This window comes from Pezoporus wallicus, unplaced genomic scaffold (genome assembly GCF_028554395.1).
Source record: "Pezoporus wallicus isolate ANWC-B61680 ecotype Strahan unplaced genomic scaffold, APGP_CSIRO_Pwel_v1 contig_5767, whole genome shotgun sequence".
Taxonomy (NCBI): Eukaryota; Metazoa; Chordata; class Aves; order Psittaciformes; family Psittacidae; genus Pezoporus; species Pezoporus wallicus.
In genome coordinates, this window is record NW_026640599.1 from 302044 (window position 1) to 446222 (window position 144179).

General features: G+C 38.7%; 1 long non-coding RNA gene across 1 annotated transcript; it reads right to left on the minus strand.

Moving 5' to 3' along the window:
* Positions 1–92704: 92704 nt before the first annotated feature.
* Positions 92705–93440, minus strand: LOC130604712 (uncharacterized). The gene is made up of 3 exons (XR_008973507.1): positions 93335–93440; positions 93037–93088; positions 92705–92788 (listed from the first exon to the last, which is right to left on the minus strand). It is a non-coding gene; the product is annotated as an uncharacterized LOC130604712 (long non-coding RNA).
* Between the last annotated feature and the right edge of the window lie 50739 nt (positions 93441–144179).

The window sequence follows — 144179 nt, forward strand, 5'->3', positions numbered from 1 at the left end:
AAAATGCCCCTGAATGGAGCTTTTGACAGAGCTGAAGACTTTCCTTGAGCGTTTTGTGTGGTATCTCCTATGATATTTCCCCTTCAGTTCATCAGTGTGAGTTCTGTCTTACACTTGAGATGCAAGTCTGATGCTTGCTGTCTGCTCACTGGATTACCAAGAGATCTGACAAGCAAGTTCTGGTGAGTGGTCTGTAACCTCTATTGTTCACAGACCTGAGCCAGTGACATTCAGCCAGCTGATTGAACTGCAATCTCTGTGACACATGCTGGTATAGCAAAGTGTTGGTGACATAGGCAATGGTATGTAAGAGTTTGCATCAGGGAAGTCTTCACGGTTTTGCATCTGGGAGATTCTTTTAACTATGGTTTTAACTGTAACCGGTTTCTGGTATTAGAATCAAAAAATCAGAGAATGGCTTGGGTTGGAAGGGACCTTAAAGATCATTTGTTTCCAACCTCCCTGCCATTGGCAGGGACACCTTCCACTAGACCAGGTTGCTCAAAGCCCCATCCAACCTGATCTATTATACAGTCAATAACAACATATTTATGAATATATTTGAGTTTTCTTCACCAAAATCATAAGGAATTTTCCTCATCCCACCATTTTGTCCCTTATAGAGCCACTTTATTGTTTCTATGAAGTTTCATTTAGATGAGTGTCGTGGTTTAAACCCAGTCAGGTAACTTGTTCACTCACTCCCAGTGAGTGGTGCCGAGCTGACAACAATCAAGGTCCGTGTTCGTCTCCCCCCCCCCTCCCTGCACCGGGGCTCTCCCCTTCCCCGCTCCCGGAGGAATGGGGAGGAGGATCGAGAGAGTGCAACTCCTACAGGTTGAGACAAGAACAGTCCAGCAACAAATCACCACCGCTACTATCAGCTAAAACAATGATAAGGGAAAATAACAAGGGAAGAGAATACGATACCACCGGCCAAGAAAACGAGTTCCACCTGGAAGCCCCTGTCCTTCCGGGTAACTCCCAGTTACCCCCCACCCCGGGCATGACGTGCTGTGGTATGGAATACCTCCCCGGCTAGCCCGGGTCAGGCGCCCCGTCTCTGCTTCCTCACAGCTTCCCCTCTTCCCTGGCAGCGCATGAGCCTCACAGAGTCCTTGGTCAGGGTAAACATCACTTAGCAACAACCGACAACATCGGCTTCACCAACGCTGTTCTCAAAACTAGAAGTCAAAACACAGCACTGCACCAGTTAACACAAAGGAAAAAACATGACTGCTACTGCTGAACCCAGGACAATGAGAAATTTTGTGTTTCTTTTAATTTAATACAGCAGTTTATTCTTCAGAATTCAGAATTACATTCATAACATTATTTTTAAGTCATTTATATGCCAAGACTATTCAAATAGCAAAACACATAGGCTATATCTGATTATTTGTAAGACTTCTCTATTTAGCCATCAGTGGAGTAAACACTGTCTTCTTTCAGTCATGACTCTTCAGTCAGGTCATATTTAATATGACCTGTGGCAACAAGGTATATTTTTGGGACTGAAGAAACTCCAGGCAGTTACTCGAATTGCTCTTGTCAACACCCTCACAGCAGAATTTAGATTAACCAAACAGACTAGATGAAGCATGATCCTGATAAAAAAAAATACATCCTGGTAATGTACGCAGTTTGTACATTAGGATGTGAAAGGTTTAGGTGGCATTAGACTCATTGTCTTGTATCAAAGCATGGTGATCTGCAGTAAGGGCATGATACTGAAGGATGCAGATCAAGAATCAAGATGTTACCAAGGTGTGTTACTGTTGGAGGCTTTGATGAATTCAAACTTGGTTTTGGAGAAGCACTTCAATAAACAGTGGGTGAACCCAAGTTACAACAAGCTGCAACTTATTTTTTTATTTATCAGTTAGTTGACCTGAAGTCAGAGAAAAAAAAGATACCAGGTTCAAAGCAAGTTTCTCAGAGAATCAGAGACCTAGACATGTCATCTTCCTTACTTCCCTGCCCAAAGACAAGATCAGGTATCCAAAATAATTCTTGACAGATTTTTACCAGTCTTTTTTTTTAAACCCAGTTTTTCCAGTTAGAAAAGTTTTATTCTCTAAGTTCTAACACAAATATATTTTGTGCGTTCAAATAACTTCCTGCCACACTCACCCTACTGGATTTATAAATGTGTATACAGCAATCATATTCTTTCACAGTCCCTTTTTTTCTGAGAAAGCAGGTCTTTTAGATTTGTAGTCTTTCTTGTAGATTTGTAATTCACTTTTTTTATTTTTATTAGTTGAGTAATAGAACTGTGGTATTACAGATGACATATTACCAATGCCTTGCACTCACTACAGAAAGTACCATGCCTGATATGTCATTTATTCATTATTTTTTTTGTTCCAGATGAATCACATTAAATTTAAATAATATATGTAAAATTAACTAATGTGCTTGCAGATTTCTCTTCTGTTGTACATAAATTAAGAATTCCTTGGTTTAGCACCATTTTCTCTTGTAGTTTTACTTTTTCTGCTGTTAAAAGTATTCTCAAGTATATGATTAGTCATCAATATTATCATACCATTTTCCATTTCTTTCTTTTCTGGTATTATTCTGGAGTGACAATGGTTCCTTTAAATTGTGACAGCAGCAAATGTAGCAATATAATGTTACTTTTTAGTGTTGTGGTTGTTGAGAATTGGTTACAAGATTCTTCCCAAGGCTTTTATTTGGTTTAGAAACTCTATTAGCAACCTCTCTTCAGCCTTATCTTTTCCTATTAAATTTTTTCATACATTTCATACATTTTAATTCTTATGCAAACCCTAAAGCTTTCTACTCTAACATACAGTAATGAAGCAAATGGTTTGCTAAAGTCTAGGTAGTACTACTGGTGTTCTTTTGTTTGGGAAATCAGCTATTTTATCAATGACATATAAGTTTAATGTTACACAGTCTTCTATTGTTAGATGTGGCCTGTTCTCTTTGTTTCAGTTTATATCAGGAGACTGAAATAAAATTATCTAAACCAATGGTAAACATGAAAATACTTTGCGTAAGTACTTAACGCTCAAAACAAAACCATAATAAATCAGGAATTAAAGTAAGCACGAGAATTCACATTTGTTAGGAGAGGACACACAACACTCAACCCCCTTTACATATAAACAATGTATTAGAAATTATTAGAACTTGCTATTAGAACTACTCATGATATGTACGTATAAGTGGCTTAATGTGAGCATTCTCAACCCCCTTTACATATAAACAATGTATTAGAAATTATTAGAACTTGCTATTAGAACTACTCATGATATGTACGTATAAGTGGCTTAATGTGAGCATTTTCAAATATCTGAAATAGCTAGAAAACACAGGGCACATTCAAAGGCTGATAATGCCCTATTAGCATAAATGTTCTTTTTACGATATTTTATCCTTTCATTCAGTGGTCTACTCATTCATTAAAAACACGATTGTCTGGCTTGACTGGGGGGGGGTGTGTGCAAGAGGATGTTACTCTCTCCCAAGGCACACATTATGCCCTATTTGCATCCATGCTCATAATATCAGCACTGAGTCACTCATGTACCAATTCACCAAAATTGTCTACCTAGTGTTCTGTTGGATTGTGACTTGAATAACTAAAGACAATATGCTACCTTTTCTTCTAGAAAAATGAACAAATAAAATCCCTCACAGTAATGGGACAACATTTTCACTACAAATCCAAAGACAGGGAAAATATTTTAAGAGCACAGTGTTAACATTGCACAAAATGTTACTGTTTCTTTGTTACTGAATGAGAGAACTATGGAGATTTAAAAATCCTTTGGTTTGGCATGAAATAAAAAGTTTCATGGCAGTTTTTATGTCTTCAACTCTGATATTAAACATTTTTCTTCTTTCTGTGGTGTCTTTTTTCAGATTTAATGAAAAATCAATGCAAATAAAGACAGAATTTTAAAAGAAGAAAATGAGTTCAAAAAAAAAACAAAACACACTTGCTCTTTCTTTTACAGAAAATTCTGTGAAATTCCATCATCTGAATCTGAAAATGGCAGATTGCTTCATCTCTGTGTAGGTTAGTTTTAATTACTTTTTTTCCCAAATGAGTTTAATTTTGTTCTTGGTCACGTGATATTTTATGGAGAACACCTAGAAGAAATGAGAGTAAGAATCATAAGAATCTTGAAAAGAATGAAGGAGAAATAAAAAACTTACTTGTTATTGTAAACCTTTAGTTACAGTCTATTGGAAGAGTATAGTGATTAACAAGAATTATTCTCCATATGAATAAACAAAGAGGATTCCTTGTTATTGTTTACAATAGCATGTTAGCATGTTCAGTAGGTAACATAGACTAAATGTTTTATAAGCATCTTCAAATCAAATATTTTTGCCAGGTATTTTAATTGCTGATAGCTCAGCAACCATGAAATTAGTTACAAGTTGCCCTTGCATGATTTAAACTTGGTATGAGATTTGCCACAAACAAAAGAAATATTTATCTGCTGGATTGCTTTCTGCATCATTTACTCCCTGCAGTTTAGAGTAGATTAATGTGTTCAGAGACTGATTGCCGTAATTACTCTGCCCTGCTGCTCTTCTATATTATGAAAACAAATGCACATGATGAAAGAGACAAAATGGACAAGAATAGAGATTGCTAAACTCTCCTGATTTCCAACCTAAAATATCAGACCATGAATAAAAGCTAAAACTTTGAACCAAACTTAGTTCACAAACATAATTATGCATCTCATTAGTTATTTTTTCATGCTTTTTTCAATGTCATTTTTATGTAAAAATTTTCCATTCTTTTTTTTTTTGTTTTAATCCATTCTCCTAGTTTAGAAACTTTGGAATTCTAACATACTTTCAATGTTTATAAATGTTTAAGTTCTTTTGAAAAACTACCTCTAAATACTTGCTTGCCAGTAGCAATCATTAATTGAAATTGTTCACTTAAATTTCAGGTTTTTCTTCCAAAACATAGTAATATAAGAAACTTATAAAAATCTGACACATGACTATAAAATGGGTCAAAAAGTTTTGGATGACAACCCCACAATTACAACCAGTATTATGCTGACATTTTGTATATAGTATGTGTGTTTATGGTCTTTATGGCCAGACACATTAAAGAATTCATGTATGTCTTTTTCTGACAACATTTTATATCTCTTGCACACTCAAAGAAAACTGATTTAGAAGTCCCACTTCAGGCAAAATGCTGAACTCAGTGACCTCCAGAGGTCTTCTTCTATCAATGAACCTATGAATCCTGGCTTCATGGAAACTCTCCAATTCAGAATTTTCATGGAATTATTCCTGCCATATGGGTTACAATCTATGGTTATTTATAGTTTACATAAATGTGACAGTTATGAAAGAGAAGATATATGCTTATTACTGCTTGCTTTTTCTTGATTTACTCCTTTTTTATTTGTTTTTTCTGAATATGAATAAAGATAGGAGCCTAAAACAGGATCACTGTCCTTTCCTTTTCTTGTTTGTAATTCTGTCCTTGGGTAATTACAAGAAGCAAGGTTTTGTGATTTTTTAATTTTTTTTTTAAGAATACACATTAAGTAGCTATATTTAAAAATTCTCCTGTTTTCATGATACAGGAGACTTTCTTTTTTAGAAGTACCTAAAAAGAACTCACAATGCTGAGAGTATATTTGGGATTAATTCCAGACTTACAAATTCTAGAAAAATATCTTCTTTTAATTTCTTTTGTGTGCTGTATCAATGACATTTCTCTTAAATACTCTTTTTATTGAGTTTTTAAATGTTCTTTTTCATTTCATTTACAGCATTGATCTTTGAAAAAGTAATATAGAGCTAACTAAAAAATTATATATCATTAATTCATTCATTCAAAAAAAAAAAAAACAAGTCAGTAAAATTTATTCTTGGAGCAAGGTACTGAGAAACGGCAAACTTGTTTTTCTGCTGCAGGAACCTGTGTGTTAAAGTCATTGGCGGTCAGCATAGACACAGATAAGGACACATATTTTCCCTTATAGAATTAGAAGAACATTGTCTGCTATATCTAATTGCTTCCTTTGAGACATATATCTCACGTACATTTGTCGCCCCTTTCTCATGTATTAAACTGTGAGACCAGATTACCTTTTTGTATGTCTCAAGTAATTTGTGGAAAATGTGACATTTAGTTAAAGATTTTGATTATTATTTTTTTTAATTATGCATTGATGTTTGTTTCATCATTGTAGTAAGAAAATAAAACAAACTAGATCAACCAGAAACAACAACAAAAAAAACAAAAAACAACAATCAAACAGCAACAACAACAACAAAAAAAAAAAACAAACAAACAAAAAATCAAACAAAAACAACAACAGCAAAACCTAGACCAAAGGCAAGCACAGAATTCCTTTGGGGCTGTCAGACTGATGTATGGGGCTTACTCTACAAATGCAAAATGAATATTTGGGATGCATGTCTCAGGTAAACCATCTGTGTTCAGAAATCCCCAGATATCACAGGGCCTGAATGCTTCTATCAGGTATTTTCAAACAAAGGTGAAAATCACATATTCCAGCGGCAAAAAAAGGTATTGAATAAATCAGCTGGACTTATTTTGCCTGTTCTCTCTTGTCTGGTTTGTAGCCCAGAGTCTATCTGCATATAAAAATAACCCTTTTTTTCTTTTTCAATTACTCCTCTAGGAAGCTTACCATGCACAGCTCACCTATCATGACACATATCTCAATCAGAGTACCACTGTTCTCAGCCTGCTACCAGGTTCATGTGAGTTCAGGTAATTTGCAAACAAATGTTAGAATAAATTTTTTCAAAGTCTTCATCTGCTTTTAGATATGGGTACTATCATTATTAAAGCCTATGATAATTATTATTACTATAGCATGGCTTTTATGGTTATGAGAATCAAAATTTTATTGCATTGTTTCTGCTTAAGAGAAGCTTTTTGTTGGGAATCGGGCTTCAAGAGTACCTTATTTATAACCCTGGAGGCTTCCCTCTTTTCCCTGACCCCAGTTTCAGGCCTGACACCTGTGATCTTACTATTATCACAGTCATACCTCTGACTCACTTATGTTGATAATTTGTTTCTGTTAGCCTGGGATATATTTATCACTGTTTAGGCTTGTACCAGAGCTTTGCATCCTTGATCACATTATCCCTTAGTAAACTGCTTCAGCAGGGCAATCTTAAGAAGTAATTTCTTGCTTGCTTTAATCTAGTAATTACAGCCTGCCATCTCAGACATTTTAAGTGACAGTGTGAAAGATCCTGGCCTGTTGTAGCGCATCCTTAAACAAATTTTACTTCATAAGTAGTTGAAAAACTCATATAGGATGATGGAGCATCAGAAAATAATTTCTGTTGAGTCCTACTTATGAGGGCTTAAGCCATCATAGTCTAACTGCATAATGTAAAAAAATAATATATCCACATCTTCACTTATGACTTATACATGCACACCTGTTCCATTATACTATAATGAAGACTTACTCTTTGGTGAAGATCAGCAACAAGAGAAACCTAGGTTACCTAAGTCATAGTGGAAATAAAATTTTAGAAATGGGGTTCATCTTTCTTTCATTTTAACAAGCTGATTGTTGTGAAGCCTTATTTTATTCAGTATAATCAGTAGGGAAAGGATACTGTGCAATTGTAAACTAGAATGTTAATGGCTACAAAACTGAATGTCACAATGCCTTCAGTTTTTTCTTGGATGCCTGCATATCTCTGTTTTCTTAAGGAGATTCTAAGGAGAATCGTATGATTCTCCATTACATAAATAATAAACCATTAAATCCAGTTCACTGATTGACTGATTTTCTTTTTGTGTAACTATTTCACTCTTTTGAACGGCTTGAACTTTGCCCAGTCTCATTTTCAAAATCCCCCAAAATAAGACTTCATAAAGCTAATAATAGTTTGATTCAGTTTTGAGTTTGTTATTCATTCCAGAAAGGACTGAGTGCAGTATTCTGACTTGTATTTTGCAAGAGGCTGTCATAGTTTTATTCAATCTCTTTAATATTCACAATTCTCACTTACTTTTTTTTCCCTGCCCCTGAGAGCAGAAATTTCCTCTGAGCTGGCCATCAGATTTATTACCTTAATTTTAGTTAACATATCTGTTATTTTTTTCTATTTTATTATGGATAAAACAGAACAGAAAAGTTATCTAGTGACATTGTTAATAATTATATACTTCTTCCAGGAAAAGGCAACCATGATCATGACTTAGTATGATTCCAGGGTGGTTAAACAAAGCATCGTGACAAATTATGAAGAAATAATAACATTTCAGCTGTATCTTTCTATGATTTTTTTTGTTTTCCCTTGAGACCTATGCCCTGATCTAGCATGAAAACTTTATCTTGGTAGAAACAACTGATGTTGCACAGTCGTCTTGTTCTCGATTTTGCAGATTAACTTTTGGTAATATTTTGATGTAATTCCTGGACCTACAAGAGTTGCCTTGTGAGAACTGAACTGCCTTTTTGCTATGAAAAACATTTGCTGTTAATCCCAGAAATGTCAGAGATGAAAACATGTAGACCTGGAGGGCTGCAAAAAAACCAACAAGAATGTTATCATGAGGGGTGAACTGTTCTCTCCTTGAAATGGTTTATATAAAGGAATCAATATCTTGTTAAACAAATATATTTTTTCTTAGTTTTCATCTCTCATTTATATGTATACCCAGAGAGTGTTTTCATTCATATAAACAATATTTAGTGTAAATTATTTTCTCTGTTTTCTATTCTTCGATCTTTTACCCAAATTAAAATTAGTTTTACAGACTATTGAACATAGATTTTGCTTAATGATAGAGTAACTAATATACCTTTTATTATTACTTTATTGCTTTCAAATTATTTTTCACCATGGGGCAGAAATCTTGTTCAAATTTCTGTACAAGACTTCTGCTTTTAAAAATATTTACTATTTATTTATGGGAAACTTTAAATTTTCATTTTTTTAACTTTTTTTTTTGTTGTGGTTAAATGAGGGTTTTTTTAAGATAAGATGCTATTTTGATCTCCTGTTGAATGATTCTCATTTATTCTGCCAGTTACTTCTATAACAGATTTATGAATTAATATATATATCTCAACAGTGTTTCAGCATCCTGTAAATGTTAGAGAGGGTTAGTATGCTTACGACAAAGACACACCAGGCTGAAGTAAATCAGACTCTACCAACTCAACTTTTTTCCCTTACTGGCTTCTTAAAGAGGGAACAGACAGTGCTCTTCAGTAAATCACCTCTGAGCAACGTGGAATAAAAATAAAAATACTTAATTATAAAATATATGAAAATGTATATAATGTATATAAAATATATATAAACCATTGTCGTGGTTTAAACCCTAGCCAGACAGCTTGTTCACTCACTCCCAGTGAGGAGTGGTGCCGGGCTGAGAGCAATTGAGGCCCCCCACCACCAGGGGCTCTCTGCTTCCCCACTCCCAGAGGAACGGGGAGGAGGATCAAAAGAGTACAAGTCCCACGGGTTGAGACAAGAACAGTCCAGCAACCAGTGTACAACACAAATCACCACCACTACTACCAACGACAACAATGACAAGAGAAAATAACAAGGGAAGAGAATACGATACCACCGGCCAAGAAGCGAGTCCGACCAGAAGCCCCTGTCCTTCCGGGTAACTCCCAGTTACCCCCCACCCCACTCATGACGTGCTGTGGTATGGACTACCTCCCTGGCTAGCCTGGGTCAGGCGCCCCATCTCTACTTCCTCACAGCTTCCCCTCCTCCCTGGCAGAGTATGAGGCTCACAAAGTCCTTGGTCAGGGTAAACATCACTTAGCAACAACCGAAAATGCTGGTATCACCAGCACTGTTCCCAGGCTGGAAGTCAAAACACAGCACTGCACCAGCTACCACAAAGGAGAAACATGACTGCTACTTCTGAACCCAGGACAACCATCTGTTTCAGATGGATATGTACAATAAGGATCTTTTCAGGAAAACAATAAAGACATTCTGTTTTGTCATATGATCATCTTACATAATTATGCATCTATATTTCAAACTCATTGAAATTCATAAATATCCAATGAAGCATCAGATGATATGTTTCTGTGTTTATTCCCAGCTATTCCATTTTAGTTTTGAATTTTTTGTTAGTTAGAAATTTATTGATGTACCAACATTTTCTTTTAGTTTAAATATTTTTTGTGTGTCTCTTTTAGATTCTCATCCCTCAATCGGGGCCAGGAATAACTTGAATCCTATTTATGGCCCATAGTTGTCCTGTGATTAACTAATGCATGTAGGTCTATCTTCTCTTTCTATCTTCTCTTATCATTTTTTTTTTTAACTTAAGAAGCACATAGATCTGCTAGAAAATATTGTAGCGAGCTGCCAGGTGGTTGACATTTAAATTTTTTTTTTTTTTAAATTCAATAGAGCATACTATTTTATCAACATTTTCTTACTGCTTCTCATATATAGCTTCAAATTGTCTGAAACTGCTTTTTCTAGAAAACTTTTCAATGATTAGTCTAAGTATTCCAGGTACACTGATGAAGGTAGTCACCCAAAAGAGGGTACTGTGCCTTGATTGTGTCCTTTTCTACATGGGAGCAAGGTGAACATCACCAGATGTCACACCAAAAAGTTGAACTTCTATATTCCAGTAATATACCTAACTTTTAGACACCTATACCATGTCTAAATCTACAGTTATATCATGATTATCACCAGGGAACAACTCAGTAAAAAATGCTTCTGAAGAGTAGTTGAAGTGTGAAGTCACTAACAGCCCTTAGTTTCTGATCTGAACTTATTCTGCATTGAAGACTGACACAACTGTTCTCCAACTGTAACATAGCCCAGGTCCAGTTGTCCATGAATCAAATATTTTTTACTGTTTAAGAGGTGACAATATAGTAAAGGATAACAACTGTCTTTCAGAAAAGATGAAATGTTCTATAGTTAAAAAAATGCTGCCTTAAATACTACCTAAACTTCACATGCTGCTCATACAATCTATATGCTGCTAGTATACTTTGCAGTAGAGAACTTACAGGGCTTTATATTAAATTTGATTTTCAGGTCTACTTGCTTTTACTCACCTGCCAGAAATCCTTTTTTATATGAATCCATATATATTCAATAAAAGTACCTTTTATATATAAATCCTCTTCCAAATAAAAGATTTTTGTAACACTGCCCTTTCCTGAGTGGAAAACGATCTCCTCAGGGCTTTAAAATCCAGCAAAAGTCATAGACTGTTTAGAAGGAAGCCGGTGCTTATGACAGAGAATATATTCAACTGGCAAAGTAAGAACATGATGTCCCAGCTGCTCAGTGCTGGTTGATTCTTTGTAGTCTCTTTTCCCCCAGCAAAAATTATAACCTGAAATTTCTGTGTGCGGTTAATCCAACATGTTCAGTCCCTGTTCTCTTCTGTCCCAGAAAAGATCTTGGTTTTCTTCACTCCATTTCTAACACACCCCCCCCAACACCAAAAAAAAAAATAAAAAAAAAAATCTCACAATAAATGAAATTATACTAGCATCAGAAAAATACAGTATTTTATCTTAAAAAGACAAAAAAAAAACCAACAAAAAAAAACAACAAACCCCAACCCTGTGAAAGTCATTCAGCAAGAACAATTTCTTTTTCCCAAAAGCTGAGAGAAAAAGGATTTGCTGAAATAAATATTCATAAAAAGAAAAGAAAGGATTTTTTTTTTTTCCAAATAGTTAAAAGTATTAGGTCTTGGACTAGTTTTGTATTTGAGTATATACTTTTGGTTAATCTTTAAACCTTATGTACAAATTCCCCTGACATTTTTTTTTTTTTTTTAGTTGTTGTCTCTTCTTTTCTTTCACTGAGAACATGGATTTAGGTTTTCAGTATATTCTATACTCTGACTTTTTTTTTTGTGAATTGAAGCAAGTGCGTGCCCAGTACTGCAATAAAGAATGCCTGATTTCTAAACCTTCAAATTGAGTCTTAGAGAGTTACTCTGACCGACTTTTATGGTAACAAAATGAAATAAAAAGTCTAAAGGTATCATCTTACTACATTTAAGGCAGTGAAACTGATTGCACTATGTCTTTAGCTCTAATACATATAAAGTTTACATTCTTGTATTGTTTGCTAACCTCACGGGAGTTAATAAAATAGTACTGTACAACATTTCTTTGAAGGAAAACTGTCCAAAGATACAGGGGAAGTAAAAAGATGGTAACTATATTCTTAGCAGCCTATGTATCCGCATTTTTTTCCATTTTATAGGGTAAGGGCCTCATTAAATTTCCATTAGAACTGAAATTTCCCATCAAAGTCTGTAGTGGTTTTAAACCCAGTCAGGCAAATCATTCACTCACTCCCCTCACTTCTTTCCCTTCCCCTACTCCCGGAGGGACAGAGAGGAGAATCAAAAGAATCCAACTCCCGCAGGTTGAGATAAGAACAGTTTACTAACTAAGGTATAACACAAATCACTACTGCTACCACCAAAAATAATAATGATAAAGGAAATAACAAGGGAAGAGAATACAACACCTCGCCACCAGCTGATCGATAACTCCCCCCCCCAGCCTGACCAAGCACCAACCAATTGATACCTCCTCCAACCCTGCAGACTCCTAGCCCTTCTGAATAACTCCCCGTTACATCCTGGGCATGACGTGCTGTGGTATGGAATACCACTTTGGCTAGCTTGGGTCAGGTGTCCTGTCTCTGCTCCCTCCCGGCTTCCCCTCCTCCCTGGCAGAGCATGAGGCTCATAAAGACTGTGGTCAGAGTAAACATTACTTAGCAACCACTGAAAACATTGGTATTATCAGCACTGTTCCCAGGCTGGAAGTCAAAACACAGCGCTGCACCAGCTACCAAGAAGGAGAAAAACTGACTGCTACTGCTAAACCCAGGACAGTATCCACCCCTTATTCCATACCATTCGTGTCATGCTCAGATCCCACATTTTCAATATACTGTCGCTCTCCCACATATATACATCCGTATACACACAGACCAAGAGAAAGAGATCATTTCATCCACTGTTAGTGGTATTATGTCATTCCAGGTTACTGTTGCCAATGAATGGGCATATGATGATGGTGCATTCCATGTAAGTTTTCGCCACATGGGTCGTGTACATTCAACTTCATCTGGATCTATGGGTATATCCCCGTTATTCGGCTTGATGTGATAGATCATCTCTACAATGGCTGATTCCCTCAGAGACTGGATGCCTTTGTCTATAGTAGTCCACTTGGCCGAACGACTTGTAACATCGTCCTTGGATGGAAACCTTTCTTTCACAGCTGCCAAGAGCCACCTCCAAAGACTGAGGGACTTTTTCTCTCTTGCAATTGTTTTGTCAATTCCCCCTTCTCTAGCAAGTGATCCCAGCTGCTTGGCTTCTGTACCTTCTAGTTCGTGACCATCGGCCCCATTGTCCCAGCATAGGAGCAACCAGGTGATGATGTGCTCCTCTGGTTGATGGGTAAAATCTTTTTGCATATTCTGTAGCTCAGTTGAGGTCTGAGGTCAAAAAGTCACCTCTGCTTCTTCGTCATGTGATGATGACTCCTGATCGGATGCTAGACCGGGTGGTGAATACATTGTTTCTTCATCTTGTTTCACCTTCTTGCCTCTTTTTTTGCTTTTTCTCTTGTGTACAGGGGCAACAGATATTGGTACTAATTGGTCCTCTGGTTTGCCTGCAGTGATTTGAGTAGTTTGAGTTTGTGGTTTGAGTAGCAACTGCACTTGTTGCTGGGGGTGGTGTAGCTGCTTTGCTTGGAGCTGGGGTAGTCACTCTGACTGTTGCAGTCAAAGTTTGAGTAGCTGCTGTACTTGCCACTGGGGTAGCTGTGCTGTCCATTGCAGCCAAAGTTTGAGTAGCAACTGTACTTGTCTCTGGGGGTGGTGAAGCTGCTGTGCTTGGAGCCAGAGTAGCTGCACTGACTGTTGCTTTACCCTCAGATCCACCAACATTTTTTTTTTCCTTTTGAAGGTGCTGGATAGTGTTGAACAAGGCCCTGTAAGCATAGGCCAAGCCCTAGCACATTGCCATGATTTGTCCGTCTCTGGTATGGCCAGAATGACCACACACCTCCTTTAAGTGTTTTACTAATTCTTCTGGATTTTGCACTTGTTCAGTGATGAAATTCCAAAGTACTGGAGGGGCCCACTGACTTAGATACTTGCCCATACTATCCCACACACCCTGCCACTCATGACTGTCCAGCCTCAGGGAAAATCTCTTGGTCCTCCTATATCATCGTTTGACCCCAGACAAGACCCAAAGCTGACTCTGCTTAACTCTTGAAATCAGTCGTGGGCAAAACACACTCTGTATGCGTGCCAGCATGGTGATCCCCATCACGATCAGCAAACAAGTCTCAATAGCATTAAAAGGCCATTCAAAGACTTCAAAATTCTCAAATGATGCTGTAAATGGTCTGGGGGGAGGATTGGGGGGGTAAAGGAATGTCTCCTTCACGAGTTGACCACCTGAGAAGGAGAAAAAAGATGTGTACTTGCTAAGCACTTCTATCATATACCTCTGTCGTGGTTTAAACCCGGTCAGGTAACTCGTTCACTCACTCCCCCCACTTCTTTCCCTCCCCCTACTCCCTGAGGGACGGAGAGGAGAATCGAAAAGAATGCAACTCCCACGGGTTGAGATAAGAACAGTTTAGTAACTAAAGTATAACACAGATCACTACTGCTACCACCAATGATAATAATGATAAAGGAAATAACAAGGGAAGAGAATACAACACCTCACCACCAGCTGACCGATAACTCGCCCCCCAAGCCCGACCAAGCTCCGACTGATACCTCTTCCAACCCTGCAGCCTCCCAGCCCTTCCGGCTAACTCCCAGTTACCTCCTGGGCATGACGTGCTGTGGTATGGAATACCTCTTTGGTCAGTTTGGGTCAGGTGTCCTGTCTCTGCTTCCCCCTGACTTCCCCTCCTCCCTGGCAGGAGGCTCACAAAGTCCTTGGCCAAACCAAAACATTACTATCAGCTCTGTTCCCAGGCCGAAAGTCAAAACACTGCACTGCACCAGCTACCAAGAAGGGGAAAAATGACTGCTACTGCTGAACCCAGGACAACCTCCCAAAGTATAAAGGTGGTGACCACACTGGGAACATAAGCCAGATCAGTTTCATGATCAATGATTCTATTGTATTACAAGTCATTACCATAAAGTGCAATGAGACAAAAACCTTAGCCCAAGCCTTACACTTGAAAAACACTAATATGTGGAACAGTGGTTGTCAGAACATGGGCATATGAATTACGAAGGGCTGGATAATATAAGTCCTGACTGTTATGAAGGCCTGCACAACCCAGGACTGGAGCTGAGTGAACGACATTGAACTGTCTGTGATGTAGCAGCCTTCTGGCGTGTCAGCCACTCCTCCCAGCTTAGTGTCATCAACAAACTTGCTGATAGTACACTCAATTCCCTCATCTAAATCATTGATGAGTATATTAAATAATACTGGTCCCAGTACTGACCCTTGAGGCACTCCACTAGATACAGGCCTCCAACTAGACTCCGTCCCATAGACTACAACTCTCTGGCTTCTCTCCTTCAGCCAGTTCACAGTCCACCTCACTACCTGATCATCCAGGCCACACTTCCTCAATTTAGCTGTGAGGATGCTGTGGGAGACTGCGTCTAATGCTTTGCTGAAGTCAAGGTAGACCACATCCACCGCTCTGCCATCATCCATCCACTGTGTTATTTCCTCATAAAAGGCTAAGAGATTGGTCAAACATGATTTCCCCTTGGTGAAGCCATGTTGACTGCCCCTCATAACCCTCTTATCCTTGATATGCCTTAAGATGGCACCAAGGATAAGGTGTTCCATCTCTTTCCCAGGGATGGAGGTGAGGCTGACCGGTCTATAGTTACGCGGGTCCTCCTTCTTGCCCTTTTTGAAGACTGGAGTGACATTTGCTTTCCCCCAGTCCTCAGGCACCTCTCCTGTTTCCCAAGACTTGGTAAAGATGATGGAGAGTGGTCTAGCAATGACTTCCGCCAGTTCCCTCAGCACCCGCGGGATCCAGCAGCGCTCCTCTCCTGGTTGGCTCATCCACCATTTGCAGGAGGAAGTTATCATCCATACACTGGAGGAACCTCCTGGACTGTGGCTGGGCTGCTGAGTGGTCTTTCCAGCAAACATCAGGGAAGTTAAAATCCCCCACGACGACCACAGCCCGTGACTGTGAGGCCGCTCTCAGCTGCCTGTAGAAAGCCTCATCAACTTCCTCACTCTGATCTCGTGGTCTGTAACAGACACCCACAACAGTATCGCCCCTGCCAGCCTGCCTCTTAATTCTCACCCACAGACTCTCAACTCGCTCGTCATCTGTCCCTGGACAGAACTCGGTGCATTGTAGTTGCTCCCGCACATAAAGAGCAACCCCACCACCCCTCCTGGCTGGCCTGTCTTTCCTGAAAAGGACATAGCCCTCCATGACTATATTCCAGTCATGTGAGCTGTCCCACCACGTCTCTGTAATTGCCACCAGATCATAGTCTCCTGACTTAACATAGGTTTCCAACTCCTCCTGCTTATTTCCCATGCCGCGCACATTGGTGTACAGACATTCCAGGGAGCGAGCTGAGCACACCGATTTCACCCTAGGATTATAGGAGGCCTCCCAGTCTTCATCAATTCTAGAGTGCTGCCCCACTGGGGCAAGCCCAGCTACAAGCCCATCCCCCTTCGAATCTAGTTTAAAGCTCTCCAAATGAGCCCTGCTAATTCGTGCCCCAGCATCCTTTTCCCTCTGTGAGACAAACCTTTCTCACTTGTCATTGTCCAGACTGGTGCCCTATAAAACCAGCTGTTATCAAAGAATCCAAAGCCCTGCCTGTAGCACCAGTCTCGAAGCCAATCGTTTATGAACTGAATCTTCCCATTCCTTCCCACATCAGTGGAAGATGGAAGGAGTGAGGAGAAGATCACTTGAGCCCCAGACTCTTTCACCATCCACCTCAAGGCCCTGTAGTCTCTCTTCATCCCCCTCAGACAGCGGGAAGCAGCTTCCCCCCCACCTGTCTGGAAAACCAGCAGCTGGTAGTAGTCTGTCGTGTGCACCAGGTTGGGGAGCACCCTAGTGATATCCGTGATCCGGGCTCCAGGCAGACTACACACTTCCCTGTGATGAGGGTCAACTCTGCATATCGGGCCCACTGTTCCTCTCAGAAGGGAACTGCCTACTACAATGACCCTTCTTTCTTTCTTATCAGAGGCAGTCTTGAGGTGCAAAGTCGACCGCCTTTTCCTTTGTGGCCTTGTAGGCTGGCCTTGCCCCACATTCTCACCTACCTCTCCTTCAAGATCCAGGGCTTCGAACCTATTACGGAGGGACACCTAGGGAAGCAGGGCAGGAAGGGGGGAGGGTTTCCCACGATGCTGAACTGGAACTCGCTTCCAACCCTCGTCGTCTTTTTGGTCCCCTACCTCTGCGCAACAGAGTAGTCCTTCCACAAGGCATGAAGAATGCCTACCCTCTGTCAGCTTTAAGCTGTGGCCACAGACTATTATCTACCACTACATGGATGACATCCTTTTTGCCCGAAAAACTGGCTTTGGTGATGAGGGTATAAAAACCATAGCTGATTTCATGTCTCAAGCAGGTTTGCAAATCGCCCCCAAAAAAGTAGAAAAGCAGAAACCATGGCAGTATTTAGGATGGCTAATTTTGACTCTGTCGTACGACCTCAAAAGGCAGAATTACATTTAGATCTAAGGAGATTGACGGATGGTCAAACATTGATGGGGGACTTACAATGGGTACGACCCCTTATTGGAATTACTAACAAACAGTTAATGCCTTTATGTCCTTTGATAAAGGGGGGGCAAGCTGACAAACCCATAGCTGTTTCTGAGGAACAACATCAGTGCCTTCGCCAGATTAGCGAACTGATAGTGACCCCCTGGGCACAGTGACGACTAGAGGGCGAACCTATCCATCTTTTGGTCATCTCTCATGTACAACCCATGTTTGCTGTGATCCTGAAATGGCAAAAGAAAACAGGGGGAGACATTCTGGCTATTTTGGAATGGTTATTCTTGCCATTGCAGGCTCGCAAGAGCATTCAAACGTGCATGGAGGCAGTGGGTTTATCGTCAAAAAGGGAAGAACGCACGTACTTGCTGTTTCAGGGGAAGAGCCAGCTAGCATCCACATTACCATAGCAGGGGAGGATTTGGAGTGGGCAATGCGACATTCGGTTAGCCTACAACTGGCCCTGTAACTGTATGAGGGGGAGGTCTCAGTGGGTGTACCAAATGGAAAAAAAGCCTCACTATTATTATCTAACGCATGGGTAACACGGCCCAAGTTATCCATGAGTCCTATTCCAGGAGGGCTAACTGTATATACAGATGTAGCGAAAAGATCAGCAAGTGCAGTGGTCATGTGGTATCAGAACAATCAGTGGCAGTATCACAAATTTTTTGCAAGGCCCAGAGATTCATTGCAGACTTTAGAATTAACCGCAGTTATCTGGGCAATGTTATATTGGTTGCATGTTCCGCTTAATGTGGTGACTGATTCATTGTATGTGGTGGGCGTGGTACAATGGATTGAGGATGTGCTCATTAGGGAAACGCGGAATGAGCATCTTTTGACTCTTTTCCAACAACTTCAGCAAGCTCTCTGTCAACACTCGACAGAATATTGCATCATCCATAGTAGTAACCATAAAAGTCAGGATGGTTTGGCAGAAGGTAATGCACAAGCTGATAAGATCATCAGCCATGTCCATCCCATCATCGATCAGTTTGATGCTGCGTGGATGGCACTTGCTCAATTTCACCAAAATGTGCAAGGCCTATGACAGCAGTATTGGCTATCATGGACGGAAGCCACCAGGATTGTTCGGAGCTGTCCTCAGTGCAATAATCATGGACCAGGACTTGGACTTGGGGTTAACCCTCGGGGTTTGAAAGCCTTGGAGTTGTGGCAAATGGATGTTACTCATGTTTCTGAATTTGGGCACTTGCGTTATGTGCATGTCACGGTTGATACATATTCTAAATTTGTGTGGGCCACAGCACAACCTGGAGAAAAGGCATTGCATGTCTGTAAACATCTAACAAGCTGTTTTGTGGTAATGTGTGTTCCTGAGCGTATAAAGATGGATAACGGACCAGCTTACGTTAGCAAAACAATCCGAAAGTTCCTCCTAATGTGGAACGTACAGCATATACGGGGAGTTCCAAATTCACCAACAAGACAAACGATAGTGAAACGCACCCATCACATGTTAAAAGGTTATTTACATAAATTTGTCACCATTAGCGATCCCAGCTAAAAGCAACACTTTTTGTTATAAATCATTTATGTGTCTTTAGGGATTCCAATGCACCACTGGTGGTTATTCACAATATGTGGCATTAATATGGGGCATTAATGCAGCAAGAATTGCATTAATCCTAAGATTAATGATCTGAAGACCGGCCTATGGCAGGGTCCTGCTAATGTAATTTTTAACGGGCGAGGATATATGTGTGTTTCCACCCCAACAGGTCCTTTGTGGATTCCCAGTAAATGGACTCGAGCTGCCATGACACTACCAGCAGAACCCCTTGATGACGAAAGGCGGAGTTAGTCTTCAATGACTGCGGAGTCTAGGAAAATCATTTGTGATACTTGCTACTCGTGTGAACCTTGGGTGTTTTTGGGATGTCAATTGTGTGATGAGCAAGTTTGGATAAGATCTGCCTTTTATAACGGTAGTTGTCCACACTGTAAGTAAATAAAAGTTTCTTGATATATACTGTAGACATTGGAGCACAGTGATTTTCACTGCATATTTACTAGACGTCTTTTAACACTCATGCTAACACAGAGGTATAGCGCTGATCTAATAGAGGTGAACTGAGAGCAAATAAACTCCTAATACGTAGACTGTACTTTTAATATATAGCTAATTTGTCCTCCTGTTAACTAGAAAGTAAGTGGGACAAAGGAGAAGAAAAGCTTTTGATAGACACTGGTTGCCTTTCTGACAAAGTCATCTCATGCTTTGTAGGTCTTCTCTCCAAAACAGATCATTAAGCAATTAACTGGTTCTGCTTACACTTTCAACAGCTTCTAAAGACACCAGAGTCCTCTCAGAATGAGAGACCACACACAAAAGTGAGCTGTGTTCTTGTGCATTCAGGACTGATTAGAGAGTAAAGAAAAAGTCATAGTGCTGTGCATCAACTCACCACTTCAAGTTAAAGGTCATTGTCTCACACTACCACTTTATGATATACATCTCAGCTCCTATTCAGCCAAACACTTATGCTAGACCAAGTTATTACTTTGAACAGGGAAAAAAGGTTCAAAATCAGAAGTTCCTGCAGATTAGGAAGCAGCTGTGTTCATTCAGTGTCTGTCAGCATTTTCTTTTCCTTCAGCAGTACTATGTTGATCACTTTTTCTCCCTCTTTCTGCGGCAGGTTTATCTCACCCAGTGTCAGATTCTGAACCTATACCTGTACCTATATTAGGAAAGAAATTAACCTGTGCTTTTGAATGCAAACTGTGAAAAGTAAGTATATCTGTCTTTTGACTATAAAGGACACTTTTGTTTCAAGGCTACTTTTCTTTCAATAACATTTGCCATCAAATTTCTCCTACACACACACATACACAACTTCTACCCCCAAAACGCTTATCTTCAGAAACATTAACAATTGCTGCTCACAGATTGGAAGGAGTTATTACAACAAAAGGAAATTTACTCATATTCAGACAAGCTACTTTAGGAAGAATGTAAGATCCAAATGTCTTTCTGATACTGTGCTTGTGAGCTTATTGTTCCTGTTACGGTCTTCACTTAGTCACCTTGCCCTTTGCCTTCCATTCAGTATATTTCCTAAAACTGTTAATTTCTTTTTCCTTCATTCCTTTACTAAATCATATGCACTTTGTGGGCAATAAATTAAAAATAATATTAATTATGTATTCCTAATATTTACCAGCCAATTTTTTGCATGGTTCTGGAAGGAATAACTAGGACTTGCTATCCTGAGAAGGCCAGTTTCATCCTGCTAAAATCTATATGCATTTAATGTCTTGCACACAACAGATATACTGAAGAGAATGAAACTACCGACACAAGGTTAAAGTAAATTAACACAAGGTTGAATTAAATATGTGTATTTTCCCTCTTTGAATTTAGTCTCAAGAAAGAAAGTTGGAGAATAATGAATAATTATTAAATAATATTAAAATATCATTATACATGTCTTACTGAATTTCTACTGTTCTAATGTAATTTTAATCAACCTAGTGATTTGTATTAGTAACGTAAATGAAATATTTTATTATGTTAATGATTATATTTTAATTAATTTCATGTTAGCATTAATAATTATCTTCTATAATTAATCTATTTTTTAGGATTCTGTTGTCGCATTAAGTATGAAAAATATAGTTTCAGATATCTCAACTAATAAATTCAAATTAACATTTAAATATTACTAGCACAGACATATGCAAAGATTTTTCCCATAAAAGTAGCAAAATGCATTATTATTTCACTCTTTCAGTTTTTAAAATATATGATAAAAAACGTTCAGGGAATGCTAGTGATTTCTATCAGTGAGCCCTGTTACTAGGACAATAATATTTTTTTCCAGTGACATTTCCCTAGAAATGGTGCGTTATACAAAGTAGGTCACTAGTAACTAACTGAGGCAAGAATGGTTACTTCTTTTCAATAGTGTCTCTCATAAGAAAGTTTATTTATAGTTTTTAGAATGATTCATCTTTAAACTTCAGGGAAATTCTCTGTGAAGGCCATTCTGAAGCTATTTGCTTTATCCCATAGCAAAAGCGATTAGCTCTGATGGCATAGGCATTATGGAAAATCAAAAATAAGTAAGCAGAGCAATAATTGTTGGAACATTGTGGAGAAAAAAACAACTTATTCTCTTTTGAAAATGAAACAATCAATGACCCCATTCCTAAAATTTAACATTTGTTATTATTGTGTGAGTTCAAACTCTCATTAATTACTTTTAAGATACTATAAAAATATTAATCTTCTATACTTGTTGACAGATTCTTAATTGTTTCAACTGCTAAAATGTCAAAATATTGGTGACTGCTATTCATCTCTTGATGATGGCAGGATTCTTACAAATCAAACCAAAGTTAATAGAAGACAATCAGTTTCATTAAAAGGATTTTTTTTCCCTGAAGAATTAGCTTTTATAATATATCTTGCTTGTTCTAATTGGAAAGATTTTTCTAGAAGCAACTTATTAAAAACAAAAAATATATACAAGGGTGGAAGATTCTATTTATATTAAACTCTCTTCATTTTTGCTTACTGTGGAATCATATCGGATATTTATATAATGTTCACCAAAATATAAAGAAAAACATTGAGGATAACAATAAATTCATCAGTAATAACACTGGGAATATAAAATTTCTCAAAATATAAATTATTGGGCTTTAAAAGGCTGCCTTCAGAAGGGTGTATGGGAGACAAGCTTAAACTCAGAAATGTGATGACTGAAGTGTATAGTGGGAATGTTCAGTTCAGGAACTGAATCACAATTTTTTTTTGTAATGTCTGGAATCTCAAGAGGGTTTCTAAGTTAAATGTTGCAGGACAGCAGTCTACTCAGAATGACTCATGCTGTCAATATGAAGTCACACAAGGGCAAGCACAATCAGGGAAATTGGTTTGCACAGAAAGAGGAAAGCTTTTTTTCGGTTTGCACTTTGTCTTCCATAACAGAAAACAAACCAAAATCAATCAATCAATCGAACAAAACAAAAAAACAAACAAAACCAACCAAACCAAGAAACAAAAAACAAAACAAACCAAGAAACAAAAAACAAACTCGCCTTTTATCTTTCTTTGATTTCTGGCTTTAATTTAGAAAGTAAGAAAGGTAAAGTAGGGTGGACCTCAAGTCAGCTGTTTTATCAATCCAACATGCAATTTCAAGCACGATCAAAAGACAATGTGTTTTTGTCTACAGCAGCTGTATTTCAGAAGTAAGGAGAGTGTCTCAATGAATTTTAAGTAAAAATATGCAGTGCAACAATCTTCCTATTCTCATTTTTATGAACAGTAGATGAAATAATGCATTTTCTAGAAGTGAGCTCTCAGTTGTTAGGATAGGGAAAAATATTTTTCTTCCTCATAATTTATATAGCTATACTACAGTATAATACTCCAATTAATGAGAGGTGATTCACATTTACAGTGTTGTCTGAAAGCCAGTGAAAACCTGAAAAACTATCCTCTGATAAGGTAGGTGGAATACCCTCAGGAAGGTTTTGGTTAAGGTTTGGAAAGACAACTAGAGGAAGAGCAGACAAAAGCTGAAGGGCAAAGAAATTTAAAGGAATCATTCAGTGAAGAAAAAGACAGAGACATTGTGTGTTTTCAAAACACAAGAAACGACTTCTGAAAATACCAAATTCTGGTCAGGAACAGATGAGAACATATTCAATGTTTCAAAGTTTTTTGTGTGTGTTTTTTGTTTCTTACTTTCTTTTAGAGGGAAGATAAAAAATACCATTCATAAAGACATAATCATTTCACGTACTAAAAAGCTTTTTAAGGATTCTGTGTTAAAAGTCATATTCAATGTATATTATCTCTCAGAAGATATCCTTGATGTGGTTGAAATTAGAAAATTCTGAAAAGTTTGGGTATCCACAGAAAGATAAATTTAGAAAAAATATTAGAGAAAAACCCTAGTTATTAAAGGTATATAAGCCAATAATAAAACACAACAGATACTGGAATTATGACAGAAAACCTCTACAGAACAAACTATTAATGTGCAAAATATACCTTCTAGGAGCTGTAGCCATCAAGCTAAATGAATTATTTCACAAGCCTTCAGGTGTCAAGAAAGTTTTCACAGTGGTGCCATTCACTATGGGGGACAAATCAGAGCAAGCATCAACTGAAAAGTTTTGAGAATAAATTTATAAACTGAAAAAAGAAGTTATCATCACCACATTTTATTCATTAAGAAGTTCTAAAGGAATTAAAGGGGTGAAATTCTCCAAATATTAATTCTAAGAATTTCTGGATTAAATTACTGTCAACACTGAAATAAACATCTTCAGCAGTGGAAACTACAATGAAAAGAAGAATGAGTAGTAATATGGGTAGATAGTTATGTAAATCTGGTATAATGGGGAAAGCTAAGTGACAGCATACTGAATTAAAAGAAAGAAGTTCTAAACCAAAGAATACGAACTTGTTTTTCACAGTGTATCATTAAACTGTGGAATTCAGCACCACAGTATATTTCTAATACCAACTTTGTGAATAATTGCAAGAAAAAAATTAGACAATATACTGGTGAAAACCTCTAAGGGCTATTAAAAACTGCCTCTAGAGAGGTCCCTAAACTACAAGTTTATGAAACCTAGGAAGGTTTAACGGGGAAAATTTCACTATACATTCCACAGTCAGAGAAGTACTGGAATAAAGAGACATTTTGTCTGACTTAGTAAAAGACATCTTGATGTATATCACAGTGTATATGTATAGATATGCATAATATGCATACATTTGAGAGGCTAATTATACTTTATTATGAAAGAAGAAACCTTATAAGAAGAAACCCTTGTAAAATTTTGTGTTTCCTCTTTTCCTTGGATATTCTGCTAATTTTAAAGGAAATTGATTTTGTAAGGATATTTTTGTGACTTTTGTAAAGAAAAACATAAATAACGTTTAGTTTAAAACAGCTTTTAATTGCATTTAGGCATTAGGTAAAACCAATCTGAAAAAAAATCCAACATTTATAATATCCTTTTCTGTAATTGTGCTTCAGTGTCAGTCAAACAAGACTTCATCAAAATTAAAAACAAAATAAAGCAAAACTCTGAATTCAATCATAATAATTTAGATCAACTAAATAATATGCCTGTAATAAAATTTAGCAGTCTGAAGACAAAGGCTGATAATTAAAGTACATTTTTACTGTAACTACAATGTCAAAAGCATAGCATGACAATGAAATAATAACACTGATTTTTTTTCTAACCGATAATGTAAAGGAAATTATAGTAATCAAGGTAAATTAATATCTTTTAACTTCCTATTTACATGCAAACACAAAAGATGGTATCAATTCTTCATATGAATGAGATCATTGAGAAATGGATCTGTAATGGATAAGTTAAATTGCTGCTTAGATTCATTATAAACATATGCATATTTGGAAATAAAATAAGTTTTAAAGACTGAAGTTAATGTTATTTGGCTAACCATCTTTAAACAATATTCTGAAAAATTCCATTGGTATTCAGAATTAAAGGCAATATTTAATTTCAAAGTCATGGTGGTAGCATTTTTTTATGTGTTTCAGGTGAATAAATAAGTAAGAATGAGGATGTTTTGGAGACTACAAGATGCTCCAGAAAGATAAACATGGGAAAGAATTCCATAGGAAAATAAGATTATATTTTCATTGCTGAGTAACCATCTGTCTGGAAAGAAATGTCATCCTGAAATCAGGGGAGCATCTTAGGGTACCTCTCACTTCATTACTTCCAGGTTTTCCACTAATGAACTATATTGCATCAGAGTTTAACGTGTCAGTTCACTGAAGCTATAACTCAAGGTCTGAGCTAGTCCAGAAAAGGAGCAGCTAGGATCTTGAGCACATTGCATAAGAAAGAAGGCAAAGAAAACTTGAGGTTAGAAAACTCAGCAGGAAAACTCAGATTCTTGAGGATGGTGTGATCTCTTATTTGTCTGTGCCCACAAATGCCCTGAACGGGTAGTTCTTGGTGTCCTGCCTCTACTCCTGTTACTGCCCTGTGCCGCAGAATATCTATGTCATGTTTCTGTACAATAAACCTGTGGTGGTTTAAACCCAGTCAGCCACATAGTCTCTCTCTCTCTCTCACACACACACACACACACCCCTCTTGCCCTCCCACTGCTCCTGGAGGGATGGGGAGGAGTGCAATTCGCACGGGCTGAGATAAGAACAGTCCAGTAACTAAGGTATAACACAAATCGCTACTGCTACCACCAATAGTAATAATGATAAAGGAAATAACAAGGGAAGAGAATACAATACCACCCGCCAACCAATAATACCCAGCCCGACTGAGCACCAACCAATACCTAGTCCAACCGTGCAGTCTCCTAGCCCTTCCAGATAACTCCCAATTACATCCTGGGCATGACGTGCTGTGGTATGGAATACTTCTTTGGTCAGTTTGGGTCAGGTGTCCTGTCTCTGCTTCCTCCAGGCTACCCCTCCTCCCTGGCAGAGTATGAGACTCACAAAGTACCTTGGTCAGACTAAACATTTGAACAGTAATGAAACACATCAGTGTTATCAGCATTGTTCCCAGACCAAAAGTCAAAATCACAGCTCTGCACCAGCTACTAAGAAGGAGAAAAAATGACTGCTAGTGCTGAACCCAGGACAAAACCACAGCTGGATTTCCTTCAGCAATGTTTCTGAGAGAAAACTAGCAGCAGTAGCAGCTTGGGTGACTTACTATGGCAGTAAAGGTTTTGATAGCTTTTGCCGTAGAAGATAGGGATGTCCAACAGAGGTTTCCCAAGCCATAGAAACAAGTTCTGCCTTTTTATGAATAATGCATATTCTTCTGCTTTTAGCAGAGTGTACAGATGCAATGTATGTTTTATGCTCAAAACTTCTGTCAATATATGCAACATGTTTTAAATGGAACTTGAGAAATAATTTATGGCTAGTTTATGTGCAGTAATTATCTAATTATCAAAGCAACATCAGAAAAAGTGATTGTAACTGGCCTGATTTGCAGTGTCTGTGTCTCATGCATTAGATGTAAAAGTAGGATCATTTGACCTATTGCAACCACTTTCTGCGGTTTGATGTTTTCAATGGGCATGAATTTCGGTGCAATATTTTTCAGCTGAAGTAAAGTAAACATTATACATTAAGATAAGCTCATATCACATAAGCTAAGACATAGGATTTAAAAAATTATCATCCACTCCGTATCATGTTGCTACTTTTTAATTGCACTGGCAAATAATGTAAGAGACTTTACATACTGAGCTGCAATCACAACAATACATTTGCAGATGTTGTAGGTTTCTGTGCTTCATTAAAACCTTAAGAAACTGTCGGGACAAATTGTATTTCTTTCTATATTATTTTGTTCAAAGGACTTAATAATATTGGTTTTTTTTTCACTATAATAATACTGACCACCTCCATAAACACCTTCAAATTGTCAAATATTTCACATCTACCCAAAGGCTTCAAGCCTTTCTCAATGTTTTTACAAAGCATATTAACCAGTTGTTTTCATAATACCTGAAGTTCATAGTTTATTCCTAAGACAGCCTCAGACATGATCTTTAAAAGCTTTATAAAGAGTCCTTGATTATTATACCACAGAGTTAATTGTCCGACAAACACGTAACACCAGCCTCCTAGTTCTTGTCTTTATTTCATATATGTGTAGTCTCATTCTAATTTCTTGCACCCTTTTTTGAAAGAAGTCCTTCTACAGACTAAATGTGAAGTAATTCTTGCTCTTCTGCTGTACAGTGGAAGGGTCTCTTTAATCCCTTTGAAGTTAAATCAATTGTAGAATATCTCAAGTTGGAAGGGACCCATCAGGATCATCAAGTCCAACTCTCTGCTCCTTGCATAACTATCTGAAATTAAACAATGTGACTAAGAGCATTGTCCAGACACTCCTTGATCTCTGACAGGCTGATAAACTAAAAAAGAAATGTATTTTACTTCAGGCAAAATGCACTAAGTTGTGGGCTTTGATGGGCTATTGAGAAGGCTGAATTAAAATTTGACACAAGCAGCCACACGTTTTTCTTGGCAGTGCTCCCGCTCTTTACCTGTAGATACAGTTTGACAGATCGCTGCACAAAAGTCAAATTATATCTGCTTTCTTTTTAAAGGTTGTCCTGGTTTCAGCAGTAGCAGTCATGTTTCTCCTTCTTGGTAGCTGGTGCAGTGCAGTGTTTTGACTTTCAGCTTGGGAACAGAGCTGATAGCGATGTTTTGGTTTGGCCAAGGACTTTGTGAGTCTCATGCTCTGCCAGGGAGGAGGGGAAGCCAGGAGGAAGCAGAGACAGGACACCTGACCCAAACTGACCAAAGAGGTATTCCATACCACAGCACGTCATGCCCAGGAGGTAACTGAGAGTTAGCCGGAAGGGCTGGGAGACGGCAGGGTTGGAGGAGGTATCGGTCAGAGCTTGGTCGGGCTGGGGGGGGGGAGTTATCGGTCGGCTGGTGGTGAGGTGTTGTATTCTCTTCCCTTGTTATTTCCTTTATCATTATTATCATTGGTGGTAGCAGTAGTGATTTGTGTTATACCTTAGTTACTAAACTGTTCTTATCTCAACCCCTGGGAGTTGCATTCTTCTCGATTCTCCTCTCCGCCCCTCCGGGAGTAGGGGGAGGGAAAGAAAGGGGGGGGGGGGGGGTGAGTGAACGAGTTACCTGACTGGGTATAAACCACGACAAAGGTGCAAGAAAACTTGCATATTTAAAACTTATTTGTTTCTTATTGGTAAGCATGTATTCTGGGTTTCCCAACCTGTTCTTATTTTCTGTTCTTTTTCTTGTCCTCTTTTCCCATCTTGCAATTAAAAATCTATACTTTTATCTAGGAGATAAATCTTCTTTTGTCATTAATGCAGTTCAATTGTGAGCTGAAGACAGAGAAGGAGAGGGTATAAAACTCACCATCTGTGTAACATTTAAGAATTGTAGAGGGCCAAGAATATAGCTCTGGGCAATGCATTTTCACCAGAGATATTTAAGGGTTTTGGAGGTTGAAAATTACTCTCTAACAGTCTGCTAAGAGCCTGTGTGAGTATTAGTGTTGTGTGAAGTTGCTGGTTTGTTTTTTTTTTTTTTATTTCTGCATGATTAAAGGGATATTTGTTATTTCTACATACACAATTGAGAGATGCAAATGGGCGTTCCAGGTGAAATTCATCTCACCTAGCTCTAGCTGCCTGAAAAATGGGCATTTAGTCAAAACTGTCTATACCTCTTCTCCCTCCCCTTTTAGTCAATGGAGGAAGATAGATACTGCCACAGACAATTCATCCCTCCTATCTCAGAACACAACCAAGATGGAATTAATTACCTTCTGGGAGTTACCCTTTTCTCTTGAGTAACTATATATGGAGGCTACATTTCTAGCTCTGAGCAGCCATTTAACTTTTAGATGGCTAGCTGAGCTGAAACATACTCCCTATGTACATTTGCAGCTCAGATTTCTGTTTGCAGACAAGGCAGTTAAAGACTTGGCAAAGCCATTGCATACGCTGGAAGCAAATACTCTTAGAACATCTTACAAAGCAAACAGTATTTGCATGGACTGAACTTGCAGTGTTTCATCTGCTGTGCTAGTGAACTGCTGGGTTCAGAGTCACAGATTATCAGGCAGGCAAGATGAGGGAAATGAGGAGCAGCAGGGCAGAATGGGCATCTGAAAAAGTTTTTGGATATTTTGATAGTCTTTCTGAGAAATCGGTAATTATCAGTGCTTTGCATAGCCATAGAAAACCAAACTATCACTAACTTTCAGCTTTCTAATAACACTTCATTTAAACTCTTCAGGGGGTTACTTTTAGTACTGGAACCGTGAATTCAGAGCTTATGAACTAGTCAACTAGTACTACAGGAACTGAGAACTGTGTTGTCCCAGGTCAGCTACAGCAGAATTAATGAAATAAATAACCTAACAACAACGAACTGTGAAATAGCGTACTATTATGCAAGTCCACATAGCTTGAGCAAAAGCTGAAAGGAAATTGGATCTTCCAGGCTTATTTATAAAGTTCTATTTTTTGAAACATTAAGACAGGAAAAAGGGTTCAAATCTCAGGCTTTAGAAATTTAAAAAGCAGTTTAATTAAAATTCCAAATCTTGACCTGAATACAAGGCATGTATATGTACATAAAAGGGGTAGTTTTTATTGTTAAGGAAAATTTTAAAACAGTATCTAATAATATAGTAATTTTACTGAGGAAGTTGATAATCTGATCAGTATTGTGACTACAGAAAAACATGAGTCAGTTGACATAAAAAACGCACTTTAGCTGAAGTGTATGACAAAGTCAGTATGTTAGCTGGCTTTGCTTTAGCTTTGTTTTAGGATTGTAAATGGAACTCTTTTGTGGAAATACTGCTGAGCTGTTCCTTGGAGGGAAAAGTAGTTCAAGCATTACTAGGTCTATTTTGAGGAAAGACTAAATCCATCTAAATCAGATAGAAATTTGCATTTGCCACGTGATTCTGATGTGAAAATAACTGTGTCATTATTACTTTGCAATGTACGGCATATGATTTTTCACTATTTCTTCTTTACACTGCTCTGCTATTTGACAAGACTGGTTTCAGAGAACAAATATGCAATTTTTTATTATAAATTTTGAATAACAGTGAAATATACTAATACTATTCTATAGCTCTAGCAATTATGGTTAGACTGCTGCTTTTCTATCAATATATCTATATCTCTCTTTAGGATGTGTATCTCGAACATCAGTTTTCTGCTTAGCAGTAAATACATCTAATATTTGAATAAAATTTACTGTACAGATTTCCTGGAACTTAATATGCTTGCTAATAACTAAATCTGTCAGTGAAAATCTGTTTCTCAGATGCTTGAATACTGGAAGGATCTTACTTTTTTTTAAGTGGTATAGTTTATGTCAGTGTGTTTGAACTTGACAATTTATGAAAGATAAGATATAACAAAGGCGTTTTTGTTTCTGGAAACCAGGTAGGTGAAAAAAAAAAAACAACCCAGCAAAACAAAAAAAAAACCCTAAGGAACTCTACAAATTGATTTTTCTCTCTCTTAAAATATGTAGCTAAAACTGTCCCAATAAATTATCAATAGGAGAACAAGCATTCCTCTTACTAAGCAGCACGGTTTCCTGAGATCTGTAATAATTTTCCAAAATTAATTAGCAGTTTGGTTATTCTGACATCTTGGTATATAATGCAGCAAGATGAAATATGCAGACGATGAGTTTTGTTTTTCTTGTTGTTGTTTGTTTGCTTGTTTCAGGACAAGAAACATTTATTTTTGCTGAAATAATGAAAAATGCGCATTCCTTATGCCTATGTCTCAGAAGATTTCACCTGTGAAATACTTTGGTACTCTTCCAGTATTTATATCTGTCTTTGAATTGAAATATGATATCCTAAGGTGGTAGTCTAATTTACCTGTCTAGTTTTGTTATTTTTGAAATGTATATATGTAAATTATTTAACATATGTGAAAAGAAATCAGCATGATTTTTTGTATGTACTATATCATTTTTTCATAGATAATGAATAGAAAATTTTCAGTCACTAGTTTTTATTATTTATATATAAGTAGTTGTGGGAATTATGTGTATATATTTCTGTATCAAGAAGCAGCTCACAAATTAGAGAAGTATGGAGAGAAAACTGAAGATAAGACATAGTTTTGCTTTTACCTGATTGCCTTGATAGATAGATATCTGATCTTGTCTCATAGTTGTTGGGCTTAATAGAAGCAGCAATTAGCTTCGGAATTATAGCTACTGTTTTAAAGTTGATTTAAAAAGCTCCTCAAAACCCCCAAAAGTTCAAAAGTTTTAGTGAGAATGCATATTTTTACATGAAGATTATTAGAGAGGTTTTTTTTTTTCAGTAAGTTTTCTTATTTGGTCTAATTTCCAGTGATAGTTTCTACCTAAATCCTACTATCTCAAGCTCAGTTTAGCAGGTTTTATATCTCAGAAAGCAATTTTGTCTCCTTTCTCCCATGCGCAACTCAATGTCAGGAAGCACCTGAACCCCATCAATATCTAAACACTGTGCAAGGTCCCTGGAGTCAAGAGATTCTAACAGGAGATCACAGGTGGCCTGATTTGGACATCTAGTGGTGGAATTCAGCCAACTTTCTGTGGACACCTACATCTGATCCCACCAGTCTTTACACCTTTCACAGTCAGTGAAAAGAAGCAAGTGTTCTTCAAATGTGATGCATCTTACTTTAAAATAAAAGCTTAAAATAGGCTAGTTGAATCAAATCCTAGATCTGTGCATTGGTCTCCATGGGGCATCAAGGGTGTCTAGATTTGCTAGTACACCTACACTCAGGTAAAACTGAGCTGGATGACCATCTCTGATACTTTGCTGCAATTCTGACATGAGTTTAGCAACATCTATAGTGTGCTTTACTGTTTAGAGAATTTGATCTCGTAGGCACACTTATCAAATACTTTTGGACTGAGCTCAGTTCTGTATGATATGTGACAGAGCAGATACTTCAGTTTGTAGGAAGCTGCCCTACCCATTTTCATCCCTTGGATATCTCTAATTAAAGCAAGAATTGAAGGAGCCAGGGAAAGAAAATATCAGTTTGGGATGAGTGGGAAGTCCTTAATTCATTTTTACTGTGAATGGAAATGTATGTCTATACGTTTGGGGCTTTTTTTAGTATCTCATTTAAGTCTTTATGATGAAAGACAGGGAGTGGTAGCAAAATGCTATCAAAAGATTTGTCTAAAATTTCTGTCCTTGCTACATAGAAGAGCAAGGCTGGTTGAATTTGAAAATATAAACGAAATACAAGTAAGGTATTATCTTTCCACGCTTCAAGCAAGTAGTGTTTCTTTGCAGGATAATAGAATTGAAGTTGAGGAGAAAAAAATCCCAAATTTCATAACGTCCACCTTCCACTCTTTGACAAGATTTGTGTTACCAAGGTTGATCTCTTTGCAAGCAACAATTGTCTGAAGTAATCTCATTATGGACGCGGAGATACAGAGAGAATTGGAATTAAGACAACTTTTAACTCTGAAGGATCTGTTTGGTTGACAAAATTAACAGCTCACTGTCAAGTCAGCAGTAACAATTGAGTACTTTCACCTTGTTTTGCAGAAGCCACATATTTTTGTACACAGGTGCAAGGAAATCTATCTCTTTTTTTGGCTGTAACTACTTATTATTGTTGCTGTGAAGATCACACTGCTCTTGGGAACAAAGTATAATGTACTAAATTTAATGTAAATAATCTGTGTCTCGTGAAAGGGTATTTCACCCACTCACCCTGCAGTTGCATGATCACTCATGTAACCATGTTACCTTTGGCCAAGGAATACAGACAGCTAAAAAGTAGCACACCACAAAGAAACTAAAAATAAACATTATTAATTTTCATCCCAGTGAACTTTTTAATCTCCATAACTGTTGTCCACCCTGGTGAAAGTCACTGTGAGCACAGTATCTGTGTGTACAGAAGAGAAACAGCACAACATAAAGCTGGAGCCAGGAAAATGCCCAAGTTAGCAACAACACAGAGCTATATGTTCCTCATAAAGCTGTGCCCTCAGCCAGACACCTATTCTGCTGGTTTTTCTGCTGTTCTGTGTACAAGGAGAAACAAATTTTGAAGCATGTTTAATTTGCTGCATTAAAGTAGCAACATTGCTGTGTTAAAGACTCACTTTTGCATGAAGCATTATCAAGTAAGAACCATTCCAGCTGCTTGCCATCTGAGGGACTAACTGTGCTGGCTTTTTAGCAATCCCATCTGGAACCTTACAGCAACTTTAAGCGCCAACCCCAGATGCAAATATGGAAGCATGGATCTTAAGGATATGAAAAGAGAGGAAGTTTTGAAAAGTCTGCTGAACTTTGGTTTGAGAGGATGGAAGGGGTGAAAGTACATTAGAAGGTTAGGTTTTTTCAGGCTTAAACCCCAGGGCACAAGTCATTGACAAGTTACTGATCTGTTTCATTAGACCCACTGTATTCACATAACCCTGTAAGATAGTATTGGTTGCTGGCAGCAGGCCATAAGCTTTGTAATGACTTTGCAAAGATTCAGAAGTGAGGGTTACCTGTAGTGGCAATTTTTCTATTTCTGTGGTTAAATTTATTTATTTTTGTTTAACTTCGTTTTAACACTGTAGTTTTACAATTCTAGCATAACAATGTAGCACAGAGAAATACATGCTTGGTGCAGAAACAGAGGTCTTGAGAAGTAACAGCTTGCCGTAACACTCCCCCACTGCTGCTACTTAGGTGAAGCCACTGACCTTAAGGCTTAGGGAAGCAAGGGAAAGGAGAGCATAACATCCAGAAAAGAGGTAAAAGTTAAAGAGTATGTTTAACAAATTAAGTTGTGTTGTTATTACTACTAAAACTTCATAATATATTCTCTACCTGCAGTATATAACTGCAGTAATTATAACTTGACTACTAATGATTCTTGGATTAGACTACTAAGATAACAGCTATACTAACAATTAATTATTGACTTTATATATAAGGCATGGTTTTTGTTGTTTTGTTTTTTTTTTTCTCATGAATGGACTTTTGTGCTTAGAATTATTTTTCCTCTGCTAGTTGCTTATGAATCTAAAGCTTCCATAGAGGAAGTGAATAATACTTCAAAGCTGGAATGAAATGGTGAACTGCAAATAGAGTAGTTTGAAGAACGAAAATAAAAGCATGACTATGAATAGAATGTAAGAGTTCACACAGTGAACATTATTCACATTGTGAGGAGAATGATGGTGGACTTTTAATATAAAAAATAGTTTTGTGGTTATGGTCTTAGAAACCTTACCATAGTATTTTGATTTAGGATGCAAAATTAAATGTTCATAACCAACCTCAGTTAGTGAAACATCCTAACGTCTCATGCTTTGTCTTCACATTCATGACAGTTTTGGTTATTTTTTTAATCATGGATATTTTCTATATAATACATACCTATGGTATAAAAAGCAAAGCTATTACCTTAATGTAGGTTATTTTTTTGACTAGTGTAAAACTATTGATATGAGGATCAATAAATTGTATAATAATTTTCCTATCTATTAATCATTCAACTGTTACGAGATTATATTGGTATTCCGTCAGGAGTTTCCATGTAATGCTTATATTTTGATCTTTATAACACAAAATGTAGACTCAGGTGTCTGTGCCATGTTCTAGGTGCATAATCATGTGTCGATGCAAACCGGCTAAGTGTTGTCCCTTCCTCCAAGACTTCAGAAATAACCCTTCAGCAGAATATTCTGGGGTAGTTTGGGAACACTACAGTCCTGATGGGGCTGGCTTTAAATGGCTACCAATAGTATAGTCTGAATATAAATGCTCTTCACCTGTGGTTGGTAATGAAGTTTAATCTTGGGAGATTAGATGAGAAACAATCACTTTAGAAACTAGGCATGTATGCTTCCAGTCCCACAGATAATCATATGACAGAAAAGCACTATAAGGAAGGAAAAGGATGGATACAGAAAGTTGTGACAGAAGGACTGAAGATAACATAACTGCCAAGACACCTTATGATGTTGAGTGCCTGATAAAAGGTGGTCATAAGAAATCATGGTCCTTCATATTAAATTTCCCTAGATTTCCAGAAAGAATTGAATGTTTGCTAACTTCATAGTAGCAACCATTAACCATTGATCAAGTCTATTTTTCTGCAGAATAAAGATGGTAAGATCAATTGTTTCTATATTATTCGTTCACGAATAGAGTAATTTCTTTAAGCTTAGCTTAAGTGGAATGTGTGTTCCTCTCTAGTATTGTTAAGGCATATTGAACCAAAACGGAAAAAAAGATGAAAAAAAAAGAAAAAAAAAAAGAAAAAGTGTCTCTTCAGAGTCCTGACCCTTTGTTCTAGCTAAGAAATTTTCTCAGGAAGTCAAATGCATTACATATAAGGAGGCCTTAAACCTTTTTTTTTTTTCTTTTTTTTCGCAAGTACTGTCAGATTGTTCTACCTCATTTGAATGCATGCTAAAGTCTTGACCTCAGAGAAGGCTAGACTGCATTTTTATAATTCACATACGAAAGGGACAGTTCCTAGATAAGCTGCTGCAGGAACAGACAAAAAAAAAAAAAAATCAGTGAAAAGTTATGAAATGTCACACATTTCCCTGTTTTGTCAGAAGAAATGCATTTTAATACTGCATCTACATGCTCTTAAAAACAATGGTGTGGGATGCAGGTTTTTGCCCCTTCCATAATTATATTCCCTTTACTCCTGTCTACTTCTTTCAAGAATATCCCTGCCTATGGGAAAACACTCAGCATCGGTTGGAAAAATACTTTAGTGAGAGCTGTCTGTCTAAGCCTAGAAGACTATGTAAAGTTAAAAATACTTGTCTACTAAGCCTGTGAACTGGCTTGCTCAAGTTAAGGCCTTATGTAATGTATGCACAAGTTAATTTAAGGATTAAAATAAATAAAAATGTGATAAATTAAATAAAAGACTGAGTGGTAAAATGAACAGACTCTTTCATATATTTTAACGTAATTTCAAACTTTTGTACTTTTGTGCTTTTCTGAAGCCTTTTAACTTATTAATCCTGATGCCATTAGTTCCAAACATTATTTAAAAATACTATTTTTTCAGAGATCATATTTTTAAAGAAAGCTTTGAAGCATCTATTGAAACTCTAAATATTCAGAAGATAATTACCTCAAAATAATTGTTATTCTTAATGTTCATTCATTTGTTCAGTCATGCTTTTATAACTAATGTTATTATTTTTGATGACTAACTTGTATGCCTTTAGCTGTCAGTACTGCATTCCTTTCAGTATTTGTTCAAACAGATATTTACATGTACAATACAGTAATTTTCTGTTTATGGAATACAGTCTTTGTTAAACTGCGAGATTCATTTATTTTCAATCTTGATTTAGCATGTAAATGATACATGCCAAAAAATTTTAATACAATAAAAGTTATTGTGATTCACAGACCACTTTTCTAAGTTAAGTCGCAGAATGTCTGTGTTTTCTTTAAAGATATCATGGATCTGGACATATTTGTAGTTGGTTTTCACTCATGACTAGAGCTTTCTTTTCAGATGATAAAACGATTGTAAATCTAGTAAAAGCAAGTGAAGTTGCTGCTGTACATAAACTTTCCATTTTTCCCACCAACAAAAAAATTCATTCTATTCAAGAGTTGAGGGACTTAATCAGTCACAGAGCATGAGCAAATACCTGTTTAATGCAAAGATTACTATTTATAAGACATTAGAAATGATATACTGTGCTCCCATGACACACTAATTAGCTTGAAATTATGATAATGACAACCATACTTAAAGTGACTGATATGAAGTGTCATAGAACAGCTTATTTGTTAGTCATTCATTAAGGGAAAGACATTATATTCTCATGGAAAATAAACTATGTTTAAACCTCTGTTTAGCAAAAAATGATGATGATATTGATTACAACCTCTAATAATATAAATTCTAACCCTTTAAAATGTTGTATTTATTTTATGTAGCAATGAAGCTCTGCAAGGGTTGCCTCCATCAGAAGATGTCTCCATGTTGGATAAAAAACCAGTCTCAACTGGTTTCAAAACAAACCCACTGTTGGGAAAGCTGAGCCTATCAGTGATGCTGGTGGTACCTTTGTGATAACATATTTAGTAAACTGTAAAACACTGCACAACACCAGTGAGAGATGAGTGAGCATATGTCAGAGAATCATCTCTGCAGATACCAAGATCAGAGAAGAAGGAGGTAGAAGAGGTCTCCCGTGCACCAGAATAGAGATTCCCCTACAGCTCACGGAGTAGAAAAACTACAGTGAAGATGCCTCCCTGAAGTCCACAGAGGACCATGTCAGAGCAGATTTTTACCCTGCAACATATGCAGGGTAGCGCAACAGAGCAGGTAGATATGGCCATAAAGGCTCATGCTGGATCAGTTTCTTGGCAGAAGCTTCAACCTGTAGAGAGGAGCACATGCAGGAGTAGGTTTGCTGACAAGAAATATGACCACAGAACTGTAGAATCATGGAATCATAGAATAATTTTGTTTGGAAGGGGCCTTCAAAGGTCATCTAGTCCAACCCGCCTGCAATGAGCAGGGACATCTTCAATTGGATCAGGTTGCCAGAACCACTCCAGACTGGCTTTGAGTGTCTCCAGGGATAGCACATCCACCACCTCTCTGGGCAAACTGTTCCAGTATTTTACCATCCTCATTGTAAAAAAAAAATATTCCTTATGTCCAGCCTAAATCTCCCCTCTTTTAGTTTAAAATTATTGCCCCTTGTTGCGTCTGGAGCAGTCTGTTCCTGAAGGACTCTACCCCAAGGAAAGAACTCATGCTGGAGTGGTTCTTGAAGTACTACAACCTGTGGGAAGGACCTATGTTGAAGCAATTCATGAAGGACTGTGTCCTTTGGGAGACACCACATGCTGGAGTAGGTGAAGAGTGTGAGGAGGAAGCAGCAGCAGAAGTGAAGCTGATTGCAACCCCTAATAATATTTGGGAATACTGTTTGCTCAAATAAAGGCACTTCCCTCTAAGTACTGCTTTAGAAGAACATAATTATCCTTACCTTTGTGTTCGAACTTCCATCTCATCATTGAATTTTTATAGAATATCTTTTAAACAGTAATTTGAAATTAATATTTAATGTTGGCCTTAAGCATATAATTGCGGTAGTGGAAATGCAGGTGTGAAAATACAAAGAATTTCAATTTTAATAAGAAACAAGGTCTCCAGGAAGATTATATTTGATTGATCTGATATAAATGAAAATGATACTTGAAAGTTGTACAGGAAAGTGTATAGCTAAATAGAACCATTCTGAAGTATACTAAAGTTTTCAGGACAGACTTTTTGTGTTCTGCTTGAATCCATACATGATTTTGTGAAGTAGAGAGCTAATACTGGTGATTTTAGTCCATATGTCATTATGATCTGGTTTTGCTTTTTTTTACAACTGGGCCTTGACTGAGCAAATGTAAAATGACATTTTAATGGAGAGACCAGTGAACAAACCTGAAATTTATAAGTGCATCTAAAAGGTTCATATAGCTGCATATTTTTTGTATCTTTCTTCTTAATATAGTGCTGTAAATAATCTACATTTATCAGATGCAGAAAATATTTGAACCTTCTTGAAATGTCTATGAATCAGTGATTCTTAGATATTCTGACTCTGGATCCTGAGAGTCAGTCACTGAGCTACAGGGACTTTGCATTCTTTTCTAAGTGGCAATCAGACTGGAAGATATACACTGAAACTAGAAAATCTAAAGTTACGTGTTTTGGCATTCTTTGCCACAAAAAGTGCTATCAGCATGCACTAAGTTGTGGAACTTCAGCACTTTTCAAATTCACTTAACATACTCATTTCTGATCTTTGATTGCAGTGTTATTTTTGTGGAAGGTTTCTTCTTTTTTTTTGTTTGGTTAGGGGTTTTTTATTTATTTATTTTTTTTAATTGACCAATTACTATAATTTGCATTTTATACTCCTAAAATACTTTCTTAGCACTTGGGGCTCTGGATATGTATAGTTTCTCCTTGAAGGAGTACTCCAGTTGAATATTGAATCACTGGCAATTTGCATCATGATGAGAGAGAATCTGAAACCAGAGAATAATTCTGCTTCTAGTTATTGATTCAAAATGGCTTAATGACAGAGTATAACAAAATCTGCAGGAACAGAACAAAATCTTCAGATTGTTGCTGTAGCTGCCACAGTAATTATTCTTTTCAACATGATCAGCTACGTAGATTTTTTTTTATTTTTTTCAACAAACCAGAGGAAGAATATTTTCTTAATCTGCTGAGGACCCTGAGATACTTTCAAAACCATTTTTGAAATAAATAATGTTTAAAGGTGCAATTGAAACCACAAGTATGTTTTAATGCTCAAACTCTTTGATTTCTTCAATTTTAAATCCTGCATATGAATAATATATTTTTGAGCTCACTGGTAGCCATAATCTTTGATTTATAAAGATTGTTTTCTATTTAGATTAGTATTCAGGCTTTCTCAGAAAGCATAAAAACATTGTCAAGAAACAATAACAGTGAAAAGGATTTTGAGAATAAAAATACAGATAAGACCATAACTGTTACATGTACTTGAAAACCAAGATATTGCAAACATGACAAACAAGAATGAAGGATAAACTTTTTTACAGTGCAGTAATGAATTCAGATTTCATTCAAATTATTCAAAAATATCTGAAGAGTGAGTTTTATAGATGCTAGATATAAAAAGTTTTGCATTATAATGTGAATATAATAAGTGCAGTCAGTCTGGGTAACAGCCAAAAAGGGATTTCAAAAGTTATATTTATAAAATTATTTATTTTTTTCGTTAAAGTTGGACAGCTGAATAAAAGCAACAATACAGAGAAGATGCCACAAAAAAAAAAAAAACAAACAAAAAAACCCCACCAACTTTCTAAATGGTTATCCTAGAGTAGTAGCAATTTTTATATATACCATTTCTTTCTCTATGTTAATTTAGCTAGAGTCTCCTACATAAGTATTTTTCACATAATGAATGTTTTTCTATCGGTGTATTCTCATTCCTACATTTTTTCAGTTTCTCCAGATGACATTCATCTCACTTTACTTCAGATGCTGACAGTTTGCTATAAACTGAAAATGTATCAAATGGAAAATAAAATAAAAAAAAAGACACCAAAACTCAAACCATCAAAAACCTTACCATTTGTGTATAAATACTAATAACAAGTACTTAGTTTTTAATATCACTTTTTAGCTTGGATTTCCAAAGACACAAGAAACATTTGAACTCTGAAGTAAAAACGCATACATGACCAAGAATACATTAAAGCTATCCTGGAACACAGTTTCAAAACATCTGACACATAAAACATTAAATAGTATGTCTTAAAAGGATGGTAATATGGATCTGAAGAAAAGTGTGCTTTGATGGTCACATCACGCAAGTGATTCTTTTCCATTCTGTTCCTAACTGTCTGCATCCCTCATCTATGTTCAGTTTACATTACGTGTATCCAAATATTGATAATTATCTTTCTTACTTGCAAACGCTGTATTATTTATTGTGCTGGTGAAGTGACAAGACGCGTATACTACACTCCTTGATTGGCACACTTGCTTGCAATGTTACCTGCCAGAAAAGATGAATGATGGAAGGAAAAAGAAGCCGATTTATTTTACCCTGGATGATAAACAGGGTAAAATACTGTGTATCACTGACAAAGCATTATGTCCTCAGAAACACTGATACATTTCTTAATTTATATATATGCTTGCATTTATTTTAGTTTATGTCTCTTTCTCTTCTACCTGTGGCATATGAACCTTTGGCATTACCCAAGAGAAATTATTTTTCTGGTGCTTAAAGACAGTCTGTGAAATAAATGACATTAATTTACAAGTGGTGTTTCAGGTATTTTAATTTCTTAGGTTAATTACTTGTTAATTCAATGTTAACTTCCTTCAACACATCATGAAGTTTAAACATTTTCTGTTGCTGCTTGGTTCTCCTCTTATACTGAAATACTATATCCCTTTAATCCTTTGTATGAAATAACTGTTTCTTTTGAAGTGGTAGCACAAATTATTTCTAGACAAGGAAATAAATGTGATTATGCAGCAGTTAAGAAACTGACCATTAGATTGTATATTTAGTAGCATTTTTTTCATGCTGTCTGCAGAGTAGCCATGTGGCTGTAAGCTACAGCTTTTAATCAAGGTGGTTTTTTTTTCACTGTACTGCAGTAGTAAGACCATGGAAAAAATTACTCTGAGACAAGTATTTCTCATTTTAATTTCTGGTTTTATACATACATGCATCCCAAAAGAATCCAGGCTATTGGGCTCATACTAATCCATGCAAAAGCTACTGTATTTCTTACTGGCAATTCATCAAATTCATTTGCATGATTCCCACTAACTTCAATAGGTATTAGACATAAAAGAAAAGAAAAAAAAAAGAAAAAAAAAGGTTTGGATGAATGTATTGCTTTTATTTTTTATTTACTGCCTATTTTATAAATTACTTTAAAGACAAACATGCATAGACTACCGTGTATATGCATAGTACAACTAAGAGAAAGATACACTGATACTCATACACTTACTATGGAGGAAAAGATTTTGGTTATTGGCAAAAGGTGCTTTGACTACAGTTATGAGAAAATAGTTTGTCCATAATAGCATGAGTAAATAGTTAAGATCATATTGTTATCATATAAAACAAAATACAGGAATGTATAGATAAAAGATAGAAAAATTAAACTGGTCAAAATAAAGCAGACAACAGAAAGTATACAGCCTAAAATATAAAAATAAAAACTAGGAAGCAACTGAATGCAAAAAATATTCTGCAAATAGAAACAAAAGCAAATGCTTAATATTATGTAGGAATTTTAAAGTATACAAAAGAGAAAATAGTAAACACATTGGAAGGAATCTAATAGATAAAAGTGGGAAGAGTTATTAATGAGGAAACCTTTCCTGATTTTTGCATCTTGCCTAATTGATCATTTGTTTTTATCTTATGTTTAAAATGCAACAGGGCAATTCCATTTTTATACATGTTTTGAAGCAGCCTAGCATCTTTGAGTGGGAGTAACTCAAGCAGATTTACTTTCATACATGTAGTCCCTCTGAGAGGTAATTATGTAGCAATGTGTAGTGTAATTATGTAGCAGAATACTTACACACATTGAAATCCTTAACGATGAAGCAAGAATAAACAGTGCAAATAACTACCCAGAATCTGATTAAGACATAAATATTAATAATCCATCAAAACCTAGGTCCAGAGTCATTCATATTCTTTGAGAGAGAATTCTTTTGGTATCTCCATAAAATAGTTGGTCTAGCATTTAGCTGAGTTGGAAGATCACATCTCACAGAACCATTAATAGCATTCTCTGCATTTCATGCGTTTTTCCTGAAGGTCTTGAATCAATGTGCGGGGCAAGCTTAATAATGCATGGTTTGTGATGTGATGAAACCATTGTTTTAGCTGTTCTGTCTTCAGGTTCTATCAGAAAGAATACAACTGAATAGATATTTCTTGTCCATGATATGCCACATGCGGGAAAAAAAATGTTAAATATCTGGTTATTCATGTAACTTTGTTAATACACTAAAAGGACTTAGGTCAGCTCCCTAACCCAGGGAATGCAATATTGCTGTAGCAATATTACTGTAGCTGTTACCACCAGCGCAACTCAGTTTCTGTTCTCCAATATTTTAAAGTGTTAAAAAAATCACTTAGCTATGAGTGGAACCACTACAGTTTTCAAGTTTAATAGCAAAATGCTGGAAAATAGTAAAATGAAATTTGGCAAGAAAAAGCTGTAACAAGAAGTGGTGCAGGATATTTTTTGTTTGGTGGAGGGGCTTTTTTGTTGACTTTTTGTTTTGTTTTTTTTTTTTGTGAGGGGAGAGCATGGCAAGATTCTCCTCTAATTGGCAGTTTTTCAATTAATTTGTGCTTCTTTCCCCCAAATTTTGCTCGCTCCATATGCAGTCCATTTTATCACTTTGCTTTAAATTGTAAAACACAAAACATACTAATTTTTAAGGAGACTGTATGCTAAACACAAGTGATTAATTACATACATTTAGAAGATCACTTAGCCAGTTTTCTGAGCCGGTTCTAAATTATACAGACGAATTATTATGAAGTCTCCCCCCGAGGGAGCCTCAAGTCCTCGACAGGACCTGCCCAGGAGCCGGCAGCTCAGCTGACGAGAGAGAGCAGCTGACTCACACGGGGCGGAGCCTGAAGCAGCGGCACCAGCCCTGACTGGCTAAAAACCTGCCCCAGGGAGCGCGGCGAACAGAGCGGGTCGAGGCAGTTTGCGCGGCAGTTTCCGCGGGCAGGCGAGCGGGATGGTGAGCACTCGTCGTATGACCAGGGCCCGGTCCGGGAGCTCTGCTCTGGCTGCACCGGCGGTGGCCAGCGTAGGCACCCAGACAGAGCCGATGAGAGGGGAGGCTGCAGTGCAGAGCTGGGGGTGTAGAGAGTGCCTGCACTGGTCTGGTGAGGGGAGGGTGCACAATGGGCAGGGCTGCACTCGGTGCTCCCTGGTGGAGGTCCTCCTGCAGCAGGGGCTGAGCTGCGGGATGCTGTTAATAGACTGCGAGATGTCCGGGAAGCTGAGAGGAAGCAGGAATGCTTGCTCCTGGCCCAAACTGTGCAGGGGCCTCGAGCTTCACCTCTACCTCATGCAGGAAAGAAGGAGGCCGTTAACCTGGGAAGCTGGGAAATAGTGATCAAAAAAAAAAACAACAAAAAAAGGAGGAAAAGGACAACCAAAAGCAAGGGGCTTCCTCCCAAATCTGTTGTCCCCACACAGAACCACTTTGCTGTCCTGCAGGGCGCTAATGAGGAAACGCACTCGAGACAGAAGCAGCCGCCTGATGCCCCAGTAACGAAGATCTCTACTGGTGCTGCTAGGAAAAAGCAGTGGGTCATAGTAATAGGGGACTCTACGCTGAAAGGGACAGAAGCACTCATCTGCTGGCCAGACCCCATCTCAAGGGAGGTGTGTTGCCTACCAGGGGCACGGATTAGGGATGTGGCAGAGAGGCTGCCTGCTCTAGTAAGTCCCACGGACTATTACCCACTCCTGGTGATACATGTGGGTGCTAGGGATATAGATAGCAGTAGCCTGGGGAACATAAAGAAGGACTACAGAGCCCTGGGGGAGGTGGTTAGGGGCTCTGGAGCTCAGATAGTCTTTTCGTCAATTCTCCAGGATACAGGGGAGGACCTAAAAAAAGCTAGGAGGATTGGCCAGGTTAATAAGTGGTTAAAAGGGTGGTGTCATAGTCAGGGGTTTGGGTGTCTTGAACATGGGACGCAAGTTTGTAGGCCAGGTCTAGTGGGGGCTGGCATAGCTGGTCTAAGGGAAAGAGCAGTTTTGGTAGGAGGCTTGCCAGCCTGATCAAGGATGCTTTAAACTAGATGTGTTGGGGGAAGGGGGCATGATTCGATCCCAACACACCCAGTCAGTTGCCAGCACCTATAATAAATGCTTGGAGCAATGTAGAGATATCCCAGCCGCTCCAACCAATGTGCTGGCGTCATTTGGAGCTCGGCTCAGATGCCTCTATACAAATGCCCGTAGCATGGGGAACAAACAAGAGGAATTAGAGATGTGTGCACGTCTACAGGGCTATGATATAATAGGCATTGCAGAAACATGGTGGGATGGCTCCTATGACTGGAGTGTTGGAATGGAAGGTTACAGGCTTTTTAGAAAAGACAGGCCTGGCAGGCGGGGAGGGGGAGTTGCCCTTTATGTTAGGGATAGGCTGGAGAGTATGGAACTCTGTCTGGGGACAGGTGAGCAGTCAACAGAGAGTTTGTGGGTCAGGGTTAAAGGGAATATAGCTATGGGAGACATTACTATGGGGATCTGTTACAGACTGCCTGATCAAGGAGAACCTTGAAGCACTTTATAGACAGATAAGAAAAGCCTCATGCTCACAGGCCCTTGTTCTCATGGGGGACTTCAACCACCCTGACATCTGTTGGAGCGACGGTACGGCCCGGCACAAGCAATCCAGGAGGTTCCTCGACTGTGTGGAAGACAACTTCCTTCTGCAAGTAATAGAGGAGCCGAAAAGGAGAGGTGCCATGCTTGACCTCGTGCTCACCAACAGGGAAGGGCTCATTGCAAATGTGACACTCCAGGGCAGTCTTGGATGCAGCATCATGAGATGGTCAAATTTGAGATCCTCAGGACAGTGAGAAGAGCATGCAGCAAGCTCACTGCCCTGGACTTCAAAAGAGCAGAATTTGGCCTCTTCAGGAACCTGCTTAGTTAGGTTCCATGGGATATAACCCTAGAGGGCAGGGGGGCCCAAGGCTGTTGGTTGATATTCAAGGATCACCTGCTGCAAGCTCAGGAGTGTTGCATCCCAACTAGAAGCAAGTGCAGCAGGAGGGCCAGGAGACCTCCTTGGATGGATAAGCAGCTCCTGAGGAAAATTCAAATGAAAAAAGAGGCTTATAATAAGTGGAAGCAAGGACAGGTGGCATGGGAAGAATACATGATGTCTGGGAAGCTAGGGACCAGGTTAGGAAAGCTAAGGCCCAGTTAGGATTAAACTTGGCTAGGGGTATTAAGGATAACAGGAAGAGATTCTACAGGTACATAGCAAAAAACAGACAAGGGAGAATGTAGGCCCCCTCTGGAAGCTGTCAGGAGAACTGGCTACACAGGATTTGGAGAAGGCTGAGGTTCTGAATGACTTCTTTGCCTCAGTCTTCACTGGCAAAGGCTCTAACCACACCACCCAAGTCTTGGAAGGCAGACTCAGGAACTATGAGAATGAAGACCTTGCGCACACTGTCGGAGAGGATCTGGTTCGAGACCATCTTAAAAATCTGAACATGCACAAGTCCACAGGACCTGATGAGATCCATCTATGGGTCCTGAAGGAGCTGGCAAATGAAGTTGTGAAGCCGCTGGGCATCATATTTGAAAAATCATGGCAGTCAGGTGAAGTTCCTGGCGACTGGAAAAAGGGAAATATAACCCCCATTTTCAAGAAGGGGAAAATGGATGGCACAGGGGAATTACAGACCAGTCAGTCTCACCTCTGTGCCTGGCAAAATCCTGGAGCAGATTCTCCTGGAAGGCATGCTAAGGCACATGAAAATCAACAAGGTGCTTGGTGACAGCCAGCATGGCTTCACTAAGGGGAAATCCTGCCTGACCAATTTGGTGGCCTTCTATGATGGGGCTACAGAACTGATGGACAGGGGTAGAGCAGTTGATGTCATCTACCTGGACTTGTGCAAAGCATTCGACACTATCCCACACAACATCCTTGTCTCTAAATTGGAGAGACATCAATTTGACAGGTGGACCACTGCATGGATAAAGAACTGGCTGGGTGGCCGCACACAGAGTTGTGGTCAATGGCTCAATGTCTGGCTGAAGACCAGTAACGAGTGGTGTCCCTCAGGGATCGGTGTTGGGGCCGGTCTTGTTTACCATCTTTGTTGGTGACATGGACAGGGGGATCGAGTGTGCCCTCAGCAAGTTTGCCGATGACACCAAGCTGTGTGGTTCGGTTGATAGGCTGGAGGGAAGGAATCCAGAGGAACCTTGACATGCATGTGAGGTGGGCTGATGCCAACTTTATGAAGTTTAACCATGCCAAGTGCAAGGTCCTACAGCTGGGTCAGAGCAATCCCAGGCGCAGCTAAAGGTTGGGCAGAGAAGAGTTTCAGAGGAGCCCTGCAGAGAAGGACTTGGAGGTGCTGGTCGATAAGAAAATGAACATGATCTGGCAGTGTGCACTAGCAGCCCAGAAAGCCAACCGTATCCTGGGCTGCATCAAAAGGAACGTGACCAGCAGGTCCAAGGAGGTGATCCTGCCCCTCTACTCTGCTCTCCTGAGAACTCACCTGGAGTATTGTGTGCAGTTCTGGTGTCCTCAACATAAAAAGGACATGGAACTGTTGGAACAAGTCCAGAGGAGAGCCACAAGGATGATCAGGGGACTGGAGCACCTCCCGTATGAAGACAGGCTGAGGAAGTTGGGGCTGTTCAGCCTGGAGAAGAGAAGGCTGCATGGAGACCTCATAGCAGCGTTCTGGTTTCTGAAGGGGGCCTATAGGGATGCTGGGGAGGGACTGTTCATTAGGGACTGTAGTGATAGGACAAGGGGTAACGTTTCTATGCCAAACCAAGATATATTGGTACCCTAAGGCTTCGTGTTGGCTAGACCTAGACCTAGTACACATATCTCCACCTGTATGTGTGATAGATGAGGCACAACTCACACTTTGAGAGCACTTAGCTTGGAGTACAGCAGTTAAACAGTTTGGGTAGGATTGATGCTTAACTTTCATCATCTCAAATGTAGATGTTTTATCAAAGCTCGTTATTTGGACTTTCAGTATAAACGCATATTTCAAATTTTGAGACAATGTTTAGCTCACAGCTGAGATTCCTTGTCATAATGGTGAAGAAAATCAGCTGTGCTAAATATGCTACCTCATAAAACTCCTTGGAGGCTGAAGGGATCATCGTATGGCATATTCTGGTAACTGCTACCTTTATTAAAGCTGCTAGGGAAAAATACAGAGATGATGCACATGAGACCTATGGCTGATCCAAATGGGGTGATAAATTGTAAGATGAGAAACCCTTTCACCCAGAAAAATGTCTCCTGTGGACTAAAAAAAAAGAGGACTGTAGCTCCCTGCAAATACCCTGACATCCCCCTTTTATATAAGGATTGCACACACTCCTTTTTCCTCTTTTCCCCTCTTGTTCACTGTACATGAGAACTGTTGTGTTTATGGGGGTTTATTTTCTTGAAAATTTTAAAGTAGTATTTTATATAGCAGGTACAAAATTTATTTGCCTATTAAATAAAAATCATTAGAGAGATTTAAAATTTATGCCACAGAAGTACTTTCTGCTTTATATATTTAAGTGGGAAATTAGCAGTCTGAATTTTGAGAAAGATCAACAATGTACACATCTAAAACAATGATTGAATTTTCAAACCACAGAGCATTGTGTTTGCATGAGACTTTTATCCTCTGCAAACCCTGGTTTAAACATTCAAGTTGAGTAACTTGCATTCTGTTAATATAAAGTTATATTTATTTTTAGGAAGAGCGTTCTCTTTGGAGTATTAAAATCTTGGCTGTGAAGGCAAATGCACTCTTATTTGATGTTAATAAAGACATACAAGTGCTTTTATTTTCCTAACGCATGGTGAAGGTTTTCTGGTTCATCCACTCTTCTACTCTCCCTGGGGACACAGCCAGAAGCATGCTGATCTGCAAGAGCAGCACTAGGCTAAGAATTTTACTACTTACAATGCATGGTGAAGGCTAGTCCCTGTTTTTTAAAGTGTTGGAAAAGAAAACAGCTTAGTTCTTTTAGATTTGTATGACAAAGAAAAAGCTGGAACAGAAAACACAGTATCTAATCCTTCAACAAAGAAAACTGTGGGAAATTAAATGAAGAAAAATCAAAAACTTTGCTTAAAATGTCAAGAAAAGGTCAATTTCAGAGCAGTTCTTTTGAAAGACATTATTAAACTAATTTCTACTACAATGTGCAATTGGCTTTTTAGATAAGTCATAAACAGACTTGGTTTATTTCCAAATCAGAAAAACAAAATTATAATGAAGTTCAAATTAACTGGTATTTGGAAGATATTGCATTTGCTACTAAATTCATTTCAGGCTTATTTATAATTAAGAGCTTCCTATTTATAATTAAGAGCTTCCTTTCGTAAAATTTAAAGATGTGTTAGAATGTTATAATAATTTTAATTCACATTTTATAGTTACCCAAGGATGACTATAGCAGATATTAGTGAATGGAGTACACAAATTAAATTTTTTTCCCTCTCAGTTTAAAGAAGTTAGAATATGGTGACTTAGTAGAAATTCATTAAAAATTATATATATAATGGAACTGAAAACTACATGCTTAAGCTTGCAAAGACTGGCATTTTGAATGCTTAAAATGATGGATTATAATCTAACTAATTTAATTGATAATCCAGGAAACATAAGAGGGAAGGAAAGTAAATTGTAGTGTGGATAGAAGAATGGCTGTGAATTAGGAACATTTATTTTCATTTTGTTCTTGACTGTGGCATTTTTCAGGCCAAAATAACAAAAATAACCCAAAATCTAAAGCAGTTTCTCAACCCCAGAGGATCAGAGCTAACAGGTGGCTTTGGTAATAGATGGCAACAGCTGCTGAATCTTAGGTTGGTTTGATGGTGTTTTATTGGAGCCGTTTGAGGAGACAAGAAAGGCAACTCTTCCCTACAGCTCAGGAATATTCAGATGGAATATACGTGGATTCTGAAATCACAAAATAGACAGAAATTGAGGAAAATTTCTATAAAGATTTCAAAGCAGATTTCATATGAAGAATTCATTAGTTCCAGAAAGTGATTTATCCCTGTAGTGGGTTAACCCTGCTTGGACGCGAAGTGCCCATCAAAGCCACTCCATCACTCCTTTTGTCAGATGTATGAGAGAGAAAATATATAACAAAAGACAGGCAGAGATCACTCACCAATTAACATCAATGGCAAAACAAACTCAATTTGGGCAAAAACTTTATTACCAATCAAGACAGAGTGGGATAATGAGAAATAAACCCAAATTTTAAAAATACCTTCCGCCCACTCCTTTCTTCCCAGACTCAATTTTCTCCAATTTCTCCACATTCTCCCCTAGAGTAGTGCAAGGACATGACTCATAGAATCCTAGAATAGTTAGGGTTGGAAAGGAACCTAAGATCATCTACTTCCAAGCCCCCTGCTGTGGGCAGGGACACCTCATGCCAAATCATATCACCCAAGGCCTCGTCCAACCTGGTCTTAGCACCACCAAGGCTGGAGCATTCACAGCCTCCCTGGGCAACCTATTCCAGTGCCTCACCACCCTAACAGGAAAGAATTTCCTCCTTATATCGAATCCAAACTTCCCCTGTTTAAGTTTCAACCCGTTACCACTTGTCCTATCACTACAGTCCCTAATGAAGAGTCCCTCCCCAGCATCCCTATAGGCCCCCTTCAGATACCAGAACGCTGCTATGAGGTCTCCATGCAGCCTTCTCTTCTCCAGGCTGAACAGCCCCAACTTCCTCAGCCTGTCTTCATACGGGAGGTGCTCCAGTCCCCTGATCATCCTCGTGGCCCTTCTCTGGACTTGTTCCAACAGTTCCATGTCCTTTTTATGTTGAGGACACCAGAACTGCACACAATACTCCAGGTGAGTTCTCAGGAGAGCAGAGTAGAGGGGCAGGATCACCTCCTTGGACCTGCTGGTCACGTTCCTTTTGATGCAGCCCAGGATGTGGTTGTCTTTCTGGGCCTCGAGAGCACGCTGCCACCTCATGTTCATTTTCTCATCAACCAACACCTCCAAGTCTTTCTCCACAGGGCTGCTCTGAAACTCTTCTCTGCCCAACCTTTAGCTGTGCCTGGGATTGCTCCAACCCAGGTGTAGGACCTTGCAGTTTTCATGGTTAAACTTCATAAAGTTGGCATCAGCCCACCTCACATGCATGTCAAGGTTCCTCTGGATTTCTTCCCTCCAGCCTATCAACCGAACCACACAGCTTGGTGTCATCGGCAAACTTGCTGAGAGCGCACTCGATCCCCCTGTCCATGTCACCAACAAAGATGTTGAACAAGACCGGCCCCAACACCGATCCTTGAGGGACACCACTTGTTACTGGTCTTCAGCTGGATATTGAGCCATTGACCGCAACTCTTTGTGTGCGGCCATCCAGCCAGTTCTTTATCCATGGAGTGGTCCACCTGTCAAATTGATGTCTCTCCAATTTAGACATGTTGTGTGTGACAGTGTCGAATGCTTTGCACAAGTCCAGGTAGATGACATCAACTGCTCTACCCCTGTCCATCAGTTCTGTAGCCCTGTCATAGAAGGCCACCAAATTGGTCAGGCAGGATTTCCCCTTAGTGAAGCCATGCTGGCTGTCACCAAGCACCTTGTTGATTTTCATGTGCCTTAGCATGCCTTCCAGGAGAATCTGCTCCAGGATTTTGCCAGGCACAGAGGTGAGACTGACTGGTCTGTAATTCCCCTGTGTCATCCATTTTCCCCTTCTTGAAAATGGGGTTATATTTCCCTTTTTCCAGTCATCGGGAACTTCACCTGACTGCCATGATTTTTCAAATATGATGGCCAGTGGCTTAACAACTTCATTTGCCAACTCCTTCAGGACCCACGGATCGATTTCATCAGGTCCCATGGACTTGTGTACGTTCAGGTTCTCTAAGATGGTCTTGAACCAGTTCCTCTCCTACAGTGGTCCTCGCATCTTAATTCTCACAGTCCCTGCGTCTGCCTTCCAAGACTTGTATGGTGTCAGAGGCTTTGCCAGTGAAGACTGAGGCAAAGGACTATATAATACAATATAATACTAGAATACCAGCATATTGAGTTTCAGGAAATTAAGTGAATTAGGAAAGTCAACGTGCAAAGTGCAATGCACTAAAATAAACAGATTGGAAGAACTGGGAAGATATTCAAAATAACTCCTTGAATGATAAAGTCTATAGGAAGTACATATGAGTCAATAGAAAACTACAAAGGAGTCCATGATTTATTAAGTACGGAAAGGAAAGTGAAGCTGGAGAAGAAGTAAAAAAACAAAGGGGCATGTTCAGGATCAATGAACATGGCCCTTTATAGAGCTTAGAAATTAAAAAGACAGTCACAGTTATTGTTTCTTACAACCTGTTGAATTCCTGTATTCATGGGTTGATCTAAAATCCACTGTGGCCAGCTGAAGCTTTTTAATACCTTGAGTGGGTTAACAACAGTGAAATAGAAATTTTTCTTTCTCATGGATTGCCAAGGGTATGTAACACTCTAACAGTACTTGCACAACAGAAATTAGGATAAAACACATTTCTGACTTGTTTCAAGACTAGTGCTTCTCAAATGTCACAAGCAATGAGATTCTATGCTTCTCAAAACAAGAAAAAAATGTCTGAGCTTTTGTAGATAGTACAATCATTAAAGGTTTGGTCAATGGTTTTAAAAGAATTAAAAACAAAAGCAAAAGCAAAAACAACCTTTCCCCGCTCCCCCCAAAAAATCCAAACACAACAAAAACAACCAACCAAAAAAAAAAAACCAAAACAACAACAACCAGCAAAAAAACTTGAAAAAAAATTCTTTAAAATCATTCATCTAATACTCTGTGTTGGTCAAGTGTTAGATATAGAGGTAGCATATATAGAGAGAGGGAAAGGATTTGTAGTGGTAAAGCCACTACCTTATGGATTAAATGATAGCTTTAAATTGGGTCTTTCAGGGAAAAATATTTTTTATTGGTAATAATATCTGGTATATTATTTGAGTATTTGTTGTATAAAGCCAGAGGTGGTTTAAATAATAGATATTTTTTTGTTTCTAAAGGCTTGACAAAAATACAGTGGTTAACTGCTAAAACTGAAAAAGCTTTTCAGTGAGTTTACAGATTAAAGATTATATTTGATTTCATATACTTGATACAGGTTACTGTGCTTCCATATAGATGATGCTTTATCTTGTGAATTAAAAAGATTTTTTTTTGTGCCCCAGCACCTTGTATTTGATGAGCGATCATTTGTTCTTGCTAAAAATTTATCTCAGAGTGATTAGTTGTTGAGTACCACATGTCCCTCAAGTCCCTCATATGCAAGCAGTTTTTACTCAGAACATCTCACTGATTTAAGTGATAAGTTTACATAGGAATTGATGGTACAACAAAAGCTCTTACTTGTAATATATCTCCAGTATTAAGTACCACCCATAAACCATGTCATTGTCTTATGGCAAGCACACAGCAAACAAGTAACAATGCACTAACATTTTCCAAACCCATTGTTTTTCATGGCAGTATTTTTTTTTTTTTTTGGCTTTTCGCATTGCTCTAGGGAGAAATTCAGCTAATCAGGTAATTTTGCTGATGTCTGGCTCCAAGCTGAGGAAATGAAAATGAAGATTAAATCGAATTGATTTGTGCATGGTAAGAAATAGCCTAGATACCATAATATTTTAAAATTGTCTTGTTCTCCCTCTGTCTCAATTCCAAATATCTTTTATTCTCACTTATTTTAATTGAAGCTATTTTTATTCAAAACCAAAATAAATAATAAGATAATCAGTTTTATCAGATTTAAAGCTTTTGTAATTACTTTGACATAACTCAAACTACCTTCAAGAAGAACAAGACAGAAAGAAGAGTAAAGGAAACAAAAATGGAACACTGTGCCAAACAAAATGAAGACAGTGTATCAGGGATAATTTTATTTGTTGGGCTCTTAATCTCCAGCTGAAAAAAAAAAAAAAAAGATGCTGTCATTATTAGTTTTCTAATTACGTTAGGATAAGTTAGTTGAAAATGACTTGACATCTTTGTCTTTTGGCATTTTCAGATTTAATTATGTGTTAATTAAATTGGAGTAATTTTACTAGACATTTCTTCCCAACATATTCCAGATTCCTGTGGACCTCAAATTATGGGGAAAGAAGCAATTAAAATAATGTTGGAACATCTCATATTGTTGCAAATCAATTAAAAACAATGTTTTATAACACAATATAAAATGAAAAGCCATGTGCTTCTAAATGCTTTTTGTGTGAGTCTTTGACTATTCTTTTACAAGAAATTATTCAAAACAGAAAATATCTAATAAAAATATGGGAAAAAAGTTTTCTTATTTAAATACTGGTATGTATTTATTTGAGAAACTGTAGAGCAATCAAATATGAATAATAGTGCTGCATAATGCTTTGAAGAGTTAATTTGTAATGCATTTTTAAAATTTTAAATCTATTATGTTTTATGTGTCTATAAAAATATATCTATATATATTTAGGCAACCTGTACATATTCCTCTTTGAAAGGTTCATGCTTTCAAGAAATGCAACCACCTACAGATTACTGGAAGCCAAATTAGAACTGACTGTAAATTCCAAGCATTTCTAAAAATAGCCTTCTAGCCCTTCCATTGGTAGAAAAATGAATCTCAAACATCCTAAAACTCTGAACCTTGTAATTAGATTAATAAAATAGATGAGAGAATAAATAATAATGATTTTTTTTTTTAATTCTAATTATATAACTCAAATTCTACCTTCATATGTGAAGAATGTAAGAAAACCTTCAGGTGTGATGGAAAATTAGGAGCTTGGGAATGTCATTGCGGATAAACTGAATACAGAAGATACGGAAGAGGAGGGAGGGAAGGCAGTTCAGCTGTTACAAAAAAGTAATAAATTTCAAATGAAAAACATGAAAAAAAATAGAGAAAGGAAGATAAAAGCTAAGTTGGAAGGAAAGGAAGAAAACATAAATTAATTTACATGTAAATGCAAAAAAAAATAATATGTTTCAGTCATTGTGATGAAATATTGCTTACGGCTCAGCAAAATTCAAGCACATAGAACAAACTCTGGAGTTTCTTTAGGGTAGGACTATAACTTACCTTTTGTTCCTAGGTCTTGGTCTATAGCAATTCTTCTGGACTTTTAGAATAAACTAGCTGGTTCCCTGTGAACAAAGTCCATTTGTAGCTCTGAGATAGTCAGCCACCCTACTGCCCAATGGAATTACAGGAGAGACTCAGTTTGGCTGCCTTTTCCCTAAATATATCTATTATTTTCCCAGCAAACACAGTATTGGGAAGTGCATTTTTCTCATGTCAAAATCTTTAGGACATACAGAATGCATTCTGAATAACAGTTAACACTCTTCAAATTTTTGTACTTATGATCGAGAGCAGTATACTTTTGAACAAATATGAATCTCAGCTACATGTTCGGGGCTCATAACTTAAGAATTCTTCAAGAGGAGGGGGAATTGGATTATTAATGTACGGTGAAGCTGTGAAAAGGCAAGGACTGCTGTAGGATATATCAAGAAAGGTAATTACATGAGAAATAGCAAGCACTGGTGAGATCTTACCTGTAGTAAAATTTATAATTCTCTTTAATAAGAAGAAATATGAATTCAGACTAAAGCAGTTATAATGAATGGGTAACTGGAAAGAAAAAGAGTGTATCATGTTTAGTTTAACAAAGAAAGCTGACACTGAAAGTAATTGCTGTTTAAATTCACTAAGGAAGAAGACAGAAGGTAGTATTCACGAGGAAGAGAAAAGATACTTAAGCTAAGGTAACGTAACCAAAAGTTACAATGTTGGCAGAACAACATAGGTGTATAACCTAAATGCAAGGAAAATAAGTGGCAGCTTAGAGAATGTTTTCCTGTCTTTAAAATGACAGTTGTGGACAAAAATATTTTTTAAAAAAATCACCTCCATCAATTCTTGAAAAATATATTAGGGCCCTGGGTCCAATGACTAGGGAAATTTTATATAAGCCCCTTGATGTTATTCCCCCAGATGCTGCATATATATAATTCTGTATTTATTTTTTACTGACATACTTAAAAGAATTGTATATATAACATGAGGATATAGTAAAGTAGAGGCAGCATATGTTATTCACTGCTGTGAGAAGTTCCTTTTTTATTGTGCACTCACTTGGGACATTTTCTGTAAATACATTGTATTTTTACCTCAAAATAAGAAATAAACAGTTGTTTTTCCCTTACAAGGGCTTTGTTTTTGTCAATAAAAGTTTTATACAACTTCTATTTGAACACTTAAAATTTTAGCAATAAAATATTTATTGGCTGCAATAAGAGAAACTCTATAGAGGTATGCACCTTGGTTTATTTCAGTATAATAAAGCATTGTCTAAATATCAGAAAAATAAGCGCTATATTCATGTTCTTTTAAAGTGAAAATAAAACAATGGAAATACGTGACAGGATTATTTCTGCTATACAGAGCATTCTTAAATGAGAATAACTTAAAAAGCTTGCAGTAAAAAAGCATCTTACAAAAGCACCGGTAAGCTGGAGGGGCAGGGGCAAAACTGCTTAAAGTATACTAAATTTTTTAAAGCAAGCTGAATGGAAGAAAACAGCATGCTATTTGCCTCATTATCCAGACTGATATTTTTCCATTAAAAAATTATGTTGTAAATTTTGCCACATATAAAGTTTAGGGAACTATCATAGTAAATCTTACTAAATCTCATAAGCAAATAGTATCATAAAAATATTTTTCCAACTCTAATATCTTTTTATGGTGGCATGCAATTCTAACATCTTGCTTGTATCCATACCTTATTTCTTTAATTCATGAAACTGTAAGGCTGAAAGCAGTCTCAAGTGACCATTTAGTCCATTCTTCTAGTCTAGGACAGAATCAGTTATGCTTACATCATCCTTGATAGATACTTTAAATTTGATCATAACAAAAGTCCTTTAATGGAGACTGCACAGTCATCCAATTTATTCCAATGTACATTACTGTTACTGTTAGAAAGTGTTTCCTGATGTGTGACTGGAATCTTCCTTGCTATGGTTTTAGTCCATTATTTCTAGTAAATTCCCTATAGACTTGAACATACTGCAACCTTTGTTAGCTGTAGCAATCTATCTGAAGTCTATTGCCATTTCTTCTTTCCTTCCTCTCTTCTTAATCCTTCAGCCCATCCAATATATTGTATTTAGGCTACATTTACTTTCTGTGTAAGATGCTGTTCTAAGAAATAGTTCCAAATTCAGAAGGTTGATAATAACAATCATGAAACATCAAATCCAGCTAAGTTTTTGCATATGAACAGACATATGATAACTGAAGCTCCTGAACAGATTTTGACAGTTGAATTCCAGAATATTTCTCAGAATAAACATAGAAGGTGGAAGGAATGATATTTGTTACAATTAAATAAAAATTATTATGAACAATTACTAATATACTGGGAGGAACAATAGTGAAGAATACCTTTCTTTTTTTCCCCCCAGAAAAATTAAAACAAAACACTTTAAAGCAATTTCTGAACTTGTTACTATTTACACAGGTTTAAAAAGTCACTTCAGTAAAAGTACCATGTCCAAGTATTTCTAACTTTTCTTCATTTTGCTTCTCTGCATCTCTCTCTGTAAATTAGATTTCATGTATTTGATAGATGTTTGCATTGCATCTGATGCATTTGCATGTTTATCAAATAACATACTTAATCTAGTAAAAAAATTTAATATTTTTTGGCATAATTTTTGACCCTTGTTTCATCACAGGTGAATGCATTTGCCAAAAATTTCTGGTTAGGATGGACAGAATAAAACCACAGGTTTGGCCAAAGCAGGATCTGAACAGCTTCCTACCACAGCAGGATCTGAACAGCCCAAATTTTACTACAAAGGACTAGCAACACTGTTCTTCATACATAAAATATTGTTAAAATAGGAAGAGATATCCTTGCAGATAAATAAAGTTGGGGAAATATTTTTTTTAATTCAAAACTGGGCAAAAATATTGTGAATTACATAAGCCTAATTCACAATGCATTGAAACTGAGACTGGAGCAGGAGCTGATCTTATCAGAGACAGGGTCCCACTGAAACATTTTATCTCTTGATTGCTTTACCTGTGTGAAGTTGCATGCATTTCACACCCAACAGAAACTGCTCTGTCATGCAGCATCCCAGGAGATAAAGGCACTTTGAAAACATCTTTTCCAGGTAGCAAAATATTCCACAAGTTGTAGTCAGCCATTAGAAAGAAGACAAAGATTTCTGTTTGCTATGCATCTGACAACTTTTTTTCCTGTAAGTATTTCAAGGTACAATTCATGAAGCAAATGCTAGGGCACATGAAAAACAATGAGGAGATTGGTGACAGCTAACATGTCTTCACTAACAGCAAAACCTGCCTGGACAATGTGGTAGCCTTTTATGATGGACCTACTGAACTGACGGATAGGAGCAAAGCAGTTGATATCATCTGCCTGGACTTGTGCAAAGCGTTTGATACTGTCCTGCATGACATCCTTGCCTCTAAACTGGAGAGAAGTAAATTTGATCAATGGACCACTCTACAGATAAACAATTGGCTGAATGGCCACATGCAATGCGGTTGAGCATGCACTCAGCAAGTTTGCTGATGACACTAAGCTGTGTGGTTTGGTTGATAAACTGGAGAGAAGGGATGCCATCCAGAGGGACCTTGACAAGCTTGTGTGGTGGGCCAATGCCAGCCTCATGAAGTTCAACCAAGTCGAGTTCCTAAACCTGGGTCAGAGCAATACCAGTCACACCTACAGGTTGGGCAGAGAATAGATTGAGTGCAACCCTGTGAAGAAAGACTTGGGGGTGCTGCTCAACAAGAAACTGAACATGAGCCGGCTTCAGTGTGTGCTCACAGACCAGAAAGGCAACCACATCCTAGCCTGAATCAAAAGAAGCATGACCAGCAGGTTGAAGGAGGTTATCCTGCCCCTCTACTCTGCTCTTGTGAGACACCACTCGGGGTACTGTGTGCAGTTCTGGTGTCCTCAACATAAGAAGGACATGGAACTGTTGGAGCAAGTCCAGAGGAGGCCACAAGGATGATCACAGGACTGCAGCACCTCCTGTATGAAGACAGGCTGAGAAAGTTGGGGCTGTTCATCCTGGAGAAGAGAAGGCTGTGTGGAGACCTTATAACAGCTTTCCAATATCTGAAGCAGACCTACAAGGATGCTGGAGAGGGATCACTCATCTTGGACTGTAGTGATAGGACAAGGGGTAATGGGTTGAGGTGCAGTCCAGTGGTGAGGTAATGGAACAGGCTGCCCAAAGAAGTGGTAAATACTCCATCTGTGGCACTGTTCAAGACCAGATTGGCAGAGCCTTGGGTGACATGGTTTAGTGTGAGGCATCCTTGCCCATGGCAGGGTGGTTGGAACTAAATGATCTTAAGGTCCTTTCCAACCCTAACCTTTCTATCATTTTATGTACAGTGTATGTTCTGCTAAGGAACAGACAATGGAAGCTCTGAAAACCTAAAAAAGACAAATTTATTTCACATGGGGTTTGTACTTTTAGAATAATATGTAAATATCACCATGAAACTGCACTTATACAGTTGACTGGACAATGATACCTGCAGCTGATGTTCCTGTATATTATTTTGTGCATTGGGAGATTCTTTAATGTCTAATTCTTTCTGAAGAAGGCAGCTTAACTCTCCAGAGCAATAGTCTTCTCTACTTTTCACTGATAACTGTATTCTATATAGGTATAATTAACATTATGTAGTATATAGTTGCAAATATTATTGCCATGGCTTGAGTTTGCATTCATTAAATAGTTCCATCAACGTAGATATGCCAATTGAGAAGTTAAATTTGCATTGTAGGCCAATCTATAAACATTACAAAATCACGTAAAACCTATGCAGACAGCTCAGAATGTTAAATTAACTTAACCGATCTGAATTTCCACTCATTTACAACTTGAGTATTTCCACTTGCTACATAAATTCAATGAAAACTTCATATTCTTAACCATTCATGATTCTGAGCTCTGAAGTGTTTCTGTATCGTAACATGTTCATCTGCTTGTCTCAACTTACTAAATGGTTTCTCTGGTTACTATTTAAGTACTTCCTTTTTTTTTTAATTTTTTTTCCCCCCACAAACGTTTTCTTTAATATGTAACATATGATCCAATCAGAGAAGAAAAATGTTTTTACCTATGTGACAGTACCGACAAAATGTTCCAGTTTGTATCTTTCCCTGGCACCAACTCTCTTTAAATCTTTCATTTCTTAACTTCTGACTGCTTGAATTTTCCATTTAAACAGCATATTTTCCAAAGCATATTTTAGCATTATATTCTTGAGTTGTTGGCTACTTTTTATGTAAAGTTTTAAAAATTAATACAAGATGTCATATCAGTCATAGTAAAATGAATCAACAGGTTCTAAACTCTGTAGCAGGAGACAAATATCTAGCAGCTGATTTGATCAGGTACCTATGCTAACTAAATGTTTTCTGAGAACAAATTTCTTCTGGAGGAGAAAAAAGCTATCATTCATCTGCAGAATCTCTCTGGCAATGAGATAAGATTTGGTTTTAAAGATCTAATTTAGATACATTTAATGTTTCTCTATGTGAGGCATGTGTTTGGGCTCCCATGACAGTGGAATACACTTACGTTCAGCTATTATTGAGGCATGGTGCATGTATTTTTCTGAGGTAAAAAAACAACAATCAAACCAGTTTTCACAATGCTAGGAGAATTTATTTCTGTATGCTTTTGAGGGTGTCCTGGGTTCAGCAGTAGCAGTCATTTTTCTCCTTCTTGGTAGCTGGTGCAGTGCAGTGTTTTGACTTTCGGCCTGGGAACAGAGCTGATAACAATGATGTTTTGGTTTGGCCAAGGACTTTGTGAGGCTCATGCTCTGCCAGGGAGGAGGGGAAGCCGGGAGGAAGCAGAGACAGGACACCTGACCCAAACTGACCAAAGAGGTATTCCATACCACAGCACGTCATGCCCAGGATGTAACTGGGAGTTAGCAGGAAGGGCTGAGGGACTGCGGGGTTGGAGGAGGTATCGGTCGGTGCGTGGTCGGGCTGAGGGGTAGCAAGTTATCGGTCAGCCGGTGCTGAGGTGTTGTATTCTCTTCCCTTGTTATTTCCTTTATAATTATTATCATTGGTGGTAGCAGTAGTGATTTGTGTTATACCTTAGTTACTAAACTGTTCTTATCTCAACCCGTGGGAGTTGCATTCTTTTCGATTCTCCTCTCTGTCCCTCCGGGAGCAGGGGGAGGACAAGAAAGGGGGGGAAGTGAGCGAACGAATTACCTGACTGGCTTTAAACCATGACAGAGGGACTTCTACCCTACAAGCTGTAAATATCAGAGGGGGATTTTGTAAAAAGAGATGTGACATTATTATGCAAGACAAGTTTTATTCTTGTATTACAAGGCTAGTTCTTTCTTCTGTGTAACAGAGAAGAACAATTTCTGGAAGCTACATAAATAAGACAATTCCAACAGTGCAGATATGCTTCTGTACTATTTATGAAGCATATATATCATATGATATATGAAAGATTTTCAACTGCTATATCAGTGAATTGAGGTATTAGTAGTTGTTTATGTGCTGCTCCCTCCTGTGCACAAGTTATAGTTCCAGAGTAGCTTGTAAGACTTCAGTTTGTGGTAGTGACTGGAAAATGTTTTGTATATTTTGATGGTATGAGGCCCCTGGACTAAACATCCTCCAACCTTTTATATCCCTGTTTTTTTAAATTAAGGCAGTACAATGACAGAAGGGGAAAAAAAAGCACTTTTGGGTCCTCTTTCAAAACTCAGGGGACTGTGTTGGGGGTTCTGCAATTTTATAATGGAATGAGTCACAATACAAAACCAATTGTAGTAATGACATTGCATTTTGGATTGATTTTTACTATGGTTTCATTTCCATAGAAAATTGAGGGTTTACAACTATACTTCAAAATTTTCAGATACAGTCAATGGAATCTGGATTTACACTTATGTACAGCATAGTGATTTGCATCTGATTCTGTTTTCTATACTTTATTCTGTTAAGTGACAATTTCTTATGTGCTTATTAAAAAAATGCATTACCTCAACACATTCACACTGATCAAAAAGTTGAAAACAAAACAAAAGCATCACTATTTTTGGACTGTGACCAACAGAAAATAAAAATAAAATTTAAGAAGAGTATTTTCCTTCTTCTCCTGGGAATTTTAGTATTTTGACATTTAGCACTGCTCTTAATTGGACTATGTAGGACTTACTAAGTAGGACATTCCACAGAAAGATTCAGAATTTAGCTTTATTCCAATGAAAACTTAACTACTTTGTCACAGAGCAAATTGTCTTCAGAAAGAGCAACTGAGAAAAAGTAGTCTCAGAACACTGCCTAAGACTAAGACTAAGACTAGAATCTTTCCATTAGAGTCTCTGCGTACTTGCATACATATGTCTCCTTCATACCTGTTTTAACCTTAAGTCTAAATTGCCCTGTGCTTTCTTTAGTCGATGAAATCCACCATTAAGGACCATTGAATAGATATACAAGCACACAAAACCTCTGTAATGTGTTTCAGCATCAATAGAACAAAAATTTATGAGAAGCTAGTATGTATTGTAACAAGTTGCTGCATGCATGAAGTTGTTACATGTTGCCTCCATTTTGTAAATATCTGATAGGGTTTGACTTCCTGTAACAAAAGTGAGACTTGCCCTAATTACCCTCTCTAAGGAAAAGCTGACTTTGCTCCTGTTTATGGAATTTCCTGAGAGAATGGTATACTGACTCCTAAGTGGTGTGTCAGGTACAGATTTTTTTTTATTTCAGCTATGAATCTCCTTATCATAACTGGAATTAAGAAGAAAAACTTTTATTAAGAATTCTTTCAGACTGAATTAATTTACTACTAGTAAATGAACATTTACTACTGAATTCATTCATTCATTCCTCTCTGGAATTCCTCATGTCTTGAGAGCTATCCAGTTAATGAATTATTATTCCATAATGTACTAAACTGATTTGAAATTAAAATCACAAATCTTGACAATTTTGAGTCCTGAATAAGTTGAAGTCTGTTCTCCTGAAGTTCAGATTCTGTCCTCTGATACTCTCCCTTCTCATTCCACTCAGAATCTCACAGCCCACCATCTCGTGGTGACTACAGCCAAGGCTGCTGCTGATTACCATATAGAATCATAGAACATGCTCAGACAGTTCTTCCTCATCAGTGAATAGCACATCCAGATGTTTGTCACTCACTCCTGATACCTGGTTAGCCCACAGTTCATAATTATGTCACTCAGCTCTGTCTGATAATTTCACATATTTTATCTTTATTAAATACTCTTAGTGATATTATTTCACATATATTTAGTAATTTCTCATAACTGGTAAGTTAAGCTGATTTAATTTTTTTTTGTATCTTCTATAGCAATATACTAATTCACTAATTCTAAAATATTCCATGGGAATGCTGTCATTCAATCAACATTTTCTAAGACAACATGTCAAAATAGTTGGTTCCGATGCAGCTTAGAAAAATATCATGTAAGGTTAAAATAGGCAATTTTGAAGTATTTTTGTTTGGCAATAACCCTTTTCTCTTCCTTAAGTTCTCATACCTTTAACCCCGATTCATACTTAAGCACCATTTTAAAATTCTGAAACCTCAGAAGGAAATATTCTGTCTCCAGCAGTTTTATCTTTTAAAAAAAGTAAACAGCAGATTTAAAAATTAAAACAAATAAACAAGCAACACCCACCCCCATCTCCACCCATGGACATTTGTCTTCCTATTTGTAGATAAATTGGAAGATCTGAGGAGTGAGAAATCTGTTTACACACAGTTGAGCATGTAAAAGCACTGTAATATAAATGGAAGAAATTGATTTGTAGTGCTTCATGGCCCCATTGATTTTTCACTCTGACAAAAAGAAAATATTCTCACTGACTACAGCCAACAGGAAATTAGGTCCTTCTCTGAAGTTAGGTATACTTGAACAATCTGATAAACACATAATCTCTTCAGCAAGCAGATGCCATCACCTAAACCCCATACAGCAACCTAATAATTACACCAGATACATATTTCCACTATCATCACTGCACCTTTTGTGGTGAGAAGTGAACTAAAGGCAAATGAAATAAAGAGTACTTCAAATGGCAAGCAAGTGGCAAGCTTATTGTGCACAATATAGTCAATGATTTACTGTTTGTAGATTTTGTTAATTCTATCAGGTGATGAGGCTTTCTACAAATTTATATCATAGGTTTTGAAACTTAGCAAATGCACTCAACAGATTTAGGAGCAGTGTAAGGTAGCTAACATCTACAAAAACTATTGTAGCCACAAAAGGTAGGAAAGTCAATTTTGCAATGTCTAACTTTCAAATTACCTAGAAAACAGAGTGAAATGTTATGCTGTATTATTGTTGTGTTAGCATTGGTATGTACTGTCCAATATGAAGGTGTCTAAGTCAGTTCTGTCCTTCACAGAAATTGGAGGCCATGGTCCTTTTGCCTTTTTTCTTAACAGCCCATCTGTTACAACACTCATATTTCAGTTTGAGTCTTACACCTCTCTATTTAATTCGAGTGAGGGTTAGTCACATCAGAAGAAAGGAATTGGCAAATAAGTATGGAAAATATCTGAGCATCATTTCATGAAGCACCTTCCTTTTGTCTAAATATTTTGTTATCCTTTTAATGAAAAGCTCAAAGTGGCAGTTAGAGTCTTAGATATTCCTCCTAAATCCACTTCATTGCCATCTTAAAAATGCCTTTTTGAATTTCTTTGTTTTGAAATATCTATAAAAGATCTACATTCCAGGTTAAATTGGTATTTATGACCTTATTAAGGTCCTCTTCATAAGTAAACAATAAGCACTTTTAAGACATCCCTTAGCTTTCTTTATTAGGCTTAACATACAAAAAAAAAAAACCAAAACAAACCTGGAAAAAACAACATGAAATAAAAAACAAACATCACCCCTAAAAAGAGAACACAGCACCAGAATATAGTGTGGTCAATCTGCTAAAAACATATATAATTTCCATGGATACCAAGTGAGATGGAAACTGTATCTGTTTGCACAACTTGGGGTTTTTAAACTACACCCACAGTAGACTTTTAGTTTATGTAGTTCATGATAATCAACAGTATGTATCCTGTTGAATTTAGGTACAAGGTAGAGTGCATATGGTCAAAAGTTCTGTTATTACATTGGATATGTTTTGAAGATTTGTTGTTGGCTATTTTTTCATAGACGTGACATTTTACATGTGTGAAATTACAGTTATATGATATGTTTCTAAAGTAAATGTCTTTCCTATGATGACTGAAACACAGGAGAAAGATCAAACACGTTTCCAGTTCTACATTTCAAAGTACAAACTGAAGTCCAGTTCCTTAATAATTGGATAAATTGTAAAAAAAAGAAAAGATATGTGGGTTTTGGTTTGTTGTTTTTCCTGTTTTGTTCTATTTTTTTAGTTTTTAAACTATAGATGGGAACGCTATAAGCGCATTATAACTAGAGATACAGAAAAGGAGTACTGGACTGGGTAAGGTCAACACAGGTCTTTTAAGCATATCAGGATCGTTTTGTCAGCTTATTGCTATCTGACCAGTATGAAGAGGTCTTAGACCAACACCTAAATATTTTATGGTTATTTAATTAAATAGCTGTCTTTTAAAACAAAACCCCAACATCCCCCTTGTCCCCTGCAGCCCTACAATATCACAGCTTTGTTTCAAGTTGGAGTCATCCTTTTCAGAACATTGAATGTGTCACGGTTTAATCCCAGGTGTAAACTCAGTACCACACAGCCACTAGGCCACCCCCTCCCCTTTTACCCTTCCCTTTTTAGAATGGGGAAATGGATCAAAAGAATTTAAACTCCATAGGTTGATATAAGAACAGTTTAATAAGTACAGTGTAATACCACTACTAGTAATAATAATAATAATAGTGATGATAAGGGAAATAACAAGGGGAGAGAATATAAAGCTAAAAAAGGAAAGGAAAAAAACAATAAATACAAGTGATGCACAATACAATTGCTCACCACTCACTGACCAATACCCAGCCCAACCTGAGCAGCAATTGGTCCCTTCTGGGTAACTCCCTCCACTTTATATACTGCGCATGACATGTTGTGGTATGAAATACCCCTTTATCTAGTTAGGGTTGTTACCATAAAAGTTGGTTGGAAAAATTCTGCAAGACTCAATTTGGGGTTTTAGAAAGCAGGCATTCCTTATTGCAGTTCTGGGTGCACACACATATAGTTTCACAAAGGTGAGCACAGCACACCTGTAACTTGCCAACAGCAGCTATATATTAAGCATACTCATAAATTTTACAGGAACTAATTATAATATTTAAATTCTAATTATGTATGCACTTTCTTGCTGAACCAGGGTCTTTGGTGGTTGTCGATAGTCTTCTTCACTGTGTTTACTGAATGACCTCAGTGCCTGTGCACACTCACAAGGTCCTAATGCTGAGTTAGCAGTTGGCATATCCTTCCTTCTGTTCTGTTCCAGTCTCGCTCCACTTTGGGTGCCACTCTGCTATCTTGAAGGCACCCTTGGTTTTATTTGCTGTCTCCTTATTTGTTATCAGTCCTGTGATGTTCCTTCCCCCATCAGCCAAACATTCCTTTCTCTCTACATGTTAGAAGAGTTTGATCTGTTCCACTATGTTAAAGACACACACACTGTTGTTAGTTTAAACCCACAGTTTAAGAGTCAGGTGTCCTGCCTCTGATTCTTTGCAGCTTCTTGTGCCCCTACTCGCTGGCAGAGCATGAGAGACTAAAACTTCCTTGATCGGGGTAAGTGCTACTTAGCAACAACTAAAACATCCTGTGTGTTATCAGCATTGTTCTTGGACTAAAGCCAAAACACAGCACTGTACCAGCTACTAGGAAGAAAATTAACTCTATCACAGCCAAAATGAAGACAGAATGTCAGAGATTTCTTCTAAAACTGTCACAATGAGATAGTGAGGTTTTTAGTATCTATTGCATTACTTTGAGTCCATTCCACAAATAATCCTGGGCTCAATTTCACATAAATTAGGTCACAGTTTCTCTAATAGAATTGCTGTAATTTTAATTTCTTATAGTTTGGAATTTAAACTCAAGATCTTCTCAAGTAGGTAGATGAGTTACCATTAGAGAAATGGTCAAGTCTGATGTATATTTTATGAATGAAGGATTACTTTTCCTAGTCTGCATACAGCTTTAGTTGTGAACCTTCAATATCCACGATAGGTAACACAACAATTACAGCAATAATGTGACACCAATTCCACTGTAAGTTTTAAGTTATTATGAGACCACTATTACCACTATTGGTAAAGTTATCACCTACCAGGCTTGAAGCAGCACCCAAAGTATCAGAGCTGCACAAAGTATCTAAAATAAATGCCATTAAGTGCCAAAATAAACATGTAAAATTTAAAAAAAATACATCAATTAAAAAATCAATAAAAGTGTTTAGATGTCTTTTTAGGCATTTGGAGGAAAATTGTGCCTGTCATTTGGTTCCTGGGAACCTATATTAGTATCTGTACACAGTGACGTACAGTGTTGTCCTAATGGAGCTGCTGTCTAAAGGATAGCTCAGTAATTTCCATTATAGTATGACTGACTATGGTATACATATTCCCACAGGATTTGATCCAATTTATTTGCCATCAGACAAACTAGCCGATTGCTAGCTCCTAGCACATCCTCAGAAAATAGTCTAAAATATCAGACATAATTGTGGATGGCCTTTTGATGGATGGCATGACATACTTGTCCCACACAGTAGGAAAATCAACCATCGCTGCTGCAGAGGTGTTTCCACTCCAAGATCACATAAAACCAACATGACTGACAAAAAATCCACCTTCTTTATTTTCCATGGATGTTAAGGAAAACGTAGCCTCCAGGAAAATATTTTGTGTTCAGTTCCTTCCTGCAAATCTTCATCTTTGATTTCTTACATGGGTAGGGATCTGATATCCATTTCAGGATTAGACCTCTTCAATATCAGATGGGAATTAAAGAGAAAAATGTACTTTTTAATTATAAGAATAAATTTAAAATATAAAAAGCTGTCAAGATTCTGTAAGATATTTATGTTCAATAGACATACAAGTTCCAATTGAACAATGGGACAAAAAAGCCTGTCTTTCATTGAATACAAGCCCATGCCAAAGCAAAAAAAAAAAAAAGGCTTGAAGTAAATTTAAACATAATGTAATGTCCTTTAGTAAAGCAAAGTTTAGTTCAGTGCAATTTAAAATCAATTAACCTTTTTTTTTCCCCAGATTTAACAAAGTGTTAAAACTTCAAACATTAATAATTCATTAAAATAAAATCACAATTGCAATTCTTTAATTTAGGTAAAATAAGGGAATAAGCACTGTCCTGCGTTCAGCAGCAGCAGTCATTTTTCTCCTTCTTAGTAGCTGATGCAGTGCTGTGTTTTTGACTTTCAGACTGTGAACAGCTCTGATAACGATGTTTTTAGTGGCTACTCAGTTATGTTTACTCTGACCAAGGACCTTCTGAGTCTCATGTTCTGCCAGGGAGAAGGGGAAGCTAGGAGGAAGCAGAGACAGGATGCTTGATCCAAACTAGCCAAAGTCGTATTCCATACCACAGCATGTCATGCCCAGTATATACACTGGGGGCAGTTACCTGGAAGGGTTAGATCACTGCTCAGGTTGGGCTGGGTATCAGTTGGCGGATGGTGAGCAGCTGTATTCTCTCCCCTTGTTATTTCCCTTATCATTATTATTATTGGTTGTAGCAGTAGTGGTTTTGTGTTATACCTTAGTTACTGGACTGCTCTTAACCCATGGGAGTGACATTCTTTCGATTCTCCTCCCCATTTCTCTGGGAGCAGGGGGAGGAAGGGGAGGTGGGAGTGAGAGAGCAGCTGTGTAGTACTGAGTTACTGGCTGGGCTTAAACCACGATGGCAAACAATGTGTTAATCAAAACTAATGTCACTCTCCTTTCCCTTTCAAAATTCTCCATTTGAACAAAATTTGAAAAAATATTGTAATATGTATAACAATTTAAGACATTTTCCAAATACATGCTATTCAGTTTCAGATATAGCAGATGTCAATACTACATTTACCAAACCTTCTTATATTTTTCAAATAATTATTCAACTACCAAATTAATACGATTTCTACTAGCTAATGTAAAATTTAACTCACAGTTACACAACCGCCTCTGAGACCCACATGAATGAGGTTAAATATTAATTCTACTGAATGATATTCTAATTGTTTTGTATAATATATTGACTGTACACTTTTTTAGGGTGAAGAAGTTGTAGGAGGTTTTGTTTGTATGATTTTTAATAGGTGCTTTCTGTAAAAAAGATAAAAGCAGGATCTGATCCACACAGTAGATTTCTGAACTTGCATAAGAATACAGAAATCTAAATTCACACATAGACTGTGAATTTCACCCTTATTATTACACTATATCATCCAATTCAAATAGCAGCATATGCTATAAAGTAAATATCACAAATAAAACAGAATATGTAAAGGCACAAATCTGTCATGCTGGAACCAGAGTTGTACAACATCTTATGTGAAAACTTTACATTCTTATTCCAAAGTCACTTAGGCTTCTTCATAATCACTACAGTTCGGTTCTATGTGGAGTCTATGCTAGATTTTCTTTGTTCTCTTCATCCAAGTTTCAATAAGCATATCATTCAGATCCAGTTCCTGTATCAAAAAAGACTGCAGGTGACCACAGTTTTTGCTTTAGGAAAACAACAAGTTTAAAAATAAAAATCAGTTGCAAGTACAAAATAAACACTTTCAAATTTAAAAAACAAAAAGAAAAAGAAAAAAAAGGTGAGTCTGGCTTGTCCACAACCATGGGAAACAGCCATAATTAAACTACCAAGAAATTGTTTAAGCAGTGAACTATTGATCTGACATGTCTATTACTGTGATTCAACTTGTTAGAAAAAGAGTTCTTAAATGTAAAATACTAGAATAACAAGGAGAGAGGGCGAAGAGAGAAAAGGTGATAATTAGAAGTCTAGACATTGGGAAGAAAATAGAACATTCTCTAGATATACCTTCTTAAGTGAAAGGGCTTAAATAGGCTAACTAACAATTCACCTGTTTTGATCTTTCCTGGAAAAATTATCATCATACATGTACAGAAGATCTTGATCTCATGAGATTGTGGACTCTCTTGAAGATTGCCGGTGCTGGTAAATATTATTTAATGATAATTAAGAATGATGGTAAAGCAAATAACAAGGGGATAGAATATAAAACTAAAAAGGGAAAGGAAAGAACAAAGAATAAACATAAGTGATGCACAATACAATTGTGCTCATCACTCACTGACCTATATCCAGCCCAACCTGAGCAGTGATCAGTCCCTTAATTAACTGTATGGGAACCAAAAATATATGAGTGCACAAGTGCTCATGTACACCGACCTGAATTTGATTTACAGGGGTTTGAAACTTGAGTGTAAACTCCAAGGAAAAGCTTGAATTGCTCATCTGATGCTAACCATCACTTTTCTGTGTTGAGGAACTGATAGTGTTCAACTTTCTGTCAAACAACTTGGTCACAGAATAGTGCTCAAAGATAATTAAACATTTTGGGAAAGTCAGGACCTATGAGCTATGATAAAGCTGATGTTTTTCTTCTTAGACATGGTCTAGGAAAATTTTGTGAAAGAAAAAAAAAAAGGTTTAGAGAAAAAGAAAGTTGAGGCATCTTTTCATGTGGCATATATTATAGAAATTAACAGTGCTTGGACAGCACTTCCAACTTATTCTATGGTAAATTACATTGAGATATATTATCTAAATAAAATCTCAGTACGTCTGTTGTCTATTTTAAGGGGTTTTCTTTGGTTCTGAAATAAAGACAGACAAAATGGAGAAATGAAAAAAGATATAAGGTATTTTATAACATACTGTCCTGGGTTCAGCAGTAACAGTCATGTTTCTCCTTTGTGGTAGCTGGTGCAGTGCTGTGTTTTGACTTCCAGCCTGGGAACAGTGTTGGTGAAACCGATGTTTTCGGTTGCTGCTAAGTGATGTTTACCCTGACCAAGGACTTTGTGAGGCTCATGCTCTGCCAGGGAGGAGGGGAAGCTGTGAGGAAGCAGAGATGGGGCGCCTGACCCGGGCTAGCCAGGGAGGTATTCCATACCACAGCACGTCATGCCCGGGGTGGGGGGTAACTGGGAGTTACCCGGAAGTACACGGGCTTCCAGGTGGGACTCGTTTCTTGGCTGTCGGTATCGTATTCTCTTCCCTTGTTATTTTCTGTTATCATTGTTGTCGGTGGTGGTAGCGGTGGTGATTTGTGTTGTACATTGGTTGCTGGACTGTTCTTGTCTCAACCCGTGGGAGTTGCACCCACCCTTTCGATCCTCCTCCCCGTTCCTCCGGGAGCGGGGAAGGGGAGAACCCCGGAGGCGGGGGGGGGTGTGGGGGGGCCTTGATTGTTGTCAGCCCGGCACCACTCACTGGGAGTGAGTGAACAAGTTGCCTGACTGGGTTTAAACCACAACACATACTTAAAATTTTATCCAGTGTAGTTTTGTATTATAATTTCATAATTCAGCCTATGGTCTTTATTCAAGGTAATAAGGTATCATTTGTTACCCACAGGCAATGTTTTTTTTATGTAGAGATATTCATAACAAACTTCTCATATGTTAAAATTGTACGACTTCCATTATTAATATAGGATTGTTAGAATTTACCTCTTCTAATTAATAAAATGCAGATCAAGGAAGCTCTTACTCCTTTTATTTATGATATGTGTATAGTCCACCTGAGTCAAACAGGCCTGTTCACAAGAACACTATATATCTGTTTATATGGAATTAAAGCAGAAGCAGTTTTCAGTTACAGTTTTAAAAAACCAAACAACACAACTTATTCCTAGTTAAAATAATTTAGCAATTCTTTTCCCAAGAAGTAAAAGTAGCTCATATGTTACTGAGCTACTTCTGTCCTATAAAATACTCTCATAATGCTTTAAAAGCGGGGGGGGGGGGGGGAAGGAAGCAGCTGATTTTGATGGGATTTATGCATTGGTTTGGTTTCATTTGTTAAAATATCAGATCTTAATTATACCTTATGTCTTGAGAACAATGTTATGACCCATAAGCCTAACTCCTTTCAAAGAAATTATACTAATTAAAAGTTTACGACACCTGAATCTCGGGTGAAAAATAATTCTTGCTGCAATGTCAAAGCATATCACAGCCTAAATCTCAGCATAAACCACAAACTTTTTCAGGGAAACCATTTAGGAGCATATCTAATATGTTTTCTGGCATTACAATAATTAAAAGATATAAATATAAAATGTGTGTTAGTACCTTCTTAAAAAAGAGATTGAACAAAAAAATAATTCCTCTCTTTTTTCCCCATTTTTAAAACATACTTAAGCATTTGAATTGGGGGCATCTTTGTCATTGATGGTTTAGTGTTCTAGCTGGAAATAATTTACTTCAATATGAGTTTGAGATGAAAGCAACATGCTTGTGCTGCTGAATCCACATCATGTTGTATACTGCTGGCATCAGCCTCCAGATTCTCATTGCCAAGAGTAATTGTCTCTTTTTTCTTTTTGCTTTCTTCTTTTTTTCTTTAGTTTAAGAACATGTGAAGTACAAGCTATCAATTCTCCACAGGTACTGAACAAACTGCCTCTAAAATGTTCTTTTAATAACTTCTTCAGGGAGAATAGCATGGCCTTTCAGTCAAGGATACCTCTAATTGTTTTGGATTTACTTGACATTTTCCTAGGATCTTAGGAAGTGATGAGGAAAATGAATTTGACAATAAAGTGAAGTTTTTGACATTCACTTTGTCTCTTGTGAATTTAGAATAGTGCTATTAAAGAACTACTACCTCCATGGATGAAGCAATTATTTTTCTCAACATTTTTTATTTGCTGAATAAAAGATGCAGATATTTTTCTCTTTCAAAGATACTAACAATCAAATTTTTCTATACTGTAGAGAGGAATCATAAGTAACACAGACCAGACAATGGAAGATGACTCATTGTTAATTTCTGAAGCAAATTAATAGAATTAATCTTGCAATTATACTCTGAAGAGAACAAGCAAGTAACATTTGAACAAGTGTCTGTTGCACAGGATGTAGTTTCTAATAAAAATGTGTAATTTATTCAGTATTTCAAATTGTTTGTTCAATCTATTTTAATGTTCAAGTTTGCAGGACTGATACAAGAAGTTCATGTCACAACTTGGCTTCTGACTCATTCTATGGCACACAAACACCTATGGATTTAAGCCAGAATTTAGGTAAGGACTGTTCACTTTGATCCAAAGTTACCAAATGAGTTGCCATCATTACTTTCGATTTCAATAAAGACTAATGCAAGATCCCTCATGTATTTTATTTTTCTAACTTCTTCCATTCATATTGCCTTTCTTCCATTATTCTTTATTTTCTTGGGGGTATGAGAGGAGTATTTATGTAAACAAATCATAGAACTAGTGTTGTCAAACCTACTTTTGTTATGTAGCTGTTTAAGATGTTTCATCAAAAGTGAGTTTATGGACAAAACCTGTGTCACAGTAGTCACATTTTTGGGGCTTCTGCCCACTGTGCAGGTTGAGATGGTTCTTTAGGGAACATTTCTGAGAGAAAGTTTTCCCACAGGTCTTATACTGGAAAGATGTGATGCCTGCATTCTCATGTGACAGTGAAGATTACTTTTCTGAGTATGTCTTGCTACAGAGTAGGCACATAAATATTTAACGCATCTTTGATTAGCATGGTGTCGTGGTTTAAGCCCAGGCAGTACCTCAGAACTATACAGTTGCTTGCTTATGCCCCAATTTGTTCACCCTGCTCCCAGAGGGGTGGGAAAAAGAATGTAAATCCCATGGATTGAGATAAAAAAGTCCAATAACTGAAATATAATGCAAAACTCCTACTACTACTGCTAATAAAAGCAATGATAAGGGAAACAACAAGGGGAGAGAATATAAAACCAAAAAGGGAAGGGAAAAATACTCCAGCAATAAACAAAACTGATGCACAATACAACTTCTCACCACCTCCTGACCAATACCCAGCCCGACTCGACCAGCAATCTGGGCCTTCCAGGTAACTCCCTTCAGTTTACATACTGGGCATGACTTACTGTTGTATGGAATAAACCTTTGGCTAGTTTGTGTCAGTTGCCCTGTCTCTGATCCCTCCCAGCATCTCATGCTCCTCCTCATGGGCAGAGCATGAAACTGAAAAGTCCTTCATCAGGGTGAGCGCTACATAGCAACACCTAAAACATTGGTGTGTTATCAGCATTGTTCTCAGATTAAAGTCAAAAATACAGCACTGCACCAGGTACTAAGAAAGAGAAAAATAACGGTTACAGCTGAACCCAGGATGCATGGTTTTCTAGATGCCAAAATACTCTCACATATCTAAATTTTGTAAGAGAAGAGATGTAATTGCAAATGCAAATTTAGGAGCAGTCTCTCTTTCCAGTTTCTAAATAATTGTTTTATTTATAGCTTTTTTATAAATAATTTAATGAAGTTATATGACATTTAAGATCAAACTGATACAAACACCTTACAGAAAAAATTGTAAAAATACTCTTGGCTTTGTAATGCAATCTTTGTTTAAAAATGAAAGTCAAGATGGAACAGTGTATGAAGAACATATTTTAATTTGAAAATAAATAGGAAACATGTAATTTTAATCAGTTTGTCTATATCTTTCAAAAGCTGACATGAAGAAGGAAAATACTGTGGAGGTTTTTAGGGTTAGAATAATTTGGAACTTTCATCATCTAGAGAGTAAATAAAGATATATTTATAATTCCACAACACCCATCTTAAATTTGCACACAGTCAAACCAGAAAATGTTTAGACATATTTTTGTGAATAAAAATGTGTTCTCATTTTTAGTTTCTAAATCTTTAACTTTTTATTCTGTCACTGCACATTGGCCCACTGCAGTATTTCGGTTTATGTGAGGACGACTAAGTCATACTTCAGGAGTTAAGCACACTAAGGGCAAAGCAATGAAATTTTTCTTTTGTTGGCAAAGTTCTTGTGGATATTTATTTCTGTTACTGATTAATTGTCTTAAGGTTATTAAGTTCATTAATGCTATGTAAGGAACGTATGTGTCTACTAAGAAAAATCGTCTTTCCAAAAATATTTACACATTTCTGAATTCCCAATACATAATATAAAAATAATGTCCTTTGACAAATTTTTTGGTGAGCATAGAAGCTTTCATTTTTATGGTAGGGCTTTTCTGTTTTGCTTCTGTTGGAACTGGTAATTAATAACTATTCTTAGAATGTCTGCTTGAAAATAAAGTGTCTGTGGCTTTGTAAGCCTGTTAGATTCTCTCCTAAACTTTTATTAAGTCAGCATCATAAATTTGGTGTGCCTTTGTAGCTTCTAGAAGAGGCAGCGAAGGCATCGGCAAAACATTTAAAGTCCAGGTGTCAATCTATGTTCATCACTTTCCAGAAAAGCCTTACTCTAAGTAACTAACTTGGTAAAGAGCTTTCAGTTTTTCCTAAGAATTTAATATTAGATAACCTTACCTAATTATAAATAACTCTTTTGGGAAAATGGGTATCTGTCTGCTGTCTGGAACTTGATTGGGAAGGTAGCTTGGGTGGATAGACATCTGAATTTCTCTGTGGAGTAAGTGAAGGAAGTCAGCATCTTGGAAGCCCCTTCCCAGGAAACCCTAATACTTGCTTGTAATTGGAAGTACAATCAATTCTGTTCATAGTAGTAAAATTCCAGGAACAAAGTTGCCAACAAAATTTAAGTTGACAAGCTTTCCCTTATTGCTGCGCCAGGAAACACGGGGGATAGCTTCACCTAGTATGTGTCCTGGTATTGCTACACAAGCCGTCTTTATAGTCACTGGGGATACATGCATATTCATGAGGCTACGTATGAATTACATAATTTTCCAGAAAGTTTCTCGCATGCGTACAAAAATGTGGTGGTGGTCTCTGAGGGTTGTTTACTTCTACCAACAATCGTCATCACTTCTGGCAGCCTTTGAAGCATGCGCAGTACATGTTTATGTCAGCTTAATTGGTTTGGTAATGCTGCAGACATAGCAATCATCCTGTCCTACTTGTCAGTTAGTTTAGCTGCAGCCCATCCTGGACACCTGCTAGTCCAAGACACACCCCATCCCCATGTCCTGTTTTTCTATCTTGTTTTTCTTACACTTATTTTATACTAAGGTCATAAGGACCTAAAACTACTCCAACTACCACGATTTATCTTGTACAAGAATTCTCAGTATGTTCTCTAGCTGCACTTTTTTTTTTCTGTGAAACATACACCTCATTTATTTTCCATTGCTACTGTTACAAAGCTATCAAACTTAATGTTACTTAGAACTGATTCTATTTATTTACAAAGGTTTATATTTCATTTTGTGATTTTGTGCCTCCTTGTCTCAAATAATATCATGTGTTATGGAATATCCCTTGGGTCAGTTGGGTTCAGCTGTCCCAGCTGTGTCCCCTCCCATCTCATTGTGTGCTCCCTGATTACTAGCTGGTGGGGTAAGAAGCAGAAAAGGCCTTGATCCTGTGTAAGTACTGCTCAGTAATAACGAAAACTTTGCTTAATTATCAACACTGTTTTCAGCACAAATCTAGTTCACTGGCAGTTTGCATGGCAGTTCACATGGGAGGGTGTGCAGGGAAGGCCCTCCACACTGCTCATAGGCCCACAGCCTAGGGAAGTGCCTTAGGCCTCTGCCATAATGGTGGATGCTCACCTCAGAGTCAAACCCAGTGTTTCTACAGAGAAACATTGAGATATCTGATGCTTCCACCCAGATGGAACTGGTAAGGAAGGAGAATTCATAGAGGTAGTTGATTGTAATGAGTGCTCACATCCTTCTCCCAGAGAAAAGGTAAGTACCTGCATAAGGTGTGCATAAGTTGATGATCCATGGCTAAGTGGCTGAGCTGCAGGAAACTGTTAGCAGACTGCACAGTATTAGAGGAGCTGAGGTAGAGAGAGATGAGTCGTTTCAGAACCATGCTTGGACATCACAGACAATGAGGCATCTTGAACCCAGGTGACACAAGAACCCACCAGGACTCAAGTCTCCACCCTCCAGCACTACAACTGAAAACAGACAGGAAGATTTAACAGCTATAGACACCATGAGCAAGGTCTGCAAGGAGAAACTACCAGTGGCACACACTGTATAGGGTTAAAATAAAAGATGTGTGCTTGTAGTGGGTGACTTCATCCAGTTAATCATTGTTCAGTGCTCCAATCTACCTCCAAGGGTGATAAGACATTGAAACAGGTTGCCCAGAGAGGCTTAGCAGTTTCCATCTGTGGAGGTATTCAAAACCCAACTGGGCATAGTCCCAGTAACCTACTATATATGACCCAGCTTAAGATGACCCTGCTTGAGTAGCGAAGTTGAACTAGATGACTTCAAGGTGTCCTTTCTCACCTAAATTAGAATCTGGGCTTTAAGTAAGACTCGATGGAGGATGGGAACACTAATAGGATTGCAGCAGGTAAGTCAAGGCTTGACTGAGGGTGACAATGCCAGTGAGAACATTTCACTGCACCAGGGAATATGGAAGGCTTAGGAGAGTATGTCAAATGCTTGCACACCAGCACACACAGTATGAGAAACAAACAGGATGAACTGGAAAGATTGGTCAGCTTCCAGAGCTACAATATCATTGGTAGATGTGAGACTAAATGGAAGGAGTGCTGGCTACAGGCCATTTAGAAGGGATAGGTGGGGCAGGCAAGGTGGAGGTGTCATGCTATATGGAAGGGTTTTCCTTATGCTATAAGGAAGCGGTTTTATTGCACAGACCTTACAGTTAGTGATAATGACGTTGAGAGCCTGTGGGTGAGTGTTAGGCGGACATAAAACAAAGGAGATGTTGTAGTGGGTGCCTACTACCAATTGCCCAGCCACAATGTAAGCACTTATAAGTTATTCTATAGGTAATTAGGAGAAATCTCAGCATCAGTAACCCTTGTCCTTGTGGAAGATTTTGGCTTCCCTGACATCAACTGGGAATATCATACCACTGTGAAGAGCAGTCTTAGAAATTCTTGAAGTTTGTGGGAGATGAATTCTTGTCACAAGTACTCAGTGAGCCAACTAAAAAGATGCGCTCCTGGACTTGCCATTTGTAGATAGAGAAGAATATGTGGGAATATGATGGTAGGTGGCTGTCTTGGCCACAGTGATCATGAAATGCTTGAGTTTAAAATTTTCAGTTTAAAGAGAAAAAAGGACATTAGAGTTGTTACCCTGGACTTCAGGAGAGCAAACCTTAAGATACTCAGTGAGAATACTTAAGCACACTTAATACACTGGGAACATACTTAAGAGGGCTTAGAAGTCCACAAGTGCTGGTCAGTCTTTAAGAATGACCTTTTGGAAGCAAGGCAGAGAGTGCTGGAAAGAGTGTGGCTAAAAGTCCTTGATGTGCTTCATTTCCTTTGTGTGCTCTGGCCACTGTGCCATGAAGAAGTTAGTCCCAGATACCCCAGAAAACATCTATCTGAAATCAGTAAAGAACATCCACATTTCTCTGGACTTTCAGGGAATAGGCAGACTATATCTAGGCTAGTGCACTGTGTTACCTTCTTGAGGTGCTTAAGTTTCTTGTACAGTAGTCAGAGGGAAGTGGCTTCTAATTTAAAGCTTGCTGGCTCTCCAGACATCTACAGTTTTTTTTCTCTACCAATTTTGTATTCACTTAGGGGGTTATACACAAACAAAACAAAACAAAACAAAACAGAAAAGTTCATTTTCCCAAGGTCATGTCTGGATTGCCCACAGCAATAACTGGTAAGAAATTTCCCTGTATTTATCAAGACCCACAAACATTCACATTTTTTTTTTCCTATGTTGTCCTTGTGTCCTACCAAGGAGGGGAAGTGAGTGGGTTTCTGGGTGATAGTTTGGCTAGCAGTCAAAGCTAATCCACTACAGCATGAAACTCTACTGAAGCAAAGGATGTTTTTCCAAGTAGGTCACTTCCCCAGTCTAAAAAAGGGACAACTTTGGAGAAATATCCATTCATGATTCACCAAAAAAAGTGGTTTAGATTTAATGTCATTACATTATACAGGTTTTATCACTTCTGATTAAGTGGCACAGTGTCTTTTAGCACTCTATTTTTTCTCCGTCAGACATATACTACATTATAAGCAAAGCAGCACAGTTACTCAACGAATGTAGTGTTAAGATAAAAATTAGCATGCTGGTTGACAGACTAGTATGAAAATTTTAATAGCAATATTTTAACAGTTGTAATAATGAGGTTTACAATGGATTTTGCAAAGAACAAAAATTCAAGGTGTAGATACAGAATCTAAATAAGATTTAGCCAGTATACTTTTGTAGCTGTGGAAAAAAAAAAATCAATAAAGAATTCTGTATCACAACATGCTTTCCCAAGTATCTCCAGCTGCCTTAAAAGGACTTTTTTAGGAGTATAAGAGGGCCTTACTATGGTTCCTGTAAGCAGTTTGCCCCCAAGTCCCTCTGCACTTCAATTTGATTTTCACAAAATTTGACAAGCATGCTAACGTACTGCATTATACTGAGAAAAAGAGAGTGAGAGGAAGGACCCTGTAGAATTTGAGCTCCATGCGATGAGGTTGTTCTATAGTCTATTCATAGTGGTAGCAACAGTAAAACCCAAGTAATTTAATTGCACTTTTCCCATGGGTTGACTGAAAGCTCTGTGGCTGGTAAGAACTATTTCTATAACTGGTACAAATGGAAACGGAAACACTACAAGTCAGAGTCTGTGGATCAAAAACTTACTTGTCTGGAGTGAACTTTCACACCATGTGAAAAAGATGTTCAGTCCTGGTGTTGGCCAGGGAACACTGAGACCGTGTGACTGGTAGAGCAGAACTGTGGTACAACCACACCTTCTTCACCAATGTAAACAGTGAATAAGAAAACTCAGGACAGACACCTAGCCTGCAAGATCAGTCAATCCTTATATTAAATCGGGGAATTACAGTAGAGAAAAGAAAGGTTTTACTACAAAAAATGTATGGATAGCAGACAGAAGGAGTTGAACACTGTTCACTGCCCACTGCCTATGACTCTCCTCTACCAACATTTGAGAAAACAAAGTAACATCTGAGATCTGGGCTCAGTTTTGAATAAAAAAGGGAAAGAATTGACAAATGCTTATTATTCATTGGTGTGGCTACTAGAAGGAATGGCAAAAAAGTTAGTCGCAGGAATTAAGAGAAACACAGAAACAAGTAAAAACAGAATTAGTATCCCATTTTGTTCAAAAAGTTTAAGTTTGGATAATTAGCAAGTGGTTAGAAACAGAAGACTTAGAGAAACTTCTAGATATTTTCTCAGTTCAGGATGGGGTTTCTCAGCTCTTAACATCAACATGAGAAAGAAAAGTATGAGTTCAGGATGATAAACTGAATACATGCGCCATCTTTGGAAAAAATACAACAGCCCAGTCCCTCAAGAGAAGAAGTAGTGGTACTATGTGAAGAATGGATGTGGAAGCTCATCAAAAATCAGAGGACAGGATGGATAAAAAATTAAGGAAAGATATCAACCAGCAAAGGGTGCAGCCCTGACATGGAATGAACCACTTACTACAGCAATTACCCAAAATACTGTGGGTTTGCTGTTTGTTTTTTGTTGTTGTTTTGCTTTGTTTGCATTTTTATTATTTTATTTGCTTAGTTTTGGGTTTTTTTATTGTGTTTTTTGTTGGGTTTTGGGGGTTTTGTTCTGTTTTGCAGGTTTGTTTTTTTTTTGGTGTTTTGTTTTGTTTTGTTTGGTTGGTTGGTTTGGTTTGGTTTGGTTTATTTTTCTTGTTTTTAGGAGGGGCAGGAAGGATGTAACCAAAAAGTAACCTAGGAACCTAGGCTGTTGTGTTCAATGTCTGCCATCAGCTATGTTCTTAGTCTTCTGTGTCTTCATCCTCTCAGTAACAGTAAGAGATAAATCCATGTTGTATTAATAATTGCTGAATTAACTAGTCAGCTGTCTTTCAGATTTTATAATTGATGTATAAGAAAGAGACTAAATAAGATCAGTACAAACTGATGAGTTTAAGGTCCTTTCCACAGATTGCTAGTCTACCCTGAGTAACTATAAACTTTCTAGAAGCTTGTTCATTGCTTGATTTTCCTTAAAGTTGTGCATGTATTACTTAATATAAAATTTAAAATTTTCCTGCTTCTCTTTTTCTACTCTTTAGCCTGACCTGTTTCTGAGATATATTTCAGTAATAAAGAGCAGAATGTTTACTTCAAAAAGCTTATGCCCTTAATAAGCACTTCAGAGTTTAAGAGAGTGAAAAGCTCCATTGTCACCTTTACAATTAAAAAAGAGATCCACCAAGTCAGTGTGGGGATAATAAAGGTTATATGAGCATAATTAAATACCAGATTGAGTCTTGTGAGCATCAGGCACCCCAGATGAAATATAAATGAAAAAAAATTATTACAATGTGATTCTCTTCTTGTGTGGAAACCAACAACCAAGAGCTCGAAAAGGATTTTTTTAAATTATATTATTTAAATGATGAAAGGGACATGTTTTTATCAATGGCTTATAAAGATGTAAGGAAAATTAACTCTATAATATCAGGAAATTTTTTATTAGAGGCTAATTATCATTATTCACCAACAATCCATTTATGTTTCATCTTGCATAATGTTTTATAGATGAAACATTTGCTTCATTTTTTATAAGAGGTATTGCTTTTCACTTGTTGCTATTGAATCCTTAAGTTAATAACCTAGAGAGTTTTTGTTTGTTTTGTTTTTTAAAACTCTCAGACATATTAGGAATACTTTAGATATATTGGCAGGGCAGGGCAGGGTGGGGGAAGGAAGTAATCATCAGTACAAAACATATTTCCTTTGGAAAGACTTTTCCAAATTTTCATATATATATAAAAAAAAAAAGTCCTCTGGGTTTTTTAAAAAATAATTGGTAGAGTCCTTACCATTGTGGCAAGTGACCTCTACACCTTACTTCACAGCTTATTACACAGCTTGGTATCTTAGGGAAATCCTGGTGCCCAGCACCTTCAGGCACTCTTCTTAGCCACACAGACTTCAAGAAAACTCAGAAATACTTCAGCAGTCTGAAAACATTACAGCTCCTGGGAACTGTACTGATAAGTGAGAGAAACCTTGAAAAAACTCTATGATTTCCAAGGGATTTTTTTCAAAATAAATATGTCCTCACCAAATGTTTTCATTTGACAAAGAAATTTTTGCACTAGAATGTAGCTGCTAAACATTTGATAAACACATCTTTTGCTTTAAGGATCAAAAATTAGAAAATAGCAATCACATTTCTCTCACAAATTGCAACTTCAAATATTCAATTTCAAGTTCCTTTCCAGGAAAATTATTTCCTCATTTTTGAACTTGACTTTCAAAACTGAATTCAGTGGAAATCTGATTTTCTTGGGTCAAAATATGCCCACTTGATGTAAACAGGAATTCACCTGAGAAATTTGCATTTTGAGTACAATGAAAATGCAAGAAATACAAAATGCCCTCTCTAAAGACCTTATAACTTGTCTTTTTCAAGATCTCTTTTCAGAAGCACATACATGTAGACCTGCTGGAATGAGTACAGAAGAGGGCCACAAAGATAATCAGAGGGCTGGAGCATCTCTCCTATGAAGATGGGCTGGGAGAGTTGGGCTTGTTCAGCCTGGAGAAGAGAAGGCTCCAGGGAGACTTTATTGTAGCCTTCCATTCCTTAAAGGAGGCCTACAAGAAAGCTGGAGAGTGACATTTTACAAGGACAAGGGTAGATTTAGGTTAGATCTTAGGAAAAAAATCTTCACTGTGAGGGTGATAAGACACTGTAACAGACATTGCAGCTGCCCCATCCCTGGAAGTTGTCAAGGCCAGGCTGGATGGGGCTTTGAGCAATTTCATCTAGTGGAAGGCATTCCTGCCCAGGCAGGGGTGTTGGAAGTACATGATCTTTAAGGTCCCTTCCAACTCTAACCATTCTATGATTCTATATGCTATGTGCTGTTTATCCAGTATATACATATATATATATGTTTGTACAGCATAGATTAAATAAGGAAAAATATTTAGTGTCTATCCATAACAGTCTTGTTTTCTATCAAATCATAACTTTTCATACAGGCAAAGCAAATACAATAGAAAGCTGCTTTTTAAATTTACCTGTTTGCTCAACTTCAAGAGACACTACTCTGATATGAATAACAGATTAATGTTTAAAACGTGTCTATTCTTGAAAGGTACTGTGGGTTTTCTACACCTCTAGGAAATTATCTGAAAGAACTGCTGTATTCCTGCCAAAAATGCTGTTCAGGCTTTCAGTCTATGTAAGGTTATATCTGTTCTTAATGTTAACTTTTCTGCCATTCACATGACCCAGCCTCTGTTCTGTGTGCTGGATCAGTAATGTGTCCTCTTTCCCTTCATTTGTCCTCACAGATGCTTGCGCATACGAATGAGTGCTCTCTAGATGAGCCTGGACTCCCTTTAAGCTCTGTGATTCACTAAAATCTAAGACCTCAGCATGAGCCATACAGAATATAAGGCTCATCTGATGAATAATCACGTACTGAGCTCAACAATGTGAATTTGCCTTAGGCAATTACAAAGCATGGCACTTGATAACGATAAATGGGAATAGAACAAGTTGTCAAGATGATATCACTGCAGTTGAGGTACACAAGTATACTCATAGATTTATTAGTATTGATAGTCAATAGCACATCAGAGAAAAGATTGCCAGATACAGAACAGTTATTTCAGCCTGTCAATTCAGACCACATCATTCTGCTTTAAAGGATCTCATTCATGGACTCCAATAAGCCTACTCCCAGGCTGGGTTTATTAACACAGGTCAAAATGCCAGACAGTATGAAACAAAACACTGTGTGTTAACAAGATAATTTAGCATGTGATAAGCCAAGTTAACCAGCAACAGCTCATACTGAGGTCTATTGGTTGCTTATGCTCTGGTGGCTGATTCAATCCCATGTTGACTGTTTAAGTGAGGTTTTCTCCAGAAGTACACACCGAAATTGTATAATCCATTAATTCAGGTCACTTTGAAAGCTGTCCCTATAGCTGTAAAACCAGTTATCATACAGATATCAAAATGACAGGACAAACATTTGAAAAGAAACAGTGCTGGCTAAAGGTTGGAAAACCCAATATAGATGTTACAAAAAGTAACATTTTTATTTCAAATAGGGATGTCTCTCCATCTCTTACAAAAAAATACCCCAGACAAACAACAAACCAAACCAAAAATTTGGTATTTTATGTATTCAAATTTAAATTTACATTAACATTTTATATGTAAACCAATGTTAGTGAATTTGGCAATATTTTATTTTTAAATGATGTTACTGAATCTGCTGGGCTCTGCAACTGGTTATGAGACATCATCTATATTATTGTTCTGTTCAGAAGAATGAACAAATCTAATTTAGCCTGAAGCAATTGTTTCACTGTTCCATTTCAGTGTGAAGTTTTAGATCTGCAAACTGAATTAGATTTTATTCCCAGTACTAAACATAACACATGATCAGCTTTCTGTGATACACAGTTATGTGAAAGAAGAACCCTGAACATTATATTCTACATGTTTTTCCATATTTTAGAAAAAAAAAAAAAAAAGAAAATACGCCCAAGCCATTACTATCACTAACTCTGTCTATAATAAACCCATCAGCAATGTAACTTCCAGATAATTTATTGGAGCACTTTGTTAACCATGAGGAAGTAATATTTTACTCCTCTGTGTATACCATTTGCATGGGTTAGCTGTTTCTTTTGATAAGTTGAATTTCAGCAGAGATCTCAAAATCTTTTGGCAGAATAGTACTTTCTCCAGAGATTTACTAAGAAACATCTCTATAGAAATTGCATTGTCGATCTAAAGTTGTTTACTAAGTATCAGCCTTTCTTCATCAGAAAGCAATCTATCTCCTTTTACCTGTCTCTGTTGACTATGAAACATTCTGTCAAAATACTGCAGATAGATAGCAGGTTTTTGTCACTGTCTCATGCTATATAATTTTCTAAGACACTTTTACCAGAAACCTTCATATACTTTCTGAAACACTTTGAACTTTGATAATAAAAAACAACAATGAAGAATTAAAATTGTCTGGTTCTTAGTATACTTCCCAGGGGGTTTTGTATGGCCTAAGCTGTGAGAGCTATGTGAAAAGTCATCAATTTTTTTTTTGTTTCCAAAGTTTAACAATGACTTAATGTCATGGTTTAACCCAGCCGGCAACCCAGAACCACACAGCCACTCACTCACTCCCCCCACTTCCTCCCCCTGCTCCCGGAGTGATGGGGAGGAGAATCTAAAGAATGTAACTCCCACAGGTTTAGCTAAGAACAGTCCAGTAACTAAGGTATAACACAAACCATTACTGCTACCACAAATAATAATAATGATAAGGGAAATAATAAGGGAGGAGGACACAACTGCTCACCACCCGCCTACCGACACCCAGCCCTACCCAAGCAGTGATCTAGCCCTTCTGGGTAACTGACTCCAGTTTATATACTGGGCATGACATGGTGTGGTATGGAATGCCTTTTTGGTTAGTTTGGGTCAGGTGTCCTGTCTCTTCTTCCTTCCAGCTTCCCCATCTCCCTGGTAGAGCATGAGACTCAGAAAGTCCTTGGTCAAAGTAAACATTACTGAACAACAACTAAAAACATCAGTGTATCCAGGCCAAAACTCAAAATCACAGCGTTGCACCAGCTACTAAGAAAGAGAAAAATGACTGCTACTGCTGAACCAGGGACACTTACTAATAACTAACTTACAGGAAACTGCAGTGAAATGTATATTTCACTATCTAAATAAAAATGTTCAAGTGCAAAACTGAGGATTAAAGACTTGATACTATGGAAACTTCCAGTGTTATTTAGCCTGGGAGAATGATGGAATGCTGTGTCTCCAATTCAAATATCAGTCAAGTTTTTGGTCAGTTCTATCCTTATGTCTTTAGGTTCCTTATCAACCATTATGGTGGCTGATAAAACGCAACCTAAGAAAAACATCCTCTGTAATGCTACTGCATACTTGGATTAAAAAAAAAAAAAAGAAAAAGAAAAAAAAAAGAAAAGAGAAAAAAGTCACTTTCATACAACATTAAAGGTATTAAGTATTACAATGGAGGTGTTCCAACAGAGAGACTTAAACCATCTCAGAGGTTATAATTTGAAAATAATGCAAGAATTTACAGATTATCCCCACACACTTTTTTTCCCCCTCTCAAGAGGTTATTCTCCTAAATCAAATGTGATCTTGCAAGACTGAAGTAGTAGGTAGTGATAGGATAAGGGGTAACGGCTTAAAATTGCAAAAGGGTAGATTTAAATTTGATATTAATATTAAATTCTTTACTGTGAGGGTGGTAAGGCACTGGAATAGGTTGCTCAGAGAAAATGCAGATGATCCATCCTTGGAAGCATTCAAGATCAAGTTGGATGAGGCTTTGAGCAACTTGTTTTAGTGGGAGGTGTCCCTGCCAGTGGCAGAGGGTTTGGAAATAAATGATCTTTAAGGTCCCTTCTAACTATAACATGACCATTCTATGGTTCTATAGTCCTAAGGAAAAGGCTGTTTATGCTCATGAACAGAGAATATATCTGGTGTAAAAGCTTATGATGACTACTAGTTATAACACAAGGAGAAAACCTTTTCCATAGAAAAGTACCTCCAGACTAAATTATAATAAAATAATTATTGTTCTAAATAGGTTGTAACTTGAAATAGTTTTTTAAATGTTGATTCAGATGTTCCACTGACAATGAATGAAACAATTGGTTCATTAGTTCCTTATACTGAAGTTCCCTAAAACTAAATTGTATAGTTTCAATTATTTCATATTTATTAAACCCAGAGAACTGCTTTCATGCTGAAAGTGGAATTCTAGGAAATAATAGCTTATAAGTGTTTTTAAGATTAAGAATACTTGCATAAATCAGTAAATATGTGAGATAGAATAATGTTATCTAAATTTTTAAGGGACTTATTCTTTTTTTTTTTTTCCCTGTAGAATCATCAAGTATATACAATAATTTTGAAATACAGCAATGATAGTCTCACAATAACTACTGATTCTTTACTCTAAAATCTTTATTATCTTTCTTATTGCTAGAAAGAAACAGAATTCTGGAAATATTGCATACATTGACTTCATTACTCTATCATATTTGAAAAGTCATGGCAGTCAAGTCCAGATTTTGGATGCAAATTCTTATCCTAAGTGACTCCTGGCCGTGTTTCAGGATGGACCCTCATACCTTTGACTTGCATGAGTTGTTTTCAATAGGAAAAAAAACTGGTGTAAAGGAGGGCAATATGATACATTCTGAAGGTCCCTCGAATTAGATCGATAGGGAACCAAAGCTTGGGATACTAAATTTTGTGCACATGTCCACATAAGGCACTTAGGAAAGTGCCTTAAGAAATATTGGTAGATTTGTGACAGTAATTACCATCATACCTCCAAAATTCCTAGACTTTAAAATCTCTATCCACTGATTTTAGCTGTTTCAGGAAAAAAAAAATCTACAAAAAACCACCCACCAATTGTTTTCAATTAAAGATTTTAAAGAAAATATCTGGTTTTTTTTCTATAACAACTCAGCAGAAGTTAGCATAGTTCTATTGGAAATTAACTTAGCCCATTGTGATCTTCCCTGGCTTAAAAACTGGAATACAAAAAGACAGTAGATCTATTTTTTATTCATAATCAGACTGTGAATCTAATCAATTTCTGTTAACTCTAGTGGATTTACTGATTTATTTTTCATAGAATCATAGAATAGTTAGGGTTGGAAAAGACCTGAAGATCATCAAGTTTCAAACCCCCTGCCATGGGCAGGGACACCTCACACTAAAACATATCACCCAAGGCTTCGTCCAACCTGGCTTTGAACACTGCCAGGGATGGAGCATTCAAAACCTCCCTGGGCAACCCATTCCAGTGCTTCACCACCCTAACAGAAAAGAATTTCCTCCTTATATCTAATCTAAACTTCCCCTGTTTAAGTTTTGACCCGTTAGCACTTGTCCTAGCACTACAGTCCCTAATGAACAGTCCCTCCTCAGCATCCCTATAGGCCCCCTTCAGATACTGGAAGGCTGCTATGAGGTCTTCAGGCAGCCTTCTCTTCTCCACGCTGAACAGCTCCAACTTCCTCAGCTTGTCTTCATACAGGAGGTGCTTCGGTCCCCTGATCATCCTCGTGGCCCTTCTCTGGACTTGTTCCAACAGTTCCATGTCCTTTTTATGTTGAGGACACCAGAACTGCACACAATACTCCAGGTGAGGTCTCAGGAGAGCAGAGTAGAGGGGCAGGATCACCTCCTTCAACCTGCTGGTCACACTTCTTTTGATGCAACCCAGGATACGGTTGGCTTTCTGGGCTGCAAGCACACACTGCTGGCTCATGTTAAGTTTCTCATCAACCAACACCCCCAAGTCTTTCTCCACAGGGCTGCTCTGAAACTCTTCTCTGCCCAACCTGTAGCTGTGCCTGGGATTGCTCCCACCCAGGTGTAGGACCTTGCAGTTTTCATTGTTAAACCTCATGAGGTTGGCATCAGCCCACCTCACAAGCGTGTCAAGGTCCCCCTGGATGGCATTCCTTCCCTCCAGCGTATCAACCGAACCACACAGCTTGGTGTCATCGGCAAACTTGCTGAGGGCGCACTCAATCCTACTGTCCATGTCAGCGACAAAGATGTTGAACAAGACCGGCCCCAACACCGATCCCTGAGGGACACCACTCGTTACTGGTCTTCAGCCGGACACTGAGCCATTGACCATAACTCTTTGTGTCCGGCCATCCAGCCAGCTCTTTATCCACCAAGTGGTCCACCTGTCAAATTGATGTCTCTCCAATTTAGAGACAAGGATGTCGTATGGGACAGTGTCGAACACTTTGCACAAGTCCAGGTAGATGACATCAACTGCTCTACCCCTGTCCATCAGTTCTGTAGCCCCATCACAGAAGGCTACCAAATTGGTCAGGCAGGATTTCCCCTTAGTGAAGCCATGCTGGCTGTCACAAAGCACCTTGTTGATTTTCATGTGCCTTAGCATGCCTTTCAGGAGAATCTGCTCCAAGATTTTGCCAGGCACAGAGGTGAGACCGACTGGTCTCTAATTCCCCGGGTCATCTCTTTTCCCCTTCTTGAAAATGGGGGTTATATTTCCCTTTTTCCAGTCATCGGGAACTTCACTTGACTGCTATGATTTTTCAAATAGGATGGACAATGGCTTATCAACTTCATTTGCCAGTTCCTTCAGGACCCGTGGATGGATTTCATCAGGACCCATGGACTTGTGCACATTCAGATTTTTAAGATGGCCTCAAACCAGATCCTGTCCATTTTTATAATGAAGATAAGAATTTGTCTTGTGGTCTGAATGTAATTAGGAAGAATTATGCAGAAAGAAAAGGCAAGGAAAGCTGCTGTCAAAAGGTTAGAAAAATCAATAGGCTCAGCAGAAAATAAAGCAGTAAAAAGAGCATTATAAAAAACCCAAAAGTCAAAATGTCATTTTGAAATGAGAGGGAGGAATTCTGCTAAGATACTGTAGTTTATGGCACAGGATAACTAAATGGGTCATCCATCAGCCTCATGGCTGCTGGAATAGCATGCTGCACAGCTGTGTAATGTAGACTTGGTTTGCACCCTTGGACTAAGTCTAACTCTTCTGAGCTGATTAACTCTCGTTTGATTTGTGAAAGTGCTGAAAAGGGGCTCCCTTTTGACTAAAACAAAAGCCTTGTATTTTCTGTTTCATAAACTAACTGTGAATTTAGGAGTTATATCTCTTTGCTTTAGACAAAGTAGTTCATATTCTTTATTTATTTTCCTATCTATTGACATATGTTGATGCAAGTTTTTAATTATTTCATATATTAGTATATTTTCAATCATTTTTTTTTATTTCAGTTAAAAGTGTTTACAAATTATGTGGAATATTCTAGTACAAAATCATTTCCTCAGACTGTGTCATACTACGTTGTATTACAAAAACTGCTGTTTAATGATTATCCAAACCAGTTATTATCATCTTAAAAGTCTCAATTTTTTTTACATCTTTTCTTACTATTTTATGAAAGTGCATCCTTATTTTAGATAACATAGGTTTGAATTAGATATCAAAACTTAAATGCAATCAATGCACTAAAAATATTATTATAACAGTCATTTCCTTTAATGAGAAAGCATGTGATGCTGATTTTTATTTATAATTCCACTTATTCACACTGGCCCCAATAAATAAATTTTTCTTTTATTTATGCAAGCTTAATCAATGCTATTGTCATATGAATATTTTGTGATGTTTAGGTCTCAGATAAATTTTGAATTTTTACGTCAATTTATCTGAGACTGATTCTTTTTAAACACAGCAGCTGGCAGCATATTCTGCTACTTGGGGCACTGTCTTCAATTAAGTGTTACTTCTCTTTAAATACAAGAAGCCAACATCATCATCATAAGTCATAAATTCCCATCACAGAACCTTCAGAAACTCCTGAAGTTAAGAAATCTCTGTAAAATCCATTGCCAGTGGATTATTCTCTGAAATATATAAATTTTGGTTTCCATGATATCTATTACAATAGTTGTCCAATAGCAGGACTGTGTGACAAGAACCTTTTAGGGTTAGCAACCAGGGAATTTGTTTGGAACTACTGAATTAAGCAAGATACTAATAGATCACTTAGTCTACAGGTAGAAGAAGTAACTATGAGACTTGTCATTAAAATGAAGTGCATATATATGTAATAGATTAAACCCAGGTGGTAACTCAGTACCATGCAGCTACTTGCTCACCATACCCCAGCCTGAACCCTAACCCCCAGGCAGGAGGGGGAGGAGAACTGAAAGAATGTGAAACATCTGGGTGGAGATAAGAACAGTTTAATAATTAAAATAAAGTAAAACATAGTGATAAAAGAAATAATGCCAACAATAGCAATAATGATAATAAGAAACAGCAACAACCAATATCAGAAAATGCAAGTGCTGAACAACGCAATTGCTCACCACCAGCTGCCTGATACCCAGCCTAACATGAGCAGCGATTGGGCGCCAGTGACTCCCTGGAGACCTGCGGTGGGGCTTTGGGATATGGCCTGTGAAGCCGCAGGGGGAGAGTGCCAGGGCTGGGCTCCCCTTTCCAGACAGGCAGCTGCGTCTGGAGGGTTGTGCAGTACAGGCAGTGGGTGAGGACCAGGGTGCGCTGGGTCAGGAGAAGGGGCTCTGGCAGCAGTCAGGAGGCAGGGGCTGGCCGGGGGGGGGGGGGGGTGGGGGTCACCGCTCAAGCCAGAGGTCACTGCCCAAGGGGACCCTGTGTCAAGGCCAGACCTTGAAGATGTTCTGCAGGTACAGGGTGTCAGAAACTTGAAAACTGTTCTTGTAAAGGCTCAGGTTAGGCACTTCAGCGAAGCAGCTATTAAATGTTTTGGCAAAAGTGGCTGTCCTAGTAAGTAGGCACACCCTGGTAACAAGGCTTCTTCCTTTCATTTCCCATCTCCAGCTGCAGAGTCCCTCCCTTATTTCCCTTTGGCTGGGTACTCCAAGGTTTACGGCGTATCTGAAGTGCCTAAGTGAGCTGCATGAAGTCAGGCCACGGTTACAGAGCACACTGCATAACTTGAGAGCCCACTGTCCCCACGTACCAACCTCCTTCTATGGTATGGCTCCTGTACATGGTAACCACTAACCCAGTTTTTGCCAGACTTTTCCCGCTGTAGCCGGTGTCTCGTGGCCTTGTTCTGCCAGTTCCAGTCATCTGATGGCCAACTGCAAAAACAATACCTCAAAATACTTTTTAAAAGAGTGCCGAGTGTGGTAACTGAGGCACAGACTCCAGTTGTGGTGCAAATGAAATCATTTATTGAGCAAGCTTACAGTCTTTTTATAGAGCCCTGCCTAGCAGTTAGTAATTGTTAGTATGGGTTAGCTTCTTTTCGGTACTTTTCGCAACATCATACACTTTTCCCAGCCACTGACATTACTGATCATGCACCTTTTCAACCAATCACATTATTGTCCACGCGCTTTTGCTTGAACAACATATTTGTACCCAGACGTATAGGCACATTTTTCTGTTACCACTTTCTGGTACCTTATTACTTTTCATTTTCCTTGAACACATTCTTTTGTCCCCTCTGTCCACACTGGAGAATTTCATTAGCTCCTGGGAAAGTCCGGGTTACAACATTACATCTTTGTCTTCAGTAACGTCTTTGTTTCAATATCTACAGTTCTCGGAGATTATCTCGGTGTTTTAACTTTGATTCCTCTTGACTCCCATGGTTTGCAGTTGATGAGGGTCAGGATGTTCGTGCTCTCGTTGAGGTCTGCTGGCGCAGCTTCTTGTGCAGCATTTCCCACAGCCAAGGGTGCTGGCACTGCACACCAGCACCTGTAACATGCTGTCCCTTGCTGACAGGGTCTGCAAGGGAACAGGGTCGCGAGGGCAGCCCTGTCAGCCTGGAGGAGCAGAACAGCCATGGCCCTGTTCTGACCAGGAAGGGGCCTTGGGACAGGGAACTCCCTGTGGCTCACAGTCCCTGATGAAAAGTCAGGGACTTGAATGCCCTTGTAGGCCCCCTCAGACATGAGAAGGCTGATATGAGGCCTCCACTCAGCCTTCTCTTCTCCACCTCCGAATGTCTCAGCCTGTCTTTGTATGGGGGGTGCTCCAGCCAACCTGTGGCTGTGCCTGGGATTGCCGTGACACAGGTGTAAAACCTTGCACTTTGCTTTCTTGAACTTCACAAGGTTTTCACAAGTCTCTGCTGGGGGCCGAGCGCAGCCTCCTCCATGCCCTCAGCAGCAGTGAGCGCAGACACTGTAGGCTAAGCCTCGAACTCATCCTTCTTTCTTCAAGCATGAGGATGGTCTGAGTCACCAAGGAGGAGATGAGGGTGCTGGCATCTTTTCTTGGGCCTTCAAGGACTGTGGGGACAAAGCAGGAGAGGTGAGGTGACAGCCCTGTGTCCCCTCCAGGCAGGGCACATTACACCCTATGATGCCCAGGGCTGGGAGAGAGCCAGGGGGCAGACGGTTCAGTTGGAGGCTGCTGGTCAGGAACACCCCCCTTCACAAACACACTCCCCCCATAGATGCACTGGGAGCAGAGCACCCCTCACCTGGGGCAGTTCTGTGCCAGAGTACTTCCTCCTCCCCACTGCCCTCATTCACACTGTTTGATGTACTCCATCATCCTGCACTCATCCACGTACTGTCTGACGAGCCCTGGGTGGATGCAGTATGTTGGGGAACCCGCTGCCTGTTGGGGACCCCTGCACCCAGCCCGTCTGGCCACACAGCTCCCCAGGGAGGGGTGACCCTGGGGTACTGTGTCAAGGAGGGGATGAGCCTCCTGCCAGCCCAAAGTGTGCAGTCAGGAGTGGTTGAGAGGGGGCCAAGAGATGCTCTGCAGGTCCTGCACTGGGATGCAGGGACCCTGTCAGAGGGAGGGACCTAGGCCTTATGGCTCACTAATGAACCTGACAACATCCTGCCTCAGGATCTCCTGTGGGCTCTGCAGGTAGACCTCACTCTGATGCAGGAAGTCTTTTGTCTCCCTCTTCTTCCTCTCCAGCTGAAGAGAAAAGGGTGCAGGGTTGGCACAGAGCTTCCCCTCATATTGGGCTCTCCCTTCATGGAGGGCCACCCTTCTTCCCACCAGCAGGACATTTCCCGCTCTCCACCTTGTGGCATTCCGGTTCAGAGGGAGCACAGGGTTCGCCACTGATGCTGGGGTGCCACTCTGGTGGCAGGGTCCCCCTTGGGACCCTAGGGGTGAGGACAGCCTGGAACAGAGCCTGCTCCAGGAAGGTGCATACAGCTGCGGGACACAGCCCTGCGTCCTCCCCAATGGCCATGGGCCAGGGCTCTCCTGGTGTGGATCCCAGCAGTGCTGGGGCTCTGCTCACCAGCACTCTCTGATCTCCCATGGGTTTGCAGTCAGGGCCAGCTCTGTCAGTTCCTGCCACTTCAAGAACCAGCCGGTGAAGTAGAGGGCTTCCTGGGAGGCCTGGGAAGAAGAAGAGGTGCCACCACCAGCCCTGGAGGCACAGCACCCTGTGTCCTCCGTCTTAGCAGGGCCTGGAACCTGTGCTGAGGCTGCAGCCTTTTCCTCTTGGTGGCCTCAGGCTGCTGTGGAGCAATAGCCTTGTCTCTGGGGCTGTAGGGCCCCATGCCCTATGGCAGGGACTGTGTGAAGGGAGCTGGCTGGGAAAAGGGACCTACCACCCTCTTCATTCAGGAGGCAGGAGGAGAAAAGCAGCAGCAGGTGAGAGGAGACTCTGGCTGGTCCTAGGGCCTCAGCAAGCTAGACTTCATGGTGACACACCTTTGAAGGCCCCAGTGTCACCAGTGCCCTGCCCAAAGGACCAATCTGGTTGGGAATCTCATGTTGGCCACGTTCTCTTTCTGGCACTGCAGGTGAAAGAGCAGTGGCACCAGGGTCTCCCACACGTCCTTCTTCATCTTCTTCTTTTCAGCCCCATCACCTATTGGAATAAGCAGATGGAGAGCTGCCTCATGGTGTCTGACTCCTGTGGCAGAAAGACCTCAGCCCCAAGCCCATGGCGAGCAGGGGGCTGACGTGGAAATGGATGTTCCCAAAACAGCCTGCTCCAAAAGGCAGCGAGCTGCAGCATGCAGAACGGCTGCCCAGCGGGGCTGGGGAACACAGCAGCAGACCCCAGGCAGGCTCGGGGATACTGCCAGGGGAGGATGGGGCTCAGCAGCCCTGCCCTGGCACCACCAACTCCTGCAGCAGGGAGGCCAAGGCAGGCTTAGTCCATGAGGGGAGGGGATGGGGGACAGCACAGAGCCACTGAGGGCAGCGATGGAGCCTGGGGGCAGTGGGGCAAAGCATCCCCCTGTAGAGCACATGGCTCCATGTGAATAGAGATGCCTGATGTGGGGAGCACAGGGCTCTTCCCCAGCCTTACATTGTCATAGAGCAACCGGAGCTTGGGAGCAATGGCAAGGGCACGGAAGCCGAGTGTCTTCTCCTCCAGCAGCGAGAGTAAGTTGTTGAGCACAAGGATGGCCATGGTCACGGCATCGCTGTCAGTATCCTGCAGGCACGCCACGATCTTTGGCATCAGGGTGAGGATCTTTCTTGCCTCTGTGAGACATGCCACCTCTTTTTTTGTAACACAGTGACTGATGGCAGGAGTGAAAAAACCTCTCTGCAAACACCGGCCTCCCTGCTGGCTCCTCAGCAGGCAGCAGAGGTTATGAGGGCGAGCATGTGCCCAGCAGACTGGGTTCACTGGCATGGCCAGGGAAAGAGCACGACACAGAGGGGAAGGACAGACAGCACGGGCTTCTTGCCATCCCCTCAGCTGCCCCTTCTCCAGCAGAGCCCCTGCACACCATTTTGAGCCTCTCGGAGAGCCCGTAGAGAGTCTTGAGCACCAGTCTGGGCATCCCCATGCACTGACTCTGCAGGTACTTGGGGAAGATGTTCACAGCACAGCCACAGTATCACCAGTGTTGGTGCACTTCAGCACCTGAAACACACAGGAGAAGCTGGTGAGATTCAGTGCTGGCTCCAACCATCAGCTGAAGGCAAGGACGCTGCGGCAAGAGCAAGCTCAGACGGAGGTGGCAGGAACTGCAGAGAGCCCCCATGACCCACAGCACACTGCACTGGTTGGTTGCCTGCTTCTCCACGGTACCAGCCAAAGCCCACCCGCCACCCCAGCTCCCTCTGCAGCACAGTGCTGGGCATGAGACAGCCAAGCACCAGTGGCAGCCTGGGGCACTGGCGTTGGGCTCACCTGAGTGAACATAACCATGGCAACCATCTCCCATGTGGGGTGCTCCACACTAAGATGATCCAGCAGATGATAAAAGAGGATGGAGCGCAGCTGTCTCAAGATGTTCATCATCTCCCTGGCAGGGGGACAGAGGCACTGTCAAGCCTGAGCCGAGCAGGCTCATCTCCCTGGGGTTTGCAGCAGTCTGGACATCACCAGTCTGCAGCACTTTCTCTGAGCAGTGGGGACTCCCCTGCCATCAGCCCCAATGGAGTGGGTGCTGTGGGGCATGCAGTCCCCGAGGAGCGGGCAGAAGGGGCTCTCACCTGGTCACAGTGCACACTCCCTCTAGGTAGTGTTGGAGGTGGAGCAGGTTGTCCCAGCCACCCTGAGCACCAGTCTGGGCATCCTGTTGGTGTGCCAGAAGGTAAGGTGGCACAGCACGGCACCTCGTCAGTGCCTGACACGGAGGGCATGTCCTTCTTGTCCCTCGCAGCGGTGCTGTGGCATGGAATACCCCTTTGGCTAGTTTGGGTCAGGTGTCCTATTTCTGCTTGCTCCCAGCTTCTTGGGCCGCTCCTCACTGGCAGAGCATGAGAGACTGAAAAGTCTTTGATCAAGGTAAGTATTTCTAAGGAACAACTAAAACATCATTGTGTTATCAGCATTATTCTTAAACTAAAAGGCAGCATTGCACCAGCTAATAGGAAGAAAAATAACTGTCACAGCTGAAACTAGGACAAAATACATAGACAGGACAAGGAATTTGCTGGTCATCTTCCGTGTTTCCCTAACTTTAAGGCTTTTTGTTTGTTTTCCCTAAAGCTAAAATTGTCACTAATATTTTCCACTAATTGAATTGAAGTATGCTTACGCTATACATCACATAGCTGTCATGTACCATTACATTTTTATGTGGCTCAATCTCCATGTATTTTGTTGAAAAAAAAAAAGCTTGATTTAATTGCCGATTGCACTTGTTATCAATCTGTTCAAAGATTGTTACTTCTAAGCATATGCTGAATACTGAGGAGAAGGTCAAATTTCACTTTATCTGAAGTAGTCGTCAGAAATGTCACTCACAATCATGCAAAAACATTGTTTTAAATTTCATAATGAATAGGTCATAACATGTTATCAGACACTTTGGAGAGGGAACCAGAAGAAATTAAATCCTAGTTTTAAAAAGAGCTGAATTGAATAGTATGTTACCATATCAAAGGAAACAAAGATTCGTGATTCTGACATTAAAGAGCAATTTATTTCAAAATTAATATACAGGGTGTTGTGGGTTTTCCTCTCCAATAATAAAATTCTTATTGGTGTAGAATAAGAAAGAAGCAAGAGAATATGAATCACAGAATTACAAAGGCATAGAACATCTGGTTGGAAGGCACTTCAAAAATCATCTGTGCCAACCTTGCTTGACAAAACACAGTATAGACAAGATGGTCCAGATTAATGTCCAGTGTTGGAGAAGATGAAATAATGTCTGAATCTAAATATATTTTACTTGACATGGAGAAAGCATCAACCACAGATCCTGCAACTGTATTCTCAAAAACAACTCCTAAAAAATGACCTGTATCCACTGATTTTAAAGGTATTAACTCATTAGATTAAATTCAGGGACTGACCTGATTAGAAGGAATTGCATGTTTATATGTAATACTTCAACATCCAGTAAACTGATTTCACTTTTATCACCATGAAATAAAAGAAAAATGAAAGCATATACCCTAATTTTTACCTTCCTTCTACCAAATTCTGATGTAAAAGTTTAAAGAGAAACGTTTCTTATAATTGTAGGTTGACACACTTCAAAGACTGCAAAATATCCACAAAGAAAACACATATAGTAGAGTCAAAGTTTCTTTAATTACGTGAATTAAAGTCGGCTATGATTTATGGACATACCTTATATTGTATCAGGTTTGACTGGTATATAATAGGCAGGTGTATAACTGGTGTGTAACTATTGTATATAACACTTTTATGCACTTTTTTTAATTATTATTTTTGCAGTCTTTTGGAGGAAATAAAAAAGAAAGCAATACAGAAATCTAATATCAGAGTTGAAACCTGTGCTTGTCAGATGAAGTCTTTACTTATATCATCAGTGTCCTGAGGTCAATAGACAGTCTTTTTTTTTTTTTTCCTTTGCACGTTATGATGTTAAACTACATTATGTATTGAGAATCAGAGTAGATATATCAGAGTGGTTTAAAGTACCAAAAATGCCTCCTGCTCTGACTGCTACCAATCCAGTGTCTGCAGTCATAAGACTAGAGATCCACGCTTCCTTTCCTCTTTTCCTTGCAAATTCTGTTAAAGAATTTTCTTTAAGTTCTCTATTACACCAATTGCTTTTCTAATAGATGTTCAAAAACAGAAAAAAAAAAAAATCTAAAAATGTTTTCCAGAGTTGAGCACCTGAGCAGATTTTTCCCTTCAGGTGTAGAAAAGGCTGTCTGATATCAGGGCAGAGCTAGTTTTGAAATTTCAATTATCCCTCTCCTTCTTCCTTCCTCTGCACCAACATAAAATTCTTGATGTGCGCGGAGATCAAAAAGCATTGATTTTATGTTTTAGTAACAGGCCAGCAGCCTGAGGATTGCTCCTGTAAATGCAGATAGAAAAAAAATCTAGCTTTGCAGATCCAGGGTTTCCAAAGATCAAATACTCTCTTTATTTCATGAGTGATCGCAGAGGGACAGAATCTATTTCAAAACAGTACAGACAGCAATGTTTATGTTTAGAAAACCCAGGAACATTTTCCTACCCAAATGTCAGCAAGCAAACAATGAGCAAATAAAACAATCAATAACACAGCAAAAAATCCAAATAACAAACCAGATCTCTTAACACCAGGAAGTGTTCAACACAAAAAAAAACACCCCTAAAATATTTTAAAAAATCTAGACTATATTTCTTTTCCAAAGTTTATTTTTACAGTTTCATTGCTATATGTTGACTGATTTTATAATTTTTTTAATAATATTATTCCATAAACTCAGAATCTCAACATCTATACAAGTATCCACCAAGTAGCTTATATTGTTTTGTATGTCAGTAGAAGATAATAATGAAATTCTCAGTATCAGTTGCATCACTGAAATAACTCCTTAAGAAGGTGATTATTGTATTCAGATTTAATGGAGATATAGCATCAGATACTGTAAAAAAGACTAATTTTCCAGTTGTTTTTGGCATTTGTACATGGGGTCTTCTTAGTGCTTCTTTGAATCCTGCTTTTATCTCTATCTTTGACTATCTTTTAAAATTTACCTGACTTACCTTTTAATTTACAAACAGAAGGACAACAATAATCTCATCACTTTTTTTTTTTTAATTATTATTCCTCTATTGAGAGCCAAGACCATGCTCACCTGCAGAATGTTAATTAAGTTTTAGAGACTATGGGACTCATTTTTTCTAACTACAGAAATTTCTTGGCTGAAAATGTCCAAGTATGTTCAGTGGCTTAATATTGTTTTAGTCATGTATTTCAACTTAATTTTCTGAAATAATTGCTACAACCAAGATCCATTATCCTTAACCGTATACTGCAAATTTGTCCATTGTCATCTGAGCTAGAGGAAGAGCAAGACCTAAGATTTTCTGCAGACTTTTCTATGGAGCTGCATCTAGACAATAGGTAAGTTTAGTGGACATTGTAGAGAGCTCTGCTCCGAGAGGTGGATATTTATGGTCAACTGGTATTTTATGTAGATCCTTTCTTTATTTATAGCTATTACAAGTATTTTTCCTATACTCCCAGTATTCAAAAGCATAAACCACTGTCGTGGTTTAAACCCAGTCAGGTAACTTGTTCACTCACTCCCAGTGAGTGGTGCCGGGATGACAACAATCGAGCCCCCCCCCCCCCCCACCGGGGCTCTCCCCTTCCCCGCTCCCGGAGGAACGGGGAGGAGGATCGAAAGGGTGCAACTCCTACGGGTTGAGACAAGAACAGTCCAGTAATCGATGTACAACACAAATCACCACCGCTACTACCAACAACAACAATGATAAAAGAAAATAACAAGGGAAGAGAATACGATACCACCGGCCAAGAAACGAGTCCCACCTGGAAGCCCATGTCCTTCCGGGTAACTCCAAGTTACCCCCCACCCCGGGCATGACGTGCTGTGGTATGGAATACCTCCCTGGCTAGCCTGGGTCAGGCACCCCGTCTCTGCTTCCTCACAGCTTCCCCTCCTCCCTGGCAGAGCATGAGCCTCACAAAGTCCTTGGTCAGGGTAAACATCACTTAGCAACAACCGAAAACATTGGCTTCACCAACACTGTTCCCAGGCTGGAAGTCAAAACACAGCACTGCACCAGCTACCACGAAGGAGAAACATGACTGCTACTGCTGAACCCAGGACATTATCCACCCGTTATTCCATACCATTCACGTCATGCTCAGATCCCACATTTTCAATACACCATCGCTCTCCCACATATATACATCCATATACATACAGACCAAGAGGAAAAGATCATTTTCTTAGTGCATGGACCAATCCCTATAATGCTGCAGAGTCCATTTGGTCCATGACGTTCAAAGTTCATTTTCTGTTGGGATGATGGTTGGAGGGAAGTCAGGGCCAGTCGCTGGTGACCTGGAGTCATCTAGCTGATGGGCTATAAAAGTAGGCAACAGCATACAATTGAGTTCACTGGCTGTTTTCCCCTAAAATCAAATCCCCTTGAGGTATACATCGGACTTCCCCAGCTTCCCACATTACCCACCAAGTATATCCAGGTCCCTGAGCAAAAGCAATCCCACGAGTGGGTTTGCCTTTACCTGAAGCAGAAATAACCCAGACTGTCTTCCCCAGCAAATTCTTCATATGCACCACAGGAGCTTTGTCCCCCTCTACAATATGTAAAAGTCCTGACTGGGGCTGGGCCAGCCCTGTTGGCAGATCCTCTGGTGTTGACCAACCAGGTGGCCTTTGGTAAGTGTGTATCCCAGTGCTTGAAAGTTCCCCCACCCATTGCTCTCAGTGTAGTTTTTAACAGCCCATTGTACCATTTGATTTTCCCAGAGGCTGGTGCATGGTAGGGGATGTGATATACCCACTCAATGCCATGCTCTTTGGCCCAAATATCTATAAGGTTATTCCAGAAATGAGTCCCATTGTCTGACTCAATTCTCTCTGGGGTGCCGTGTCGCCACAAAATCTGTTTCTCAAGGCCCAGGATGGTGTTCCGGGCAGTGGCATGGGGCACAGCGTATGTTTCCAGCCACCCGGTGGTTGCTTCCACCATGGTAAGCACATGGTGCTTGCCTTGGTGGGTTGGTGGCAGTGTGATATAGTCAATCTGCCAGGCTTCCCCATATTTATACTTCAACCACCGTCCTCCATACCAAAGAGGCTTTAACTGCTTGGCTTGTTTAATTGCAGCACACGTTTCACACTCATGAATAACCTGGGCAACAGTGTCCATTGTTAAGTCCACCCCTCGATCACGAGCCCATCTGTATGTTGCATCTCTGCCCTGATGGCCTGAAGTGTCATGGGCCCACCGGGCCAAAAATAATTCACCTTTATGTTGCCAATCTAAGTCCATCTGAGCCACTTCAATCTTAGCCGCTTTATCCACTTGTTGGTTGTTCTGGTGTTCCTCAGTGGCCCGACTCTTGGGTACATGGGCATCTACATGACGTACCTTCACCACCAGGTTCTGCACCCGGGCAGCAATATCTTTCCACAGTGCAGCAGCCCAGATGGGTTTACCTCTGTGTTGCCAGTTGCTCTGCTTCCATTGCTTCAACCACCCCCACAGGGCATTTGCCACCATCCATGAGTCAGTATAGAGATAAAGTACTGGCCACTTTTCTCGTTCAGCAATGTCCAGGGCCAGCTGGATGGCTTTCACCTCGGCAAACTGACTCGATTCACCCTCTCCGTCAGCAGTTTCTGCAACTTGTCGTCCAGGACTCCATACAGCTGCCTTCCATCTCCGATGCTTTCCCACAATACGGCAAGAGCCATCAGTAAACAAGGCATACTGCTTTTCACTTTCTGACAGTTTATTATATGGTGGGGCCTCTTCAGCACGCACCGCCTCCTCCTCTGGTGACATTCCAAAATCTTTGCCCTCTGGCCAGTCCATGATGACTTCTAGAATGCCTGGACGACTGGGATTTCCTATTCGAGTTCGTTGTGTAATTAGTGCAGCCCATTTACTCCATGAAGCATCAGTTGCATGATGTGTAGAGGAGACCCTGCCTTTGAACATCTAGCCCAGCACAGACAACCGGGGTGCCAGGAGGAGCTGTGCTTCAGTGCCAATCACTTCCGAAGCAGCTCGAACCCCTTCATAGGCTGCCAGTATCTCTTTCTCAGTTGGGGTATAGCTGGCCTCAGATCCTTTGTATCCCCGACTCCAAAAGCCGAGGGGTCGACCTCGAGTCTCCCCTGGAGCTTTCTGCCAGAGGCTCCAGGTAGGACCGTTCTCCCCAGCTGCAGTGTACAGCACATTTTTTACATCTGGCCTGGTCCGGACTGGTCCAAGGGCTACTGCATGAACTATCTCGCGTTTAATTTGCTCAAAGGCTTGCTGTTGCTCAGGGCCCCATTTAAAATCATTCTTCTTCCGGGTCACGTGATAGAGAGGGCTTACAATCGAACTGTAATTTGGGATGTGCATTCTCCAGAACCCCACAGCAGCCAACAAAGCTTGCATTTCTTTGTTATTAGTTGGTGGAGACATTGCTGTTATCTTGTTGATCACATCTGTGGGGATCTGTCTACGTCCATCTTGCCATTTTATTCCCAAAAATTGAATCTCCTGTGCAGGTCCCTTGACCTTACTCCGTTTTATGGCAAAACCAGCTTTCAGCAGGATTTGGATTATTTTCCTCCCTTTCTCAAAGACTTCTTCCACTGTATCGCCCCACACAATAATGTCATCAATGTATTGCAGGTGTTCTGGAGCTTGCCCCTGTTCCAGTGCAGTCTGGATCAGTCCATGGTAAATGGTAGGGCTGTGTTTCCACCCCTGGGGCAATTGGTTCCAAGTGAACTGGACACCCCTCCAAGTAAAAGCAAACTGGCCTGCACTCTGCTGCCAAAGGAATTGAGAAAAATGCATTGGCGATATCAATTGTGGCATACCACTTGGCTGCCTTTGACTCTAGTTCATACTGAAGTTCTAACATGCCCGGTACTGCAGCACTCAGTGGTGGTGTGACTTCATTCAGGCCACGATAGTCTACTGTTAGTCTCCATTCTCCATTAGACTTTTGCACTGACCATATGGGGCTATTAAAGGGCGAGCGGGTCCTGCTGATCACTCCCTGACTCTCCAGTCTACGGATCAGCTGATGGATGGGAATCAGGGAGTCTCGGTTGGTGCGATATTGCTGCCAGTGCACTGTTGTGGTCTCAATTGGCACTTGTTGTTCTTCGACTTTCAGCAACCCCACAACAGAAGGTTCCTCTGAGAGACCAGGCAAGGTGGACAGCTGCTCAATTTCCTCAGTCTCCAAAGCAGCAATACCAAAAGCCCACCGGTACCCTTTTGGGTCTTTGAAGTACCCTCTCTTGAGGTAGTCTATGCCGAGGATGCATGGAGCCTCTGGACCAGTCACAATAGGGTGCTTTTGCCACTCCCTCCCAATCAGGCTGATTTCAGCCTCCAGCACAGTCAACTCTTGGGATCCTCCTGTTACTCCAGAAATATAGATGGGTTCCACCCCTTGACAGCTTGATGGCATCAGGGTACACTGTGCACAGGTATCTACTAGAGCCTTATACTTCTGTGGGACTGATGTGCCAGGCCATCTGATCCACACAGTCCAGTAAATCCGATTGTCCCCTACCTCCACCTGGCTATAGGCAAGGCCCCTCTAATGGTCATCACAGCATTGGACACTTTAGTCATGGTAAAAGGGATTATTCTTCATTATCACAGGAGCTGGAGTAAAATCAGCTCTTCCATTCCATCTGGGAAACTGCTCACCAGAGACCGAAGCCATAGCTCTCATGGGACGATCAGTCTTGGCCCTTGCTCCCCTCTTCAGTTCACTCACCCATTCTTCCAAAGCTGAAGTAGGTTTTCCATCCCACTTTGTCATGTCTTCTCCGTGATCCCGCAGGTAAAACCACAGGGTACCCCGTGCCGTATACCTCCTGTATCTCCTCTCTCGAACAATAGGACGTCTTTTGTTAATAGCTGAGACGTGTGTTGGTACACGTGAGGAGCTGGATAAATTAGATAGATCGTCCCTCAATTGTTTGAGGTCCTGGAACAGTTTTTCCACAGCTGAGATGATGGAAGGGTTGAGATTGTCTTCGAACTCTCGAAGTTTATGAACCATTTCATCCACTGTTAGTGGTACTATGTCATTCCAGGTTACTGTTGCCAATGAATGGGCATATGATGATGGTGCATTCCATGTACGTTTTCGCCACATGGGTCGTGTACATTCAACTTCATCTGGATCTATAGGTGTATCCCCGTTATTCGGCTTGATGTGATAGATCATCTCTACGATGGCTGATTCCCTCAGAGACTGGATGCCTTTGTCTATAGTAGTCCACTTGGGCAAACAACTCATAACATCATCCTTGTACGGAAACCTTTCTTTCACAGCTGCCAAGAGCCACCTCCAAAGACTGAGGGACTTTTTCTCTCTTGCAGTTGCTTTGTCAATTCCCCCTTCTCTAGCAAGTGATCCCAGCTGCTTGGCTTCTGAACCTTCTAGTTCGTGATCATCAGCTCCATTGTCCCAGCATCGGAGTAACCAGGTGATGATGTGCTCCCCTGGTTGATGAGTAAAATCTTTTCGCATATTCCACAGCTCGGTTGAGGTCCGAGGTCGAGAAGTTACCTCTTCTTCTTCTTCTTCGTCATGTGATGATGACTCCTGATCAGATTCTGGACTGGGTGGTGAATTCATTCATCTCCCTTCACCCTTCTTGCCTCCTTTTTGCTTTTTCTCTTGCGTTCAGGGGCAACCGATATTGGTATGAATTGGTCCTCCTGTTTGGCTGCAGTGATTATCACTGTGGTTTGAGTAGCAAGTGTACTTATTGCTGGGGGTGGTGTAGCAGCTGTGCTTGGAGCTGGGGTAACCGCGCTGTCTGTTGCAGTTGAAGTTTGAGCAGCTGCTGTACTTCCCTCTGGGGTAGCTGCGCTGTTCATTGCAGCCAAAGTTTGAGTAGCGACTGTCACTTTGCCCTCAAATCCGCCGACATTCTTTTCCTTTTGAAGGTGCTGGATAGTGTTGAACAAGGCCCTGTAAGCATAGGCCAAGCCCCAGCACATTGCCATGATTTGTCCATCTCTGGAATGGCCAGAATGACCACACACCTCATTTAAGTGTTTTACTAATTCTTCTGGATTTTGCAGTTGTTCGGTTGTGAAATTCCAAAGTACTGGAGGGGCCCACTGACCTAGATACTTGCCCATACTATCCCACACACCCTGCCACTCATGGCTGTCCAGCCTCAGGGAAAATCTCTTGGTCCTCCTACATCGTCGTTTGACCCCAGAAAAGACCCTAACCTGACTCTGCTTAACTCTTGAAATCAGTAGTGGGCAAAGCACACTCTGTATGGGTGGTAGCATGGTGATTCCCATCACAATCAGCAAACAAGTCTCAACAGCATTAAAATGCCATTCAAAAAATTCAAAACTCTCAAATGTAAATGGTCTGGGGGGACGACTGGGAGGGTAAAAGGATGTCTCCTTCACAGGTTGAGCACCTGAGAAGGAGGAAAAAGATGTGTAATTGCTAAGCACTTCTATTGTATACCTCCCAAAGTATAAAGGTGGTGATCACACTGGGAACATAAGCCAGATCAATTTCATGATCAATGATTCTATTGTATTACAAGTCATTACCATAAAGTACAATGAGACAAAAACCTTAGCCCAAGCCCCACACTTGAAAAACACTAATACAGCAAATACCGGATGGAAGTAAGATACGATATACTGAAACTGTGAGATCAAGAGGAACAACCTTGAGATCAAATAAATCAGCATTGTGACGAGTGACTATTAATCCAGTCAGATCTGTCGTTATCTCAACCCCTCGTGCCCCACGTTGGGAGCCAAAAAGAACTGTCATGGTTTAAACCCAGTCAGGTAACTTGTTCACTCACTCCCAGTGAGTGGTGCCGGGATGACAACAATCGAGGCCCCCCCCCCGCCACCGGGTCTCTCCCCTTCCCCGCTCCTGGAGGAACTGGAAGGAGGATCGAAAGGGTGCAACTCCTATGGGTTGAGACAAGAACAGTCCAGCAACCGATGTACAACACAAATCACCACCGCTACTACCAACAACAACAATGATAAGAGAAAATAACAAGGGAAGGGAATACGATACCACCGGCCAAGAAATGAGTCCCACCTGGAAGCCCGTGTACTTCCGGGTAGCTCCCAGTTACCCCCCACCCCGGGCATGACGTGCTGTGGTATGGAATACCTCCCTGGCTAGCCCGGGTCAGGCACCCCGTCTCTGCTTCCTCACAGCTTCCCCTCCTCCCTGGCAGAGCATGAGCCTCACAAAGTCCTTGGTCAGGGTAAACATCACTTAGCAACAACCAAAAACATTGGCTTCACCAACACTGTTCCCAGGCTGGAAGTCAAAACACAGCACTGCACCAGCTACCACAAAGGAAAAGCATGACTGCTACTGCTGAACCCAGGACAACCACATAACTAATGTCTTCTGTTTTTCTTCCTTTGGTTTTCAAAGACACACTGCTCTGCATTGGTGTTGGGGGGTAAGGTGAGGTGAGAGTGAGCAGGGCTTTTTCTGGATCTCAGTAAGAAAGGCCCAACAATAAATGACAATAAAATAACTGCTTTAATAAGACAGAATAAAAGGAGGAATACAGTTAGTAAGTAGACCTTATGTCCCTATGGGCACTTGTGTTTGTGCAGCATCAGGCAGAGCCTGTTTGGATTTTTCCCAGCTCACTGTGCAATGCAGAGCACATCCTGACCATGGAGAGGAACTTTTCCTTTTGTACCTTCAAGGTACTATCTAATTCCTTCACAAGAAAACAACTATATTCCTAAAGGATGTTCTCACAAGAACTTATCGCTGCAGTTAGAGGATGTGAAATGGTCTCTAGGTCAGGATCACTACCTTCTACCCCTTGACCAACATACAGTTTACCTTTGTCAAAGGTATGTTATAGACTACATTAATAGCATACAGGCTTCTCAAGCCCTAAATATGAGCCCCATTAAAGTAGAAATATAGCCTGTTCAAGGTCACCAGCTCCTTGAGTACCATATCTCCTACAGTGCTCCAAATTGCTCCACGCTAGCAATTCTCAAGATATTTTTCTGTTTGAGTAGAATATTAATGTAGTGATTATCAATTATTGAAGCTAATATTGAATTTTCACAAGCCATAGTACATAGTAATTACTGATTTTATAAATTAAGCATGTGGTCCTACTCCATAACTAGAAAATGAAGCTTGTAAAATTACATCTACTCAGTAAAGAAACTGTTCATAATAAATTACATTATTCTTTCCTTTTGGAGTCACTCACTCAAGTGTTCTCTAACGCAGAGCTTGCATCTGGAGATGTGCTGCAGTTCAGATTAAATACTGAGACAGATTAATATTTGGTGGAAAAGAAGGGTGAGGTAACCTTCAGTATGCTACAAAATGTGAAGTTTGTTCTTACACACTGTGACAGTGATAATGTGTTTGGACAGGCTTTACTCCTGCTTGTCTTTCCATTCAGTTTGGAACTTTTTCTACCTCCCGAAAGATAGAGCTTTGCTGAGGGGGAATGGTGAGGGTTTCCTGAGACTGTCTACAGAGACAAAAATATAATTTGGACAACTTGCAAATTACATTCTGTAGAAATGGTGCCTCTGCTTTCAATTAGTTTTACTACAATGAAGCAGTAAAACAAAAACTTGAAATGTCTACATCTTCTGATAGAGAAGACGGCCACATTAAAAGTAATTTCAGTACAGGAGTGTGTACTGATCTGTCCTGAAATTAATGAGAATATGAAGAAAGTTATATAAACTTTCTGCAAAATATGAGAAACATGTCTGTTATACATATGCCCCTCTCAAATATTTTAACTCCAAGTCTTCTGTGCACATATACTCAAAACCATATGAATATAGACATCTGTATTTGTTGTGTGACTTCTTAAATATTTTCTTTTCAAAATGATTTGGATGCATTGTTGTTTATGTAACAGTAGAGGGCCCCCCAAAAATGTATGCCTATAATAAGATTGTTGAACTGATGAATGACTGCTCTTATAAGAAAAACTGTGTTACTTGTTTGGATCATAAATAGAGTATATGAGCTCCATTAGGAAATTTTGGAAAATTCCTCATAAGTAGGAAAGGATGTGAAATGAGGGTTGACTGTTCAAAATGGAAGTAATAAGCTAATAGAAAAAATATTTTTGCATATCACTTGAGAAAATACTTGACCTGATTTATCAAATAATAGCAACAAGATCAAAGGAACTCTACCAGAACCCCAGGATTCCTTGAAGAAATATGTAAAAATTTTATACAATCTTAGGTATTCATAGCTTTGTTTACCTCTAGTAGAACAGAATCAACATCATGTATTACCACATTTACTGGTAATAAAGTCAGGCCTTCGATGACATAGTATTATAAACTTGTTTACACTTTGAAGATGTGGACTAGGCCATAATACCTATTTATCTTCAGTGTAGGGATACTTGCCTACTTTCTTTATGAATCATTGGGTAAATAGACCAAAAAATGTGTTTTCAGTCCAACAGAGCTAATCACGGTCCTCATACGGTGCTCATATAGTGTGCTGAGACCCGTGTGCTGGAGAAAACTGAACTGTGAAAAACCATCTGTATGTCATTATATAATTCTATACAAAATTTGTCCAGTCTTCAGAAAAAAAAAGAACAACCCTGAAATACCAATTTTTATTTTCTCTAAATCATGGGCTTAGAAAACTTCACAACCCTATAATATCTACTGTAAGAAGAATCCAGCCAAATGGAACCATAAGATCTGAGAATTAAAGCTGTGAGGAATCAGTATAGATGATGCATGGTCATGTACACACAAAAAATTTGTTGGAAAATAAGTAATAATCTGCAGTGCATATTTCTATAAGTTGTTTTAAATAATTGATAAGAACAATGTTATTTAAATAGTATTAATGGGTACAGGACCACACTGTACACAAAGCTCATTCTTAATTGACTTTCTTTGATTAAAATGTGTAAACAAAATGGTCGTTGTAAAGACAGATTAGACTCTACGCACTTATTTTACAAATATGAAACAGAATTCTAATAAGAATCATAGCAAAATCCAAGAAACTTACATATAAAATAGACTCTAAATTATTCATTATACTATGAATAGCTTTGTGAGTCTGGATGAGGTGCCTATCTTTATTTCTTCTTTTTTAAGAAAAGTTACGATGAATAATGCCTTCCCTTGGAAGGTACTGTAAAGTCTGCAGTTGAAACAGCTTCATGGTTTGATCTAAAGCCCAGAAAGTTCAGTAAGAAGCCTTTTAGTCACTTCAGTGCATTTTGGGTAAAGCCGTCTATGTAAAAATGAATAATGCCAAGCAACCAACACTTTTATGTGAATGCATTTTATTTTGGGCAATGTTACCAAATTTATTCTCAAAATATATTCCATGATAATGTTTTTACCCTGGCTTCCTTCAAATTATAACATTTCAGGTTTTAGATTCTGAATTAGATGCCAAATATAGCTGGCCACAGTAGAGGAAAAAAAGAAAGTTGATACATGTCTATCGTAAAAGAATATTTTAAATATCAGATCAATTTGAATGTACCAAGCTGGTACTGTTGCTAAAAACATAATCTAAAAAAAAAAAATAAAAAAGCCCCAACTTTTTTAATGGAGCAAAATCGATTTCAAAAGGAAAAGAATGGAATATTTTGCACTGCTGTATTTCAGCATACAGTGATAAGTTAACTTTTCTAAAGTGTAGGACACATTGGTAAGAGGAAAAGAATTCTGTTAGATGCCAAAGTATCAAGAGCTCATTTTTCTGCACCACTGTGATCAGAATTATCACAATAGCCTTCTCTGGGTTATAGCAGTGTAGATGAAAGCTTCGCATGAAGGAACAAAGACAGCTGGTTCACTATCTGTTTTACTTAAAAAAACACCAAACACAACCACGTTGGATTGACCCTGGCTGGATGTCAGGTGCCCACCAAAGCTGCTCTATCACTCCCCTCCTCAGCTGGACAAGGGAGAGAAAATATAACTAAAGGCTTTTGGATTACGATAAGGACAGGAGGGATCACTCACCCATTACCATCATGGGCAAAACAGACTTGTCTTGGGGAACGTAGTTTAATTTATTACCAATCAAATCAGAGTAGGATAATGAGAAATAAGAACAAACATTAAAAAAACTTGCCCCTGCCCTTCCTTTCTTCCTGGGCTAAACTTTACTCCTGGGCTCTCTGCCTGATACCCCTGAACAGTTCAGAAGGGAAGGGAATGGGGGGTGTGATCGGTTCATCACATCTGTGCCACTTCTTCCTCCTCAGGGGAGGACTCCTCATACTTTTTCCCTGCTATAGTGTAGGGTCCCTCTCACAGGAGACCTCCATGAACTTCATGGGAAGTCCCCCATGAACTTCTCCAGGGTTAGTCCTTCCCAAGGGCTGCAGTTGTTCATGAACTGCTCCAGCACGAGCCTTTTAGTTGGTCAGTGAAAAGAGTCATCAAAAAAAAAACCCTCAAAACCTAAACTCCCCCCCCCCAAAAAAAAAAAAAACAAACTAGAAAGTTCTGACATGTTTTCAGCTTGCAAGTTGTTTCTTCTGATGGGCAATCCAGGCAACAAATTTTAATTCCTGATTTTTAGAAATATTTTAAACCAACAATTTCTATGTTTTTAGAAACATGTTTGCTGAATAAACATGATATAAAACATTTATTGGAAAAAAATAACTTCCTATGTTAAATGACCTGATTTTACTTCTGTTTCTCTTTAAACTTTAACAAAGGCAGCTAGATTTCTAGCACAGCAGATCAAATCTATCTTCAAAATAGTTAAAGAGTTCTAACCTGCTTGTTTTTTTTTTCATTAAATACCCATTTATAGCTTATTATCAGTGTGAATTTTCAATTGATGTAAGCAATCATGGTTTTAGCTACTGTAAAAGAAACTTTGTGAGACACTGCATAAAATACTTGAGTTATATGAATGAAGCATTTTGTTCTGTAGGGGAAAACTATTATTTAAAATCTGTACCTCTTCTAAGTACATTTCAATAAAATGAAAATAGGTCACTGAATGTGGAAATTAACATTTGATGGCAATCACTTTGAATAAAAGCAGCAGAAAGAACCTAAGAAAAGATATGTGGTATCTGCAGCTGGGGGTCTGCATCAAATCCAAATTGCAGTTTCCAGACACTTTCCAAAAGCATTCCTGTGTGTGGCCAAACAGCTAAAGGCATCACTTGCATGTTTAAAAAGTTTATCTGACTATCTGATTGAAGAGAACAAATGCAGAAAAATCCACTGGGCATAATATCATGCTAAACAGAGCTAAATGACAAAAGAAGGAAACTTTTTACCTCCTGAAATGTCTTCACATTAAGGTCACATGATTCTAAGACACTGAGGCAGAAATATGCTAATGATTTTAAGGAAAAAAAAAAAGGAAATATAAATTAAAAAAATGTACTGCAATATGATGAATAAGAATTATGCTATGGTGCAGTGCTGAAGTTGTCTCAGACCCATAAGAGACAGCAGTCAGAAATTCCAAGGGAAAATAAAGGTTTCATACTGCTTCAGTTACTAATAGAACCGTTGCTTTATAGCAGATATAATTTATAAAACATATTAGGTTTTTCCACTATATTTATATAGCAACAAAACCAGTGGAAAAAAAACAAATAAGTTTTATTAGAGTAAGGAGGAAGTTAAAAAAAAGAAATAACTCCTTAGTATGCCTGGATCATTTCCACACTACTGCCATATGGCATATTCAGTTACTGTGCAGCAAAGCTGCAATAATTTGTGATTGGTTTAGGCAGATCTGGCAACTGTTTACTAAAGACAACAGCCACTAAACCTTCAGTGAACCCAGTACCATAAGATCAGCATGCATCATTGTCAAATAGCCTCATGTGTCACAAGGGTGGAGAGTAGATCATGTGTGTTACAATGATCACAGTCACTCTTTTTCCAGATGGCCATAGCTGAAGAATGACTGGAGCTAACTTTCTGCTTTCTTTGATATGAAGAAAGCACAGTAAATGCTGTATAAATATAACCCTGAATACCCAACAGAGGAAAGAAGTTTTTAACTTGCCAAATGCAACGAAATCACCAAAATGGCTGCTAGGTCTGTAAATGTGCACTGTATCTTAAGAAACTCTAATAGAAGAATAAATAAGTAAACGGCTGTAACCCATCAGTGGTTTTGAATAACGGAGAAGATCTGAAGTACTTGTGAGTACTTACATCAAAAAAGATTCATTTTGCCTGTTCTGTCACAGTTCAAGCCATAATCTAGACTGTCCTGGTCTTGTATTCTTCCTAGTGCTAGAAGTAACACTCATCTGACACAGCAAATGAAGCAATTTGTAGAAGTAAATAGCTCAGAAAACTCAGAAAAAAATAGTACAATGCTTTCTGCAGACGGTATTAGTGTTAGTGCAAGGAAAGTAAGCAAAATCACAGAAGTGATTCAGAGCAGCCCTGTAGAGGAGGCATTGAGGGTGTTGATAAGAAAACTAACATGAGCCAGCAGTGTGCACTTGCAGCCCAGAAAGCCAACCATATCCTGGGCTGCATCAAAACAAGTGCAACCAGCAGGTCAAAGGAGGTGATCCTACCTCTCTACTCTGCTCTTGTGAGACCTCACCTGGAGTACTGTGCACAGTTCTGGTGTCCTCAATATAAAAATGACATGGAGCTGTTGGAACAAGTCCAGAGGAGGGCCACAAGGATTATCAGGGGGCTGGAGCACCTCCTGTATGAAGAGAGGCTGAGAAAGTTGGGGTTGCTCAGCCTGGAGAAGAGAAGGCTGCGTGGAGACCTCATAGCAGCCTTCCAGTATCAGAAGGGGGCCTACAAGGATGCTGAAGCTGAGCTCTTCATCAGGGGCTGTGGCAATAAAACAAGAGGTAATGGGTTCAAACTTAAACAGAGGAAGTTTAAGTTAGATATAAGGAAAAAATTCTTTACTGTGAGGGTGGTGAGACCCTGGAACAGGTTGCCAAAAAAAAGTGGTAAATGCTCCATCTGTGGCAGTGTTTGAGGTCAGGCTGGTCAGAGCCTTGGGTGACATGATTTAGTGTAAGGCATCTGTGCCCAAGGCAGGGGGATTGGGAGCAGATGATTTTATGGTCCTTTACAACCCAAACCATGATTCTATAATTCACAATTACCTAATTTTTGGGATTATAAAATAATAAAATCCTTCTAGTGCATTTCTTTGTCAGTCTCCTTAAAATGGTATAATACAACCAGGGTTCCCAGATTTGAAAGGGTAACAGGGGTCAGGTTAAAAAAAAAAAAAAAAAGGGTCTTGTGCTTGATATTTGTGCTTCTCATATTCAAATTTTCATTGAAACTTCCATGGACATGGAAACAACTTCTAGGACATAGAAAGAGCAACATTTTAGGTAATGTTTATTTTTGTTTACTCTCACAATCTTCATGTGAATAAAGAGTCTGAATTTCCAGCATGTATTGATACCTACCTTATCATATAAAGATGCTTTTAACAAAGAATATTTCCACTATTAGTTTAGTGCCTATCAGCACAATATTAAGGGACAGAGTTAGGATTCCTAGGAAGTGGGCTTCCGGTTTGAAAATGTGATAACATACATTAACTATGACTTAGTGTAGTTGAGCATCCCATATAGAAGAAATCTGATGCATATATGCATGTAAAGCTTTCCTGCACAAAGTCTGTTCCCATACTGCTTCCCAGACTTGCAGAAGACTATGAATCAAAGTAACTGAATAGAATGCCATTTTGCTAGATCAGTGGTTTTTGATCTTTTTCAATTTTAAGACTCATAAACTATTTCACCTATGGAAGCAGACCTTTGACTAGCAAATTTTATGTCAGTCAACAACAAACTTATTTTTCTTAGACACCTTTCACATTTCTCCTGGCTTTAGCTGATTAACCTTGCAAGCCAGAAAGCAAATACTTAAAACCACTGTGGTTGATGTTCTACAGAAGCTGAAGAAAAATCTACACTAACAAAGACATTGTAAACTCTACATTAAGCTGAGCAAGGTGATAAAGACGTGGAGAACAGAGAATCAGAAAAACATAAGGCAATAACAAGAGGTCTGCCTGTGAGTCAGTGCATTCAGCTTCAGGACAGTAACTATGAAGATCCTGTTTTCTTGATGAAGAATGCCTTTCAAGGTGGATTTCAAGTATATCAATGGTGTGGCTTTGCAGATATTTATGGGAAATCCTCCCATCTGAAGAAAGTAGCAGGAATATATTAAAATCTGTTTAATTTATGTTTACACTATAACCACACTGTATTACAATGTAATTGCTCAGCAGTGTATCTTCTAGTAGTGATAATAGTTCTAGCACTTCTTATTGACTGTTTGGCATTTAAACACTAAATCAATTTCCATTACAAATATTTGCTCTCTAGCTTTTACCAGGAAGTTCAGCACAGTGCGCCGTTTGAACTAAATCAAGCTAACCCTCTCATTTCACTCAGTGTCTTTCACAAAATTACTTGAAGAATTAGGTTTTTGGTGAGGAATTTAACAACTTAGGGACTCTTAATAAAAATCTTTTGGCTAAAAAAAGATTTGGCTAATAAATTAATAAAAATCTTTTGGCTAAAAAAAAAAGCTCAATCTGAGCTTCAGATTAAACTATATATAAGCAATACATTTGATTGTTTTTTAGCATGTTTAATATATTCTTTGATATGAGGTTTCAACCACTGCTTTGTCTTGAATATCACAGCTTCTATAACCAGATATTTGTGTGAGGTTAGTAATTATCAGGTAATAGTATGACAAAAGGTCCTGCTAGCATGCATAGTGGCAAAAGACAGGCCTTAATACAGGTATTTTGCAGCTGTTCTATAGTTTCCTTAAGTGCAAGAGCTCCTCCCAGAATGAACCAAGACTCTGAAAGTACCTGCTCTGCCCATCCTGCTTATCTTGAATGGGGCTCAGGCAGTAGTGATAGCAGCATTTTGATGTTCAGTTTCTTATTCTGATGTATGACAGCTTGCCTCTGTATTCATCGGCCATACAATATAGAGTCAGGAGGTAGCTACAGCTAGTGTCTTTATAAATGACAGCCTTCTAAACTACAACAAAATCAGGAAATAAAATCTTCCATTTTTGACAGTAACTTATTTCCCAGTCCTTATGGCTAATGATGAAGCCTGTATTTTTTTATTTGGATTTCTCTATTTTTCTGTCCAAACACTGATTATTAGATTTTTTCTCCTAGATTAAAGGCCCTACCTGATCCCAACTTTACTCATTGAAAAGCACATGAATCATAATTTAGTGGGAATTTTCACTCTTGTAAAACTCTTATACATAAATGCTCGTAAGTCCACTGACTTACTTAAGCCTAGGCACAGTGTCTTTTATCAATAAGTTCTTGATTACTAGATCTGTAACACCATAATAAAGCCATAGAAATACACTGGAAGCCATTCTTAATTTGCTCTGAGATACAAACAATAAAGTAATTTGGTTATGAAATAAGCATTATGGAATAAATATAGGGTTTATATTTCAAGTAAATCTTCCATTTCCAAAGCATTCTTGCTTTTCTTCATTGATTTACATAACACAGAAGGATAATTTCCTAATGTTGCATTGAAAAAAAGTAATATATTGTTGTATAATTATTTTTATCAGTATTAAAAAACAACATAAATGACATAATGATGAAATCAAATGAAGCTAAGAATCAAAGACGAGAAAAGGAAATAAATAAAATCCTTAGAGTGTCAAGTATACACTGTTAAATATCTTCTAGTAGTTAATGAGAACTGTCATTGACCTTATTCAAGTCACTCCTCCCATTTAAAGTACTTTCTCATTTAACAAGCTGGATTAATTCATAAGATTTAATATTGACTAAGATGTCTGTACTTATTGGCATATGAAAGAGCTTTCCACTGATAAAGCTGATAATAGAACTGCTTTTATTCCTCCAATTTCAGATTTAGGACCCTTCAATTACCATTTTCCACTACATTTATTAGACTGACTTGTGGTATCTGTTTAAAATACTAATTTCATTTGAAAATACATCTATCACTATTCTTAAACTGCTAAAATATTGAGTTAAATGTATAGTGTAAGACATGGAAACTGGTAACACAAAAGTATGGTCTTCTTATGATCAATTTTTCCTTTTTTTACCTAGTGTGTCAGAAATCATAGAATCATAGAACCAAAGAATCATAGAATCGTTAGGGTTGGAAAGGACCTGAAGATCATCTAGTTCCAACACCCCTGCCGTGGGCAGGGACACCTTATGCTAAATCATATCACCCAAGGCCTCGTCCAAACTGGTCTTGAATGCTGCCAGGGATGGAGCATTCACAACCTCCCTGGGCAACCTATTCCAGTGCCTCACCACCCTAACAGGAGAGAATTTCCTTCTTATATCCAATCTAAACTTCCCCTGTTTAAGTTTGAACACATTACCCCTTGTCCTATCACTACAGTCTCTAATGAAGAGTCCCTCCCTAGCATCCCAATAGGCCCCCTTCAGATACTGGAAGGCTGCTATGAGGTCTCCACACAGCCTTCTCTTCTCCAGGCTGAATAGCCCCAACTTTCTCAGCCTGTCTTCATACGGGAGGTGCTCCAGTCCCCTGATCATCCTCATGGCCCTTCTCTGGACTTGTTCCAACAGTTCCATGTCCTTTTTATGCTGAGGACACCAGAACTGCACACAATACTCCAGGTGAGGTCTCACAAGAGCAGAGTAGAGGGGCAGGATCACTTCCTTTGACCTGCTGGTCACGCTCTTTTTGATGCAGCCCAGGATGTGGTTGGCTTTCTGGACTGCAAGTGCACACTGCCGGCTCATGTTTCACATCAACCAGCAACCCCAAGTCCTTCTCCACAGGGCTGCTCTGAATCTCTTCTCTGCCCAACCTGTAGTTGTGCCTGGGGTTGCTCCGACCCACGTGTAGGACCTTGCACTTGACATGGTTAAACCTCATGCGGCTGGCATCAGCCCACCTCACAAGTGTGTCAAGGTCCCCCTGGATGGCATTCCTTCCCTCCAGCATATCAACCGAACCACACAGCTTGGTGTCATCGGCAAACTTGCTGAGGGCACACTCAATCCCACTGTCCATGTCAGCGACGAAGATGTTAAACAAGACCGGTCCCAATACCAATCCCTGAGGGACACCACTCATTACTGGTTTCCAGCCAGACATTGAGCCATTGACCACAACACTTTGGGTGCGGCCACCCAGCCAGTTCTTTATCCACCAAGTGGTCCATCCATCAAATCAATGTCTTTCCAGTTTAGAGGCAAGGATATCGTGTGGGACAGTGTCGAAGGCTTTGCACAAGTCCAGGTAGATGACATCAACTGCTCTACCCCTGTCCATCAGTTCTGAAGCCCCATCATAGAAGGCCACCAAATTGGTCATCCAGGATTTCCCCTTAGTGAAGCCATGCTGGCTGTCACCAAGCACCTTGTTGATTTTCATGTGCCTTAGCATGCCTTCCAGGAGAATCTGCTCCAAGATTTTGCCAGGCACAGAGATGAGACTGACTGGTCTGTAATTCCCTGTGTCATCCATTTTCCCCTTCTTGAAAATGGGGGTTATATTTCCCTTTTTCCAGTCATCGGGAGCTTCAGCTGACTGCCATGATTTCTCAAATATGATGGCCAGAGGCTTCGCAACTTCATTTGCCAGCTCCTTCAGGACCCACGGATAGATCTCATCAGGACCCATGGACTTGTGCACATTCAGATTTTTAAGATGGTCTTGAACCAGTTCCTCTCCTACAGTGGGCACAAGGTCTTCATTCTCACAGTCCCTGCATCTGCCTTCCAAGACTGGTTCTGCAGTCAGAGCCTTTGGCAGTGAAGACCGAGGCAAAGAAGTCATGCAGAACCTCAGCCTTCTCCAAATCCTGTGTAGCCAGTTCTCCCGAGAGCTTCCTGAGGGGGCCTACATTCTCCCTAGTCTGTTTTTTATTTGCTATGTACCTGTAGAATCCCTTCCTCTTATCTTTAATACCTCTAGCTAAGTTTAATCCTAACTGAGCCTTAGCTTTCCTAACCTGGTCCATAGCTTCCCGGACAACATCCCTGTATTCTTCCCATGCCAGCTGTCCTTGCTTCCACTTATTATAAGCCTCTTTTTTCAATTGAATTTTCCTCAGCAGCTCCTTATCAATCCAAGGAGGTCTCCTGGCCTTCCTGCTGCACTTGCTTCTAGTTGGGATGCAACACTCCTGAGCTTGAAGCAGGTGATCCTTGAATATCAACCAACAGTCTTGGGCCCCTCTGCCCTCTAGGGCTGTATCCCATGGAACCTCACTAAGCAGGTTCCTGCAGAGGCCAAAGTCTGCTCTTTTGAAGTCCAGGGCAGTGAGCTTGCTGCACTCTCTTCTCACTGTCCTGAGGATCTCAAATTCGACCATCTCGTAATCGCTGCATCCAAGGCTGCCTTAGAGCGTCACATTCAACACCAGACCTCTGAAGTGAACAGAAAACCAAAACAGTTTAGCACAAAAGCATCATCTACTGACTTGAATTCTGAAAAGGTGAATTAAAAAACTGCGGAAAAGTACAAATATGTGTCTCTTTCCTACATTTTCCAGTGGACCACTATAATACTTCTTCAAATAGGGATAAATGTATCTGGGGACAAAGGCAGACGCATATGTCCCTACACTGTCCCTAGTCTCAAATTCTTGCAGCCCAGTGTTTTTAACATTTGCATCGAAGATGAATAAATTTACTAATTGAAGAATACAGCACTGTGTGCACTTTTTTGTATGGAAAGAAAAAAAGATTGTGCAAAAATAGATTAAGGAATACTTTAAGCGGAATCAAGTATTTTCCAGAGAGCACTACTGAATCATTTTTCTATGTTGTAAGAAAAGTTATAATTGTTGTGAGTCCTTCCTAGCATGGATGATAACACCACCCTGAGAATGGGCAAATAAGTCAAATTTGATGCCTCACTATTACTCTGGTTTTAGCTTGGATAGTTATTTTTCTTCCTAGTAGCAGGTGCAGTGCTGTGTTTTGGCTTTATTCTAAGAAAAATGCTGATAACACACCAGTGTTTTAGTTGTTGCTCAGTAGCACTTATCCTGATCAAGGACTTTTCAGTCTCTCATGGTCTGCTAGTGAGAAAGGACACAAGAAGCAAGGAGGAAGCAGAGACAGGACACCTGACCCAAAGTAGCCAAAGGTATATTCCATACCACAGACATCATGCCCAGTATAGAAAATGGGGGGAAGTTACCTGGAAGGGACAGATTGCTGTGTGGGTTGGGCTGGGTATCGTTCAGCGGATGGTGAGCAACTGTATTGTGTATCACTTGCGTTTATTCGTTTTTGCTGAGGTTTTTTACCCTTTCCCCCTTTACTTTTACACTCTCTTGTCTTGCTATTCGCTTTATTAGTAGTAGCAGTGGTATTATATTGGACTTTGTTTTAGGTATTAAACTGTTCTTCTCTCAACTTGAAGTTTTTACATTCTTTCAATTCTCCTCCACATCTTGCCTGGGTGGCGGGGAAAGAAAGGGGGTGAGTGAGCAGCTGTATTGTACTGAGTTACTGTCTGGGTTTAAACCACAACAACTATAACAGCAAATGTTAAGCACTTCCTGATGCAAAATTTAGTACGTGAGCTGTGCAAAAGTACTGGCTGCTTTTAGCATCTAATTTAAAAGCAATTCTGGGCTCCTAAAATTAGAAGCTAATGTTCCTCATTTGGCTAATAGGGAAGAAAAAAAAAAAGATATGTCCAGAGAATGAGCTTAATAATAAAGGCAGGTGCTTAAATTTAGACTGTAAAGTCTCCCTGCCACTGTGCAGCATTTTATCATCAAGTTCAGATTAATTTCTTGAGAACAGTCATCTGCATAGCTACAAAACCAAATTCTGCTGGCAGTTTAACACACCATAGGCAATCTGAAATATACAGTCAAAAGAATTTTAATCTTTGGTTAATTCTTCTGTCATCTCTTCTTGTTAACTTGTTCCACAAGTACCTTAATGTTATTTGTTCTAGTACCTCAGAACATGCATCTTTGGTGTTATGATTACATGGCAATACTAGCCACCTTCAGCTGCAGTATTAAGAAATGCAAGAAAACATGCATGTTCTGTCTGGTTTTTAAATCAGCTACCAGTACTGCATTTTATTTTCATAGATATTTTGTTATTTCAACACAGGCTCTATGGATACTTTCTGTTACACAGAACATGGTGTCATTTATTTAAAGAACAATTAAGGAAGAAAATATATTGGAGACTAGAAGTCTGAAGCAATTAGATTATTTCTTTGGCATCGAGTACATTGGACAGTACTACATAATAAAATGGCTTGATGCTATTAAGTCTGAGGTTCTGCTGGGTTGCTTTAATGAAAAACCAAAAAAAAACCCAAACCAAACAAACAAAACAAAACAAAACAAAACAAAACAACACCAAAGCAACCAACCAACAAAAAAAAAACAAGCAAACAAACAAACAAACAAAAAAACCAAAACAAAAAACCTCTGGAAATTTTTAATATTTAACCCAAAATCTCCTTTATAAGATATTCTGAAAATGAACTAAAAACATTGTGTGCTGAGCAATTTGCATTCTGCATTTGTTTTTCTTCCTTTTAAGGGAAACAAAGAATTTTGAGTAAAACAGTGATATTATTGTATAACATGTTTAAAAATATTACAAAAATTTTTGTTGGACTAAAATTGTTACTGATTCACTGCTACTTATTATTTCTGTGGGTATGAATATTTTATATAAGTTTGAAAGACTTATTTGATTGTCAATATAGAGAGATGAATATAGAGAGTGTATTACTGTTTTGCAATGGTCAGATAATACTTCTCTGTGAGATGTTTATCCAGCTTGTGAATAAACCATGGCTGAGATTACTCTTAAACTGCACCTGAGGGGTAAAGCACCTCACTGTGCTGCTTAGCTGCCTGGCAACCTGTCCAAATTAGACTTCAGTATTTACCACCTCACCATGAAATGCTGTGGGTTTTTTTTTGCTTCAAACCACAGTGCAGAGTCTGGGACAGGAAATAATGCCTACTCTGTCTTGTTCTGGATGAATGGGAGACAGGGAGGGGGGAGAGCACCTGCCTTGGATCACATACATAACCACGACAAAATTTTTCTAAACCAGCTCCATTTGTCATTAAACAAACGTGGGTCTGTTTTCATGTAAAAACATGACAGATGTTTTGCTATGACTTGGAGGTTGGTTCTCTCCTCTTTTTGGTTTTTGCCATTACTACTGAAAAGCCATAGGGTTTGGGTCACCCTAATAAAGCAGGACTTGGCTCAGGACTTGTCTGAAGAGGTCTTGGCCTGATCTGATTTTATGTTGGTTTAGATCTGACACTAATTTTCAGGTGACAGTATCTAAATTTAGTTTAGGTTTGTGCTATTTCATGGTTGTACTTGCCTTTTGTAAGTAACAGATCATAAAAATCACAGTTATTCAGTGCAGAGTTCACTATCTATGACCCCTGAATGTAAGTGTGGTGTAGAGAAGTACAGACACGTGATGATAGCAGAAGACCCAGACTGTAGAACATGGATAAAAAGGTCAATTACTGTTTCTTAAAGGAAGGCAATCTTGTGAGTCAGGTAAAACTGAATTTAAAGGTAGCAGAGCAGAAATATCAATGTATTATGAAATTAGTGGAGAAAGCATATCCAAGCAGGGCATTGGAAAATGTACAGAAATAACTAATGCAACCTTAAGATTGAGAAGGAAGAAACTCCCACGATCAAACTCATAGGCCTTTTGGCCTAAGACCACAGGATGCCAGTGACCAGGGGTAAAGAGTCAGTCAACCCATGAACTACTAAGGAGGACTGTTCCCACTCAACTTGCTACCCAGATGGGCACTGGAAGCTTAACACCAGAGAAAAAGGTAGACCCTAGAGAATTTCTGTGTAATAATTTAAATGGCATTACTACTGAGACTTTTCAGTATCAATTACCTGAATTGGATTGTGATTAATTACTATATTAATTGGCATGTAAAATTTCTGGGTGCTACAGTGGTGACAAATGTAATAAATCTATTTTAATGAGTATTAGGTAAACATGAGAAAAAAAATGCAGAGAGTCAGCGAAATAGTAATGTCATGTGATTGTTATCATAGATTGCTGTAACTAACTAAAGGCAGACATAACTTCATGTAATTCAGGAGCATTTACAACACCTAACAGCACTGTTCCTGAACATAAATGCTCAAAAACCAAAAGATAACAAAGTTCACATATCTACCCAATAGCAAATTTAATTAGAATTCAGTTTTAACAAGGTTTTCATTCTCTCCCCTGTCCTCTGAGGACTGGTTTTCCATTTTAGGTTAGTATTTATTATGCTATGTGTTTTTTGTTGTGCTATTAAATTAATTCTCTGATCTTGTTTATTTAGGTTGACCTTTGGTTTTTGGATTCAGTATTGAGTTCTGTAGAAGAAACTCTGTAATTTTGAAGTGAATTTTCCTTTTTTCTTAGAAGTAATTCTTTACAGTATATTTAATCTGTAACAATTGTGTTTCTTACTGAAGTCAGGCATTCTTCTAATGGGTTATTTATCATGGTCTACAGTTGTGGTTACTAAAGCAGTTACCTCCCTAGTCAAGTGGAAAACCAAATTAAAATTGCATAGTTCAAATTTATGAGATTCACATTCTTTCAACATTGTTCCTATTAGCAATATAGAAACCTTATATTCTTCCCACCATTAATTAGTGTTCCATGTTCAGCTGTTTTAGAGACAATTAAGTAGAAAAAGCTGTATCAGTTACACTACTTGTACTTCCACTGCTGATACATTAAGACATCCTAGTGAGTTACCATTCTATGACAGTTTCAATCTTGATTTTCCCTGAGAAATCCCATGTAGTAATAGTATTACTGCAATTTTTTTCAGATATAAGAGTTGGACAACCAATGACATAGGATTAAAGAGAAGGTAAGAAACAGTAGAACTGGCTGACATAGCCCATCCCCTTACTAACAGGGGCACTGCGGACATAATTTTGATCACATTGGATAGGAAGTCGCCTCTTAAAACTTTAGAATATTTCTACTCCATGAAGCATTCCTCTTTCTTCAGCAAAGTATATACTTTTTCCCTTAGAATGGAAGTGTTGAAACTCAGCTTATTAAATTATTAAAGGTTAAGGCTTAATAATTTCTGTATGCAGCAGAGTGAGTTAGATTTTCGCAGTCATGATATCCAGCTGCCTAGCTATGTATCATGAGACTGGAAGACTTGACTCAACCGAGACAGTATTTGACAATACAAGTATGAACTACTAACTGATGTACTTCAAACTACTGTATTTGTCTATTTGCTACCTAGACACAAGAAAAAAGAAGGAAAACGTCAAAATTAGTTCCAGCAATTCCTGATTTTGGTATCACTTACTAGATCATTTCTTTTCTAATTTTTTCAACTTAATTTTACTTTGTTTTTTAAGAAGCGTTTTATAAAAGACACTGATTAAACTTAAAATTGCTAACTTCCAGGGCACTAAACTTCCATTTAAAACAATCCATTTATATATAAGATCTTTTGCAGCATGAGTAGGCTAAGATCTGGATTCCTCAGAGAAAGAAAATGTGAATGATAAATTGATTTCCAGTATGGCATCAGTTTGCTTTAGCTTAATACTCGTTTCAGCCTATTAAACTGTTCTTCAGCACAAAACTTTATTTTTAAAGCATACTGATAACAACAGACAGCTCCCTGAAGAAAGAAGACCTTGTAGGAAGACCTAGATAGGCTGGAAGGGTAGGCTAGCAAAAATCTTATGAAGTTCAACAAAGACAAATGTAAGGTCTTGCACTTGGGAAAACGGGATCTGGGAGTGCAGCGCAGGCTGGGACCAGCACAGCTATGACGGTTCTATGGATTCTGTTCTATTCTATGACTCTGTGATACACTGTTGTAAAAATTGCTCTATTTTCCAATAAACCCAGAAGTAAAAAAGCTAATTCTTTTTGTTGGTTTTGCTTTTCATTTCAGAAAGTGATTATAGATAATATTCTTTGCTTATTTTCTGAAAGTACAACTGAAAATAAAAGCTCTGAAAAAACACAGTAACATTTAGCTCTTTTATAGAATAACTTGTATATGTTTAATCTGTTAACATTTTTTTCTCTCTCTTTAGCTCAGTACTCACACAATAGAGAAGATAGAGGGAGGAGCCATGTTGATGTTCATAATTCATAGTCTCTCATTTACTAATATGTGTATCTTCTTTAAGTAGCCACATAAATCTCGCAAAAAAACAGCAAACTGAACCACTCACACAATCCCACAATCCTTTTTTTTTTTTTTGTACACTAGTCTTTGGATAGAAATGGCACATATCTCAAAGTATTTCCTTAATGGTAAAAAACAATACAGAATATTAAAGTCTCTTATTATGCAAATAAAAAGAATACATAGGTTTATTCAGGGAAAGGGTTTTCTGCTGTGTACTGAATACATGTTTCTGGTTGTTTATGCATTAATTCAGTGGAAGGGGTTCAGTTTCACTTTGTTACTGCTGTTTTAAAAAAAAAAATATTTTTTTCCAGCTAATGAAGTATTCCTAACAATATGCACATGCCAACAACTTGTTATGTTTGGTCTAATTGCTTCATTTGTAATTGAACTTTATTTTATATACTCAGCGGTTCAAGTCACACCTACATATAGCACTGACTTTTTTTAATGTAATATGTAATTATATGTAAACATCAATTTAATTTACTTCATTTCTTGTATTGCTTTAAATCTAAGCTGCTGCTAAAGAAAACAAACTTCCCTTATATAAAGGGCTGGATTTATATAATCCATTACATTCTTTATAGCAGAACAAACTAACAACAAGTCAGCAGGAAATTTAACCAAGTGTTTGTACTAAAATTTTTATAAGTTCAATAGAAACTTTTCTGAAGAACACAATGTTATTATTCCATTTGTGAAATTCTCTTGTGTCTTTCAGTACCTGTCACAGTCTGGCTGTGGTGCAACACATAAGCAGATGGAAAAATATTGTTTGAAATAGATAAGTCCAGTAGATACTGTTGAAATACCTAGGGTACACCAGTACTGGTGGAAGAATTAATTAGTGCAGACCCTTCTCCGCAGTAGTAAATTAAAAAATGCACATTAATATACTTGCATTTTCTTTATTAAAACACCCCTGCCTCATGAATTTGCATTCTTTATGTCCTGCCTATTTTCACATCATGTATTTCCAGTTTAGGCTTTAAGTTAGACTCATGGAATCATAGAATAGTTAGGGTTGGAAAGGACCTTAAGGTCATCTAGTTCCAACCCCCCTGCATGGGCAGGGACACCTCCCGCAAAATAAGTTATAAATGGAGAATAATTTGGAAACAACAAGAACTGGATAAAGCAACCATAGACATGTTATGGAGACAACTAGACATGTCATGTGACTGTATGTAATACAGCATGTCCCTTTTCTGTAGTTCCTTCCTGCTGCATCTATGAACAACTGTTTTGCAGTCCTTGATTACTTATGAAAGCCAAGAGTAAAACAGAATCAAGTTTCTTGACTCAGGAGGTGAAACTGCAAGGTAACAACAGTTCAATATGCCTGCTATACAAATTGTCTGTCTCTCTAAACCAGTGATTAAATTCTTTAGCTGTACAAATGAAATCAGACTAGTGATACTGAAGGTATTCCAGGTGTTGTTTAATATTTAGTTAATCACTGGCTAAACCTCACCCCATGTTCTTCAAATTCAGACAGGTCCAGATGTTCACCTGTATTGTCCTTCCATTAAAATAATCAGCAGGATATTCTAAACTCCTAGTTAAAGTATTTTTCTCTTTGACTATTAATATAAAAATGTTTCGATTTTTCCCTTTATTTGTCATGCAGACTAGATTGAGCTGACTTTCCCTATCAAGGAAATGAAAAAGTAATTAAAAGAAAAAAAAAAAAGTTAGTTATTTTCCTTTAGGGGGTACCCCAGCCTCATTTTTACTGTCATCTGAAAGCTTTCAGTAATCTTCTCCAAAGGCTTTTTAGAAAAGTAGTAAAAGCTAGTCTTTGCTGATTCTGTCACATTTATGACTTCACTTGTTTGATTTCTTCCTTAACCTTTTGTATTATGTGTTTTGTTTCAAATTGTGACAAAGGACATGGAAAAAAAAGAGATAAGAGGTTGGGTTGCAAGTCTTCTGAGTATTGTGAACTTGAATTCAATACATGAGGATGTCTTTAAGAATATATCTGGATTGACTAATGTTTTTGTCTCTGTGGTATACCAAAAGTACTTAACAGGAAATTAAGTAAAACTGGTGATTTTTCTCTTGGACTTTTCAGGTGGGAATGAAAGCACAGATAGTACTGGAAATGTTAATTCGCCTAACTCCCCCCAAAAATGTAGAGATCTATATATTACAAATAGAAACCACTACATATACATACACATACATACATATACATATATAAATGCACATATATATATTTTAGGTGCTAACATAAAAGAATGCTGGAAATGTGATTTCAGTTTCTCTTTGCCAGGACTATGATAGCAAATTTTTTATTCTTCATATAGATATCCATTCTGCAAATCATTTATGTACATTAAAACTTACCTTCTTCTGGAGTAAACTAAAACTTAAATTTTACCTCCCTCACCGTCCCCTCCGCCCCCTCCCCCCCCCCTTATTTCTTAAGGACACAAAGGTAAATTCTGATGAAGATTATGATGGTATTATTATTATATTATATGATACAATTTCTGGAGTTAATAAAAGGTTTATACTAAAAATTATTCCATCACACTTTATGTTTATTTATGCTTATTTAGCATGCTAAGAGTTTCTTATGATAAAGTTAATTGCCCCAAAATTTACCCACTCAAAAATAAACTTTAAGTTATTCACCTCTAGTCATTGCAGAGATGATCACCCCATCCTAAAATATGAGTTTTACTCAGCTGCCCATATGCAGACACCTAGAGTGACTTTCTGGGCACCTTCTTGCATAGTATCTGGAGGTCAGGCCAGATTCTTGAAGGCATCTCAGTGAAGTAGAGCCTATTTGGTAGCTTACCTACCTCAAAGAATTTGTATTAACTGCCTTCAGAGAGTCCACATATCTTTGCATTGTCTATAGAAGAATGACAAATAAATCAATTCTTTTGATTATTGTCTGATATTATTAAAATTAGGTGAAATAAATACTTGTGAATTCTAAATCTAATTATCTAAATGGATCTTCAACTACTGTTCAAGTCTACGGATAATAAGTAAAGAGGGCTCAACAAGGTAGAATGAAACTCAGTTCTCTTTCTATATAGCATCTGAATTAGTAAACAGAACCTTAAATAAGAGATTTGAACCTTATATGTAGTCTTGAATGAACAGTTTCCTCACATTTTAAGAATATTACTTTAAACAATCACAGATTCTGAAAGAGTTGTTTTGGCTAGTCCCCAAATCCAACTAAAGCACACATAAAACTACTTTTAACACCTCACAGTGTAGCAAACACTCAATTTCAGTGCAATTCCAACAGAAATTGACTAATACTGTGCGTAGTTTGCTATATCATTTCTTTCCAAAATAAATGAAATTAATAATATTCTTCTAAATTTTAAATCTTTAGGCAGATAAATTCTCACAAACCTTTTTTTAATCATTATGTCTAATGTTTTTTTTTCCTCAGAGTAAGTATAAAACTTGGGACTCTCCAACAGGAAGGTTCAGAATTTTTTTAAAGGGCAAAATTATCAGAAAGAAGTAGAATCACACATACATTGTTTTCATTTCATAGAGAAGCTTTTCCTAAATATTCTTCATGTGTAAGAATAGAATTAAAAATATATTTTGTTATAGCTTGCAACAAAACCCATAAAATACAGGAAAATTGAAACTGCTGTACCATTGAACAGATTAAAGTTTATAACCTAATAATTGTCATTTTTGAAAAAACACTTTTTTTATAAATCAAGTTCAAATCTTAAAATTCCTATGATGATACTTATCAATAAAAAGTAAAAGTTATTATAGTGGAGCAAAGCTTAATTGTACAATGCAGACTAACTGCAGTGTTATCCCAAGAAGAGAACAGCTGCAGAAAACCTGAAAGCAGCAGGACTGTAAAAAATAAAATCTAGAATGACGCATTATTAGGAATTAACAGGATACTCTTGCAAAAAACATCTGATTAGGATATAAAAACTAGGTGAATTATATAAGATTTATGGGAGAAATTATTCTATTTTACTTGTCATTTAATACAGTATACTGCTTAGTGCAGAAAGTAAGAAACAAGAAAAATCTCAGATATGCACATGCATATACATAAGGGCACCAGGGAGAACTGAGCAGGAAGTCTAGAATGATAGGAGATAACAGAAAGCATGACCTAAACAGGAAGGATGAAAGGAATTACATTTAAGCACTAAAGAAAGGGAAAAATAGGAGCTCATTCAAGACCATCTTAAGAACCTGAACGTACACAAGTCCATGGGACCTGACGAAATCCATCTGTGGATTCTGAAGCACCTGGCAAATGAAGCTGATAAGCCACTGGGCATCATATTTGAAAAATCATGGCAGTCAGGTGAAGTTCCTGATGACTGGGAAAGGAAAATATAACCCCCATTTTCAAGAAGGGGAAAATGGATGACCCCGGGAGTTACAGACCAGTCAGTCTCACCTGGCAAAATCTTGGAGCAGATTCTCCTGGAAGGCATGCTAAGGCACATGAGAAACAACAAGGTGCTTGGTGACAGCCAGCATGGCTTCACTAAAGGGAAATCCTGCCTGACCAATTTGGTGGCCTTCTATGATGGGGCTATGGAACTGATGGACAAGGGTAGAGCAGTTGATGTCATCTACCTGGACTTGTGCAAAGCATTCGACAACTTGGTGGATAATGAACTGGCTGGATGGCTGCACGCAAAGAGTTCTAGTCAATGGCTCAATATCCGTCTGGAGAGCAGTAACAAGTGGTGTCCCTCAGGGATCAGTGTTGGGACCAGTCTCGTTCAACATCGTTGTCGGTGACAAGGACAGTGGGATTGAGTGCGTCCTCAGCAAGTTTGCCGATGACACCAATCTGTCTTTTGGTTGCTAGGCTGGATGGAAGGAAAGCCATCCAGGGGGACCTTGACACACTTGTGAGGTGGGCTGATGCCAGCTGCGTGAGGTTTAACCATGTCAAGTGCAAGTTTCTTCACCTGGGTCGGAGCAATCCCAGGCACAGCTACAGGTTGGGCAGAGAAGAGATTCAGAGCAGCCCTGCGGAGAAGGACTTGGGGGTGCTGGTTGATGAGAAACTTAACATGAGCCAGCAGTGTGTGCTCACAGCCCAGAAAGTCAACCATATCCTGGGCTGCATCAAAAGGAGCATGACCAGCATGTCAAAGGAGGTGATCTTGCTCCTCTACTCTGCTCTTGTGAGACATCACCTGGAGTACTGTGTACAGTTCTGGTGTCCTCAGCATAAAAAGGACATGGAACTGTTGGAACAAGTCCAGAGAAGGGCCACGAGGATGATCAGGGGACTGCAGCACCTCCTGTATGAAGATAGTCTGAGAAAGTTGGGGCTGTTCAGCCTGGAGAAGAGAAGGCTGCATGGAAACCTCATAGCAGCGTTCTGGTATCTGAAGGGGGCCTATAGGGATGCTGGGGAGGGACTCTTCATTAGGGACTGTAGTGACAGGACAAGGGGTAACAGGTTAAAACTTAAACAGGGGAAGTTCAGATTGGATGTAAGGAAGAAATTCTTTACTGTGAGGGTGTTGAGGCACTGGAATAAGTTGCCCAAGGAAGCTGTGAATGCTCCATCCCTGGCGGTGTTGAAGACCAGGTTGGACAGAACCTTGGATGACATGGTTTAGTGCAAGGTGTCCCTGCCCATGGCAGCGGGGTTGGAACTTGATGATCTTCAGGTCCTTTCCAACCCTAACTATTCTATGATTCTATGAATTATGACTAATTGTTCTCCTTGCCCAAGTAAGACAGGTAAAGAGGATATAATGTATAACACTGCCCATGCATGAAGGAAAACTAGATTTTCTGCTAAAATCTCTTCTTCAGGTGCCATATATTAATCAGTATGAGTTTAGGAATACTGGGTATTAGACAATGGTTTCAATTTGGCACTAAAGAAGCAGGACATGAGGAGAAAGACACGGAAATTTCAGGCATGATCAGGCATTTTTAAACCCCTGAAGTCTTTGCTGGAGGTGCTGAAATCCCTCTGCATACATTCATTTCACATGCTGTAAGCAGAGTGGAGCCTGAGATGAGGGCTGGGATCCTATGGTCTAATCCCAGGCATCACACTCTTCCAGATGCTCAAGATGATAAGGAATAAGCAAAATAGGTTACTGTCATACTTTGGAGGTACATTTACCATGTTTGATAGAATGGTGTCTTACAGTCACACTTAATCAATTGCCTGGTCAAAAACCTTCTCTTTTTTTTCTGCTGAGAAACTATGCAGCTAATGAAGCTTTAGGGACTTTCATCAGCTGTGATATAGAATTGTAAAATCACTTTAGTTGGAAAAGACCTTTAAGATCATCAAATCCAGCCATTAACCTAGCACTGCTGAGTCCATCAGTAAATCGTGTTCCTGGGCACATTTACAACTTCCAAATACCTCCAGGGATGGCGAATCTGCCACTTCTATGGACAAACTGTTCCAATGTCTGACAAAGCTTTTTGGAAAAAAAAGAAATAAACCCTGATATTCAATATAAATCTCCCTGGTGCAACTTGAGCCCTTTTCCTCTTGTCTTTTCACTTGTTACTTGAGAGAAGAGTCTGACCCCCACCTCACTGCAACTTCCTTTCAGGTGTTTCTACAGAGCAATAAGGTGTTCCCTGAGCATCCTTTTCTCCAGGTTGAACCACCCCAATTCCCTCATCTGCTTCTCACAGGACTTGTTCTCTAGGGCCTTTACCAGCTTTGTTGCCCTTCTTTGCACACCTCAGTGTCTTCCTTGTAGGGAGAGGCCCAGAACCGATCACAGTATTTGAGGTACAGCCTCACCAGTGCTGAGTACAGGGAGACAACTACTTCCCTAGTGCTGCTGGACACACTATTTCTGATGCAAGCCAGAATGCTATTGGCCTTCTTGGCCACCTGGGCAGATAGTATTACTCCTAGGAGTTGTACTTCTGGTCTCTTTCAGGAGGACTCAGTCTGTGAACCAAGGATAGATACTACTACCCATGCTCATAATCTGCCCTGTCTTAGTAAAAGAATATAAACTACCTGTAAGTAATTTCTGTGAGAAAGAATTTCAAGACTGTAAGAGCCAGAATGAAACAATGAGGAAGGAATGTTAATAAAGCAATCAGAAGTTAATGTTCTGAGCTAGCTATAATATGTGCCTAGTCTTTCTCGCTAGGACTGATATATCATTATCTTATGCAGTCTTCAGTATGTAAAACAAACAAATGAAAGACAAAGAAGACCAACAAAGAGAAGAAATAAAATGAACAAACAAACAGCTTAGGAAACAGGGGTTGCAACTCCGAAGTCCTTGTTTGTATGTGAAGACATCAACCAAAAAATAAAAGAATACTTATGTACATCTATTCTTTTTCTGGATCCATGATGCTTCTCTACCTTCAGCAAACACACTAAAGATCCTGAATTACACAGGTCAATTAACTGGAGTTGTTAGCTGGCAGGCTGGACCATGGTGTTGTGCAATTCATTGCGGTAGGTACAGGTGTATGAAGAGTAGTTGCAGATTTCAGGCTTTCATTTTCTGTAAGCACATGAGATATATGCTGTGTTGTATTTCTGTGCTATCCTGTCATCTTACTATAGTAATTTGCATTCCTGACTACATTTTGTGCTAAGAATAGCAAGTCTTAGGACAGACAAAGCCTGTTGAGAGTCTTGACAATTGGTTAGATCTGATTATTACATTAAAATATTAAAATTCACCTCATTATTCAGCATACTTGCCTCATTTATTTATCCCACTAACCTGAGGCTAAAGATGCTGCATATGACACCAGTTTCTCCAGAGGTTAATCTAAATGGATCTTTGTCAAGGTTAAAGGCTTGTTACAGGATAGACTGCAGAAATGTCACTTTCAGTAACATCTTGACACATCTTTTTTTTTCTTTCTTCCTTTTTTTTTTGACTAATTTTATCTAAGATTCAGAATATACTATTTAAAAGAAATATCTCTGTAATATGTTCTATTCTTAAGTATTTTTAAATGCTCTATATTATGAAGTTATCACAGAGGCAGATTTAATCAATGAAGCTGCAAAACTAGTGGGAATGTTTCGAGGATTTGTTGTGAGGTGTTGATGTTATCCATTTGTTATTCTGTCAAAATTTTATTTGCCATGAGAAATTTGGCATATCAAAATTCCAGTGGTTTCCAGTCCGAACATTTGCATTTGGATAACATAACTTATCTTTCATTAATTATAAACTGTTACTAAAAGAAATACTAGTTACTATTTGATGCATGCTACTATAAGTGCTAATGCCGCAGCCAACCCTAATACAAGAAAGAATATTAGAAAAAAACCTGGATGAACTCTCCTAAAATAAAAAAATATACTTGTTTGATGTTTAACAATCTGTACACTTAAGATATGTGAGCTGTTTTACAAAGGGTGAGTGTTTGCAGACTGACATCTGGTCAGGAGTGGGCACCTGAACAGTGATAACAGTATGTTCTGTCTGTCTAGGAGCAATTTGTGTCTGGGGAAAGCGACCTCATCCCTCCCCTTCTACCCTCCAGACCACAAAAAGCATTATCAAATGCAGGGTCACTCAACAGCTGACCTTCCATATACCTCACATGGTTCATATACCTCATTATGCTTTTTTTTTTTTATTTCTCAACCCTACTTTTGCCATCCTAGTGGCTTCCTGTCCTCGCTTCTGTCTCTTTCCGGATAAACAGACTACCCCAATGACTTTCTGCATTGGTCCCAGTTTTGTTACATTTACATCCAAAACTGGTATTTCTGATGTTGTTATGTGGGGAATGTCAGCCTTATGTTTTATTACTGACAAGGTTACCAAGGCATGTTGCCTTGCAAGGATCTGCTCCCCAAATCTCCTCTCCAGTTATCTGAGAATTTTGTCAATTTTTCACTTAAATCCTCCCTTCTACCTGCCTCTGCAATCTATTTCTAATGGTGCTCCCTGTAGTAGTTTTTCCATGTCTTATTTAGTTAACCTTAACTCCAAGTCAGTGCCCAGTTCATTGACTAGTCATTTGCCTGCAGCACTAGTAAACTCTAAATTGCCATTGAACAGAAGAATACAGAGCAGCTTTTTGACCAAAAGTCACTGTAATCTTTAGAAAGCAATATAAAAATTAATAAATACTTCATACCTATTGGACAAGACATTGGAAAAATTTTCTACGCACAATTAGACTTGTATTCATAATTTCCTTTCAAATAGCAGAGAAGCAAGAAGAAAAGAGGAAGAAGTGGAAGAAAGCAGGAAGACAAACAGACGTAAGAAAGCTAAGCAGACTTAGAAAAGACAGGAATGAGGTTGTTTCTGCTAAGGAGTTAGGAAAGACACTCCCTAGTTTGTCTCTAGTTGTTTAATAAATCATATTCTTCTACTTTTCTGCCTATTTGCTGTGCCTGCAAGTAACAAATCAAGGTTCTTACAGCTAGCTGTGCAGTTAAGAATTTTTTTTCATGGCTCTCTTGATAAATAATTCAAATCCTTTTATTTAACAAATTTTTTCTTGTAGTAACTTATAGAAATTGTTCCAATAAGTGTTGGTCTGGTTAAATTATCCTCTGCTAATTTCTTTATAACAGGGACAAAAATGGTAGCTATTGGGCTATGGGGTAAAAGGCTGACCCCCATGTATCCTGACAGTGGTGGGGAGAGCCCCAGAAGACACCAAAGCAGCAGAACCTCCCTCTCCCTGATGCCACATGAGCCCCCCAGGAGTCCCAAGGCTTGGCCAGACCCACCCATATGTACCAGCAGAGATGCTCTGTAGTACAGGGACAGAAGGGATTGGTGGGTATGAGCTGGAGTTAGTGAGTCCCTGTGTGCAGCCATTCCTGTGCTGGCCAGCACAGCTTCTCCTGTCACCTCTAATTAAACTTCTTTTCTGATGATTTTCCTTGGTGAGGGGCAGGAAAGCAAACATGTGCAGGGAGAAGGGAAGTATTTTGCTTCCCAGTTGGAACTAACCAGTCTGTTCAGGTCTTCCAAAATAATGGAATTACTTGCCTCCTAAAGATTTAAAGGTATTTTTAACTGAAAAAGCACTTGCTTCATACAGAAATTCACACATAGAGTATTGCTCTTGTATCATAACTATAATACTATCTTACATTCTGCCTTTTTTGTTCATGTTCAACAACTTTGAGATACAATAAAAATGAATTTCGAATGTCATTGTGAAAGAATAGACACAATTAAGGAATTACAACTAAACAATATAAATACCTTTAAATAATGTTGGTGGTTTATGTGAGATTTAATGCTAAATAATTTTAAAAATTTAAAGTATTTACTTGCCCAATTGCATTTTAATTATTAAATAATTGAATCCATTGATTATGCATTTTCCACCCAGCATGAAGTGGTTGCTAATTAATCGAATGAAGGCTATAGAGTCAATTTTAAAAGAAAAATATGATTTCTTAATTTTTAATATAAAATGAGATGATTTATGGTATTTTTTTAAAGACAGAGACTTATGCAAAAGCTGATGAAAGCAAATGACTGTATCAATTGATTTCAGCAGGTTTTCAATCAAGCCCCCAAGAGCAAGAAGTGATTATAAGTGTCTGACTGAAATACGACTCAGGCATCCCTGAAACATTTATTATAGAGTTTGAATAGGACTTGAAAAACTTACAGTATTTTAAGTAGTGCCTTTTTCTATTAAAAGTTAATTTGGAACTGAATTCTAAGGTATTACAAAATGTCTGAATCAAAGAAGTAATTGTTAGATCTAAGAAACAGACCATCTACAATATAAATGTTGGAAATTACAGGGTGAAATTCAGCTCTGAATTCAGACATGTAAATGTGAACTTGTGTCTATGTAAAGTGGGTGACGTTGTAATGAGCAGAGAAATTGCCTCTGTCAGTAGGGTGGAATCCCCTTTCCTAATGTAATCACATGCCTGTCCTCTTTCTGCTCCTACAGAAAATCATGGATGTTCTGTGGCTTACACCTGCCAATGCTCACTTCATTTATCACTCTTCTGGTGAGTTCCCTGTATTTATGCAGCAGCATGACACTCTAGAGCTCAGAGGTCTTTCAAGATACCCAAAAGTAGGTATCAGTTAGAAGACAAATTTAATAGGGCTCTGGACTTCGTAGACTGTATTGACTGTTGCCATTTGAGATCATTTGAGATCAGCATGGCAGCTTAGACAAGTTTTTACAAGCTACCTTCCATCCTGAAACAAAAGTTATCACAGTGTGTTCTCTGTTAATGTGGTTATACAGCTTTTTTATCAATGAGTACACCACTGCAGAGTGATGTTCCTGCCTGTTTATTTCCCCTTGACCACATGGATCTAACACTCCTCTCTGTGCAATCACATCAAATAGAAGGGATGGACACAAAGGCCACGATAAGATAAATATATTTCTACATTGCAGATGTTTCATTTAGGTTAGTGTAATAATGAGTAAAATTTCTTGCTATCAATTAGGGCTTAACTAAAGCAATCAAAAACCAGTAAAAATATATTGTTTTTTTACAGGTGCATATGATTCATTACACCGAAGATAAATGGTGAAATTATCAAAATAATCATAATGCCAAGGTACTTGTCCAGACAATTGTACATAATGTAGATATTAAAGTATCTGGTTAAATGCCTAAAGTTTTCTAGGAAGCATACTCAGGAAAGCAATCAATTTGTTATATTCTTGAAAAGGAAAATTTGACACATAGGGAAATTCCAATGTTTTAGAACCATCAAACACAGAGTCCTTTTTTTCACTTCTGTATTTATTATTCCAGATAGGCACTCTACTATAACTGGAGAGATGCTGAAGCTGGAAGTTCATTATGTGATCTGAATACGAACTGCCATTCTTAAATAAGGGATTGAGTCTGTCTGCCTGCTGATACTCCCTGCGAATAGATACAGCTGATTAACCTAGCTTGTCATGTAGCGTTACTATGCCATTGCACTTAATGAAGTTGGCTGAAAAAGTATTATTTTTCATCCTGGGAAATTTAATGCTTACAAAACAAAGAAGTTCAAGCTCCAGGAAGTTTCTGTAATACAGTACACTTCAGCTAAAACTGCAAAAAAATTAGTGTGTCTCTAAAATTGAGAGGCTGCATTGATTTGTAAATTGCAGTCTAAGTAGATCATCTAACCGGCATGATAGAATTTCAAAACTAACTTCTTTTCTACTTCTAAAAATTATAAATTAAATACTATAAAAATGAAAATGGTTCAGAGGGTAACTAAAAATCCAAGCCAATTTTTTCTTTTATGTTATAATAGTTGCTGGTAGCTAGAATATTCTAGTAGGAAACTACAGCAAAATGTTATTCACATTTTAAGTTTAACTATCAAAATCTTTAACCTGGCTGTCATCCTGAGGATTAGGAAACATGCTTAAGTACAGCATGACTAAGAACAGAATGAAAACTGAGACACTGTGGGAATTTTCATATAAAAAATACCTGAATACCTGGCTTCAGGTATTATGAATGTATTTAAAATTATATATTACTAATGCATTGAAAAGTTGTCTATATTATTAATATTTTAATTATTAGTTTTTACTAGGGAGAAATACTGGGAAAATTTCTACTGACAGTTATCTTATACCATAATGACAGCTCACATTGAACTAGAAAGGTAAGTCCTCTTAAGCCTGCTTAGTGTTTTGAACAAAACAGCTATTTCCAGGCAAAACTTTCACTTTAAATGGTGCTGATATAATTGAAAAACAAACAAACAAACAAACAAAAAACAAAAAACTCCCAAAACAAACCTAAGGAAGAAATAACTCCAAAGCAAATAAAATCTGATCTATAACACAGGAATGGGAGTGCATGGAAGAAAAAAAATATTTTGAGTGTTATTCTAATGTTAACATCAGAAGCAAGGAAAAGAATTTGAGGGATAAAATTATCTCTGATTCCAGTCAAGCTCTTATGTTGCATATATCCTATGTAACAAAATTCAGTGGAGGATGACAGGTCAATAAGTATAGCTGGGATTCACGATGCAAATCTACAAATATATTATGAGCAGCCCTGAGGAGAAGGACTTGGGGGTGCTGGTTGACAAGAAGCTCAACATGACCTGGCAGTATGCTCTTGCAGCCCAGAAAGCCAATCGCATCCCAGGCTGCACAGTACAGAAAGTAGCAGGTAGATTCTCCCCCTCTATTCTGCTTTCATGAGGCCCCATCTGGAGTACTACATACAGCTGTAGGGCAATTTTTTTTTGTTTTAATAAATAAATGCACTAAATTCACTAATAATATTTTAAGATTAACTTCTTCTTATTATTATTTTGAGAATCTGTGCCATTACTGTACAATGTGAGATGTTTTAGATCAGGGTTCTTTATTTAACAGCTCTACTGAGACAAAACCTCAAATGACAGTTATCATCATGTTAAGTGGTGTGGTAGCCCACTTACTTAGAAGATATCCTCAGCTATAACTGCTTCTAATAAATACATTTTTAAATAGTGCTACAGGTACGTAGGCTGAACTTATCACTCAAGGCCTCATCCAACCTGGCCTTGAACACTGCCAGGGATGGAGCATTCACAGCCTCCCTGGGCAACCTATTCCAGTGCCTTAACGAAGGACATTTTGACATTTTGTGAGGAGGACAGATTGCTCATTAACTTCATATTCAGTGCTACTCTTCTTCTTGCTACAAAGTGTACCCATGCTGCTCATAGCAATCAGTGCTGGAACGAACTTTAGTCTCCTGGTTCCAGGTTGAGTCAGGCTCTGATTTAAATAATTTAAATTATTTGAAAGAATAGTTGATGCTCATTATGCAGTGTGATTACATCATTAATTGCAGTTTTAGATGGTGAATAAATAAATTCTTACTTAATAAATAGTACTGCATGAAAAGAGGATATTGGACAGAAAGCAATAGCTGTTTATAGTCATCCTGAACATTTTTATATCTTTGTTCGGAGCCAAATGCATTTGCCATTAATAAGAAATTTGTTATATTCACTGAATTCTTGGTCTAGTCCTAGTCAAGTTTTTGTTAATACAATGCATATTTCACTATTTTTCCTTCAGCAGTTTAATTATTATTATTGCTTAAATTAGTTGTTCTTACTGAATGTATGAGTTAATCATCTTGTGGGTTATAGTTGCTCCTGTATGCCTATAACTTTTTCCAGAAGAGACACAGTACAAATCGTAGCCAGACACTCTTGGTTCTTAACACCTTCCAGATTTCTCTGATCAGGGTCACAGAATCTGGAATTCTGGGTAGACACAATGAAACCCAGTTTCAAAATATTGACATTAAAAGAAATCAAACACCAAATTTTCACTGTGAAATTTCTGAAGTTAGATTATTAGGATAGTAGTACTGCTGTTAAAACCATGACTGTGTCATAAATATTACTCTGAAGATTTATTTTTATTTTTCTGAATGAAATCTATGAAGTGCTTGCAGATTTGACTGAGTTTAAAATGAGATACTTTGAACACTTGAAAATTAATAACTAAAATTCACTTTCTTTAAGATTAAATAAGAAAGAAGAGACTTCATAGTTTTGTAAGCACTTTGCTAACAGATCTGCTCTGTTAATCTAACAGCTCCTATTCAACTTTACCAGTAGTGAGACAAAGCAAAAAAAAAAAACAAACCAGAATCTCTTCTCTGCAGCATTTGACCACTAGAAGAAAATCCTTAAAATCATGGAAAGTTTATTCAGTAGCAAGTTTGCTGTTGTATTCTAGACATACCCAAATTAACAAAAAGTTTTTACTATTTTATCATTTTCGAAAGACTCTGACCAATGTTATCACAAAAAAAGTCTTAAGGATTTGAGAGAAAAAGAAAAACCTTAGTAATAGTAATAATGTCAAATACTTGCTTTTAGATTTGTTGGGCAGTAGGATGCACTGTATTTAATTAGTTCTTCAGTGCACCTTTGTATTCCTCTGTATTAAGGTCTTTTCTGCCCGTCTTACTGCTGGTTACAGTGATCTGTGAGTGAGGAACAGCAGAACAGGAAAGCAGGATGCCTCCTGTTTGGGGTAGGAATTTCATCTCACTGAATATGAGTACTTATATCAGAACTGCAAACACTAGGATGTTTTTCTGGACATTAAAGAAAATACTTCAAAAGCTCCATTCATTCTACCCTGAAGTAGATGTCTAAAATAGGTCAGATTAATAGCTGATAAGTGCCTGCTGAGCATAAAGGCAAAGGGAGTAGCACTGATGTAAGCTTCTGTATTTAGACATTGAGGATGTTCCTAAACCAAATAAACAAAATGACCATGAAACGGCTTCAGGTGAGATAGCAATACACTTTCACTCTCATCTTGCTGCTTTAGAAGTACTTCACTGTAGCATAATTTCACCCCAAAACATACTTTTTTTCAATAGGTACGATCTTGTTATTTTGAGTGAGCTTTCCTCAGAAGTCTAAGCCTTGATTTTTTGTGATGTTATGACTGTTTGGATTCTGTTTACAAATATTTTTGTTTGCTGGTTCTTCATCCCTCATTCACTGTTCCTCCTTTGTTAGAGAGTGAATTGCAGTTGCATGAAATGTTAGTAGCTATTTCCCTTTTCTTTCTTTCCCTGGGTGTGCACTGTGAACAAATGTAACACATTCTGCCAGCGGCACTGGGAAGGACAGGAGCTGAACAAGATTCTGTGAAGTATTCTCTTTGGAACAGACTGTAGCACTGAAATCAATATATTTTATGAAGCAATAATCTGAAAAGATTTCCCTCCACGACTAAGCTCAGGCTACTTTTAAGTCTGAAAAAGTGGCTTTTTTCCCATACGAAATGTTATACTCCTTCAGTGCTCTGTATGAAAATACTCTCCTGAGAACAGGACATGTGCAGGGTAACAAAGATCTATGAAGGAAAATGAGATTTTCACTGCAAAACAAAAGTTCATTTTAATTTCTTGAGGAAACAGAGTGAAAAGAAAATCAGCCATTCTTCACCATTGCAGTTTTGGAAAACCGGTTTACAAGAAATTCACAGAAGTTTGGGTTGCTGTAGTGGGAGTGATTTTGACACTTACCTGATATAAATCAGCAACACTACATGAATGTGTATGATCTGTCCTTGAGCTAGAAATCTTAACCAGTGATGGGTCAGGTTTTCCCAGTTTTAAGTCATAAAATGTTCACGATGTTCAAACAATATAGAATCATAGACTCATAGAATCATTAGGGTTGGAAAGGACCTGAAGATCATCTAGTTCCAACACCCCTGCCATGGGCAGGGACACCTCACAATAAACCATATCACCCAAGGCCTCATCCAACCTGGCTTTGAACTGCCAGGGATGGAGCATTCACAGCCTCCCTGGGCAACCTATTCCAGTGCCTCACCACCCTAACAGGAAAGAATTTCCTTCTTATATCCAACCTAAACTTCCCCTGTTTAAGTTTTAATCCATTACCCCTTGTCCTATCACTACAGTCTCTAATGAAGAGTCCCTCCCCAGCATCCCTTTAGGCCCCCTTCAGATACTGGAAGGCTGCTATGAGGTCTCCACTCAGCCTTCTCTTCTCCAGGCTGAACAGCCCCAACTTCCTCAGCCTGTCTTCATACGGGAGGTGCTCCAGTCCCCTGATCATCCTCGTGGCCCATCTCTGGACTTGTACCAAGACTTCCATGTCCTTTTTATGTTGAGGACACCAGAACTGCACACAATACTCCAGGTGAGGTCTCACAAGAGCAGAGGAGAGGGGCAGGATCACCTCCTTTGACCTGCTGGCCATGCTCCTTTTGATGCAGCCCAGGATGTGGTTGGCTTTCTGGGCTGCAAGTGCACACTGCCGGCTCATGTTAAGTTTCTCATCGACCAGCACCCCCAAGTCCTTCTCCGCAGGGCTGCTCTGAATCTCTTCTCTGCTCAACCTGTAGCTGTGCCTGGGATTGCTCCGACCCAGGTGTAGGACCTTGCACTTGTCATGGTTAAACCTCATGAGGTTGCCATCAGCCCACCTCACAAGTGTGTCAAGGTCCCTCTGGATGGCATTCCTTCTCTCCAGTGTATCAACCGAACCACACAGCTTGGTGTCATCAGCAAACTTGCTGAGGGCACACTCAATCCCACTGTCCATGTCAGCAATGAAGATGTTAAACAAGACCGGTCCCAACACCGATCCCTGAGGGACACCACTCGTTGATGGTCTTCAGCCAGACATTGAGCCATTGACCACAACTCTTTGGGTGCTGTCATCCAGCCAGTTCTTTATCCATGCAGTGGTCCACCGTCAAATCAATGTCTCTCCAGTTTAGAGACAAGGATGTCCTGTGGGACAGTGTCGAATGCTTTGCACAAGTCCAGGTAGATGACATCAACTGCTCTACCCCTGTCCATCAGTTCTGTAGCCCCATCATAGAAGGCCACCAAATTGGTCCGGCAGGATTTCCCTTTAGTGAAGCCATGCTGGCTGTCACCAGGCACCTTGTTGATTTTCACATGCCTTAGCATGCCTTCCAGGAGAATCTGCTCTAAGATTTTGCCAGGAACAGAGGTGAGACTGATGGTCTTGAACCAGTTCCTCTCTTACAGTGGGCAGAAGGTCTTCATTCTCACAGTCCCTGCATCTGCCTTCCAAGACTGGTTCTGCAGTCAGAGCCTTTGGCAGTGAAGACCGAGGCAAAGAAGTCATGCAGAACCTCAGCCTTCTCCAAATCCTGTGTAGCCAGTTCTCCCGAGAGCTTCCTGAGGGGGCCTACATTCTCCCTAGTCTGTTTTTTATTTGCTATGTACCTGTACCTTCCTCTTATCTTTAATACCTCTAGCTAAGTTTAATCCTAACTGAGCCTTAGCTTTCCTAACCTGGTCCATAGCTTCCCGAACAACATCCCTGTACTCTTCCCATGCCAGCTGTCCTTGCTTCCACTTATTATAAGCCTCTTTTTTCAGTTGAATTTTCCTCAGCAGCTCCTTATCCATCCAAGGAGATCTCCTGGCCCTCCTGCTGCACTTCCTTCTGGTTGGGATGCAACACTCCTGAGCTTGCAGCAGGTGATCCTTGAATATCAACCAACAGTCTTGGGCCCCTCTGCCCTCTAGGGCTGTATCCCATGGAACCTCACTAAGCAGGTTCCTGCAGAGGCCAAAGTCTGCTCTTTTGAAGTCCAGGGCAGTGAGCTTGCTGCACACTCTTCTCAAAGTCCTGAGGATCTCAAATTCGAGCATCTCATGATCACGGCATCCAAGGCTGCCCTGGAGCGTCACATTCAACACCAAACCTCTGAAGTGAACAGAAAACCAAAACAGTTTAGCGCAAAAGCATCATCTACTGACTTGAATTCTGAAAAGCTGAGTCCACTAGCTAAGAAATTTCAACACACTGGATACTGGAAGGTGGGAAATGGGGGGGAATGGGTATGTTTTTTTTTTTACTAGGGGGGTGGGGAGTGCTTTTTTTTTACCATTTTGAAAGTTTCTCCTTCATACAGGACAGACAGTGGTACAAGAGATGTGATGACAGCTTTTCACCTTCTTTGTACTCCTACCACTCCTTGTGAATGCCAAGCCTGCAAGAGCAAATATGACTATAGTTTCATTAAAATTTCAAAATAGCCCTATTTTTTTCCAGCTATAGTAGAAATTCTCCAGAGCACAGACCATATTTTGGTTATATTTAAAATGCAGAATGGGTGTTCATAAAAATGCAGAAATTATTATGAACCTTGACCAATGACTTCTAAAGACTCAATAAAAAATATTTTAATACAAATAACTCAAAATTTTAATCTTAATAGAGTTACAATAATGTACGTGACAACTGTTAGACAGAATTTTACGCAATAAAGGTTGGTACATTTATAGAATTTGAAAACAGAAATTTTATTGTTCTTACATGAAAATCAGATTAATACATAAATACATTCATTATACAAATACATCTAAAATACTTCTATGCTCCTAAGACTATAGAAGAGCAATTTGTTTCATTAGCGGCAGAGCAAACAGAAGCAGATGACTTACATTTTTGCCTGGTTTGTTACATGTCACCCTTTTCTCATAACAAGGATAACACTAATTTTCCCTTCTTCTCTCTGTTGTCACCAGCGATTCTTTCCACCAAAGAAAAGACAGCAGATGATACAGCTTGGACAGAGTTGTGTGCATTTGTCTCGACAGGAAAAGAAAATGTACTTTAGAGACTGCCAAAAAAAAGAAAAAACAAACCAAAAAAAAACCCCAACCCGAAACCATCCCAAATTATAAATTGCATTCCCTTTGGTTTTTTATTTCAGTGAAGGAATTAATCTGGTCTCTCCTCCAGGTTGTCACATTTTTTCATTAAGATTATAGGGATTTATTTGCCTTTGAAATGTCATTACATCTTATAAATACATTTTAATTTTGCCTACAGTCCATTACAAGCTACAAAGGGGAATCGACAGACAAAATGGATAGGCATACAAAGGTATTGGATATTCACACTATTCCTAGAAACTTTTCTATAACTTCATTTTTATTTTAAAATTCATACATAAGCATCTATAAATGATAATGTGATAAAACTGTCTTTTTAACTTAGGGAGTATCAGTAGTCTGTCAAGAAATAGTTATTTATTATGTAGATCAGTTCCAGCTGCAGTCAGACCATTCAACAACTCTGCCAGTGATGCAACAGGCCCCCTGGCAAAGCTTCTTAACATTTATGTCAGGCAGGTTTCCAAGACTCTGTGGGCTTTGGTCTGCTCCTCCACTTTGCTCTTTTGGCATGAGAGGCTTGCGGGACTGCTCAGGTCGCAAACTGGCTTCTGTCATTGCTGAAGTTGCACATTTGCACAAAGGCCACGAAACTCTGCTTCCATTCCTTTTCTTGGATTCATTTTTGTTTGGTTGTTTTTTTATTAAAAAAAAAAAGAATCTCTTTCAAATTGCAAACAGAAGAGGTCATTATAGCAACAGAAGAGGTCACTTTCATAGTGGCAGAGCAGTTTCAGTGATTGAGACCAACTTTTACTGGGTTTTAGCCTGAAAGTAGTATGGTTTTCTTAAGAGAATAGGTTACTGTTTGCATTCTCATTGAGAAGAAAGTCAAAACAAACATTTGAACTTCTGGGCAAGCAATGACATGCACACACACACAAATATATGTCTA